This window comes from Zea mays, chromosome 10 (genome assembly GCF_902167145.1).
Source record: "Zea mays cultivar B73 chromosome 10, Zm-B73-REFERENCE-NAM-5.0, whole genome shotgun sequence".
In the NCBI taxonomy this organism is placed as follows: Eukaryota; Viridiplantae; Streptophyta; class Magnoliopsida; order Poales; family Poaceae; genus Zea; species Zea mays.
Genome location: NC_050105.1, coordinates 131,738,025 through 131,882,203, shown reverse-complemented (window position 1 = coordinate 131,882,203; position 144,179 = coordinate 131,738,025). Strand labels below are relative to the sequence as shown.

At 45.7% G+C, this 144,179-nt stretch overlaps 4 protein-coding genes, 1 long non-coding RNA gene and 1 pseudogene across 5 annotated transcripts; 2 read left to right on the top strand and 4 right to left on the bottom strand.

Moving 5' to 3' along the window:
• Window positions 1-52,492: 52,492 nt before the first annotated feature.
• On the top strand, window positions 52,493-90,638 carry LOC732814 (DNA mismatch repair protein). Its single transcript, NM_001112428.1, is given in 22 exon segments — window positions 52,493-52,848; window positions 53,300-53,432; window positions 53,520-53,617; window positions 53,727-53,802; window positions 54,307-54,426; window positions 54,546-54,593; window positions 60,842-60,906; window positions 62,889-62,974; window positions 63,927-64,091; window positions 64,710-64,819; window positions 65,248-65,353; window positions 65,700-65,775; window positions 66,859-66,917; window positions 68,482-68,549; window positions 73,583-73,756; window positions 74,014-74,220; window positions 74,329-74,585; window positions 74,956-75,099; window positions 75,699-75,750; window positions 80,364-80,663; window positions 89,590-90,297; window positions 90,405-90,638. Coding segments are annotated over 22 exon segments (3,396 nt in total). The 5' UTR covers window positions 52,493-52,738.
• Window positions 54,604-58,734, bottom strand: LOC103641830 (uncharacterized). Its single transcript, XR_560521.3, has 3 exons — window positions 56,231-58,734; window positions 55,794-56,104; window positions 54,604-55,700 (listed from the first exon to the last, which is right to left on the bottom strand). It is a non-coding gene; the product is annotated as an uncharacterized lncRNA (long non-coding RNA).
• Window positions 63,102-63,262, bottom strand: LOC111590423 (uncharacterized; annotated as a pseudogene).
• LOC103641831 (uncharacterized) lies at window positions 85,506-86,317 on the bottom strand. The gene is made up of 2 exons (XM_020545659.3): window positions 85,765-86,317; window positions 85,506-85,603 (listed from the first exon to the last, which is right to left on the bottom strand). The coding sequence occupies exons 1-2, from the start codon at window positions 86,303-86,305 to the stop codon at window positions 85,560-85,562; spliced, it is 585 nt and encodes a 194-aa protein (XP_020401248.2). The 5' UTR covers window positions 86,306-86,317; the 3' UTR covers window positions 85,506-85,559.
• A 3,794-nt stretch (window positions 90,639-94,432) lies between the features above and the next one.
• LOC109943046 (uncharacterized) lies at window positions 94,433-96,223 on the top strand. The gene is made up of 3 exons (XM_020545809.1): window positions 94,433-94,558; window positions 94,965-95,041; window positions 95,191-96,223. The coding sequence occupies exons 1-3, from the start codon at window positions 94,450-94,452 to the stop codon at window positions 95,767-95,769; spliced, it is 765 nt and encodes a 254-aa protein (XP_020401398.1). The 5' UTR covers window positions 94,433-94,449; the 3' UTR covers window positions 95,770-96,223.
• A 44,745-nt stretch (window positions 96,224-140,968) lies between these two features.
• LOC107546775 (Beta-16-galactosyltransferase GALT29A) lies at window positions 140,969-142,126 on the bottom strand. Its single transcript, NM_001322925.1, has one exon. The coding sequence runs from the start codon at window positions 142,100-142,102 to the stop codon at window positions 140,978-140,980; it is 1,125 nt and encodes a 374-aa protein (NP_001309854.1). The 5' UTR covers window positions 142,103-142,126; the 3' UTR covers window positions 140,969-140,977.
• Between the last annotated feature and the right edge of the window lie 2,053 nt (window positions 142,127-144,179).

Sequence of the window (144,179 nt, the reverse complement as noted above, 5' to 3'; positions counted from 1 at the left end):
TATGGCGAAGGCGAAGCGTCGCTCGCTTCTCCTGCCAGAGGCGCCGCCTGTCCCGCCGCGGAGTTAATGTGACGAGGCGCGCGGTTCGCGGGGCGGCCGTTGCGCGTGCGCGAGCCGTTCGAGGAACGACTATTTCGCTTCGTGTTTTTGAATCCCGCAGCCGGTCCGGGCGAAACGTTGAACGGGTCTCGCTTTGGTCTTTATATACTCGAGGGAGGGCCTGGCGATGGTTCTTTGCTCCGCTTCCTGCCTCCCTCTTAGGTTTTCGTAACCCGAGAGATTTAGCCAGAGAAAAGGAAACCGCCCACTCTGTCCTTCGCGCCGCCACCCCTTCTGCTAGGTGATGGCCGACCGGGTGACCATTATCTCGCCGCGCGACCCATGGCCTTTCTCCACAGTGACGGCGGGTGATCTGGAGGATCTTGTTGCTGAGGGTTTACTTCGCCCTCTCTCTGATGAGGGGCGGCCAGAATGGATTCCCCCCGTGAGCGGAGCCGCTCTGTCCCCACCGCCGGGGTACGTTGTGAGCTTCGTTTCCTTCCACGAGCGGGGATTTGGTGTGCCGGCGAGCCGCTTTATGCGGGCGATCCTACACCATTACAGGGTGGAGTTGCACAACCTCAGCCCCAACTCCATCTCGCAGGCCGCCATCTTCGTAGCGGTGTGTGAGGGGTACTTGGGGATCGCCCCCCACTGGGACTTGTGGACCCATCTCTTTTTCGCGGAGCTTTTCGCTTCGCCGACGGGGGAGAGAAAGGTCCGCGCGGCAGTGCGGGCCGGCGGTTGCATCCTCCAGTTGAGGCAGTCGCGGGCGTCGCTGTATATCCCCGCCATCCTCGCGTCCTCGAACAAGGGGTGGCAGCGCCGGTGGTTCTACCTCCGGAATGACGGCGAGTTGCTCCCGCCGTTCTCCCAGCGAGTAGTCACCGTCGCCGCCAATGCTTGGCGCCATGGGACCCCGCACGAAAGACATAAGAACCTCGAACCCCTTCTCAAGGCCTTGGAGGCGTTGCGGAAAGGGGGACTCACCGCCGCGGGAGTGATTGCCGCCATCCACCGCCGGAGGGTGCTTCCCTTGGCGGAGCGACGGTTGCCGCTTTGGGAGATGACACCGAAGGCTGACTTGGAGGGCTCGCGGATGTCCTCGGATCCTCTTCCCTTCGACGTCCTCCATGGGCGGGTGGTCGTCGCGTTGGGGAAACCGGACCCCAGCGCCTTCTCCCAGCCTTTGATGCGCCCTGACCAAGGGTGCGTGACTCTGGTGAGTGTCCCCTCCTTCCTTCCTCTTGCATCGGGTTGCCCCTGGTTTTTACGGTCGGGATTTCCATTCGTCTTCAGGAGGTAGGGTGGCACAAGCCTTCTCTGCCACGGGTCCCGCATGATGCGGTGGACCGAGCAGCGCATCGGGTTGCCGCGGAGGAGAAGAAGAAAAAGAAGGACGCGGGGAAGGCCCGAGCCCGCGAGCGGATGCGGGCTCGAGACGCCTTGGAAAAGCTCCATCGTCGGCAGGAGAGGGAGGGGCTCCCGAGGGAGCCATCGCCGGAAACGCCTGATGACGATGACGATGATGAAGATGATGACGAGGAAGACGACATGGCTGCCCGCCTTGGCCTCAGCCCTGGCTTGAGGTTAGGCCAGGAGCTGTCAAGCCAGCCCCCGGAGTCGGGACGCCGGGGTTCCGGCCCGAAGAGCGGGGCAGGCCGAGAGGGTACCTGACCCCTCGGCTGGGGGAGTTGAGGCGACCCCGGGGAGCCAGGCCGAGGTGTCTGTTCCCCGAGAGCCGTCGCCCACGCCGGCAGCGCAGGAGAGCGACCCTCAGGTCGCCGTGGCAGTGCCTGGGCAGTCCGCCCCCCGAGCGTCCAAAGCGCCCAAAGCAAGGGCGGCGCCGAAGCTGCCGGCGAAGCGGACCTCGGCGGCGCCTTCGGGGGTCGAGATCCAAGAGACCTCCCCTCAGGCTCGGTTGATCATGGCCCAGAGCGGGTAAGTATCTTGGAACGTCTTCGTCCTGGCTTTTCATTCGCATGTCCCGACCGTGATTTTTCTTTCCCCCTCAGCAAGCGAAGCCATGGCCTGACCGATCTGGCTCCCCGAAAGGCCCTTAAGACGGCGTCGGCTTGCGCAGCCGGCGCCGCTCCGGGCCTTGCCGTTCAGCTGACCTTCTCGCAAGGCGCTCCACAGCTGGGGGCTCAGGCGGCACCAGTCGCCGTGGAGCGAGTTCCCGAGGCCGGCTCTTCTGCCGAGGCGGCCATCGTGCTAGGGGAGGCGGCTGACGCGGACGTGGCCCCGGCCCCACCGGACGTGCCGGCGGTGCTGGCACCTGTTGCTACTGAAGCCGCCGCCGTCCCAGTCGTGGAGCGACCGGTCGCTGTCGACGCTGAGACGGCCGAGGCGTCGGCGCTTGGTGCCTCGGAGGAGGGGGGCGTGGACCGTCCCGCCGGGCGGCAGCCTTGTCGCTGTGCGGCGGGGCTTCGAGGGTCGGCGCCAGTTGCTCCGGTTCCGGACCCGTGAGGCCTCGGATCCCGTCTTCGTTCTCGACGATGAACGGGAGGAACAGTCCTGGGACGAGCTCCGCGAGTGTGCCGAAGCAACGGTGGGGTCGCTCCGGTCGTCACTGGAGGTTTTCTGCAGGGACGTCCCCAAAATCCTCCAGGTAACGGCTTCAGGCATACCTTTTCTCCTTTGTGACCAAGGCGTCTTTTCGTGACGTCCCGCTTCCTTCCCTCAGGATCTGACGGATCTGAGTGCCGCCAAGTCGTCGTTCATCCGCCGCGAGGTCGACGTCTGGGGCTCGCTGCGATCCCTGAGGACCTCGCTCGCCGGGGCTACTGCGCGCCTCTCTCAGTAGGGCGCCGAGGCGGTGGACCTTCGGTTGCTCTGCACCGATCTGAGAGCCGAGGCGGCAGCGGCACGCGCGGAGGCGGCCGCGGCGCGCGCAGAAGTGCAACGACAGCAGTCGGAGTTCGACCGGATCGTCAATGAGCGGGACCAATCTCGGGGCCGGGCTGCCGAGGCCGAAAGCCGGGCTGGAGCCCTTGCAGTCGACCTAGTCGTAGCCCAGATCGCAGCCTCGGAGCAGCATGCCCGAGCCGGAGGTACGCCTTGGCCATCTTCGGTTTTCGTTTCCGCTTGTTTCCTCCGCTTGTGTTTGAGATCTTCCTTCTGGCTGTTCGCAGAGCTCGAGTCCGCCCTTGATGAGTCCGCCAAGGCGCTTGCCGAGGCGCTTGCCAGGGCGGCCGAGCAGAGGGAGGCCGACCACGCGGCCATGTCCGAGGCCGTCTCGGACTTCTGCCAGGTCCTTGGCTCCGGCGACGTCCCCTCAAGAAGCTCCCCTCAAAGTCGCCTGCAGGTTTTGGGCGATCACGTGCGCAGTAGACTCCGTGAGGCGCTACACCACGGCGTCAGGCGGGCCTTCGCCGTGCTCGCTTCCCACTTAGTTGTGGACCTGGAGCGGGTCAGCGAGGGGTATTGCCTTCCTGACGAAGATGAAGCCGCCATGGCAGAAGTCCAGAGGCTCAATGCAGCCGCCGTGGGTCCGAGCGCAGTGCTGGCGACCACCTTCGAGGCAGAGATCCTCCCGCCTGCGCCGTCGTCCGAAGCCGGGATGGACTTTGCCGAGGGCGGGGACGAAGCCGAAGGCGCGGCTCCTTCCCGGGGCGACGCCTAACTCTGTCGGAGCAGTTTCTATTGGATGCACGTGTGTCTTTCTGCGGCCGCTGAGGCCTGAACACTTTATTACCGTTGCATGAAGTCGTGCTCCTTTCCCTTTCATTTTGCGTGTCCGGCCCCGCCTGTCAGTAGCAGGGTGGCTTCCCCAAGTAGGGGTCACTTTTCGTGGCGGGTGACGAGTGAGGTGTCCGTAACCCGGAGGCGTAGGAGTCCCTCGGCTCAGTCGGCCTTGCCACTTACATGCACCCGCGTTCGCTCCTTGGGGTCCTGCTTCCGACATAGCCGGGGGAACGCAAAAGCCTTTTCGATTGAAAATTTTGACGCAGAGGGGTTCCCCCCTTTTTAGCCCCCGAGGGAGGGTCGGGTTCTGCCGAGGCAAGGCTGACCCTTCCTTGACGACTAAAACTTGCGTGGGGGCAAGGTAAGCGAACAACTTGAAAGCATCTTAAGGGTAGAAGCAACGTAGCTGTTAGACGTTCGGAGTGTTGGTGCAGACCTCGCCTTGACTGTCGGCCAGTTCGTTTGTTCCGGGCTTCAGAACTTTGGCGATAACAAGCGGCCCTTCCCAGGGGTGCATGTAGCCCCCGGGTGTCTCCAACAAGGGCTCAGGGTGCTGCGCGATGGCCGCGATCTTCTCCGGGTTGGCTTCTATGCCTCGCTCGGAGACGATAAACCCCAAGAGCATGCCTCGGGGCACTCCGAAGACACACTTTTCGGGATTGAGCTTGACGCCTTTCGCCTTGAGACATCGGAATGTCACTTCAAGGTCGGAAAGGAGTCCGGAGGCTTTCCTCGCCTTGACTACGATGTCATCGACGTAGGCCTAGATCGTCCGGCCAATGTGTTGGCCGAACACATGGTTCATGCACCGCTGGTACGTCGCACCCGCATTCCTCAAGCCGAACGGCATGGTGACATAGCAGTACATGCCGAAGGGCGTGATGAAAGAAGTCGCGAGCTGGTCGGACTCCTTCATCCTGATTTGGTGATACCTTGAGTAGGCATCGAGGAAAGACAGGGTTTCGCACCCAGCAGTGGAATCCACGATTTGATCGATGCGAGGCAGAGGGTAGGGAACCTTCGGACATGCTTTGTTCAGACCAGTGTAGTCTACACACATCCGCCATTTCCCTCCTTTTTTTCTCACAAGCGCAGGGTTGGCAAGCCATTCGGGATGGAATACCTCTTTGATGAACCCTGCCGCCATTAGCTTGTGGATCTCCTCGCCTATGGCTCTACGCCTTTCTTCGTCGAATCGGCGCAGAGGCTGCTTGACGGGTCGGGCTCCGGCTCGGATGTCCAGCGAGTGCTCGGCGACATCCCTCGGTATGCCGGGCATGTCCGAGGGACTCCACGCGAATACGTCGGCGTTCGCGCGGAGAAAGTTGACGAGCACTACTTCCTATTTGGGACCGAGCTCGGAGCCGATCCGGATCTGCTTGGAGGCGTCGCCGCTGGGGTCGAGGGGGACGGACTTAACCGTCTCCGCAGGCTCGAAGTTGCCGGCATGACGCTTCACGTCTGGCACCTCCTTAGAGAGGCTCTCCAGGTCGGCGATGAGGGCCTCGGACTCGGCGAGGGCCTCGGACTCGGCGAGGGCCTCGGACTCGGCGAGGGCCTCGGCGTACTCCACGTCGCATTCAAACGCGTGTTTGTACGTGGGACCGACGGTGATGACCCCGTTGGGGCCCGACATCTTGAGCTTCAGGTAGGTGTAGTTGGGGACGGCCATGAACTTCGTGTAGCATGGCCTCCCCAGTACCGCGTGGTAGGTTCCTCGGAACCCGACCACCTCGAACGTCAGGGTCTCCCTTCGGAAGTTGGAGGGTGTTCCGAAGCAGACGGGAAGGTCGAGTTGTCCGAGGGGCTGGACGCGCTTCCTGGGGATGATCCCATGGAAAGGCGCAGCACCTGCCCGGACCGAGGACAGATCGACGCGCAGGAGCCCGAGGGTCTCGGCGTAGATGATGTTGAAGCTGCTGCCTCCGTCCATGAGGACCTTGGTGAGTCTGACGTCGCCGATGATGGGGTCGACGACGAGCGGGTATTTCCCCGGGCTCGGCACATGGTCGGGGTGGTCGGCTTGGTCGAAGGTGATGGGCTTTTCGGACTAGTCTAGGTAGACTGGCGCCGCCACCTTCACCGAACAGACCTCCTGGCGCTCTTGCTTGCGGTGCCGAGCCGAGGCGTTTGCCGCTTGCCCACCGTAGATCATGAAGCAGTCGCGGACCTCGGGGAACTCTCCTGCCTGGTGATCTTCCTTCTTGTCGTCGTCGCGGGCCCTGCCACCCTCCGCGGGTGGCCCGGCCCTGTGGAAGTGGCGCTGAAGCATGACGCACTCCTCAAGGGTGTGCTTGACGGGCCCCTGGTGATAGGGGCACGGCTCCTTGAGCATCTTGTCGAAGAGGTTGGCACCTCCGGGGGGTTTCCGAGGGTTCTTATACTCGGTGGCGGCGACAAGGTCCGCGTCGGCGGCGTCGCGTTTCGCTTGCGACTTCTTCTTGCCCCTCTTCTTGGCGCCGCGCTGAGTTGACGCCTCGGGGGCATCATCCGATGGGCAGCCCTGGGGCTGCTTGTCCTTCTGGAAGATAGCCTCGACCGCCTCCTGGCCGGAGGCGAACTTGGTGGCGATGTCCATCAACTCGCTCGCCCTGGTGGGGGTCTTGCGACCCAGCTTGCTCACCAGGTCGCGGCAGGTGGTGCCAGCGAGGAACGCGCCGATGACATCCGAGTCGGTGATGTTGGGCAGCTCGTTGCGCTGCTTCGAGAATCGTCGTATGTAATCCCGGAGAGACTCTCCCGGCTGCTGTCGGCAGCTTCGGAGGTCCCAGGAATTCCCGGGGCACACGTACGTGCCCTGGAAATTGCCGGCGAAAGCTTGGACTAGGTCGTCCCAGTTGGAGATCTGCCCCGGAGGCAGGTGCTCCAACCAGGCGCGGGCGGTGTCGGAGAGAAACAGGGGGAGGTTGCGGATGATGAGGTTATCATCGTCCGTTCCACCCAGTTGGCAGGCCAGACGGTAGTCCGCGAGCCACAGTTCTGGTCTCGTCTCCCCCGAGTACTTTGTGATAGTAGTCGGGGGTCGGAACCGGGTCGGGAACGGCGCCCGTCGTATGGCCTGGCTGAAGGCCTGCGGACCGGGTGGTTCGGGCGAAGGACTCCGATCCTCCCCGCTGTCGTAGCGTCCCCCATGCCTGGGGTGGTAGCCTCGGCGCACCCTCTCGTCGAGGTGAGCCCGACGGTCGTGGTGATGGTGCTCGTTGCCAAGGCGACCCGGGGCCGCAGGCGTTGTGTTGCGCGTGCGCCCGGTGCAGACCGAGGCTTCCCGCATGAATCGGGAAGTCGCGGCATGAGGTTCCGAGGGGTACCCCTGCCTTCGGGAGGCGGAGCTCTCGGCCCGTCGGACCGCGTCGCCTTCCAGGAGATTCTTGAGCTCTCCCTGGATTCGCCGCCCCTCGGTGGTTGATGGCTCCGGCATCGCGCGGAGGAGCATTGTTGCGGCAGCCAGGTTCTGGCCAACCCCACTGGATGCGGGTGGCGGCCTGACCCTGACATCGTCGGTGATGCGGTGCTGGAAGCCCTGGGGTAGATGACGTATTTCTCCGGCCGGAGGCCGGCCCGCCCATTCCTGCCCGACGTCCCGGCGGATCGGCTCAAGCGCTCCTGTTCCCTTGTCGAGCCTGGCCTGCACCCCGTGGATTTGCTCGAGCTGTGGGTCATGGCCCCCCGCCTGAACGGGGACCACAGCTAGCTCCCGTGGGATGTCAACGCGAGGCACCGGCCTAGGGAGGTCACCGTCCTCCGGCATGCCGAGATGGTTGCCTTCGGAAGGACCCCCTAGATCGACGTGGAAACATTCGCGGCTTGGGCCGCAGTCCTCGTCGCCGAGGCTGCGGCTGCCGTCGGAACAGTCGGAAAGGCAGTAGTCGCATGCGGTCATGAAGTCCCGCATGGCACTGGGGTTGCCAAGTCCGGAGAAATCCCAACAGAAGCTGGGCTCGTCGTCTTCCTCGGACCCAGAGGGCCCGTAGGTCGAGACGTCCGTCAGCCGGTCCCAAGGTGACCGCGTACGAAACCCCAGAGGGTTCGGACTCGCCTCTACGAGAGCGTCCACCAAAGCGAGGCCGCTTGGCGGGTCGAGGCTGAATCTGAAAGACGTGGGATGGGAATCGGTCGGTACCTCTTGGTCGACGGGCGGTGGTGAAGTCACGTCGGGGACTGACTGCACCGTCGTCTTAGGTACTAGGGTGACGTCCAGCAAGCCTTTCACGAGCGTGCCGGCGTTGTCCGTTTGCTCGGAGTTGGCGTGTCGCGGGGAGACGGCGCTCGCCTTCGTCTCAAACGCGAGGTCGATGCCCGACGCGCCCCCCGTTGGGGCGCTGGGGCCGCCGATTCGCTCGGCAGTCGACGAGGCGCTGCCTCCCGCTTGGCCTTGGTTGCCCCGCCTCCTCCTTCGTTGGCGGGGGAGAGGACAGGGCGAGCTCGAATGTTGTTCTTCCACCACGCGGGGAAGACGTCGTCGATTCTGCCGCCGGCGGGCGGGCTGTCGGCCGCCATTGTCGCTGTCGTCCGGCGGTGGAAGGAGTATCATGTCGTAGCCGCCGTCGAGGGACATGAACTCAAGGCTCCCGAAACGGAGCACCGTCCCGGGTCGAAGAGGTTGCTGGAGACTGCCCATCTGGAGCTTGACGGGAAGCTGTTCGTCAACACGCAGCAGGCCCCTACCTGGCGCGCCAACTGTCGGCGTTTCGAGATTGGGGGGTCCCTAAGCCAACGAGTGAGATGTCGTCGCGTGCCCCAGCCCAGATGGGTCGGCGCGAGGCCGAGCGCGAAGGGGTGAAGTGAGGTGGCCGGAGACGGGCGTGAGAGAGGTGGAAATCCCGCGGCCTTCGTGTTCGTCCCGCGCCCAGGTCGGGTGCGCTTGCAGTAGGGGGTTACAAGCGTCCACACGGGAGAGGGAGCGAGCGGCCTCACGCGAGCGCCTGTCTCGTCCTCGTCCCCGCGCGGCCAACCCTCTCTAAGAGGGCCCTGGTCCTTCCTTTTATAGGCGTAAGGAGAGGATCCAGGTGTACAATGGGGGTGTAGCGGAGTGCTACGTGTCTAGCGGAGGAGAGCTAGCGCCCTAAGTACATGCCGTTGTGGCAGCCGGAGAGATTTTGGCACCCAGCTGGTGTGATGTTGTGGCCGTCGGAGGAGCGCTGGAGCCTGGCGGAGGGACAGCTGTCGGAGCTGTTGAGTCCTTGCTGACGTCCTCTTGCTTCCGTAAGGGGGCTGAGAGCCGTCGTCGTCACAGAGTATGCGGGGCACCATCATTGCCTATTTGGCGGAGCGAGCCAGATGGGACGCCGGTCTTGTTCTCCGTGGCCCGAGTCAGCTTGGGGTAGGGTGATGATGGCGCCTCCTGTTGAGGCGGCAGGTCTGCGCCCTAGGTTGGGCGATGTGGAAGCTCCTCCGAAGCCGAGGTCGAGTCTATCTTCCGTGGCCGAGGTCGAGTCCGAGCCCCTGGTTCGGGCGAGGCAAAGACCGTCGGCTGAGGCCAGGGCGGAGTCCGAGCCCTGGGGTCGGGCGAAGCGGAGTTCGTCGTCTTCTGGGGCTGAGCCTAAGTCTGAGCCCTGGGTCGGGCGGAGCGGAGTTCGTCGTCTTCTGGGGCTGAGCCCAAGTCCGAGCCCTGGGTCAGGCGGAGCGGAGTTCGTCGTCTTCTGGGGCTGAGCCCAAGTCCGAACCCTAGGTCAGGCGGAGCGAAGTTCGCCGTCTTCCGGGGCTTAGCCCGAGTCCGAGCCCTGGGTCGGGCGGAGCGGAGTTCGTCGTCTTCTGGGGCTGAGCCCAAGTCCGAGCCCTGGGTCGGGCGGAGCGGAGTTCGTCGTCTTCTGGGGCTGAGCCCAAGTCCGAACCCTGGGTCGGGCGGAGCGGAGTTCGCCGTCTTTCGGGGCTTAGCCCGAGTCCGAGCCTTGGGTCGGGCGGAGCGGAGTTCGCCGTCTTCCGGGGCTTAGCCCGAGTCCGAGCCCTGGGTCGGGCGGAGCGGAGTTCGCCGTCTTTCGGGGCTTAGCCCGAGTCCGAGCCCTGGGTCGGGCAGAGCGGAGTTCGCCGTCTTCCGGGGCGTAGCCTGAGTCCGAGCCCTGGGTCGGGCGAAGCGGAGCTTCCTATGGTGCCTGCGGCCGGGCCTGACTGCCTGTCAGCCTCACTCTGTCAAGTGGCACCGCAGTCGGAGCGGCGCAGGCGGTGTTGTCTTTCTGTCAGACCGGTAAGTGGAGCGGCAAAGTGACGGCAGTCACTTCGGCTCTGTCGGCTGGGGGGCGCGCGTCAGGATAAAGGTGTCAGGCCACCTTTGCATTAAATGCTCCTGCGATTTGGTCGGTTAGTGTGGCGATTTGGTCAGGGTTGCTTCTTGGCGAAGACAGGGCCTCGGGCGAGCCGGAAATATGTTCGCCGCTGGAGGGGGGCCTCGGGCGAGACAGAGATCCTCCGGGGTCGGCTGCCCTTGTCTGAGGCTAGGCTTGGGCGAGGCGTGATCGAGTCCCTCGAATGGACTGATCCCTGACTTAATCGCACCCATCAGACCTTTGCAGCTTTATGCTGATGGGGGTTACCAGCTAAGAATTAGGAGCCTTGAGGGTACCCCTAATTATGGTCCCCGACAAAACTAGAGTAATCTACTTCTTCATCACTAGACTCATCATCACTAGAAGAATCATAAGTGGCATTGTTTTGATTACATACCTTCTTCTCCTTCGCCATGAGGCATGTGTGACGCTCATTGGGGAAGAGGGATGATTTGTTGAAGGCGGTGGCGGCGAGTCCTTCATTATCGGAGTCGAATGACGAACAATCCGAGTCTCATTCCTTGCCAAGGTGTGCCTCGCCCTTAGCCTTCTTGTATGCCTTCTTCTTCTCCCTCTTGTTCCCCTGTTCCTGGTCACTATCATTATCGGGGCAGTTAGATATAAAATGACCAACCTTACCACATTTGAAGCATGAGCGTTTCTCCTTTGTCTTGGTCTTGCTTGGCTGCCCCTTGCGACCCTTTAGCGTCGTCTTGAAGCGCTTGATGATGAGGGCCATCTCTTCATCATTGAGCCCGGCCGCCTCAACTTGCGCTACCTTGCTAGGTAGCGTCTCCTTGCTCCTCGTTGCCTTGAGAGCAATAGGTTGAGGCTCATGGATTGGACCGTTCAACGCGTCGTCGACATATCTTGCCTCCTTGATCATCATTCGCTCGCTTACAAAATTCCCAAGAACTTCTTCGGGCGACATCTTGGTGTACCTAGGATTTTCACGGATATTGTTCACCAAATGTGGATCAAGTACAGTAAAGGACCTTAGCATTAGACGAACGACGTCGTGGTCCGTCCATCGTGTGCTTCCGTAGCTCCTTATCTTGTTGATAAGGGTCTTGAGCCGGTTGTATGTTTGGGTTGGCTCCTCTCCCCTGATCATTGCGAATCTTCCAAGCTCGCCCTCCACCAACTCCATTTTGGTGAGTAAGGTGGCGTCGTTCCCCTCATGTGAGATCCTGAGGGTGTCCCAGATCTGCTTGGCATTGTCCAAGCCGCTCACCTTATGATACTCGTCCCTGCACAAAGAGGCTAACAACACAGTAGTAGCTTGTGCATTTCTATGAATCTGTTCATTGATAAACATAGGACTATCCGAGCTATCAATTTTCATTCCACTTTCCACAATCTCCCATATGCTCGGATGGAGAGAGAGCAGGTGACTACGCATTTTGTGGCTCCAAAATCCGTAGTCCTCTCCATCAAAGTGAGGAGGTTTGCCAAGTGGAATGGAGAGCAAATGAGCATTTGTACTTTGCGGAATACGAGAGTAGTCAAAAGAAAAGTTCGAATTAACCGGTTTCCTTCTCTCGTAGTAGTTGTCGTCGTTGTCCTTTTGGGAAGAAGTGGACTAATCACTGTCGTCGTAGTAGACGATCTCCTTGATGCGTTTTGTCTTCTTCTTCTTTCCATCTTTGCGTTTGTGGTACGAGCCCGAGTCGGTAGGCTTGTCATCCTTGGGCTCGTTGACGAATGACTCCTTCTCCTTGTCATTGATCACAATCCCCTTGCCCTTAGGATCCATCTCTTCGGGCGGTTAGTCCCTTTCTTGAAGAGAACAACTCTGATACCAATTGAGAGCACCTAGAGGGGGGGTGAATAGGTGATCCTGTAAAAACTTAAACTTAATGCCACAAAACTTGGTTAAGAGTTAGCACAATAATGCCAAGTGGCTAGAGAGGAGAATTTGCACAACACGATAACCACAGAGAAATCAACACAGAGATAGCACAGTGGTTTATCTCGTGGTTCGGCCAAGTACCAAACTTGCCTACTCCACGTTGTGGCGTCCCGACGGACGAGGGTTGCAATCAACCCCTCTCAAGCGGTCCAAAGACCCACTTGAATACCACGGTGTTTTACTTTGCTTTTCAATATCCCGTTTGCGAGGAATCTCCACAACTTGGAGTCTCTCGCCCTTACAAAGATGTTCACAAAGAAGCACAGAGTAAGGGAGGGATGAGCAACTCACACAAGACACAAAGATCACAGCAAATACGCACACACAAAAGACCCAGACTTGAGCTCAAGAGACTATCACGAGTTTCACACTAGAACGGAGCTCAAATCACTAGGAATGTCGAACAAGTGCGCAAGAATGAGGTGTGAGTGATCAACAATGCTCAAAGGATGCTTGGTGTCTTCCTCCATGCGCCTAGGGGTCCCTTTTATAGCCCCAAGGCAGCTAGGAGCCGTTGAGAGCAATCCGGGAAGGCAATTCTTGCCTTCTGTCGCCTGGCGCACCGGACAGTCCGGTGCACCACCGGACACTGTCCGGTGCGGATTTCCTTCCTTATTTGGCGAAGCCGACCGTTGGCATCCTTGGAGCCGTTGGCGCATCGAACACTGTCCGGTGCACACCGGACAGTCCGGTGCCTCCTACTAGCCGTTGGCTCGGCCAGGTGTCCCGCGCGGATCACGCGGCCGACCGTTGGCCCGGTCGACCGTTGGCTCACCGGACAGTCCGGTGCACACCGGACAGTCCGGTGAATTATAGTCGTACGCCGTTAATTCCTTCCCGAGAGCAGCAAGTTCACCTGAGCCAGCCTGGCACACCGGACACTGTCCGGTGCACCACCGAACAGTCCGGTGCACCCAGACCGAGCTGACTTTAGCAGAACAGAGCCATCTCATTTCCAATCCAATCTTTCCTGTTTCCAGCACTTGGACACAATACATTAGTCCATAAAACAATGTACTAACTCTAGAAACATACCTTTTGACATGATTTGCACTTTGTCCACCACATTGCATAGATCAACCCAAAAGTATTTGTGTTGGCACTCAATCACCAAAATACTTAGAAATGACCCAAGGGCACATTTCCCTTTCAGTATATCCGGGCATGGGTGGCCCCTCCGAAAGTGGTTTTTACTGGAATGAAGTGGGCCACCTTGGTGAGACGGTCTATTATTACCCAGATAGAGTCATTTCCTTTTTGCGTCCGGGGCAGTCTGGCTACAAAATCCATGCTTATTTCTTCCCGCTTCCATTCAGGCACTGGGAGGGGTTGCAGTAGGCCTGCAGGTTTCTGGTGTTCGGCCTTTGTTCGCTGGCAGGTGTCACACCGGGCCACATACTGTGCTATCTCCTTTTTCATCCCTCTCCACTAGAATCTGGCTTTGAGGTCTAGGTACATCTTGGTAGTTCCTGGGTGGATGGAGTAGGCTGAGTTGTGGGCTTCGTTGAGCAGGACTTCTCGTGCCTCTCTTATTGGTACACACAAATGGTTCTTGAACCAAAGAACTCCTTGTTCATCTGCCCTAAGGTCCGGAAGTTGCTCCTTGTGATCTCTTTCCATAAGTGTTGTTGTCTCCGCGTCCAGGCGTTGAGCCTTGCATATGAGGTCTTCTAGCATTGGCTTGACCTCCAGGCTACCGTTATCTCCCAGACATGCATTTAGCTGAGCTGATTCCCTCTCCCAATCTTCTAAAAAGTTGGTCCCTTTATCTCGAAAGGTTTTCGGTTGAGAGCGTCTGCTACCACGTTAGCCTTCCCGGGGTGGTAATGGATCTCGAGGTCATAATCCTTGATCAGTTCAAGCCATCTTCTTTGATGGAGGTTGAGGTCTGGCTGAGTGAAGATATACTTCAGACTCTTGTGATCAGTGAAGATGTGGCATTTGTTCCCAATCAGGCAGTGCCTCCATATTTTTAGGGCGTGCACTATGGCTGCCAACTCCAAGTCGTGGGTGGGGTAATTCTGCTCATGCGGCTTGAGCAAGCGGGATGCATAAGCAATAACTTTCTCATTTTGCATCAAGACACACCCTAAGCCTTGCCTTGAAGCATCACAAAAGATGACAAAATCCTGGTGTATATCTGGTAGTGTCAAAACGGGCGCGGTCGTGAGCTTCTCCTTGATGATCTGGAAACTTTCCTCACATTTTGGAGTCCACACAAACTTATTATCTTTTTGAGAAGTTCGGTCATAGGTCTTGCTATGCTGGAGAATCCCTTGATAAAGCGGCGGTAATACCCTGCCATTCCTATAAAGCTTCGTACTTCACTGACGTTGGATGGTTGTTTCCATTTTGAGACGGCTTCTACCTTGGATGGGTCTACTTCTATTCCTTCTGCAGTCAAGATATGCCCAAGGAAGGCTATCTTTTCTAACCAGAATTCACACTTGCTGAGCTTAGCATAGAGTTGATGTGCCCTGAGTCTTCCGAGGACGATTCGAAGGTGACGCTCATGGTCCTTGCGATTCTTGGAATAGATAAGGATATCGTCGATGAAGACTACGACAAACTTATCCAATTCTTCCATGAATACCTTATTCATGAGGTTCATGAAAATGGCAGGGGCGTTCGTTAGCCCAAACGGCATCACTGTGAACTCATATTACCCGTATCTAGTGACGAATGCAGTCTTCTGAATATCTGTTTCCTTGATCCTCAGCTGGTGATATCCTGACCTGAGGTCTATCTTAGAGAAATATTTGGCTCCCTACAGCTGGTCAAAGAGATCGTCGATCCGAGGGAGTGGGTACTTATTCTTGATTGTAACTTCATTCAAGGACCGGTAATCAATACACATCCTCATACTTCCATCCTTGGTGACGAAAAGGACGGGTGATCCCCAGGGAGACGAACTGGGACGGATGTACCCTTTTTGTTGTAGCTCTGCAATCTGGAGTTTTAATTCTGCTAACTCTGTGGGGGCCATACGGTATGGTCTCTTTGTGATAGGCGCAATGCCTGGAATGAGATCTATATAGAATTCCACTCCTCTTTCAGGCGGCATTCCAGGCAATTCTTCCGGGAATACATCCATGAATTCTTCTATTACAGATATGTTTTCTGCTGCCAGATTAAACATCATTGGATCATTGGCGGGCGGTTGGGCCTGACAGGATACTGCTTTTCCTTGGCGGTCGGTGAGAAGGACGGTCTTACTTGCGCAACTTATGATACCCTTGTGCTTAGTTAGCCAATCCATTCCTAGGATCACATCAATCCCTTGGGATGGCAAGACGGTTAAGTCTGCTAAGAACACTATCCCACTTAAAAGAATTCTGACCTGGGAGCATTTGAGCTGGCATAGAAGGTCTGACCCTGGGGTTCGGGTGACCAAAGGAATTTCTAGGGGTGTAGAGGGGATGCCAGGCTTTTCCACAAAACTAGTGGCTATAAATGAATGGGATGCTCCTGGATCAAAAAGCACAGTAGCGGGAGTAAATTCAACAAGGAACTCACCGAGCACTACCCCCGGAGCTTGCTGGGCCTCCTGAGCGTCGACGTGATTAACTCGTGCTCTGCCCTGGTACTGGGTCCTACTCTGCTGACTGTTGGAGGGGGGTGCCTTGGAGGCAGGTGCCGAGGGAATCTTGGGGCCATTCACCGAGTTGGAGTAGGTAGGTCCGGGTGCCTTCAACTGGGTGCAGTTATTCTTGAAGTGACTAGGGTATCCGCAGTGCCAACAGGCATTTGCTGGCGGTTGGTTGCTTGCAACCGAGGGGGCCTGAAAGGAGTTGACTCTGCTGACTGTAACGTGACGGAGTGGGTCCAGCTGGTCTATTGAAGCTTGGTCCCTTGGGTGGATGTCCGAAGGATCGAGCTCTCTGGTGACGGTCTTGCTGCTGAGCTCGGAGAACCTGGAATTTCCTCTTGAGGTGCCCTTTTTCTTCCTCTTTTGCCCTTTCCACTTGGATGGCTTTGTTGGAGAGGTGCGAGAAGTTTAGGAAATCTTGGCTGGCGAGGATGGTCTTAAGCTCTGGTCTTAGCCCTTTCAGAAAACAGGTCATCTTCCTGGTCTCGGTGCTGACATCGTCAGGCGCGTAACGAGCCAACTTTGTGAACTTGTGCACGTACTAACTAACAGATCTTCCACCTTGAGTTAGTTCCCGGAATTCATCTTCCTTGAGTTGAACGATCCCCTGGGGTACATGGTGCTCGCGGAAAGCAGTTTCGAATTCTACCCAGGTAGCATCCCTGACGGCCTCACTGAAGGTATCCCACCATGCTAGGGCCATCCCAGAAAGTTGATGAGCAGCCAATTGAACACGCTGATTTTTGGGGCATCCGATGGCTTCCAGTTTCCTCTTGATCGTGCGCAGGCAGTCATCTGCATCGAGGGGATTGCTAGACCCTGCGAACGTGGGAGGCTTGAGTCTCAGAATTCTCCCATCCGGTCTTGTGGTCTCCCACCACCTGGGCGCTGGTTTTCCAGACTTCTAGTGAGGATTTCAATGAGTCGGGCCTGATTGGCTAGAACTTGGGCCAAATCTAGTGGTAGTTCCGTGGTGCGGGGAGGTGGGTCTCACTCCCTTCTCCGCCACCTTCTCTTTCTGCTCTTAGGGGAAAACCTGCTCCAATCCCGGAGGCGGTAGGCGTGGTTTTATCCGAAGCCATCTGCCAGGGGAAAAGAGTTACTACTATGCACATGCCAAAAAAAATTTCAACCAGTTACTTTATTTATTACACAAGTTCATTACAACATACAACTACCATAAGTTCATTACATGCGAGTGCTATCTAGGGTACTCCCGAACTCCTTCTCTAAAATGTCCCCAAATTCCTTGAGAAGGTCATCAAGGCTCGCTAGGGACATTTCCTCGGTGTCGGACGAGTTCCCTATTCTGGTAGGAGGTAGGGCAGGAGGGGCTTCTTCCTTCTGCTCAGTCTGACATCCTTGGCTTTTGGTCTTCTTGAGGATTTTCTTGCGGGGGCGAGCTTCTTTAGCTTCTTGTCGTAATCCATCTTCAGAGTCCGGTAGGCCTCACGGGTGTTGGTTTCCTCGCCTTCCGCTATCTCGAGGCTCTCTTGAAGGGACGCCTTTTCCCTTGTAAGTTCCCTGACTTGTTGCCCCAGGCTTTCCACCCGGGAGTTTAGGTGAGTGCAGTGGGAGGCAAGGTCATCATATTGGTTATCGAGGGTGTGGAGGTATCCAACCATGTAGACGATGGTGGGGTCATCCTCGATAGGGTCTCCTCCTGACAGGGCCTGAAGTCTTTTCCTCCAGGCGGGTGTATTTTTGTTCCTGGGTGGGAAGTAGCGGAGGGGGGTTTCAAAGATTACTCTGCTATAGTGAAAGTCGCCTAGAGGGGGTGAATAGGGCGAATCTGAAATTTATAAACTTAAGCACAACTACAAGCCGGGTTAGCGTTAGAAATAAGAACGAGTCCGAGAGAGAGGGCGTAAATCAAATCGCAAGCAAATAGAGTGTGACACAAGGATTTGTTTTACCGAGGTTCGGTTCTTGCAGACCTACTCCCCGTTGAGGTGGTCACAAAGATCGGGTCTCTTTCAACCCTTTCCCTCTCTCAAACGGTCACTTAGACCGAGTGAGCTTCTCTTCTCAATCACACGGAACACAAAGTTCCGGCAAGGACCACCACACAATTGGTGTCTCTTGCCTTGGTTACAATTGAGTTTGATCACAAGAAGAATGAGAAAGAAAAGAAGCAATCCAAGCGCAAGAGCTCAAAAGAACACAAATGTCGCTCTCTCTAGTCACTATTTGATTTGGAGTGATTCCAGACTTGGGAGAGGATTTGATCTCTTTGGTTGTGTCTAGAATTGAATGTTATAGCTCTTGTAATGTGTTGAAGATGGAAAACTTGGATGTCATTGAATGTGGGGTGGTTGGGGTATTTATAGCCCCAACCACCAAAATATGGTCGTTGGAAGGCCGCTGTCGCATGGCGCACCGGACAGTCCGGTGCGCCAGCCACGTCAGCCAGCCGTTGGGGTTCGACCGTTGGAGCTCTGACTTGTGGGGCCTCTGGGCTGTCCGGTGGTGCACCGGACATGTCCTGTAGACTGTCCGGTGCGCCAACTGCGCGTGCTCTGTCCTCTACGCGCGCAGGCGCACATTAAATGCGTTGCAGTCTATCGTTGCGCGCGAAGTAGCCGTTGCTCCGCTGGCACACCGGACAGTCCGGTGTGACACCGGACAGTCCGGTGAATTATAGCGGAGCGGTCCCCAATTTTCCCGAAGGTGAGGAGTTCAGCGTCGAGTGCCCTGGTGCACCGGACACTGTCCGGTGGTGCACTGGACACTGTCCGGTGCGCCAGACCAGGGTGCCTTTGGGTTGTCTTTTGCTCTCTTTGTTTGAACCCTTTCTTGGTCTTTTTATTGACTTATTGTGAACCTTTGGCACCTGTAGAACTTATAGACTATAACAAACTAGTTAGTCCAATTATTTGTGTTGGGCAATTCAACCACCAAAATCAATTAGGAAAAAGGTGTAAGCCTAATTCCCTTTCAATCTCCCCCTTTTGGTGATTGATGCCAACACAAACCAAAGCAAGTATAGAAGTGCATAATTGAACTAGTTTGCATAATTGTAAGTGCAAAGGTTACTTAGAATTGAGCCAATATAAATTCTCATAAGATTTGCATGGATTGTTTCTTTATTTTTAACATTTTGGACCAAGCTTGCACCACACGTTTTGTTTTTGCAAATTCTTTTGTAAATTCTTTTCAAAGTTTTTTTGCAAATAGTCAAAGGTAAATGAATAAGATTTTGAGAAGCATTATCAAGATTTGAAATTTTCTCTCCCTGTTTCAAATGCTTTTCCTTTGACTAAAATAAAACTCCACCTTAATAAAATCCTCCTCTTAGTGTTCAAGAGGGTTTTAAGATACCAATTTGAAAATCCTACTTTCTCCCCCTTTTGAATACATTAAGATATTAATTGAAAAATTCATCATTTCAAGACTTTTTCTTAACTCAATTTTTCAAAAATGGTGGTGGTGCGGTCCTTTTGCTTTGGGCTATACTTTCTCCCCCTTTGGCATGAATCGCCAAAAACGGACGCTTGAGTGAAATATAAGCCCTTTTAATTACTTTCTCCCCCTTTGGCGAACAAAATATGAGTGAAGATTATACCAAAGTTGGAGAGTTGCTTGGAGCGACGGCGAAGGATGAGTTATGGAGTGGAGTGGAAGCCTTTGTCTTCGCCAAAGACTCCAATTCCCTTTCAATACACCTATGACTTGGTTTGAAATATACTTGAGAACACATTAGTCATAGTATATAAAAGAGATATGATCAAAGGTATATGAAAGAGTTATGTGTGCAAAACATTAAAAGAAATTCCGAGAATCAAGAATATTTAGCTCATGCCTAAGTTTGGTGAAAGTTTGTTCATCTAGTGGCTTGGTAAAGGTATCGGCTAATTGTTCTTTGGTATTAATATATGCAATCTCGATATCCCCCTTTTGTTAGTGATCCCTTAAGAAATGATATCGAATGGCTATGTGTTTAGTGCGGCTATGTTCAACGGGATTATCCGCCATGCGGATTGCACTCTCATTATCACATAGAAGAGGAACTTTGGTTAATTTGTAACCATAGTCCCTAAGGGTTTGCCTCATCCAAAGTAGTTGCGCGCAACAATAGCCTGCGGCAATATACTCGGCCTCGGCGGTAGAAAGAGCTACGGAATTTTGCTTCTTTGAAGCCCAAGACACCAGGGACCTTCCCAAGAACTGGCAAGTCCCGGATGTTCTCTTTCTATTAATCTTACACCCAGCCCAATCGGTATCTGAATAACCAATTAAATCAAATATGGATCCCCGAGGGTACCAAAGCCCAAACTTAGGAGTATAAACTAAATATCTCAAGATTCGTTTTACAACCGTAAGGTGAGCTTCCTTAGGGTCAGCTTGGAATCTTGCACACATGCATACGGAAAGCATAATATCTGGTCGTGAAGCACATAAATAGAGTAAGGAACCTATCATCGACCGGTATACCTTTTGATCTACGGATTTACCTTCCGTGTCGAGGTCGAGATGCCCATTGGTTCCCATGGGTGTCTTGATGGGTTTGGCATCCTTCATCCCAAACTTGCTTAGAATGTCTTGAATATACTTTGTTTGGCTAATGAAGGTGCCCTCTTGGAGTTGCTTCACTTGAAATCCCAAGAAGTACTTCAACTCCCCCATCATTGGCATCTCGAATTTCTGTGTCATGATCCTACTAAATTCTTCACATGTAGATTCGTTAGTAGACCCAAATATGATATCATCAACATAAATTTGGCATACAAACAAATCATTGTCAAGAGTTTTAGTAAATAAAGTAGGATCAGCCTTTCCGACTTTGAAGCCATTAGTGATAAGGAAATCTCTTAGGCATTCATACCATGCTCTTGGGGCTTGCTTGAGCCCATAAAGCACCTTAGAGAGTTTATATACGTGATTAGGGTACTCACTATCTTCAAAGCCGGGAGGTTGCTCAACATAGACCTCTTCCTTGATTGGTCCATTGAGGAAGGCACTCTTCACGTCCATTTGGTAAAGCTTGAAGCCATGGTAAGTAGCATAGGCAAGTAAAATGCGAATTGATTCTAGCCTAGCTACGGGTGCATAGGTTTCACCGAAATCCAAACCTTTGACTTGTGAATACCCCTTGGCCACAAGTCGGGCTTTGTTCCTTGTCACCACACCATGCTCATCTTGCTTGTTGCGGAAGACCCACTTGGTTCCTACAACATTTTGGTTAGGACGTGGAACTAAATGCCATACCTCGTTCCTAGTGAAGTTGTTGAGCTCCTCTTGCATCGCCACCACCCAATCCGAATCTTGAAGTGCTTCCTCTACCCTGTGTGGCTCAATAGACGAAACAAAAGAGTAATGTTCACAAAAATGAGCAACACGAGATCAAGTAGTTACCCCCTTTTGAATATCGCCGAGGATGGTGTTCACGGGGTGATCTCGTTGGATTGCTTGGTGGACTCTTGGGTGTGGCGGTCTTGTAGCTTGCTCATATTCCTCATCTAGATCATGGGCATCTCCCCCTTGATTATTTCTCTCCTCTTGAGGTGGCTCAACTTCTTGATCTTCTCCTTCATCATTTTGAGCCTCATCCTCATCTTGAGTTGGTGGAGATGCTTGCATTGAGGAAGATGGTTGATCTTGTGCTTTTGGAGGCTCTTCGGATTCTTTAGGACACACATCCCCAATAGACATGTTCCTTAGCGCGACGCACGGAGCCTCTTCATCACCTATCTCATCAAGATCAACTTGCTCTACTTGAGAGCCATTAGTCTCATCAAACACAATATCACAAGAAACTTCAACTAGTCCAGAGGACTTGTTAAAGACTCTATATTCCCTTGTGTTTGAATCATATCCTAGTAAAAAGCCTTCTACAGCCTTAGGAGCAAATTTGGATTTTCTACCTCTTTTAACAAGAATAAAGCATTTGCTACCAAAGACTCTAAAATATGAAACATTGGGCTTTTTACCGGTTAGGAGTTCGTATGATGTCTTCTTGAGGATTCGGTGTAGATACAACCGGTTGATGGCGTAGCAAGTGGTGTTGACCGCCTCCGCCCAAAACCGATCCGAAGTTTTGTACTCATCAAGCATGGTTCTTGCCATGTCCAATAGAGTTCGATTCTTCCTCTCCACTACACCATTTTGTTGTGGCGTGTAGGGAGAAGAGAACTCATGCTTGATGCCCTCCTCCTCAAGGAAGCGTTCGATTTGAGAGTTCTTGAACTCCGTCCCGTTGTCGCTTCTAATTTTCTTGATCCTTAAGCTGAACTCGTTTTGAGCCCGTCTCAAGAATCCCTTTAAGGTTTCTTGGGTATGAGATTTTTCCTGCAAAAAGAACACCCAAGTGAAGCGAGAATAATCATCCACAATAACTAGACAGTACTTACTCCCGCCGATGCTTATGTAAGCTATTGGGCCAAATAGATCCATGTGTACGAGCTCGAGTGGCCTGTCAGTCGTCATGATGTTCTTGTGTGGATGATGAACACCAACTTGCTTCCCTGCCTGACATGCGCTACAAATCCTGTCTTTCTCAAAATGAACATTTGTTAGTCCCAAAATGTGTTCTCCCTTTAGAAGCTTGTGAAGATTCTTCATTCCAACATATGCTAGTCGGCGATGCCAGAGCCAGCCCATGTTAGTCTTAGCAATTAAGCAAGTGTCGAGTTTAGCTCTATCAAAATCTACTAAGTATAGTTGACCCTCTAACACTCCCTTAAATGCTATTGAATCATCACTTCTTATAAAGGCAGTAACACCTACATCCGTAAAAAGACAGTTGTAACCTATTTTGCATAATTGCGAAACTGAAAGCAAGTTGTAATCTAAAGAATCTACAAGAAAAACATTGGAAATGGAGTGGTCAGGAGATATAGCAATTTTACCCAATCCTTTGACCAAACCTTGATTTCCATCCCCGAATGTGATCGCTCGTTGGGGATCTTGGTTTTTCTCGTAGGAGGAGAACATCTTCTTCTCCCCTGTCATGTGGTTTGTGCACCCGCTGTCGATGATCCAACTTGAGCCCCCGGATGCATAAACCTGCAAAACAAGTTTAGTTCTTGATTTTAGGTACCCAAATGGTTTTGGGTTCTTTGACATTAGACACAAGAACTTTGGGTACCCAAACACAAGTCTTTGACCCCTTGTGCTTGCCCCCAACATACTTGGCAACTATCTTGCCGGATTTGTTAGTTAAAACATAAGAAGCATCAAAGGTCTTAAATGAAATTTTAGAATCATTTGATGCCTTAGGAGCTTTCTTCTTAGGCAATTTTGCATGGATTGATTGCCTAGAACTAGATGTCTTACCCTTATACATAAAAGCATGGTTAGGGCCAGAGTGAGACTTCTTAGAATGAATTCTCCTAATTTTGCTCTTGGGATAACTGGCAGAATACAAAATGTAACCCTCGTTATCCTAAGGCATGGGAGCCTTGCCCTTAACAAAATTAGACAATCTTTTAGGAGGGACATTAAGTTTGACATTGTCCCCCTTTTGGAAGCCAATGCCATCCTTGATGCCAGGGCGTCTCCCACTATAGAGCATGCTTCTAGCAAAATTAAAATTTTCATTTTCTAAGTCATGCTCGGCAATTTTAGCATCTAATTTTGCTATATGATCATTTTGTTGTTTAATTAAAGTCATATGATCATGAATAGCATCAATGTTAATATCTCTACATCTAGTGCAAATAGTGACATGCTCAATGGTAGATGTAGAGGTTTTGCAAGAATTAAGTTCAACAATCTTAGCACGTAAATTTTCATTGTTATCTCTAAGATCAGAAATGGAAGCATTGCAAACATCTAATTCTTTAGCCTTAGTAATTAATTTTTCGTTTTCAATCTTAAGGCTAGCAAGAGAAACATTTAATTCTTCAATTTTAGCAAGAAATTTAACATTACCATCTCTAAGATTGGGAATTGAAGCATCACAAACATTTGAATCAACCTTAGCAATTAAATTAGCATTCTCATTTCTAAGGTTGGTAATAATATCATGGCAAGTGCTTAGCTCACTAGATAGTTTTTCACATTTTTCTACTTCTAGAGCATAAGCATTCTTAACCTTAACATGCTTCTTGTTTTCTTTAATAAGGAAGTCCTCTTGAGAGTCCAAGAGTTCATCCTTCTCATGAATAGCACTAATTAATTCATTTAATTTTTCTTTTTGTTGCATGTTTAGGTTGGCAAAAAGGATACGCAAGTTATCCTCCTCATTTTCACTAGAATTATCTTCATCACTAGAGGAAGCATATTTAGTGGAGGATCTTGATTTTACCTTCTTCCTTTTGTCGTCCTTTGCCATGAGGCACTTGTGGCCGACGTTGGGGAAGAGGAGCCCTTTGGTGATGGCGATGTTGGCGGCGTCCTCGTCGGAGGAAGAGTCGGAGGAGCTCTCGTCGGAGTCCCACTCGCGACACACATGGGCATCGCCGCCCTTCTTCTTATAGTATCTCTTCTTTTCTCTCCTATTTCCCTTCTTGTCGTCGCCCCTGTCATAATCACTAGATAATGGACATTTAGCAATGAAATGACCGGGCTTACCACATTTGTAGCAAACTTTCTTGGAGCGGGGCTTGTAATCCTTCCCCCTCCTTTTCTTGAGGATTTGGCGGAAGCTCTTGATGATGAGTGTCATTTCCTCGTTGTCGAGCTTGGAGGCATCGATGGGTGTTCTACGTGATGTAGATTCCTCCTTTTTCTCCTTCGTCGCCTTGAATGCGACCGGTTGTGCTTCGGGCATGGAGGGGCCGTCGTGCTCGATGATTTTCTTTGAGCCTTTGATCATCAACTCAAAGCTCACAAAGTTTCCTAATACTTCCTTGGGAGTCATTAGTGTATATCTAGAATTACCACGAATTAATTGAACTTGCGTAGGGTTAAGGAAAACGAGTGATATAAGAATAACCTTAATCATTTCATGGTCATCCCATTTTTTGCTCCCGAGGTTGTGCACTTGGTTCACCAAGGTTTTGAGCCGGTTGTACATGTCTTGTGGCTCCTCCCCTTGGCGAAGCCGGAAGCGACCGAGCTCCCCCTCGATCGTCTCCCGCTTGGTGATCTTGGTCACCTCGTCTCCTTCGTGCACGGTCTTTAGCACGTCCCAAATCTCCTTTGCACTCTTCAACCCTTGCACTTTATTATACTCCTCTCGACTTAGAGAGGCGAGGAGTATAGTTGTGGCTTGGGAATTGAAGTGTTGGATTTGTTCGACCTCCTCCGAGTCGTAATCCTTGTCTCCCTTCTTTGGTACCTGCACTCCAAACTCAACAATATCTCATATGCTTTTGTGGAGTGAGGTTAGGTGATGCCTCATTTTATCACTCCACATATAATAATCTTCACCTTCAAACATAGGTGGTTTGACTAATGGAACGGAGAGTAATGAAGTGCGTCTAGAAATGCGAGGATAGCGAAGGGGCATCTTACTATACTTCTTGCGCTCATGGCACTTTGAAGTAGTGGAGGCCGATTCCGAGCCGGAGGTGGAGGGTGACGAAGAGTCGGTCTCGTAGTAGACCACCTTCCTCATCTTCTTCTTCTTGTCACCCATCCGATGGGACTTGATGGAGGAAGAGGATTCCTCCTTGTGCTTGTGGGCGGACTCCCTTGAGTGTGTTCTTCCCGAGCTTGCGGACTTGTCGCCGGTCCCGAGATTCCTCTTGGCGGATGCTCCCGACATCACTTCGAGTGGTTAGGCTCTAATGAAGCACCGGGCTCTGATACCAATTGAAAGTCGCCTAGAGGGGGGTGAATAGGGCGAATCTGAAATTTATAAACTTAAGCACAACTACAAGTCGGGTTAGCGTTAGAAATAAGAACGAGTCCGAGAGAGAGGGCGTAAAACAAATCGCAAGCAAATAAAGAGTGTGACACAAGGATTTATTTTACCGAGGTTCGGTTCTTGCAAATCTACTCCCCGCTGAGGTGGTCACAAAGACCGGGTCTCTTTCAACCCTTTCCCTCTCTCAAACGGTCACTTAGACCAAGTGAGCTTCTCTTCTCAATCACACGGAACACAAAGTTCCCGCAAGGACCACCACACAATTGGTGTCTCTTGCCTTGGTTACAATTGAGTTTGATCACAAGAAGAATGAGAAAGAAAATAAGCAATCCAAGCGCAAGAGCTCAAAAGAACACAAATGTCGCTCTCTCTAGTCACTATTTGATTTGGAGTGATTCCGGACTTGGGAGAGGATTTGATCTCTTTGGTTGTGTCTAGAATTGAATGTTATAGCTCTTGTAATATGTTGAAGATGGAAAACTTGGATGCCATTGAATGTAGGGTGGTTGGGGTATTTATAGCCCCAACCACCAAAATATGGTCGTTGGAAGGCTGTTGTCGCATGGCGCACCGGACAGTCCGGTGCGCCAGCCACGTCAGCCAGCCATTGGGGTTCGACCATTGGAGCTCTGACTTGTGGGGCCTCTGGGCTGTCCGGTGGTACACCGGACAGGTCCTGTAGACTGTCTGGTGCGCCAACTGCGCGTGCTCTGTCCTCTGCGCGCGCAGGCGCGCATTAAATGTGTTGCAGTCGACCGTTGCGCGCGAAGTAGTCGTTGCTCCGCTGGCACACCGGACAGTCCGGTGTGACACCGGACAGTCCGGTGAATTATAGCGGAGCGGCCCCCAATTTTCGTGAAGGTGAGGAGTTCAGCGTCGAGTGCCCTGGTGCACCGGATACTGTCCGGTGCGCCAGACCAGGGTGCCTTTGGGTTGTCTTTTGCTCTCTTTGTTTGAACCCTTTCTTGGTCTTTTTATTGGCTTATTGTGAACCTTTGGCACCTGTAGAACTTATAGACTAGAACAAACTAGTTAGTCCAATTATTTGTGTTGGGCAATTCAACTACCAAAATCAATTAGGAAAAAGGTGTAAGCCTAATTCCCTTTCATATAGCCCTGGCATAGTTGTCGGAGGGCTTTTCGGGCAACATTCTGGCAAGTATCTGGGAAACGGTATCCGGTGAAAGTGACTTGGAAGGAAGGATGGTTTGGATAGTTTTGGCTTTCTCCCAGGTAGACTGCCATAGAGCACTTTTCCATTCCATTCTCGAGATACTCCTTCCAGACATATTCTGGCTTCTTGCGGATTCCCATGCGAAGCGCACAACTTCGCAACAGATGTGGGAACCCATCCACCTCTGAGCAGTAGGATGTCCTAATGACCAGAGAGTCTTCCATCTGGAATAGGAAAATAAGGGTATGTTAATATTGGGGGAAAGGAGAGAAGATTTTTCTTGGGATAAGAGGTATTTTCTTTTAAGGCAAGTTTTAAGGTCAGGGCTACGACCTAAGGCCAGTCCTATGGGCTTTGATACCACCTGAAGCGTCTCGATCCTTTGGGACTCAAATGTGATACAATTACTAGTCCCAGGAGGCTAGTAACCACATTCCTTACTTCAAATAGTATAGAGTTTAATTAAAAATTATTACAATACCGGTGTACAAGCTCGAGAGAGCCAGAATATAGAGCGCAGTAGAAAGTACATTAGCCCAAGCCACAGGCAGAACTGGGTGCAGACACATCCCTCTTAATCAAGCATAGCAGAGAAGAAGTCTTCGGCTGTTGAAAAACATAAATAAATCTGGGTGAATACACTAGGTATTCCGCAAGCCCACCCCGCTCCCGTAAAGAGAAAGAGACCTATATCATACATGCTTTATTTGGTGGAGTTGAAGTCACTCTTCATTTTCTTAGAGAAAGGCAGTTGATGTAATGTTTTCCCAAAGACTGAAAAGTAACAAAATACTCAACCCCCACTTAGCTCCCCGCTCCCGTGGCCTTGTTTTCTTTTTCAGTACGCACTTACACACACATTTCCCTGTTCACGGAGGTTGTAAAAACACTAATTGTCATACCACACCATACCAGTGGACACGGACTATTCGAATAGGTTTCAACTCTGCGCAGAGGGGTACACTTTACCCACTAGTCCGGTTTCTGCGATCTCACCGTCGCGAGACCTGAATGCCGGATCTCTTTCTTCCCCCGCACGTCCTAACCTTAACGGTTATCCCAAAGGAGTCAGGCCACCGCCATGTCCAAACCGGACAAATCATTCCCCCTCCTTATCCTCCCGGTGCTCCCCAGCCTTCATAACCCTGGGGTTGGACCGCACGAGTTCAGATTGAGTGACTGCCCACACAGTCTCGAGTGGTTGTACTATTAAAGAGTACATGTAGTGAAGATGAGAAACCGGTCCTTATATGAGGGGACAATCCTTCTGCTCACGCCTAAACCAGCTGAGCCAACACCTTAGGCCCTCCCCTAAACCAGGGAGTCCCTGATCATCCCACTCCCAAGGTGATGAGGGTGAATACCCTTCATCGCACATTCCTTTTTAAAAGAAACCTTATTTGAAGTAACATATTGCCCTTTTTCCCAACCCACATTTTGTATCCAAAAGACATATGTTAATGCGGGCCATCTCTCTACTCACAATGCAAATATCCCACCCTGAGATCCCGGCCTAGGTAGTGGTAGAAAGAATAGGTAATTTATGCATCAAGGGAAGGATGAACTTGCCTTCGTCGAAGCTTTCCTGGCACAAAAGATCTACTTCCGGGAGATCGGGCTCCGGCCCTTCTTCCGGGGCTACGGGTTCCGGATCGACGGTCCCCGCTTCTTCTAGTAAAACAGGCAATAAAACAATACATCAACAGTGGTTTACTAATTGTAGTGTGTCATTTTCTAACATTATTATTACATGTGACTTTAGAAATTATTTTTGATAATTTTTGGTGCATAAAATATTGAGAAGTATTAATTAAAAGAGAAAAGGCTGAAAAAGAAAAAGAAAAAGGGATTTCAGCACTGGTGGGTCGGGGGGGATTCTGGCCCAGCCAGGCGCAGCGCGCGCGGGCGCGAGGGCGCCGGCCCAGCTGCGGCCCAAAGCGGGAGACGACGCGGGTGCGCGGGGATGACACCGTCGCCGCGGGGCCCACACGCCAACGAGAGTGGAAGGGGGGGACAGCGCCACGGTTGACGGCGGGATGAACCGGTCGTCCGCGGGGGAGGACCCGGCCGCCGGTGGGCTCGGCGGCGATTCACCGCCGGTGACCCGGTTCTCGGGAAACGGGTAGGTGCCTTAGCACGAGGAGGGGTTGGGATAGATAATAAGAGGGGGGGTTAGGTTAGGGTTTCAAACCTGGGTTAGAAATTGGGATGTTACAGTAAGCGGGCGTATGATGATCAAGGAAGCAAGATACATTGATGAGGCATTGAATGGCCCAATGCCCATCTACGAGCCTCAAATCATTGCTCTCAAAGCAACAAGCAGCAGGGAGGCGCTACCTAGCAAGGTGGCACAAGTTGAGGCGGCCGGACTAAACGAGGATGAGATGGCCCTAATCATAAAGCGCTTCAAGACCGCATTGAAAGGACGCAAGGAATACTCAAACAAGAACAAGGCAAAGGGAAAGCGCTCCTGCTTCAAGTGCGGTAAGATTGGTCATTTTATAGCAAATTGTCTCGATAACTCTAGTGACCAGGAACAAGGAAAAGGCAGGAAGAAAGAGAAGCAAAAGAGCTATAAAAAGGCAAAGGGCGAGGCACACATCGGAAAGGAATGGGACTCGCACTGCTCATCTTTTGATTCCGACGACGAAGGACTCGCTGCCTCAGCCTTCAACAAGTCCTTTCTCTTCCCCAACGAACGCCACACCTGCCTCATGGCAAAGGAGAAAAAGGTAAGCGTTCGTGAAACTCCTAAGTATACTACTTCAAGCGATGATGAATCTAGTGATGATGAAGTAGACTATACTGAATTATTTAAGGGTTTAGATAGATCAAAAGTAGATAAAATTAATGAATTGATTGATGCCTTAAATGAGAAAGATAGACTACTAGAGAGGCAAGAAGACATTCTGTATGAGGAACATGACAAGTTTGTTAGTGTTCAAAAGTCTCTTGCCTTAGAAATAAAGAGAAATGAATTACTATCTTCTGAGTTATCTACTTGCAATGAAACTGTGGCTAGCTTGAAGAGTATTAATGATGATTTGAATGCCAAGCTAGAAGTAGTTAACAAATCTAGTTCTTGTGTAGAGAATGTTGTAATTTGCAATAGATGCAAGGATTTTAATGTTGATGCTTGTGATGAACATTTAATTTCTATTTCTAAATTAAATGATGAAGTAGCAAGTCTTAATGCTCAACTTAAGACTTGCAAAAGTGATTTTGATAAATTAAAATTTGCTAGGGATGCCTACACTATTGGTAGACACCCCTCAATTAAGGATGGGCTTGGCTTTAAGAAGGAAGCCAAGAACTTAACAAGCCAAAAGGCTCCCATTTTCAACAAGGAAAAAGGGAAGGCCCCCATGGCTAGTTGTATTCAAAAGAATCATGCGTTCATATATGATAGAAAAGTTTCTAGGAATACTCATTATAACAGGAGTTATGGTGCTTATGATTCACATGCTATGATTGCTTCAAGTTCTACTTTTGTGCATGGTAGAAGTAGGCCTAGGAAGGGAAATGTTATTCATCATGTGCCTAAGAAAATGCCTAATGAATCTGCTACTGTTTTTCATGCCTGCAACACTAATTTTGTACTTTCATGTAAAAATAAGAAAGTGGTTGCTAGGAAGTTGGGGGCCAAAAGCAAGGGAGATAAGACTTGCATTTGGGTCCCAAAGGATATTAAAACTAACCTTGTAGGACCCAACAAGAGTTGGGTACCTAAGACCCAAGCCTAATTTGCCTTGCAGGTTTATGCATTCGGAGGCTCAAGCTGGATTATCGACAACGGATGCACAAACCACATGACGGGGGAGAAGAAGATGTTCTCCTCCTACGTCAAGAGCAAAGATTCCCAAGATTCGATCATCTTTGGAGATGGGAACCAAGGCAAGGTTAAAGGTCTAGGAAAGATAGCTATTTCATCCGAGCATTCCATATCTAATGTATTCTTAGTTGAATCACTAGGATACAACTTATTGTCTGTTAGTCAACTATGTAATATGGGATATAATTGTCTGTTTACCAATATAGATGTGTCTGTCTTTAGAAGGAGTGATGGTTCACTAGCTTTTAAGGGTGTACTAGACGACAAACTCTATTTAGTTGATTTTTCGAAGGAGGAGGCCGATCTAGATGCATGCTTAATTGCTAAGACTAGCATGGGCTGGTTGTGGCATCGCCGTTTAGCACATGTTGGGATGAAGAACCTTCAAAAACTTCTAAAGGGAGAACACGTATTAGGTCTAACCAATGTTTCTTTCGAAAAAGATAGACCTTGTGCAGCTTGTCAAGCAAGTAAACAGGTGGGAAGTACTCATCACAGCAAGAACGTGATGACCACGACAAGACCTCTAGAGCTACTTCATATGGATCTCTTCGGACCCGTCGCCTACCTTAGCATCGGGGGAAGTAAGTATGGTCTTGTTATTGTTGATGATTTTTCCCGCTTCACTTGGGTATTCTTTTTGCAGGATAAAACAGAAACCCAAGGGACCCTAAAGCGCTTTTTAAGGAGAGCTCAAAATGAATTTGAGCTCAAGGTGAAAAAGATAAGGAGCGACAACAGGTCCGAGTTCAAGAATCTTCAAGTGGAGGAGTACCTTGAGGAGGAAGGAATCAAGCACGAGTTCTCCGCTCCCTACACACCACAACAAAACGGTGTGATAGAGAGGAAGAATAGGATGCTTATAGACATGGCAAGGACGATGCTTGGAGAATTCAAGACGCCCGACCAGTTTTGGTCGGAAGCTGTGAACACAGCTTGCCACACCATAAACCGGGTCTACCTTCATCGCCTCCTCAAGAAGACGTCGTACGAACTTCTAACCGGTAACAAACCCAACGTTTCATATTTTCGTGTATTTGGGAGAAAATGTTACATTCTTGTGAAGAAAGGTAGGAACTCCAAATTTGCTCCCAAAGCTGTAGAAGGGTTTTTGTTAGGTTATGACTCAAATACAAAGGCGTATAGAGTCTTCAACAAATCATCGGGGTTGGTTGAAGTCTCTAACGACGTTGTATTTGATGAAACTAATGACTCTCCAAGAGAGCAAGTTGATCTTGATGATGTAGATGAAGATGATGTTCCAACGGACGCAATTCGCACCATGGCAATTGGAAATGTGCGACCACAGGAACACAAAGAGCAAGATCAACCTTCTTCCTCAACGACGGTGCACCCCAACTCAAGATGATGAACAGGTTCCTCAAGATGAGACGTGTGATCAAGGGGGAGCATACGAAGCCCAAGTTGTGGAAGAAGAAGCACCACGGGCCCCTCCCAATCAAATCCGAGCGACGATTCAAAGGAATCATCTCGTCGACCATATTTTGGGTGATATAAGCAAGGGAGTAACTACTCGCTCTAGATTAGCTAATTTTTGTGAGCATTACTCATTTGTCTCTTCTATTGAGCCTTTCAGGGTAGAAGAGGCCTTGCTAGATCCAGACTGGGTTTTGGCCATGCAGGAAGAGCTCAATAACTTCAAGAGAAATGAAGTTTGGACCCTAGTGCCACGTCCAAAGCAAAACATTGTGGGAACCAAGTGGGTGTTCCGCAACAAGCAAGACGAGCACGGAGTGGTGACAAGGAACAAGGCTCGACTTGTGGCAAAATGTTATGCCCAAGTCGCAAGTTTGGATTTCGAGGAGACTTTTGCTCCTGTGGCTAGGCTAGAGTCTATTCGCATTCTATTAGCCTATGTCGCTCACCATTCCTTCAGGTTGTTCCAAATGGATGTGAAGAGCGCTTTCCTCAACGGGCCAATCAAGGAGGAGGTATACGTAGAGCAACCCCCTGGCTTTGAGGATGAACGGTACCCCGACCATGTGTGTAAGCTCTCTAAGGCGCTCTATGGACTTAAGCAAGCCCCAAGAGCATGGTATGAATGCCTTAGAGATTTTCTAATTGCTAATGCTTTCAAGATTGGGAAAGCCGATCCAACTCTTTTCACTAAGACTTATGATGGTGATCTATTTGTATGCCAAATTTATGTTGATGACATAATATTTGGTTCTACTAACCAAAAGTCTTGCGAAAAGTTTAGCAGGGTGATGACACAGAAATTCGAGATGTCTATGATGGGCGAGTTGAACTACTTCCTTGGGTTCCAAGTGAAGCAACTCAAGGACGACACCTTCATCTCTCAAACAAAGTACACACAAGACTTGCTCAAGCGGTTCGGGATGAAGGACGCCAAGCCTGCAAAGACTCCAATGGGAACCGACGGACATGTCGACCTCAACAAAGGAGGTAAGTCCGTTGATCAAAAGGCATACCGGTCTATGATAGGATCCTTGCTTTTTTTATGTGCTAGTAGACCGGATATTATGCTTAGCGTATGCATGTGTGCTAGATTTCAATCCGATCTAAGGGAGTACCATCTAGTGGCCGTTAAGCGAATTCTTAGATATTTAGTTGCTACTCCTTGCTTCGGGGTCTGGTATCCAAAGGGGTCAACCTTTGACTTGATTGGATACTCAGACTCCGATTATGCTAGATGCAAGGTTGATAGGAAGAGTACATCAGGGACGTGCCAATTCCTAGGAAGGTCCCTGGTATCTTGGAGTTCAAAGAAACAAACTTTCGTTGCCCTATCCACCGCTGAGGCCGAGTATGTTGTCGCAGGACAGTGTTGCGCGCAACTACTTTGGATGAAGCAAACCCTCCGGGACTTTGGCTACAATCTGAGCAAACTCCCACTCCTATGTGACAATGAGAGTGCAATCCGCATGGCGGACAATCCTGTTGAACACAGCCGCACAAAACACATAGACATCTGGTATCACTTTTTGAGAGACCACCAGCAAAAGGGAGATATCGAAGTGTTTTATGTGAGCACTGAGAACCAGCTAGCCGATATCTTTACAAAGCCTTTAGATGAGAAGACCTTTTGCAGGTTGCGTAGTGAGCTAAATGTCTTAGATTCGCATAACTTGGATTGATCTATAGCATACATATGTTTTATGTCTTTGATCATGTTCCTTTATGCATATTATTGCTTACTTATGGTGATCAAGTTGTGCAAGAGATCCCCGGACCTCACAAGTCCATGTGTGAATGATGCACATATTTAGGGGGAGAAATGCTACAACTTGACCCTTTGAGACTAACCGTGTGCTTGAGTTTACTTAATTTAGTCTCAATGGTGAATTGAAAGGGAAAAGTGGACTTGGACCATGAAAGACTTCCACTGCACTCCGATGTGAGGATAACTAACTCCAAGTTCATCTCTATGCTCTTATTGCCTTTTTTCTCTTAATTGACAACTTGGTGAGGCAATGGGGTTAAAGGGCCCATAACGATCCCGTTTTGGTGATTAATGCCAAAGGGGGAGAAATTAAGGCCAAAGCAAATGGATCAGCTACCACTTGAGAACTTTGAAAAGAGTAGAGTTAGAACTTTTGATTTGTCAAAATACTCTTAATGTGCAAAATTTAGTCTCTTGTGGGGGGAATATTTGATTATGGGAAAAGGGGGAGTTTTTGGCTCTTGATCAATTTTCTCTTGGAATATCTCTCTTCATGCCTAAACAAGTATGTTTAACTTAGAGATAGGAAAATGAGGTTGATTTCAAAAACAAACCAAGTGGTGGCAAAGAATGATCCAAATATGCCAAATTTGAATCAAAAACTATTTTTGTTCTCAAGTATATTGATGTTGCACTTCTATTGGATGCTTTTTGATGTGTTGGCATAAATCACCAAAAAAGGGGAGATTGAAAGGGAAATGTGCCCTTGGGCCATTTCTAGTATATTTTGGTGATTAAGTGCTCAACACATATTGAGTGAGTAATTATGTGCCAAATGATGAATGAAGTGCAAATCAACAAGAAGGTATGTTTCTAGACTTAGTACATTGGTTTTTGTGTACTAATCTATTTGTCTAAGTGCTAGAATCAGAGAAAAGAGAAAAAGGAAAAGAGTTGGCTGGAGCTGCCAAGACTCAGCGCAGTCTGGCACACCGGACTGTCTGGTGGTGCACCAGACAGTGTCTGGTGTGCCAGACTGGTTTCTAGCGAACTAGCCACTCCCGTAAATTCGTCGGCGGCGTACGGCTATAATTCACCGGACTGTCCGGTGGTGCACCGGACTATCCGGTGAGCCAACGGCCGCCAACGCAATGGTCGGTCACCAAATCCGCGGGCGACACGTGGCTCGCTCCAACGGTCGGCAGGAGGCACCGGACTGTCCGGTGTGCACCGGACAGTGTCCGGTGCGCCAACTGCTACAACTCTGCAACGGTCGGATGTGCCACTTTAGGAAGGCGATCTGCACCGGACACTGAACAGTGCCTGTCCGGTGGTGCACCGGACTGTGCGGTGTGCCACCCGACAGAAGGAAAGAATTGCCTTCCCAGATTGCCTCCAACGGCTCCTAGCTGCCTTGGGGCTATAAAAGAGGCCCCTAGGCGCATGGAGGAGTTACCCAAGCATTCTTTGATCATCTCTAAGCACCAAGACTCCATTCTCGCGCATTCGATTCTTTTGAGATAGTGACTTGAGCACCATTTGAGTAGAGAACTCCTCAAGTTGTGTTGTGAGCTCAAGTTGTGGCTTTGTGTGCGTGATTGTGCTCGTGCTTTGAGTCTTGTGTGTTTTGCTCTTCCCACCCTTACTTTCGTGCTTCTTTGTTATTATCAATTGTAAGGGCGAGAGGCTCCAAGTTGTGGAGATTCCTCACAAACGGGAGAGAGTATAAGAAAGAAAGATATTGTGGTATTCAAGTAGATCATTGGATCACTTGAGAGGGGTTGAGTGCAACCCTCGTCCATTGGGACGCCACAATGTGGAGTAGGCAAGTGTTATACTTGGCCGAACCACGGGATAAATCACCGTGTCTCTTGTGCTTGTTTTCTTTGTGACTATTGTGTTTCACAAGAACTCGGTCCTTAGCCACTTGATTCCATTGTGCTAACACTTAACCAAGTTTTGTGGCTACAAGTATTTGATTTTTACAGGATCACCTATTCACCCCCCCTCTAGGTGCTCTCAATTGTTGTGAATCATCTAGGCCCTAAGTGGTGTTTTGGTAATTAATGACAATTGACTGTGGACTAAGAGTTCTTGGAGAAATAAGAATGCAGGACTGGACCACAAGATATAGTAAAGTCTCTGTGAAAGTTGCCTAGAGGGGGGGTGAATAGGCAAGTTAAAACTTTTTCAACAAAAACTAGAAGCAAACTGGGTAAAACTGAATTGATCTTGAAATTCACCCAGTTAACTTTGGAAATGAGATGTTCTAAATGATCCACAGGGTTCAAAGTAGTAGATCTGAGAAGGGCACTTATCAAAATCCACATACCAAAAAGATATAAATAATCTTTCATGGAATGGTGAGAGAACAAAGAACACAAACAAACACAATGAGCAAGAACACAAGATACACAAGATTTATCCCGAGGTTCGGTCACACCACCAAGGTGCCCTACTTCCTCGTTGAGGCGCCCACAAAGAGTCGGGTCTCTTTCAACCCTAATCCTCCCTTGCTGACCACAAAGGTCAAGCCCACACACTAATCTTTGCTCAAACGAGCGGGTAATACAAACTTTCTTGTGGTCTTCCACAAGATTTGGAGACTCACAAGAGACACCTAGTCGTCTAGGAGCTAGAAACTCCAAGAGTAATGAATCCACAAAGAACTCGATGTAGTACCAAAGCTCGAATCAAGAAGAGCAAGAGGGATTAGAGATGAAGCACCAAAATCGCAGCTCTTCAATCTCACTCAAAGATTTCTCTCCAAAGATTTGAAATGGGAGAGGCAAGAGGTGTGTGATAGAGAGTGGGAGGTGTTTCTCAGGTTAGAAATGGAGTCCAAGTCGTGCTCTTCTGTGGGGAAGAGTGTGGGAGGTGTATATAAAGGTGCTCCCAAAAGCTGGTGGCCGTTGGGGAAATCTGACTGAAATTCGGTTGAACCGGTTTCAAATTCGGTTGAACCGGATTCCACCAGTCGGTTTTCGGTTCACTGACAGACTCAGCCGGAGACTGGACCGAACTCAAATTCGGTTGAACCGGTTTCAAATTCGGTTGAACCAGATTCAAAATTCGGTTCAACCGGTTTCAAATTCGGTTGAACCGGATTCAAAATTCAGTTGAACCGGTTTTCCAAAAATCTGCACATGACTTTTTCTGACAGGACTGACTGGCAGACTGGCAGTGACAGAGGGGAACAGTGCAGAAACCGGTTGAACCGGTTTTAGGTCCGGTTGAACCGGTTTTTGAACTGTTGCACAGATTTTGAGAAAACCGAAGTGAAACCAGGGTAAAATGGAAGTTTTATATTTAAGGATTTTGAGCTTTAGTACCAACACCAACCTTCTTTATGGATCCCTCTTGATAGTACGACGATTCCTATACTCAAGTCAAATAAAATATAATTAAGTAAACTCATTGAGTCATTGGTGTCTCAAGTGTGATTTCTCCATGGTGTTGCTTCATAAGGATCACAAACATCTTTGTCTCACCTTTTGAAGCAAACACAAATCGAGCCTATGACTTGTGCCATTTCACCATATATGAGTTCAAAACATGGCTTCAAGTCACCTTACTGATGCATCAACATGTTGTAACTCTTCATAGCTGATTAGTTCATCGACTTAGTGCAAGTACTCTCTTCTTCACCTTAGCCATGGTACCTCGGTCTACAAGCCATCGCTTGGCCTTCACCTTTGCTTAGTTCCTCGAAGCCCTTTCCTTGCTATCTTCACCCTATCAAGCCATTCTTGAGTCACATCCTATTGAGCATCCATTGAGAGAATCATTTCTTCAATATTGTGAACCTTGCTTGAATGACATCTAGATATAACTGCTAAGATCAATCAAGCTCTAGTTTGATTCTCATATATTCATATATGGACTAATAGTAATATGGTCAAGCCAATTCACGATTCCTCATATCTTATTCACTTTGGCTTGACCAATCCTCTTAATCACTTCAACCCCTATTATGATCATATTTATGCATAGTGATTTCTCAGGACTTGTCCATATATCCAAACCAATATAGAGACCATATTATATCCATTTGCATTGTCTCACTGGTTATTTGACCTTGTGTTGAACCTTGTTCACTGAACATTATACACTATTCAAGTATGTTCATCATACTGAATTTCCTGTTCAACACTTAGCAAACTTGTTAGACCTTTAAATGTGTTGTTATCCAAATCACCAAAAACTCACAAAAGGGATGAATGCACTTTCAATCTCCCCCTTTTTGGTGATTGATGACAACACATTTAAAGCTTACATAAGATTTGATAAATAAGATTTTGAATCCTATGATATAGTTTCCTCCCCCTAAATATGTGCATTTCAGAAAATACCAATTTTGTACTCAAATGCCAAAACCACATATTTGGGTCAAAGAGTGAAGACAACTTATATCATACTATTCATAGGGTGCTTTGTGTCATAAATAAACGTGATGCTCATGACATATTATGCACTCATCAATTTCCTTAATCTTATGTTTTACTTATGATTCAACCCCCTTTTGTCAATTATTCCCCCCCCCCTTTTCAAAAGTCTTCTTACACTTAGTTACATAAGACTAAAGGTAAGCTTTAATGCACAATTTCTCCCCCTTTGTCATAAATCTCCAAAAAAAGATATAAAGAATATAAAGGGTAGAAATTATGGGGTAGAAATTATGATTAATCAAGATTTGAACACACTATCATGAAAAGGGTCCTTATATGGCACAAAGGTAATGGAGAAGTGTCATAAGTGATGTACCTTTGCGTTTTACCTTTTCAAAGGGGTGTTCCACACTTGTGTTGTATTTAGAGTTCATTTTGAATCTTTGCTCAAACGAGCGGGTAATACAAACTTTCTTGTGGTCTTCCACAAGATTTGGAGACTCACAAGAGACACCTAGTCGTCTAGGAGCTAGAAACTCCAAGAGTAATGAATCCACAAAGAACTCGATGTAGTACCAAAGCTCGAATCAAGAAGAGCAAGAGGGATTAGAGATGAAGCACCAAAATCGCAGCTCTTCAATCTCACTCAAAGATTTCTCTCCAAAGATTTGAAATGGGAGAGGCAAGAGGTGTGTGATAGAGAGTGGGAGGTGTTTCTCAGGTTAGAAATGGAGTCCAAGTCGTGCTCTTCTGTGGGGAAGAGTGTGGGAGGTGTATATAAAGGTGCTCCCAAAAGCTGGTGGCCGTTGGGGAAATCTGACTGAAATTCGGTTGAACCGGTTTCAAATTCGGTTGAACCGGATTCCACCAGTCGGTTTTCGGTTCACTGACAGACTCAGCCGGAGACTGGACCGAACTCAAATTCGGTTGAACCGGTTTCAAATTCGGTTGAACCAGATTCAAAATTCGGTTCAACCGGTTTCAAATTCGGTTGAACCGGATTCAAAATTCAGTTGAACCGGTTTTCCAAAAATCTGCACATGACTTTTTCTGACAGGACTGACTGGCAGACTGGCAGTGACAGAGGGGAACAGTGCAGAAACCGGTTGAACCGGTTTTAGGTCCGGTTGAACCGGTTTTTGAACTGTTGCACAGATTTTGAGAAAACCGAAGTGAAACCAGGGTAAAATGGAAGTTTTATATTTAAGGATTTTGAGCTTTAGTACCAACACCAACCTTCTTTATGGATCCCTCTTGATAGTACGACGATTCCTATACTCAAGTCAAATAAAATATAATTAAGTAAACTCATTGAGTCATTGGTGTCTCAAGTGTGATTTCTCCATGGTGTTGCTTCATAAGGATCACAAACATCTTTGTCTCACCTTTTGAAGCAAACACAAATCGAGCCTATGACTTGTGCCATTTCACCATATATGAGTTCAAAACATGGCTTCAAGTCACCTTACTGATGCATCAACATGTTGTAACTCTTCATAGCTGATTAGTTCATCGACTTAGTGCAAGTACTCTCTTCTTCACCTTAGCCATGGTACCTCGGTCTACAAGCCATCGCTTGGCCTTCACCTTTGCTTAGTTCCTCGAAGCCCTTTCCTTGCTATCTTCACCCTATCAAGCCATTCTTGAGTCACATCCTATTGAGCATCCATTGAGAGAATCATTTCTTCAATATTGTGAACCTTGCTTGAATGACATCTAGATATAACTGCTAAGATCAATCAAGCTCTAGTTTGATTCTCATATATTCATATATGGACTAATAGTAATATGGTCAAGCCAATTCACGATTCCTCATATCTTATTCACTTTGGCTTGACCAATCCTCTTAATCACTTCAACCCCTATTATGATCATATTTATGCATAGTGATTTCTCAGGACTTGTCCATATATCCAAACCAATATAGAGACCATATTATATCCATTTGCATTGTCTCACTGGTTATTTGACCTTGTGTTGAACCTTGTTCACTGAACATTATACACTATTCAAGTATGTTCATCATACTGAATTTCCTGTTCAACACTTAGCAAACTTGTTAGACCTTTAAATGTGTTGTTATCCAAATCACCAAAAACTCACAAAAGGGATGAATGCACTTTCAATCTCCCCCTTTTTGGTGATTGATGACAACACATTTAAAGCTTACATAAGATTTGATAAATAAGATTTTGAATCCTATGATATAGTTTCCTCCCCCTAAATATGTGCATTTCAGAAAATACCAATTTTGTACTCAAATGCCAAAACCACATATTTGGGTCAAAGAGTGAAGACAACTTATATCATACTATTCATAGGGTGCTTTGTGTCATAAATAAACGTGATGCTCATGACATATTATGCACTCATCAATTTCCTTAATCTTATGTTTTACTTATGATTCAACCCCCTTTTGTCAATTATCCCCCCCCCCTTTTCAAAAGTCTTCTTACACTTAGTTACATAAGACTAAAGGTAAGCTTTAATGCACAATTTCTCCCCCTTTGTCATAAATCTCCAAAAAAAGATATAAAGAATATAAAGGGTAGAAATTATGGGGTAGAAATTATGATTAATCAAGATTTGAACACACTATCATGAAAAGGGTCCTTATATGGCACAAAGGTAATGGAGAAGTGTCATAAGTGATGTACCTTTGCGTTTTACCTTTTCAAAGGGGTGTTCCACACTTGTGTTGTATTTAGAGTTCATTTTGCAATCTCTTGTTGACATAATTGTGACATAGGTCCAAGATATCAAATAAATATTGTCATACTAATTGAAAGATAAATCTTGATACCTGAGTCTAGATGTCACCTAGCATTTTCTTATCATAACAAGAGGCAGCATGAAAATTGCACAAGTATGAATTATACAACTAGTGATCATGTACAAAAAAATATCAATTGAAAACCACCAATTGATACAATTTGATAGATAATCAGATCACTAATTGCATATTACACTAAGTTCTCCTCAAGTTTTAGTGCACACACATATATGGATTCAATTGATACCTGTTGAGAGTACTTATTTGCAACTTAAAGTACCATTGGCATAAAAGGAGTATCAATTGAACATAATCATGCAACATAAGAAACATGTGCACTATTTAATCAATTAAGTTCTAGACAGGAGAATCTATAAGCTATGCTACTTCAGATATTTGTAATCCAAAAAGATGTGATACATATTTACCAATTTTAGATTACGTTGGAGTAGCATATACAAGAGAAACTCATTCTCTTATGAAATGTATAGAAGATACATTTATTGGAGCAAAGAATCTTTGATACCCATCAAAATTTGCAGTGGAAACGATTGTCTTTGCTTGAAGATTCCTTTCTAATTTGAGACTTTGTTCCATGCCATATGGTCTTCATTATAATCATGAATTTCTATCTTAGCTTTTGATAGGCTTGACATTTCAAAGAGAAACTTTTCCTCTTTAAACGATCAAGAGAAACTCATTCTCTTCAAAGAACTACACAAGTTCACTAAAAGAAAATGTTAGTATTTAAGGACACATGATATAGAATGAGCTCCCCCTAAATGTGTGCATCAAGTACTCGAATTACTTGTAACATGCACTTGATTCAATTAAGATTCTTAGAGGGGTTCATCATATATCTTGGCCAGGGCATAATAAATTTGCAACAATTGAAATCATGCTAGAGAACACATATCGTTCCCCAAAAAAAACTAATCCATGGGGTGACATGTGGTAATTATTTGATCATTTCTTTGGAACCACTCATCCTCATTTGATGTTCTTCTTTCACCAAGGTGTGAGACTACACAACATGAACTTGAAAGAAATTATTAGTCTCACAAGATATAGGCTAAACTCTCCCTCAATTTGTGCATGCAAGAGTACACAAAGTACACTTATGCACATCAACAATACGAGGTTAAAGGAGATGTTTGTACTATATCTTGGTTTAACATAACATGCTTTACATAGATGATGAAAATTAAACCAATTGAAAGTTTAAGAACTGAAAGTATATCAATTGAAATTCTAAAGGGTAAAGCATGCTAATATGAACCTCAAACCTCATAATGAAGGATATCATATAAATATGTCACTACATCTTCATTATTTGGTTGACAAAAAGTGTAACTCCCTTCTTGAATCACTATGATTTCTTTTCTCTTTATGATTTCATCCAACCAGACGATCTTGAACTTCATTCATCTTGGCATGGTTCAATCATACATGATATGAGACTCATTGAAACTCAATGATTGAAATAACCAAGACTCTTATATCCGTAGATTTTGAATCCATCTTGAAAGCACTTGGAAGGACCTTGTTCAAACACTTAGAAAAGAGAGCATTAAAAACACATGGGAAGGTTTCACAAATGATGATCCTTATATGTGGATGAAAATGAACCATCATTCTTGAAACCCAAAAGGATAGACTAAATTCCTTTAAATTAGTGCACACATATAGTTGATGTCAAAGTTATATGCACTATTGAACATTTTATAATGCAATGAATTTAACCTATACTATGGTACATTCCACTAAGAATAAAATACTAAAACAATTGAAGGAGAGGAAGTTTTCATACCTTGGCCTCTTATCAACTTCATCTTACTTTAGTTGAATAATATCCTTTAAGCTTGTGATTTATCCAATTTAAAACAAGCACCATCTCTTAACATAGATTTTCTATGGATAAACTCAACACAAGAGATGGCATTAGTAGCACAAGCACTAGTTTCTTATTTAGCAACCCTTTATATGTGAAAGGCAAATGAGTTGCTAAAATAGATAAACATCATAATATGGACTAAATTTCACTTGAGCCCTCATGCACAATATATTTTGAATGACATGGATAATATACATGATTATTCAATGAAGTCTAAAGGGCTGACTTAATCCATATTATGGTGAGTGTCTAATAAAGAAGAATCAAATCCAAATTAACTAGATAGAGAATACGTCACATAATTTTGGATTGTTCACCCTATGATAATATTCATTCAACTTCCAATTAGACCTTTATTTCATAATCAACAACTGATGTATATCCTCAAATGCTTCTTTTTCCTTAGTGGCTACACAAGTCACAAAAAGATAAGATTTGAAAATAATATGCATTTGAGATTCAATTGTTATCACCCTTGCTACTATCTCCAAATATGATTTATACATTCATTATCGAGCACCCAACTTGATCCATTGAAGAAGTGATCCTGCAAAGCAAGTTTAAGCTTCGTATTTTGGTACCCAATTTGAATTGGGTCCTTTGAGATTAGTAGTAAGAGCCTTGAGTACTCACATATACTTGACAACCATCTTACATGGTTTCAAGTCAATATTTAATCACACAGATAAAAGCTAGAGTTAAGAATAGGAGCCTTTTCTCCTTTTTTTTGATACATCATTGTGTTGCCTTCTTGATGATGAACCTAGCTTGACCTTGGGTGCACCTAGCTTATCAAGGTTAGTCACAAAAACATTTATATCATAAAGACAAGTTATGCATGGAATTTACAACTTAGTGATCCAATTCAATGTGAAGCATATGATATCGATTGAAGTAGATTTCTAAGATATCAAAATATGGGTTTCCAAAATTTAGAGAGTATGGATCACTAATTGTACCTTTTACAGTTTAAAAAGCATATCCATGTTAGTGCATATGTATGTGATGAATATCAACAAAAAGGATTCTTATGCACTTTTAGAATTAACGATAAGGGAATTTTAAACTGCATCAAGAGTAGCTATTTAGAAAACAAAGATTACAATCCATATGAATGAGATACAAATTTATCATTTTGGATTGTCTTAGTATAGCTTACTCAAGTGAAACTTATTCTCTATGACACAAGATATATAATGTTCTCCCACTAGATATGTGCATCAAGTATTTGAATGACTTGCCACATGCACTTTCAATTCAGTTAAAAGTCTCATGAGGAGTATATTACATATCATGGTCAAGGCATGACAAATTTGCAATGAATTAACTTATGCCTAAGAATACTTACCACCATATAGAATGTACCATTTGTCATACCAATTTGACAGATCTTACTATCTGTGGTGGTGTCACCTTAGTATTCTTCTTTTCATCATTTGTGGAGACTTCCTTCTTTGTTATCTCTTTTCCTTTTAAAACTAGTCGATAAAACACTTTGAAAAGAGGTATTAGTAGCACAAGTAAGTATTTAATGAATGACTATATCTATATATGAATGGCAAACAAATCATCATTTATGAGGCGTAAAGGCATAAATTAAATCCCTTTTAAGTTAATGCACATGGAGCAGTGAATTCACAATTTGCACTAATTTACAAATTTAAGCCAAAATGGATTTAACCTTCATATTGACATTCCTTTCCATAGAATATATTATTACCAATTGAAAGAATGCCACTTGGAAGGAACTACTATTGATCAACTACCAATTGAAGCAATTTGTTCCATACCTTCGCCTTGAGCATTCCTAATCTTTCTTTTAGGTGAAGATTAACCTTTAAAGCTTGTGATTTTACCAATTGAAAGAGCACAATCTCTACTTATGAATTTCCATGAAATATCTTAAAAGTGATTGTATTAGTAACACAAGCAATAGTTTCCTATTTAGCAACCTCTAGTATATGAAAGACAAGAAGGTTACTAAAACAAGGAAACCTCATGATATGAACTAAATTACCCTTACAAGCATCATGCATAACATCAATTGTAAAAAAGATGAAAGTAGCATGATTATTTAATTAAGTTTACATGGCAAGTTTAATTCATAGCATGGTGAGTGATTAATGGAGAAGACTCAAAACCAATTTAAACAAGAATGAATACATCACATAGTATTGGTTCGATCTTCTTTGAATGTTGAATGGCACACTCCATTTGGGAAACACATTCTCATGTTGTGAGACTACATAAACACTTAGATAGAAACATTAGTCTCACAACTCTAGTCATATAGAGAATTCCCCATTTGGTAAGTGCTATAAGAATTTGAATTTCTTACTTAGCACTCTATTCATTTAAGAACATGGGATAATACTCTTTATGTCATATAATTAGATCCTTTCCAAAGCAAGGTAAAATCTTTTAAGTCCATTCTCAAGTGCTTCATTTTTCCTATGTGGCTACAAAAGACACAAAGGAACATACTGATTAAAAGCAATGTGCACTTAAGAATTAATTGTTACCATCCTTTGGATATCACTTGGTTGTAGGCCTTTTGCTTGATTCCCACAAAGGTTAATCCTTATTCCCTACAACACAAGTTCTTGCTAGAGATGAATATGAAGTTAGTGATATAACAACTCAATTCATCTTTGGGTCAATCTTAAAGGATAGACAATGTAAGATTGATAGCTTGAGATAAGAATTGAGTTGAACCGCTCAAGCACCCCAAAGCTTCATATCATCTCTGGGTACCTGCAAAACTTATTAAGTACATTTTGGTACCCATTTTTGGATGGGTCCACCAAGGTTAGCTAATAAATACTTAGGCACCCAAATAGCCTTTGTGCTAGTTTTAGGTGAACTAATTACCTTTCTAGCACAAGTGTCATTTTTGGGTCTCCTAAGTGAATATGAATGAATTGACATGGTAGGCTTAGGATACTCACTCATGGGACAATCCTTGCATAGGTGTCCCTTTCTTCGGCAAGTGTAGCAAATCTGTTTTTTAATTTTGCAAGACTCCTTTTTGCCTTGCTTCTTGTTTGCTACATGGTTAGTGAGCCTCTTTCTTTCTAAAGTTAAGCCACTATCCTTTGTGTAGGGACATGACATAATCTCATGTCCCTTCTCATGACATTGATAACACTTTCTAGCGCATCTTCTCTTATTTGGAAGAGTGTCTTGTTTGTTACCTTGTGTGGAGCATGTGGAGGCGTGGTTGAGGCACTTGTCATGAGCTTTGGCTTTCTTCTCTTGATGTTTGCTCATGTCCTTCTTGAAAAGCTTGATATTCTTTTGAAGGGGTTTTGTGCATGCTACTATTGTCCCCTTCTCAAGCTTTTTCACCATATTATCACAGTTATCTTGAGAAGGTTGAGCATGACACTTTCCCTTCAATTGAATCAAGCTCCTTTTTAGCCTCTCATTTTCTTCCTTGAGCTCATTGTTTTCTTTTGCATAGGAAACATTACTTGTTCCTGAAAGTTTTAGCTAAATGGAAGATTGGCTTTCTTGAGAGCAACATTTGTTAGCACATGATAATATAGTTTCTGTTTAAGTACATGTGCATAAGTGAGGTTGGTATGATTTCAAATTAGTTAACACAACCTCATGAGCTATTTCTAACATGACATGTGAATCCATAAATTTATTATGAGAGCACACAAGCATATCATGTTTTTCTTGCAAAGCTAGATTTTCAATATTTAGCCTTTCTATCGTGTTTTTGAACATAACATTTTTATTTTCTAATTGAGCAATATATGATGAATGATTAACAATTTTAATTTGCTCAATTGAAATGTCTTCATACCTTTGGACCAAATCATCATGAGAGCACTTTAGCTTCTCATGCTCTTTGGTCAACTTCTCTAAGTCTTCAATTTTTCTGATGAGGAAGTCTTCTTGCTTATGAAGCATTTCTTTTTGTTCTTCCGCTCTTTTCATGAGTTTGAGCAAGCTCATCCGATGTTTCTTGCTTAGCTGAGCGAAGAATTGTTGAAGATCATCCTCATCTTCACTATCACTTTCTTGCTCCTCCTCATCCTCACTTTCGCTTTCACTGTCACTCCCATTAGCAATAAAGCACATATGAGAAGTGGATTTGAAAGACGAACCTTGTGAAGAGGTGGATTCGTTGTTTGGTCTCCATCGATCATTTTCTTCTTCAATTTTGTTCTTCGCCTCATCTTCCTTCATTTTGAGAAACATCCTTTCGGCGATTCTTATGGCAAGATCTATTGCCCTAGGATCAACATCTGCACCAAAAGATGAAGTCGAGACAATCTCAACTTTTTCAAGCTTAGAAGCACTTTCGTTTCTTAGTCCCCCCGACATGATCTTTTCCTCACGCGGTTAAGCGTTAGAACGAGGATTAGGCTCCGATACCAATTGAAAGTTGCCTAGAGGGGGGGTGAATAGGCAAGTTAAAACTTTTTCAACAAAAACTAGAAGCAAACTGGGTAAAACTGAATTGATCTTGAAATTCACCCAGTTAACTTTGGAAATGAGATGTTCTAAATGATCCACAGGGTTCAAAGTAGTAGATCTGAGAAGGGCACTTCTCAAAATCCACACACCAAAAAGATATAAATAATCTTTCACGGAATGGTGAGAGAACAAAGAACACAAACAAACACAATGAGCAAGAACACAAGATACACAAGATTTATCCCGAGGTTCGGTCACACCACCAAGGTTCCCTACTTCCTCGTTGAGGCGCCCACAAAGAGTCGGGTCTCTTTCAACCCTAATCCTCCCTTGCTGACCACAAAGGTCAAGCCCACACACTAATCTTTGCTCAAACGAGCGGGTAATACAAACTTTCTTGTGGTCTTCCACAAGATTTGGAGACTCACAAGGGACACCTAGTCGTCTAGGAGCTAGAAACTCCAAGAGTAATGAATCCACAAAGAACTCGATGTAGTACCAAAGCTCGAATCAAGAAGAGCAAGAGGGATTTAGAGATGAAGCACCAAAATCGCAGCTCTTCAATCTCACTCAAAGATTTCTCCCCAAAGATTTGAAATGGGAGAGGCAAGAGGTGTGTGATAGAGAGTGGGAGGTGTTTCTCAGGTTAGAAATGGAGTCCAAGTCGTGCTCTTCTGTGGGGAAGAGTGTGGGAGGTGTATATAAAGGTGCTCCCAAAAGCTGGTGGCCGTTGGGGAAATCTGACTGAAATTCGGTTGAACCGGTTTCAAATTCGGTTGAACCGGATTCCACCAGTCGGTTTTCGGTTCACTGACAGACTCAGCCGGAGACTGGACCGGACTCAAATTCGGTTGAACCGGTTTCAAATTCGGTTGAACCAGATTCAAAATTCGGTTCAACCGGTTTCAAATTCGGTTGAACCGGATTCAAAATTCGGTTGAACCGGTTTTCCAAAAATCTGCACATGCCTTTTTCTGACAGGACTGACTGGCAGACTGGCAGTGACAGAGGGGAACAGTGCAGAAACCGGTTGAACCGGTTTTAGGTCCGGTTGAACCGGTTTTTGAATTGTTGCACAGATTTTGAGAAAACCGAAGTGAAACCAGGGTAAAATGGAAGTTTTAGATTTAAGGATTATGAGCTTTAGTACCAACACCAACCTTCTTTATGGATCCCTCTTGATAGTACGACGATTCCTATACTCAAGTCAAATAAAATATAATTAAGTAAACTCATTGAGTCATTGGTGTCTCAAGTGTGATTTCTCCATGGTGTTGCTTCATAAGGATCACAAACATCTTTGTCTCACCTTTTGAAGCAAACACAAATCGAGCCTATGACTTGTGCCATTTCACCATATATGAGTTCAAATCATGGCTTCAAGTCACCTTACTGATGCATCAACATGTTGTAACTCTTCATAGCTGATTAGTTCATCGATTTAGTGCAAGTACTCTCTTCTTCACCTTAGCCATGGTACCTCGGTCTACAAGCCGTCGCTTGGCCTTCACCTTCGCTTAGTTCCTCGAAGCCCTTTCCTTGCTATCTTCACCCTATCAAGCCATTCTTGAGTCACATCCTATTGAGCATCCATTGAGAGAATCATTTCTTCAATATTGTGAACCTTGCTTGAATGACATCTAGATATAACTGCTAAGATCAATCAAGCTCTAGTTTGATTCTCATATATTCATATATGGACTAATAGTAATATGGTCAAGCCAATTCACGATTCCTCATATCTTATTCACTTTGGCTTGACCAATCCTCTTAATCACTTCAACCCCCTATTATGATCATATTTATGCATAGTGATTTCTCAGGACTTGTCCATATATCCAAACCAATATAGAGACCATATTATATCCATTTGCATTGTCTCACTGGTTATTTGACCTTGTGTTGAACCTTGTTCACTGAGCATTATACACTATTCAAGTATGTTCATCATACTGAATTTCCTGTTCAACACTTAGCAAACTTGTTAGACCTTTAAATGTGTTGTTATCCAAATCACCAAAACTCACAAAAGGGATGAATGCACTTTCACTCTGGGACTAATAACCATTGACTGTGGATCAAGTGAAGGCAAAGGTAAAACATAGGTTTTTGCTTTTGCCGGTCAGCAGATGTTTAGAGAAGAAATTGACCGGATTAATATGATAGACAATCGTACTATTAAGAGGGGTTAATGAACTTGAATGGTGTAAAACTTAGTGCCTCGTAAAGCATAAACGGTAGCATGTGCATTAGGGCTAACATCGCTATGGGTTTCAAAAATATAATTCTTTTGAACTAGTGCAAAATATTTTTTCTCTGTGGTCGGCGGACCGTCCGGGCCAGATGGCTGGACCGTCCGCGACTCTGCCAGAGAGGTCAGCTGACCGCTGTCTCTGTTTTCCTTTGGCGGACCGTCCGGGCTAGGAGGCCGGACCGTCTGCATAAGATGAATTGAGTTTAGGTAGGGACAGTCTAATTTTGAGACTTTGTACTACGGACCGTCCGAGGTTTTTAGCCGGACGATAAGTGGTCCATGTGCGGACCGTCCGGCCATGAATGACGGGCAGTCCGCTCGAATTACTTTCACTGACCAGCGCTCTGTTATTCCAAGTTGTCAGGTTCCGGACCATCCGGCCCTGGTGGGCGGACCGTCCGACCTTGACTTTTCTGGCAGCTCTGACAGGTTTCAAACGGTCGATATAGCCGTTACTGGTACGGCGGACCGTCCGGCCATAGGGCGCGAACCGTCCGTGTGTGCGCAGAAGCTGTGCTAGTTGCACATAACGACTATGTATGTGTTGAGGGCTATAAATAGAAGTGGAGCTCGTGTGTGAGGGTTCTCTTGGCCATTCCTAGCACACATTGAGCTCATTTGCGATCCTCCCACTCAAACACACACACTAGTTGATTGAGATCGCATTCTAGTGAGTGATTGAGACGCTCTAGTGCATTTGCATTCGTTGTGATCTTTTGAGGCACTAGGTGAGACACCGGGCAAGCATCATCGACTTGTTACTCTTGGAGGTTGTCGCCTCCTAGACGACTCGAGTGGTGTCTCCATCGAGCTCTCCGTGAAGATTGTGGAGGAGCCACGTGACTGACTGTGAGGGGTTCGCGCACACCTCACCGGAGCGACAAAGGCGACACTAGTGGAATCGAGGTATTGAGTGAGTTCTTGTCCACTTGGCTCAAAGATCAAGCCGTGTCTTGGTAGAGGAGCAAGTGAGAGCTTGAATTCCACCTCAACGTGGATTAGGGGTGAACGACAAATCACCGATACCACGGGATAAATTTCGGTGTCTCTCAACTTTTATACATTACTTACAAGTAGTTGGTAATTTGTATATTGCCTATCTTGTGTGATGTTAGCTTAAATTGCTCATTATATTTTATTGTCTCATCAAGGTTAGTAATTTTATATCTCTTGTCGATTTGATTAAAATTCTCTAGTGTATTTTATTTTTAGTCAAAACCGTCTATTCACTCCCTCTAGCCGGTGTCCTAGATCCTGCAATTATTCAATGCAATGAAAGCAAAAAAACTAGACATGCATTACGAGTACAACACTAAACCCAACGAATGGAGGAATGTCGGAGAGATGTTCTTTTGTGCTTTTTGGTGTTTCTCGCAGTGCGCAGAGGGCTTCAGTCATTATCGTCTCGTGCTCTCTATTGATGGTAGTTTTTTGCTTGGGAAGTATAGGGGCACATTGTTGGTTGCCATTTCATGTGACGTGGACAACGCATTGGTTCTTTTGGCATTTGCTTTGGTGGTGAGGGAGAACAGAGATAGTTCGTTTTGGTTCTTGCGACTTGTTCGGATCCATGTCGTGGGCCCTGGTCGGGAGATTGGTGTCATATATGACAGAAACCAGGGTATTCTTAATGTAGTGCAAGAGCAGATTCCTGGCTACACACCCATGCACCACAGATGGAGCACTCGACACCTAGTAGAAAATCTTTTTCGAAAGGGTTGTACCAAGAATAATTCCCCCCTTTTTGAGGAGGTCTGTCGACAGTTGGAGGTTTCGTTATTCGAGGATAAGTTGAAGGAATTAAAAGATACAACAAATGATGAAGGTGAAAAATGGATTGCTAGATTTCCTAACTGTATTTCCTCGTCTCCTACACAAAAAACAGTAAGTACGAATGCAACATTACGACTGATGCTATCAAAAAGCAATATCAACCTCATCGTAATCTACCACATGTCCAAAAATAACCCACACCAAGATCAGAAGGAACTAATCCATACTTAGCTTCATTAAAACCGCCACTCATTTTTTCTTTTTCTTTGCCTCTGGCTCAGGCCAATGGGACCTAGGACCATACAACCACTCTATGAAACTACACTTACGCCCACCGTATGGCCGTAGGGGAATAAATTAGTAAATTTGTGAAAAAATAACAAAATTTTGGACATTTGTTATGCACTCACATAATTACTGTTGGGACACACGAAGTACTTCACAGTGTCCTTACATAAGACAACACGATCTCCGCAATCACACCGAGGCGGAGACTTCAGTCGTCTTTCTGCGACTAAGTTCTTCTTCTCATCCGTCATTGGTGTCGTGTCGGGGGAGGAGGCACCCAACGCTTAAAACACTGTATATTCCTTCTGGACAACCAATTAGCGAAAAGGAGATATCGATGGTCAAATTTATGAGGACCGTCGATCCATTGGAAAACACATCAAGTGATCCTACAGAAATGGAATGAAGCATTAGTACACATGTAGTAAACATCAATAACACACAAGTCATAAGCTACATATGTTAAAAACGCCACAAGTGTAGAAGCAGCGAGCAGCCGTGTCTAGATATTTGAATTGACATACCCAAGGCGGTCTGCCACAGTCACAATTAGGTACAGGAAGATCAGGAGGAACATGAGCATCCTTACTAGATACATCCAGATACAACTCCCGAGGACGATCTCTCTTCTGCCACAACGACTCCTAATACATGTCTTTTCATCTAACAAACGATTATATATTAACACAACTATATAGAAATAACAGAAATGATTTTAACTTATAAATACATGTATTTCATAAATTATCTAACAAACTGTAGTCATTATATGAACCATATATCATAGGATTCATAACTAATAGCAATATGAGCAACAATCAAAACTAATTAATCGAAAACATACAACGCAATATACGTAACAAATGAATCAGTGAGACACTATACCTTGGTCTTCAAAGTTTTCCAACTCGAATACGAAGATTGGAGCACCTCTGGGTGGTATGGAAGAAGATACAAATGGTTGGGTGCAGCTCTCGGCTAGGAAACAACCGATTTATAGGCCTTCCTAGCTCGGCGCCACAGATCCATGGCGCCGAGCTAGTGCCATGTCGGTGCTGCATCAGCCCTCGACGCTAGCGGCCTTGTGTTACCTTGGTGCTACAACTTATGATATTGAGCAACGAGTCCAAATGCAGAAATAAGTTATCTAGGGGTCTAAACATTAAACACGATTTTTTTCTTAAAAAGGACCAACATAAAAAAAACTCGGGCTGGCGGCCTGCCAGCGCCCGGGGACCGTGAGCCCGTGACCCCAGCGGGCCCAACCAGTCAAAACCGCAAGAGAGAGTCGTGAGGCGTGCGCACTACCCCGAGAAACGTGCGACGGGAACCTCCGCGGTTCCCCAAGTTCGCCTCCTTCACTACTCTCGCGCCCCGGCACGCCTGAAAAACCCCACCCCTCCTGCCGCTCCGCCTCTCCCATCACTTCCCACGCCCCTCGCCGCCTCCCATTCCAGCGTGGACACGACGCCACTCGCCAGCACGGAGACGCGCGCCTCGAAGCACTACTGCACTAGCCAGCCGTCGTTCTTCCGCGCCGGCGCCATGCACCGGGTGCTCGTGAGCTCGCTTGTGGCCGCCACGCCGCGATGGCTGCCCCTCGCCGACTCCATCCTCCGGCGCCGCCGGCCGCGCTGCTCCCCTCTTCCCGTGCTGTGAGCTTCGCTGTCTCCATATGGCCCTATCTCTGGGGCATTGGGTTTGGGTGTGATTGAGCCTCGTTTTTTCTCTCTCCTGCGAATCGTTAAAAGAATGTCATTCCACTGGACACCGATAACCAACTTGGTTACTGCCTGAAACTCGGACTAAACATGTACAATTACTAGCTACAAAATACCGAGGAGAGTAGCTGGGTCCGCGTTTGGATCATTGGCATAAAATTTGAATTTATTTATATTGATACTTGTAGAAGGAACAAGCAATTCAGTTTGGTATGTCACAGATGTGTAATGTGACTTGATTGGTGGCAAATTGTTAGCCCATGTAACTGAAGTCCCTTCCACTGAATAATGAAGCGATTACATACTTTTCACTAATTTGGATTTAGTATCGCACCATTTTGACCCATTTACATTGCCTTGTAATCTTGATGATCCTTTGCTCCAGGATGTTCGATCGGAGGGCTTGGTCCAAGCCAAGGAAGGTCTCACGAGGCATTTCAGTGGCGTCCAGGAAAGCTAACAAACAGGGAGAATACTGTGATGAAAGTATGCTGTCGCATATCATGTGGTGGAAAGAGGTCGTTGCAAACAGCTGATATCTCTACCCCATGCACCAAGGCTGTTTCTTCTGTTATTTATTGATCCTATACTATCTGATGTTTCAGAAAATGGAGAGGTGCAGAAAACCATCATCCATACAATTGACTCAGAGGCTTGTGTATTCAAATATATTAGGGTTGGATCCGAATTTAAGAAACGGAAGGTGTGGTATATGCTTTATGCGTGGCTGACATAATTATGCTCTTTTTTCTTTCTATCTTGAAAGGTTCACATGATGTTATCACTGACATAATACTGCACTATTTGTTCAGCTTGAAAGATGGAACCCTGAACATGGAGATTTTGGTATTTAAATCAAAATTTCCTCGTGAGGTTCTACTTTGCAGAGTATGTTCTGATGTAGCGTTCCATTAAGTTGTATGTTTTTTATGATTCTCTGATAAAAATTCAGTATCACATAGACTTTTAGTGGAAGGGGAAATGGAATCTTAATGCTGTCATACCCGACATACCTTGTCATAACCATCTCATCTATGTGTGCTACCTATATCAGGGATCTGGGTGACATGTGATACCGTGCTATATGCACTTTGCTAGGTATTTGCCATCTTACATGTGGTGCAACTCGTGGTGCATAGACTAATTTTATCTGTTTCACCAATTCACCTCACAGCTCTCAATATAATTAGACTCACTCTCAGCATTTTATCAGAATAACATCCAGAAGTATTATATTGCTCCCTGTTGTTAATTTTTTCTCTCCGATCCAAGACATGAAATTTATTTAAATAGTTTGACCTTTTGTCAACTTCATTAATGTTCTGAATTGTTTTTATAATATTGGAATGGAAATAATAACAATTTATTTTATTTGATGATTTTGTTACTCAGGTAGGAGATTTCTATGAAGCTATCGGTTTTGATGCCTGTATTCTCGTAGAGCATGCAGGCTTAAATCCTTTTGGAGGTTTGCGTTCCGACAGTATTCCTAAAGCTGGGTGTCCAGTCGTGGTATGGTTTAATATAGCATTTTTCTGCTCTGTAATTTTGATTTGTTACCAAAGTTCTTAGAGCCAACATATCAGTATTTGTAGTAGTATCATGAAGCAAATGAAGACTTTCACTTGCAGAATTTACGGCAGACATTGGATGATTTGACTCGATGTGGTTATTCCGTGGTAAGATTTAAAGTCATTTCCCATTTCTCGGCACAATGCATTCATTGATACTCATTGTTTGCTGTAACATATGAATGCAAATGTCTCTGTAAATTTTAAAATTACGAAAATAACTGTTCCAACAACCCAAAAGTGCTCTGCAACTGTAGGAGCTAAGGTAAGCCTTTCTGGAGTTGTATGACAAACTTATTTGGGTTTTATACATCAGTTAGGATCCAATCACTCATTCACTTGATTGTCTTGGCCTTTTTTCACTCATTGCATCCTATGTTTTCTGGTCGCTCGACCAGCTAGTCGAACTGGGGGAACGACCATGCGACTAATCTCGATTAGTCGTCGACTAGGTCGACTAATCGACCTTTGGTCGACCTGGTCGTTTACTAGTCGTCCTATTCATCCAGGACCTATGTATATAGTATATAGTATATACTATATAGTATATAATTATATAACTATTTAATATATATGAAGGATAGGGTAAACATGACATGAATTCAGCAATACTGAAAACAACAAAGAAACACTTACTAGTTACTAATACTACCAGTCCCAGATACCACACAACACACATTACCACCCAGTTACCTAAAGAAGATCTTCATCCAACTGAAATTCATCACCTGCAGCTCCCCTTCCACCTGATTCTTGTTTGCCTTCATCTTCATCATCATTCATTTGTCTTGCTGTCTCTTGTTCTTGTTCATCTTCAGCAGGAGAATTGTCATCTTATTCACGTATGCCTTGAGCTGTAGCTGCTGCATTTCTGGGTCGTTTTTTGGTTCTAACATAGGTTTGTGTCTGAGTTTGAGAGGAGGAACCAGCACCTGCAGTAGCAGCAGCAGTCCTAGGCAAATTTCGGCTCCGGAGACCCTGAGTTGCACCTAGAGCTTCATCCACAGCACCCCAAATGTTGTCACCATCATATTCTTCTTCAACCCATTTATTTTGCTATGTAAACTCTTCAAGCAACAGTGGATTGCTTCTCTTTCCCTTGGAACCTAGCTCTCTTATATTTGTGAACCTATTATCCATCTTCCTGTTGTAGCTTACATAGGCCAATTTATTTAGTCTCTTGTGCTCCAGTCTGTTTCTCTTTTTTGTATGGATCTGCACATGGACATAGTGACATACATTATTAGTTTATTACTCAATCTGAAGTTCTGAACTCTGAAGTATGAACAAACAAAAAACAGTACTTACTGCTGCAAAGTCACTCCAGTTTCTTTCACAACCAGATGCTGAGCAACATAGGCTTATAATTCTTTTTGCAAGGCTTTGGTGTTCATATGCCAATCCTCCATAGGCTTTTCTCTTTGAATCAGTTGCATGCGCACGAACATCAGCAGGCAACTTTGCAATAGCCTTCTCAACGAGTGCTGCAGAATCCGTAACGACTGATGATGCCGAAGCAAGATCATTGTTATCCGCAACAGAAGATGGATTGCCGCTGCCCACAAATTGTGATTCTAGGAAGAGCACTTCAACATTATCCCGACGACGACGACCAAACTCTGTATGTAATGTATCAAAGGAATAAGGAATAGGATGGACTGGTGGAGTACAAGAACAAAAACTCCAGAAGTCAAGAATGACACAACACATACAAGGATGAAGAACAGAATTACACAAAAGAATACCTCCAGAAGATGAACTCATGCCGGCGAAATCTGGATTCTGGAACCGCGCGTGTCTAGAACGAGAAATCTGGGCCGGTGAAGTCTGGAACTGGAACCGCGCAACACGCACAGATGATCGCCGGTCAGCCGGTGTACTGGTGAAGTCTGGAACGAGAAGTCTAGCAGCCGGTAGGAAAATAGAGAAGAAGAGAAGAAAAGGAAAGAGATCGAGATGCCAGGAACGTAGGAGATGTGAACCGTCGGTTTTATAGAGAGTAGAGACGGCGCTGGCGTTCCATCTCCCTGTAGTCGGGCCGCCCGCCAAAAAAAGCCCACGAAATCAAAATTTCAGGATCATAAACCCTAGTCGCGCAGAATTGGCTGATCGAGTGACTAATTGCCCCTAATCGTGCGGCTTTTTGGAGAGACATGAACAAACAATGCAGGATCATGTTCACTAGAAGAAAAACCAGCAGCTGTGATGACAGAGATGAATCGCTCAAACCAAGCACGAGGAGCTTGTTTCAGCCCATACAATGCGTGACGGAGACGACAAACATGCCCTGAGGGAGTATCAACCCCCGGAGGAGGATGCATATAAACTTCTTCTTGTAGATCACCATTGAGAAAAGCATTCTTGACATCCATCTGGGAGATAGTCCAAGAAGATGAGGCTGCAACTACAATCAAGGTTCGAACAATAGTCATATGCGCAACAGGTGCAAAAGTCTCATCATAATCAAGTCCTTGAGTCTGTTGAAAACCACGAGCCACTAGACGAGCTTTATACCTCACAATGGAACCATCTGATTTTGTCTTAACCTTGAAGACCCATTTACATGTGATAGGAACAACATGCGAGGGTAAAGGAACGATATCCCATGTACCAGTGCGTTCAAGAGCAGCCAATTCATCAATCATAGCTAGCTGCCACTCGAGAATCCCAGAAGCTTCCTGATATGTAGTGGGTTCAACAATTGCCACACCAGCCTGTGGAAAACCATAGCGATCTGGAGGTTCAATGGTACCACGGTCACGAAGACGATATCCCTGATTAAAAACATCATTAGACTCATTATTGTCAGTACAAGAATCAGGTACATGATCAGTATCAGGACCAACCGTAGAAATAGAGCGGGAACGACGAATTTAGGTTTGGATGACAGGTGGTTTGGAAGAGTAAGAAGAAGATGACGTGGAGGTGGAAGGTGGTGTTATGAGAATGAGAACATCAAATGTGGATGTAGAAGATGATGGTGCAGATGCAAGAATGGAAGGAAGACACATGAAAGAAGTAGATTCTGTGGGATAATATGAGGAGTGAGTAGACTGGTTGTGAAAGAAGGGCCGATTTTCATTGAAACTCACCTCTCTAGAAATTCGAACACGACGAGTAGAAGGATCATAATAATGATAGCCTTTGTGTTCAATACTGTATGCAAGGAATACACATTCTACAGATTGAGCAGTCAATTTGGTCCGCTCACGTGGTGGTAACAAGACATAACATATACATCCAAACACATGAAGATGATCATATCGTGGAGGAGTCCCAAAAAGAACTTCACCCGGAGATTTGCCAAAAAGTTTAGATGATGGTTGTCTATTAATGAGATACACAATAGTGGAAACAACTTCACTCCAAAAGTGTGAAGGAACAAAAGAAGATATCAAAATAGTACGAGCACTCAATAATATAACGGCGTTTGCGTTCAGCAACACCATTTTGGGCATGAGCACTAGGACAAGAAAGCTGAGCTAGAGTACCCTCTAAGGTCGATAGCTGGCGAAAATTGTCAGATAAAAATTCACCACCAGAATCGGAACAAAATATTTTAATAGTAGCAGAAAACTGGGTGTGAACCATGCGAGTGAAGGACTTATAAATAGAAGGCAATTCCGAGATGCGTTTCATGAAGCAAATCCAAGTATAACGAGAATGATCATCAATAAAAATGACATAATATTTATGACCACCTTTTGAAACAAACGAAGCTGGACCTCAAACATCAAAGTGAATTAGATCAAAAGGTTTAGTAGAATTAGAATCACTAGTAAAATATGGAAGTTGTATTTTTTTTCCAAGATGACAACCTTTACAATGAAAACTAGACTCAACATGTGTAGGGCCTAAACATCCTGACTTTATTAGAGTGGACAGACGAGATCCACATAAGTGACCTAGACGATGATGCCACTGGGCAATCGACGTCGTGGGACCTGAAGCAGCAAGCACATGTGGTGTATAGGTATGGTAGGAAGGAAGACGCAATGTGTCCAAGATGTAAAGGCGAGGCGAAGATTTACGACTACAACCAGTCCCAATCACATCCCCTGTGTGACGATCCTGTACAAAACAAGATGAGTCATCAAATCCAACAAAACAACTGTGATAGGTAATTTTACCAACTGATAGTAGATCCATGGATAACTCAGGTACAAAAAATATATTTAGAACAGTAAAATTAGAATTGGAAAGAGAACCCTTGTGGGTGACATGACATAATGTACCATCAGCTGTCTGAACAGAAGTACCCTCGGTGACAGGTGTAGTAGATGCCAGACGTGACTGGTCAGATGTCACATGAAATGAAGCTTCAGAATCAAGAACCCAAGATGATGATAAAGCACCAGCAGATGAAGTAGCAGCAACCGCAACTGACCTTTAGGAGATGGTATTTCTCTGGAAACTTAGCAAAGCAGTTCTCAGACCGATGAGTGGTCTTTTTGCAATGTTCACAAGGCTGAAAGGAGGTGTTACTGGACTTGAGCAGCAGCCAACACTATGAGAACTCACACAGTAATAGAAGACATAGACTTCAGACGAGTCTCTTCAGCAAGCAATTCAGACAATGCCTGAGCCATGGTGAGAGTATCTGAACTGTGAAGCAGCCTTGCACGAAGAGAATCAAATTCAGGTCGAACTCCCATAACAAATCTGTAGGTAAAGAACTTCTCAATGAACTTATGGGCTGGGCAAGGCACAACTGTACAAGCGGGCACCATGGAGGTCAATGCACTCATAAGACTATCAAAGACTGAATAATATTCATCAATGGACATATCATGTTGCTCAATGACATGAGTCTGCTACATAAGAGTATGTAAAAGAGCACCGCTATCCTGAACAAACCGATCCTTCAGATGTGACCAGATAGCCTTAGCAGAGGTGAATTTGGACAGACTCATAATCATAGTTGGTTTAGTGCTGTTGATCATTGCAGCCATTACCTTGCCATCATTGATCTGCCAAGTCTTGATTGCAGCAGCATTGCTTCTATCAGCTCCTAAAACTGGAGAATCTTCAGTCAAATGAAATAGTAAACCGTGACCTCTTAATGCAGTATGAACACAAAAAGCCCATTCTGGGTAATTCTGCCCATCAATCACAATATTGACAACAATAGCGTTGGCCGACATATTGAAGAGCAATAAAACACTGAAGAATAACAGATCTGAAACAGACTGGCTGAATGGTACCAAATCCCTAGCGGGAGCAGCGGATGAACAGTGGATACGCCGGTTGCAGCCATGGACGAAACCGTGCAAATTCACAGCAGATCGAACAGAGTACATCAGATCTGGTCTGGGCTGCGTGCGACGCAGAAGCAGACGCAGGACGACGCAGATGGTGCAGCAACGGACACCAGCAGATCTGGTCTGGGCTGCGTGTGACACAGAAGCAGACGGCAGGACGACGCAGATGATGCAACAGCGTACACCCTGTGCTGCGCGCTGACGGCGTAGAACAGCGGGGCGCAGCAGCTCCGCACGTGGGAAACCGCGCGACGGCGGTTGACGGGAGGCCGCGACGTCGGCTCGCGCGCGGGGGAACCGCGCGACGGCGGCAGACCGGCAGACCGTGCGCACGAGGGGCCTCGCGAGGGGAAGCCGCGTGCGCGACGAAGGGCTGTGCGAGGGGAAGCCGCGCAGCCTGGCGGGATGGTGGACGAAGACGGCGCGCGTGACGAAGGGTTGCGGCCTGGCAGTGGGCAGAGGAACTTGACGGCGGAAGCCGCGCAGCCTGGCGGGATGGCGGACGAAGACGGCGGGCGCGACGAGGGCCGTGGCCTGGTAGAGGCAGAGGACCTCGACGACGGCCAACAGGGTGGGATGGCCGCGACGGCGGCTAGGTTGGGGGAGATCCGCGACGGCGGCTAGCGTGGGGGAGATCCGCGACGGCGGCTAGGGTGAGGGAGGGCCGCGACTGCGGCTAAAAATATAGGGTTTCGTAACCTCCTCTGTTACCATGTTACTAACCTTGGGATTGACAATTGATGATCAGTCCATAAGGACTATAGGTTATATATATAGGCAGTAAGCCTGGGCCTAATGGGCCTTAACACATGTATATATCTATATTGTATATTTTTGTAGAAGTTCATGTGGAACGACCATTAACATACATTGTGAATGTGACTGGGTTGCCTATGGGTGACATTGCTCAAATATTCCTGCCATTCTTTTTACAAATTATTCAGTTATGGGCAGTCTTTAACTATACAGTGCAGATTATGCGTGTTGATTGTGTTTCATTTTTTTTTGCATTTTAAGGTTTGACCACTCAACATCCTGATTTTATTTTTGTTGTTAACATTTTAAGTTATTTTGTCTGATAATTTAATCTTGCAGTGCATAGTCGAGGAAATTCAAGGCCCAACTCAAGCCCGTGCTCGGAAAAGTCGATTTATTTCTGGGTAATAGCATATCTATTGTAATATATTTTAGAAATTGTGCTAAGCACTTTTATTTTCTTCTGGTGGATGGGTGATATTTGATAGAGTTACTGTTTCAAAATGTTGATTCAGTACTCTTTGGTATGTGCATAAGCTCTTCAATATGAGTCTTGATTACAACTTGCTTAATTTGGCCTTTTGCTACTGCTGTTTTATCAAGGTTGTACCTACATTTTTATGTTGTTAGTTTGTTACCAATCCAAAAGTCCGGAGAGAGCTCCTTGCACCCACCTCTAAGTATTTGATACTCCCCCGTTCCAAATTATAAGATGTTTTGGCTTTTCTAGATACATATGCAATGTATCTCTACATAGTGTATATCTAAATGCGTAACAAAAACTATGTATCTAGAAATGCCAAAACGTCTTATGATTTGGAACGGAGGGAGTAATAGGGAATACTTGGGTGGTAGATTCAGGAGCAGGTTGGCCTGGAGTTTCGTAAGTTTTTTCATGTATATAACTGTGTCATATTGTGCATGATTGTTCGTCCTTGTGATGCATACTTGTTTAGGGTCTGTTTGGATTCAGGAGCTAAAGAAAAATTACTAAATTTTAGTTTCTCCTTAGGAGCTAAAAGTGGCTAAAAGGGTACCTTTTCACCATTTTAGTCACTTTTAGCTCTTTTTGTTTGGATCTTTAGCTCCTAAAGTGACTAAACTTTAGCCACTTTTGTTTTAGCTCGTGTGATCCAAACAGGCCCTTATTGTAAGATCCACATCAAGATGAGGAATTAATTGTTTGTTTTCTTTGCTGTCCTTAATAAGATTCGCCCATGACAGAGTCATATTTACCAAAACATGAACGGGTTGACGAGGGATGGCTCTAACAATGCCCCTAAAATAGGGCCCTACTTGTGATTCGAGGGTTTCTCCTACTTTGGATGGTCTTTAATGGGTTGAACTCCAACAATAACCCTCAAATTAGGGTACATACTTTTTGGGGACCTACTTGTCAGTTACATCCCCCCTCTTTCCCTCCTTTCATATTTCCCTTCTGTCTCTCGCCAGGATGAGGGGCTTGTCAGGGAGGGGGCCAGGGACGAGGGGCTCACTAGGAGGAGAACCTCGATGGAGAGGGGCATGCTTGGTCTCAGTGGCGGCATGGTGGAAGGGAACCGGGCGTGGGAGAAAGTTAGGAGGAAAAAAACATGCAGAAGGGAGTTGGTACATGGATGTTTTTTCAGTATTAGGGAGCTTCCGACGTATCCCTTGGAGATGAGGCTGAGAGGGAAGATGTGAGGGGCCTCCATAAAGTAGGGACTTGAGTTGGGTTCCTATTGACTTCTTTCCCCACTAAAAAGCAGAACAGGTCCCTGTTTAGGATCCCTGTTGGAGATGCTCTAATACATTTCAATACCATTCTTCACATCTGGACCCTGTTAGGCTTTTAAATTGACTTGAAGTGGATCTTTAAAAAATTATATTCATCATGTTGCATATGCAGATTTATTGTCTTCCTTACCATGTAGAGTTCTATGCAATGACTAACGTAACCTGAAGCTTACGCTATCGAGAATATGTGGGCAATATACTTCTATGCACACGTCTACGCTCCAGTGGGCCTATGCTTATAATTGCTTTGTTAATAGGTTCGCTGAATATATGGCTGATAATCATAAGCATTTCAGAGGAAGGCACCTTATGATGTGCTGGTGCTAAGGAGTTACACAAAATAAATATGGTCTAGGCTGTAATCTTGCAGTGGTTGTCTCCTTTTGTTTCACTGGCACACATGTAATCTCTTTATTGTGTGGTTTTGGCGTCTTGTGCTATAAATATTGAACCTTGTTGTTAATGAAAAGATATGGAGTTCTCATCCATGTTCGAGAAAAATACTGATAGTTGACATGCAATATCGAGAACTTACACTGCTTCTATTCTTTCTGGTTTGATAGTTTATTCAATTCATAATCTTAAAGTTTTTGCATATTCTTTCTTACAGGCATGCCCATCCTGGTAGTCCTTATGTATTTGGTCTTGCTGAAGTAGACCATGATGTAGAGTTCCCTGATCCGATGCCTGTTGTTGGTACGTTTTGCTTGTATGTTTATAATCGTTAACTCCAAACTTCCCATTCTGTCGTAGCCGACAATCATCTTGTCACTTTTTCCTTCATAGAATTTTACTGTACAGGAAGTATGTTATAGATTTATTCAACTAGTACAATGCCCGTGCGTTGCGATAGCACACAATCACATATGATATTCATAAAAAATAAATTTAATATCGGATTGAACATATGGTATGCATATCAGACATTAAACTGATAAAAATAAATATTACACTTTATCTTTGCCAAAAGGGCAAGAAATGTATGAGTTAAAAAGGAGCATGACCCTTTTTTTTATAGGCCGCTCGTTCTCATTTAGCTAGCGAGGTGGTACTATATGGGAACACTGCGATGTGTGTGGCTTCTGTCCTGTTGGGCTTGGGTGGTTTATTAAGGCCCATTTGTTAGGCTAGAAGCAAGGAAGAGGAATAGACCTACGTGCTTCGTACATGACGCACGATGCAAGAAACTGCCGCTTTAATATAGTAGAGAGTAGAGATGCATGTTACTAGAAAGTAAATGACATCATGCATAAAATTGGAGTGGTGAATGGTCTAGTCAGACATGATATGGATTGCTACTATATTTTTCTTGGGTAATACGTTGACTTTTAATGAATTTTGGATATATAATCCTGGACCTGTATAACAAAATAGCAATTCCTTATAATTTCTTACGCTGATATTGAATATAAATATCTTGTAATATATACATTGATATAAAATTTCTGTGTTTGTGACCCATCTAGCTCCCAACAACACATTTTCACTATTGTGTTCCTGGAATGGAAGGTATATGTTACACTTAAGTTTTGAAGTATGTCGACATTTCTGTGTTTGCAACTTTTGAATTTTGTAGTCAAATACTGAATTTCATGAGGCCACTGGATGCTGATTTGAGATAGCACATCATGGTGTTCTCATTCATCAGGGATTTCACATTCTGCAAAAGGTTATTGCTTGATATCTGTGCTAGAGACAATGAAAACTTATTCAGCTGAGGAGGGCTTAACAGAGGAGGCTATTGTTACTAAGCTCCGCATATGTCGTTATCACCATCTATACCTTCACAATTCTTTGAAGAATAATTCTTCAGGTTGGGATTTGTATTCTTGAGTAAATTTTCTTTCTATTTGTTTGATCTACAAACAAGTATTCTGGAATCTGATATTAGAATCCCTAACTTGTGCTGTTATTATTGTCTGTTTCAATTTCAGAAGAAATCATATGACCCATATTTCACAAATAACCTTGAGAATTAATATTTGTTTGATCTACAAACAAGTATTCTGGAATCTGATATTAGGATCCCTAACTTGTGCTGTTATTATTGTCTGTTTCAATTTCAGAAGAAATCAGATGGCCCATATTTCACAAAAAAACCTTGAGAATTATTAATACATGGAATAACATTTTTTTTCACTGTTGATCTTTGTTTCTTGAAACATGTGTTGCAAACCAGTTATGTGTTCACATCATTTTCTACATATATTATGGACTTAGTTTATGCTAGAAATATTTTAATATATGTCATTGGGTTTCTCTTTGCTGCATGATGCAAAGAAGTTCTGCTTATAAGAACAGTAACATAATATACGGAAGTAGAGTTGATATTTCTCATCAGCGCTATAATATGCACCCAGCAGATCCAGTCAGTATCTCCTCATGGTTTTGAACTTTGCTCTTTCTAATATATTCTCTCATTTGTTTGCAGGGACATCACGCTGGGGTGAATTCGGTGAAGGTGGGCTCTTGTGGGGAGAGTGCAGTGGGAAGTCCTTTGAGTGGTTTGACGGTTCACCTATTCAAGAACTTTTATGCAAGGTCTGTGACTTGTATCTTATTATTATTTTAGGAGGACCATAAGGTGTGGACGGATGGACCTATAGTAAATACAACCATACAAATTGCAAAGGGTCTAAAAGACCAGAGCAAGTTATAAAATACAAGAAAGCAAAGCCTCAAATGGTTTATCTGAAAGAGGTCGGTTGACTAGGATTTTTCAGCTTTTAGTTGGCAGAAATTGGATCCCAAAACCTCTTCCCAAATGCTCCATAAGGAAGATATAACAATGGAATTGTAATTGGAATTATTCTCATTGTTGATGATGTGTGGACACACTCATTCATTTTCATGTGCTGAAACAGTTGCTGAGTTTATGGTGCTTTTGATGTCCCTCTTGCTATGGTCTATTCTGTATTTTTCACTGAGCTTTATACATTGCTTCTTATAACTTTATTTAATTTGTCAAGGTACGGGAAATATATGGCCTTGATGAGAAAACGGTTTTTCGCGATGTCACCGTCTCATTGGAAGGCAGGCCCCAACCTCTTCATCTTGGGACTGCTACTCAAATTGGTATACTGCAGGTTTCTTTAATGGGAACGTATCCTGTGCTCATGAAGCTCTTGTGCTCATATGAGCACTTTAAATCTGGTGCCTTCATTTCTCATCCAGGGGGTGAGACAGCAGTGGCACACAGAAGAGACAGGCGACGCGGCACAACAAGAGTGGCACACAGAAGAAACTAGGAAATATCTATCCACACTTGGATGAGAAATGAAGGCACCAGATTTAAAGTGCTCATATGAGCACAAGAGCTCCATGAGCACATGATACGTTTCCTTCTTTAATATAGCTGATCTTTTTAAGGAGTCTTCAAAAGTTGATGTATCTTAATATTTCTGTATTTCGTGTGCTGTAGGAGTCATACCAACTGAGGGAATACCGAGTTTGTTAAGAATGGTGCTTCCTTCAAATTGTGGCGGGCTTCCATCAATGTATGCATTGTGTCTATTTGTTGAATCAACTATCCAGCTCGTTAGACGATCTTTCTATGCTGGTTATTGAGATGATCAGATAACTCATTATTTTTTTGGCCAAGATTCTGTTCAAATGTTTTTTCACACCTATATTGAATAAGGAAACTTTAATGGTAGACAACTGAACTACCTACTAAATCTAACTGAGAGTGGCGCATCACTCTGTTTAGGCAATATTTTCAGGGATATAGTACAGTCTTGTTTGGTACCACTGGCGACGAAGCATTTTTTTGTGTCACCCCATTTCGAGGACTCACAGAAATATGGTCTTGTCACTTTAGCAAGCCAATTTAGGTGTTCAAAAGCTTTGTTCTTTTACTCCTCTATAGAGATGGCAATGGGTACCCGAAACCCGAATACCCGACGGGTTTTACCCGATATGAAGGCGGGTACGGGATGATTTCTCTACCCGCGGGTATGTTAATAGGTAAAAACCTCTACCCGTTGGGTAGACGGGTACGGGTATGGGTTGGTATTACCCATACCCGTCTACCCGTGGGTAAAATATACCCGCATCAATAGCACTATAAACATATAATAGAGTCCAACTTAGCTAGAATAAAACCCTTCTCTAGTTATCATTTGCCTAGATACCAAGTTATGTAATCATATGATTTGTTATATGTGGAATTGAAGTTGTTTTTATATGTTTATTTAATATTTTGTTATCAATTCCTCTAGGCAATAGTTTCCTACAAACACCTCCCATATTTTGTTATCAATTCCACTACCTTTTAGTTGGTTAGACACCTTAACAATTTGGGCATTAATTACTTGTTCTGAAGTGAAACCCAATTTAAACAACTTTCTTACCTTAAGCTTTACTATTGTTAAAAGTAGCAACTTCTATTAGACGTCACTTGAGAATTTCTACGGTCCCCTGCAACTGGTATTTTGTGCAAACTGTGTCAAGTGTCAACACACAATGCACTGTGTTATGACACAAGCGACAGGTTTATATAAGATACTGGCATGGCTTTTTCAATTCAATATGTGGGCTGGCTTTAGTTCGTGAGATGTGACTTTCATTATTATATGCAGGTATATTAGAGATCTTCTTCTTAATCCTCCATCATTTGAGGTTGCAGCAGCGATCCAAGGTACCTCAAAAGTTGTAACTTGTAATTCATTCATGGAAAGTCTGGCTTGAGAGTTCGAACATTAAGTTCATCATGCAATAAAAAATATATATAAGATTTTTAAAGAACCTCAATTTATTTTTACAAATTATTAACTATTGTACATGAACGATTTCACAAAATGGGATACAAAGGAGAAGCGACATATAACTTTATCTTATTTTGATTTCTGAATGTTTGCACTCTCCTCTTTGTAACTATATTGTGTTTATCTGAATATTATAACTTAAAACAGATGCTCCTATCTTCGTGCAGAGCTGCGTTAGAAACACGTGAGCTAATGTTGCATAAGTAGTTAAGTACCATAGGATCATCAGAACAATTTGCTCAGGGTTGCTGCAAAGAAGGCCTAATTTCAGGATCTGAGACTTTGAGCTTCTATTTGTGATGCAGTTTTAGTCCAGCCTCGGTCCTATGATTTTGAGGGCCCCAAGCGAACTGATTATGGTGGGCCCTCTAGACTATATCAAAAATTATATGATATACAGCGGAGAAGATTAATACTTCGTATGTAAATGATGATGTGCATTGAAATTGGTTTTTAAAATATCTAAGACGCTAGATAATATACATCAGTGCAGATTAGCACTTCGCAAGTTGAGAAATAAGAACGACGACCAAAGAATAACATGAATTCTGACTGCTCGACCGTGCATGCCTGGAGGCTGGAGCAGTGGCGCTCATGGTTTTAAATAGCGAGCTAAGGGGTTTAGCTGCGTGCTTCTCAAAAGTACAAATAACAGACTATATCGGGATATAACCGGCTATATCGGGATATAACCGGCTATAGTGGCTAAATGAGGCTATATCGCATAGCTTTTCCCTGATAACTAGGCAGTGGGGAACACGTGTCGCGTGGTCTGTGTGCTTCAGTATCCGTGTGCCTAGTCCTACCAGCTTGATAGCTACCTATACTATTTTACTACTAGTATATAGCCCGTGCTAACGCTATGTTCCTAAGAAAGGTAAGAGTGGGGTGAACGACGACGGTGGTGGCGCGAGGGGAGGGGTTGACGGTGGTGTGGACGTGAGGAGGAGATGGCTGAAGGATAATCCAAATAATATTGTCCATCAGATTTAAGTGAGCAAGAGAGATGATGATATTCAATGATCTGACCGTTGATTTTGATGTTGTGTTAAGTATGAGTGTAATTTGTTTGGTGGATTTAATAAAGATTATGGGTGTGTGAATTATTTGGTTGGATGAGTTTTGTAAGTGTAAACTAGTGTATTATATTGTGATATAGATACTAAATATTGGATCCCTATTATTTTTGGGCCCCCGGCCGTCGCCTCTGTTGCATGGGCTCAGGGCCGGCCCTGTTTTAGTCTCTTAGATTCTTTTGTTCTGGGTATTTCCCAATATTAATTCTTGGATGTTTGAAAACTGGCAATGTTCTACTTTTGATGTCCCTGCTTTCCAGAAAACATTTACTGCTTGTGATTTGGTATCATGTTTTAGAAACTTTTGATGGTAATGTTAGCTCCAATGCTAGATTATGATCCATTTATAACTTCTTTGCAGAGGCTTGCAGGCTTATGGGCAACATAACCTGCTCCATTCCTGAATTTACATGCATATCAGCAGCAAAGGTTGCTTCTTTATATTTCTGGAGAAAATATGCCCAATTGTCCCATCAGTTATCCTATGAATTATTTGCCTTCAATGCAATTTGAATCTTGAGAATTTTATGGATTTTGAGTTTTTGGCCCTAGCAGCTTCATGACCCTCATGCCATTTAAATATAATAACAATATAAAGGGGCAGGGCTGAGGGAGCACAATGGGGCTAGCCATGGGCCTTGCCACGAACGAGCAAGAGGGAAGAGTTTTCCTTATTAATTCTTACTTGATTAGATTGATACATCTTTTCTCCTTATATATAGAGGTTTACTTGACCCATAAGCAAGAAATCCTTATCTCTAAGGCTTATTTGACGCCTAAGCAAGCGATCCTTTTTTTTTCTCGAACACACAAGAGAGTTGCATATCAATGTTCAAATCGTTTGGTCGAACCTAGTCTTATACCTACCGACTAATCAAGCCTAGTAGCAACTAGCAACAAGGGGCACAAGCCACGAGCTATATAAAGTAGCAACAGGGCAACAAGCAATAAAAGCAGAGCATCAAGAAACACACTCACAATATGAGGATGAGCTTATCTTTTGGGCTTTGGGATTCTGTCTATCCTTACTTGATGCAGGCGTTCACACAAGAGCTTGGCCTAGGCGACGATGCCTGAAAGATGGCAGATGTCACTGGATCTTGTGGGCGCCAGCAGTGGAGCTCAGGCGACCGTCTAGAAGGTTGGAGCTGGATCTTGCGGGGGTGGGGGGCACTGCAGTAGGGTGGGCATCTTCCTGGATCTTTTGACCTTGCAGGCGGGGGCACAACTGTGAACTTGTGCGGCAGCGGGCGAAGGGGGAGCACTACAACAACATGGAGCCACGGATGGCTTTTGCGTCTTGTGCCTAGTTGGTGTCTGTCCAACCCTACAAGGCCACAATTGCAGCCCATATATGCACACCAAATGGTAGCCCACAAGTCCACAACCGCAGCTCCAAAAGGCCATCTAAAAACACTTGTCTAATCTGAGCTAATCGTTTCGGTAGGTCTAATCGGGTTTAAGTTGATTAGTTCGACTAATCACGATTAATCAGACGACTTGAAAACACTGGTGCATATTATTTCATTAAAAGAAGAGAGAAGGGGTTACAGAAATACCCCACACACGCACTCACACAACAACAAGGGAAATAGGTTAAGCGCCGATGATTAAAAAAGGCGACTGTAACTATCAGGTAAGGATCAGCCCTCCACACCCTGCTCTACTGCTGCAAGGGTTGAGATGCCTCTTGCCCCAACATGTCATATGCCTCTAACACTATACCCCTCCTGGACAAGAAACTCGTCCTCGATCTGCAACCACAAACTTAATATGTAAAAAATAAGCATTTTATGTATCGTCTTATTTTATTATTCTGAACCCAAAACATAGTTGAACTCTTTATTATTTTTTGCCTCTTCAATTGAAGGTCGACATCGTCCGGACGACGAAGTTGGATGTGTGCAACCACCTAGATCCCATGGCGTAGTCTAGCAAGTGTTAGGGTCAATGAGCACCTACTGATAGCCATTGTGTAGGTCTAGCTTGTGAAGAAGTGGGCTGCCTTGAGCTTGTCCAGCAGTTCGTCAATGACCGGGATAGGGAACTTGTCCTTGATGGTCTTGGCATCGAGGGCACGATAGTCGACGTACAACTGCCAGATCCTGCCTTTCTTACGGACGAGCAGGACTGATGCGGAGAGTAGCGACGTACCGGGTACGACAATGCCTTGACAAAGCATGTCGATGCACTGCTTCTCAATCTCACCCTTTAGCAGTTGCAGATAGCGATATGGCCACACGATGGCAGGAGGTGGATGTGGTGGTCGAACAGTTGTGCAGGAGGCATATCCACGGGTTCAACGAAGATGTTCGTGAATTTGGACAGGAGCTGTAGGATATTGTTGGTGGAGGTTGGGGCCGCATATCCCCATTCACTTGACCCAATGGTTGTTCGCCAGAACGCCATGAACAAGTGTGTGAATGTGTGATCCCAGACGATGGGCCCAAGGGTGTGAAGCCAATTGCACCCAAGCGCCACCTCATAGCCCTCCAAGGCGATGACGAGGAAGTATATACAGAACGGTTTGCCGTGGATGGAGAATGAGAGCACGGAGCAGACTCCAAGGTAGGGTAGTCGCACGCCGTTACCCCCATCGTCTTGCTGTCATGAGCCGTGGGCGTTAGGTTGAGGCGGTGTGCGACCTAGACGCCAATGAAGCAGTGAGTGGAGCCCAAGTTGACTAGCGCTATGACTGTATGGTCTTGCACAACGAGGGGCAACTGCATGGTCTCGCCTGTGCAGATGCCAGCCTAGGCATGTGAGGTCCTGCATAGTTGCCGTTGTCGAAACTCGAAAGCATCATTGAGGGGGTCGGTGTTGCTCACATTGAGGAGGTAGACACCCTTCATCGTGCTGGTCTTCAAATGGCCCTAGAGAATTTCTTTGGGCAATTTAAGCAGAGGTCCACCTCGTTAGGCGTGAGCCTGGTCATGTGCCCGCCAGTAGGGGGACGAGTCTTGAGGGGCGCCCTTGGAGCATCGGGTGCTGCCTGGTGTTGAGGAGGTAGTGTCACAACAGAAAGTGTTGCAGATGTCGTGGAGCAGTGCGAGGAGCGATGTGCTGGTGGTGTTGCGGTCAAGTGCACCACCGTGTGTCGTATAAAGGCGCGGGCTTGGGCCGCTGCCTCCTCTAGGGCCATTTGTCGTGGATCGAAATTGCTACGACTCAGAGAGGTTGTCGCAGCGGGTGAGGCGCTAGTAGAACATGTGGATGTACTCGGTTAGTGATCCCTGAAGGCGAAGATGACATAGCTCGTCTAGGGGATTGCTGCGCATCGGGCCCCAAAGCGGATGTTGGCAAGGTCCACGAAACGTGCCCATGACAGGACATCTTGTGCTCCAGTATGTAGTGTTAAATGGGCTTGGCCCACCTAATTGATCTATATAATATACACCCAACCCTGGAGTAGGGTTAAGGTTTCCCACATTCCAACTTGTAGTACCATTGTTGAGTGGCTCCCTGCATGTAGAATGAAGCCAGTCATACTTCTCAGGCTCAGGGGTGCGTGCAACACGGAAGAACTGCTCACATTAGTGGAGCGACGGTAGCGGGTCTTCAGAGCTGTTTTGATCTATATAATATACACCCAACCCTGGATTAGGGTTAAGGTTTCCCACATTCCAACTTGTAGTACCATTGTTGAGTGGCTCCCTGCATGTAGAATGAAGCCAGTCATACCTTCTCAGGCTCAGGGGTGCGTGCAGCACGGAAGAACTGCTCACATTAGTGGAGCGACGGTAGCGGGTCTTCAGAGCTGCTGTACATTGGGGAAACATAGCTCACGAATTACTTGGGGGCTACATCTAGCATATGCGCTTGCATGCACCCGAGACTTTAGTTCCCAACAAGAAAGCCTTCGAGCAACTCCAAGGAGTTGCATGAAGACTTGGGGGCTGCTGACGGGTACCCAAAGTAGGCCCATAACTCATAGCGACCCATCTAGGCCGACCAAGTCCGCCGAACAACTCTGCGAGGTGGACCAGTCGACCAAGTTCCGCTGAGAAACTCTGCGAGGCGGATTGGCCGACCAAGTCCCACCGAGCAACTTTGCGAGGCGGGGTCCACCGACTGAGTCCCGCCGAGCAACTCTGCGAGGCAGAGAAGTGAAAGGCCCACGACCGGAGCCGATACACCTGTGGGCCTCGACGCCATGCTCTCCTGCCACACGCACGAGCACAACTGTACCCTGCTGACGTGGAGGCAAGGCAGGCACTGTTACCCCACACTAGCCACGACAAGGTACGTCGCCACCACACATCACCTCGGATGACACCACAACACGCCAGAGGGGTAACGAAGAGTCCCTGACAACGGGACGAGACGTTGCCACATATGGTCCTCAGTCTCCCCCGATTCCGTCTCGTGGGACCCGCCGGACGCCCCTACAGGAAAACTCGGCATAGGAGTCCCTATAGTGACCCACGTGTCGAGCGGATGGAGCGATCCTCCATACCGGGCGTACAATTATGCACACACAAGAAGGTGATGTCAGGAGAACTATGTCAGCAAGACTACTGTAGACAACAGGTCGCGCCCTCCTTTGAACAACATGTCCCCTTGTAAGAACCTCCCCTTTGAACTATAAAAGGGGGAGGGCCAAACAGCCAAGGGCAGGAGCATTCTGCCTGAGTTATCCACTTCCCCTCATTTTCACACTTGCGCCCATTGTAACACGTTCCATAGAGCAATACTACGATCAACACTACACTGGACTAGGGAGCAAGTTTGGACGAGTATAAACCCCCTGTTTGAATCCCTCGATTCACCATTCGGAGTGAGTCCACGCTAGCCTCCCCTAGAGAACACAAATTCTACTATGTCCCCGGTTCCGAAACCATGACACCTAACACTAATGGGCTATACTGTCAGTCTAGGCCCATAACATACGCTTCAACACATAAAAATGTCTGCATAATATTAGTGCAAAGTGTTTAATGAAGTGAATTCACCATCCTATGAGAGTTTTGGGCATGCATTTAGAGGGAATAACCAAATGAGTATTGAAGGTAATTTGCGAATTATGTCAAGTCAAATTAAATTTAGAGAAATAATGTGTGTGACTTATATCAGAAGAAAAACAGTTACCCAATCACTTTTGAATAGGAGTTACAACAAACAAGACCATCATAATCACCTCAATGCCACACGGAGCCATAAGTTACTAGATGGGATTTTCTCTTTTTTTTTTCAATTGATTGTTAACATCTTGTTAACCTTCAGAGCCTGTGTCCTATGGTGCTTCTTCTTACTACTTTATTTCAACTTTCTATTAGGAAAATTCATTATCTACTGTTAGCGGTGCTTATTAATGTAGATGCTATCCTGGATTCTAATCCATTTAATTTTTACCATTTGACATTCATTACACCAATATTTCATGTAGCAGCTTGATACTTTTTGTTGTTGTACTTTGTTTCATGTATTTTCCTGATACTGATTGAATAATGTTAATTTTGCAGCTTGTGAAACTACTTGAGTCGAAAGAGGTCAATCACATTGAATTTTGTAGAATAAAAAATGTCCTTGATGAGATTATGCTCATGAACAGGGATGCTGAGCTTTCTGCAATCCTGCATGAATTACTGGTACCTGCTTCTGTGGCTACTGGTTTCAAAGTTGAAGCTGATATGCTAGTAAGTGCTGTTTGAAACTTTTAAGTTTCTTGTAATTTAGATTTTGCATCTAATGCACCACTTCTGTTGCTGTGCTCCTTTGTGTATCTCATGTAATGCACCACGTTTGTTGTTGTGCTTCTTTGTGTATTTTTTTCTTTGATATACATGTGGTGTACATGGATGATATTTTTTATATCCCTCATTTTATTTTTTGTAGTTTTTTCCCCCTTCTGTGTCATTATTGATCTGGAACATTTCCTTTTATCCTTTTGCAGATGAACGGATGTAGCATTATTTCACAACGAATAGCTGAAGTGATTTCTTTAGGTGTTGAAAGTGATCAGGCAATAACTTCATTGGAATATATTCCAAAGGAGTTCTTCAATGATATGGAGTCATCTTGGAAGGGGCGCGTGAAAAGGATCCATGCTGAAGAAGAGTTTGCAAATGTTGATAGGGCTGCTGAGGCATTATCAATTGCGGTGGGTTTTGAGCAATCCTTCTAGCAGGATGCGGCATGATTTTCGTATTTGCATTTCCTTGAACCCATCAATTGCTTGGGTGTATGCTAATGCATATTGTGGTTTTAGGTCATTGAAGATTTTATGCCAATTATTTCGAGGGTGAAATCTGTAGTGTCCTCGAATGGAGGTTTGAAAGGAGAAATCGGTTATGCAAAAGAACATGAAGCTGTTTGGTTTAAAGGAAAGAGATTCATACCAAATGTATGGGCTAACACACCTGGTGAGCAGCAAATAAAACAACTGAAGCCTGCAATTGATTCAAAAGGCAGAAAGGTTGGGGAGGAATGGTTTACAACAAGCAAAGTTGAGAATGCTTTAGCCAGGTACTTCCTCGCATTATGACTGCTAGAATCTTACAACCTGACTTAACAAACACCTCAGCGATCTGTCACCAACTCAATTTTGTTGAACATTGCATAGTTGGGTGGCTATATGAAACCTTGCCATGGTTACAGGAAAATGCCACTCCACATTATTAAAATATTTGTTCTCATGAAAATGTTACATTTCATTAGTTGATTTTATAGCCTTATGTTATCGTGTGTATGTATCGTTCTACACTTCTACTTATTTTAAAAAATATGAATTACCGTACTGTAGTATGTTGATTGGTACACAGAAGTATCCTGCATTAAGCTTACTTTCATACATTTTAGGACAAATAATCAATTACACTGATACTTGTGTGTTCAGGTACCATGAAGCTTGTGATAATGCAAGAAATAAAGTTCTTGAGCTGTTGAGAGGCCTTTCTAGTGAATTGCAGGACAAAATTAACATACTTGTCTTTTGCTCAACACTGCTCATCATTGCAAAAGCACTTTTTGGTCATGTTAGGTGACTCTTTTTGTCCTTGCTTTTAGGCACAGTTCGTTATTCATTGTGTGCTTTCTTTTTCCATCAGTATATAATGCAGATAAAATCTATGTTTTTGCTATTCTTCCAAGGTTCACTTTTTTGGTATTCAAGCAGTTCAACCAACAAGCTTTTGGCGGCTTACTAGTAGGAAATTATTTGAGTTGGTTTGCCGGAAATTTGTACTTGAGATATAAATCTGACCCAAAGATCATCAAATTAAACACTTTCATTTCATAATGATTAAAGGACTGGTGGTTTTGCATAAAAGCATGGTTTGGTATCAGTAGTGAGCCATCTGCCTAGTTGGTAACCAAAACTAGCTTCCTTGTGAAACTTGTTCAGTTTCTTGTTATGGTACAATGTGCAATGTGAAACTTGACATTGGGTATAGCTATGTCTTATTTAGTTTAGATATTTGCAAGCGGCTCAGAGCCTATTGGAAAAAATACATTGTGTTTGGTATTTGGTAAGGCATAAAGTTTTTTTAGTTCTGCAACTGATTATATTGTTGCCTGCCAATCGGTCATGCACACTGGTCTTATTCATGCTTTTGTTGTTTTCTTTCTTACCTTGAACAGTGAGGCTCGAAGAAGAGGTTGGATGCTTCCTACTATATCTCCCTTATCAAAGGTTATATTTTGTACTCCTTCCGTCCCAAATTATAGTTCTTTCTAGCCCTTATTTTCGTCCACATTTGAATGAATGATAATGAATATAGACATACATATAAACTGCATTCATATGTTAATTAATGAATATGTGTTTAGTCTAAAACGAAGGTGAAGTGTGTTGCGACTCGGCGGCGAGCACACGACGCTCTCTTCGTCGTCGCTGCCGCCGGAAGGCTCGCGCGGCTCACGGTGATGGTGGCGGCGGGGCGTTTCGGCTGGCCCTCGCGTCTCCCTCTCTCCTTCCGCGCCGGTGTGGAGGGGCTTGGCGGCAGTGGCCCACGGCTCCCGCTCTCGCCCCCGCTCCTTCCACGCCTGCGTGAGGGTGTGGGTTGGCCGCGGCCCTGCCTGCTTGCGTGGTCGGCCTGCTGCAGCGGCTGGGGCGAGGCTGGCTAGAGGCGGCTTTGTTGCCGGTTTCGGTGGGTTTGGGGTGGCGGGGCTGGTGTTGAGGGGGGAGGCGGCGTCATGGCTTCTGTCGTCACTCCTTGGTCGGCTGGAGGCTGGATCTTGAGCCTCTTCAGCCAGATCCATCTCTCCACCTCCGGTTCGGCCAGCGCATGACTGGTTCCGCGCGACAGGACGCATGGTGGTAGGTCCTCGGGCGAAAGCCATGCCCGCTTGCGGGCGGACGACGGTGATGCCTGCGGGCGCCACTCCTACTCTGCTGAGGGTGTCATCTCTGGATCTCCCCCAACCTCCATGTGGGTGCAAGGCGGCAGCGGTGCGCCCGGCGGCGGCTGGCGCGCATGGCAAGGTGTTCCCTAGTTCCGTGTGCCCAACAAGAGGGTATGGCAGCCGGCATGTCGGTGCCCTTCTAGAGGGGTTTGCGCGGAGTCCAGGGCGGTGGCGACGCGAAGGCTGCATGCTTTGACCTGAGGTTCAACCCTAACGATGTGCTGTAGGGCATCTTGGGCGAAAGCCTCGGTGGCGGTGACGCCCGTGGGCGCCACTTTCCCCTGTTGATGGCATCTCATTGCTCTGAAGTTCGTCTCAGCCTCGACGTTGCCTTTGGTTGATGCTCTCGCTTCTCGGCGTCTGGTTTGCCGGTGGAGGTGGTTTTTTTTGCAACATGAAGTCGAAGCTGCCACGTTAGGGGATGTGGCTCGGCAACGACGATATGAGGCATGCCCCTTCCTCGTGGTCTAGATTGTTTTGGAGGTCGGACAGATAGCCGGAGGTGGGTGTTGGATCATGATCGTTGATGAAGAATCAGAACTGTCTCGAGCGTGGGTGTGTTGAGGCTTGGCAACGATGGCGTGCCACGGTCTTCCTTCTGTGGTTGGTTTCAGGTGTAGGCACCGTCATGTTGCTCGTACCTTGTGTTGAGCTCGGCAATAATGGCTCTGGATGGGCTTTGTGTGTGGGGTTGTGTTGTTTGGGCACTCTGTGTAGGTTTCGAGCCTAGTTTTCCTTAAAACTGTGTCAATTCTATTCTTGGAAAGGCAGAGCTCCTGCCATTACATTAAAAAAACGAATTATATTTTGGGACGGAGGGAGTACCATATTTCTGAACTTTTGAGTTCACTTGTCCCCTCCCTCTGTCCATTCATTCATCTATCCATCCACGGAAGTAGTCAATGAGTTACTATGTCTGCTATCCTAGATGCCAAATTTTACTTCATGTCAAGATTTTGTTGATTTATTATAAGTAGCCATGTTTTATTTTTATTCATGCATATGCTAGTCTAGTTACAACAGATTTCAACTCTTCTTCAGCATAGAAAAAATGCCCTAACCCCCAACAACAACAACACCTTTTGTCCCAAGCAAGTTGAGGTAGGCTAGAGATGAAACCCACAAGAAACAAACATAGAAAAAAAAACACCAAAAGGGTAAAAGGAAGGTGGTAGAGTTAAGGATAAACATAAAAGGAGACAAATCATGGTTCGGGCACGTTGATTGGTAGTCTCCAAGTGCACCTGTCGTTATCTAATTCCTTGGAGATATTCCACTCCTTAAGATTTCTCTTAACCATCTCGTCCCAAGTCATTTTAGGTCGTCTCCTACCTTTTTTTACATTATCTACCCCCTCTACGCACCAGCGCTTCAAGAGGTCTTATTTGGATATGTCCAAACCATCTCTTTTTTCTCGGAAATGCGCAGGAGAACCGCACCTCATTATATAAAGAAGAAAAAGAAACCAGAGTCTAAAGGAAGGCCCCCGATACAAAGGGGGCCAGAAACACACATATAGGAAGGAATCCATCTAGGAAAACAGAAAAACCGACACACTGCCAGGGAAGTCCCTAGGACTTAGCTAAGGGGGCTGCCAGGTAAGATATGTCCAAACCATCTCAACCGATGTTAAATTAGTTTCTTCTCAATTGGTACCACCCCGACCCTATCTCGAATATCTTTGTTTTGGATTCTATCTCTTCTTGTATGCCCATAAAACCAACACGACATACACATCTCTGCTACACAATTGTTGGACTTGTCGACTTCATGTCGGCCAACATTTAACACCATATAACATCACCGGACGAGTCGCCGTCCTACAGATTTTACCTTTAAGCTTTTGTGGCACCCTCTTGTCACAGAGGATGCCAAAACCCTAACGCCATTTCAACCAACCGGCTGAAATTCTATGTCATTTATAGGTGAGCATGCAATCTATAAGCTAGGGGTTAGTGTGTGTGTTGTACTCAGGATCATGGTTTTTAAAATGGTATGGCGGGACAAGGTGTTGGACCGTCGCCTGGGCGCCTAGGCGAGCAAGGTGGCCTAGGTGTTAGACTGTCGTCTGGACGCCTAGGCGACACCTTTAAAACAGTGCTCAGGATTCCTTACTCCTTTTCCTCTAAATATGATATAATGATATATAGCTCTTGTGTGTTCGAGAAAAAAAACTCAAACACATAACAATATAACATATACACACCGAGACCAAGGATAGATGGTGCATGTAACACATTTTGTTCCCTGTGCAAAACTGTTTACATGCAACTTCCTTTTGTTGCCCCTGCGCATCACATTAACTCCACATCCATAGGAACTGGTGAAGGAAAAAAACCCAATACAAATCATATGGCCGAACTGCTATATGATGATCAAAGTTGGCAACAAAACCCGACATAATTCCATCTTTTGCTTATGTGTTGATCATTGTTGGATGGAGGGACAACTGTTATCTTACATAGACATGACAATTGCCTCTTAAGTTGAAAACTTTGTAATTCATGCCCTCTTAAGTTCATTAGGATGTTGGATCTTCTCAAGTTTGATTGGCCATTATGCGGACCTTACCCTTTCTTGTGTCAGGATAGTTCATATGCATAATCCACTAACTTTATTTAAATTGAAACCATGCTTATCAACGCGTCGCTAAAGCAACACTAAAGTGCTAAGGCGCGCGTAGAAGCCAAAGCGTCTTGCTTGCCTTGCCCGCGGACGTAAGGCGCATCAGCAGAGGTTGCAGGCGTGGGAGCGGAGGTCGCAGGCGCGCGGTTGGCGGCGGACGTCGCAGCTGCAGGAGCGCGTGTGGCACGACGGTGGAGGTAACAGTTGCGGTAGCGCGTCGGGATGGGGAGCTGCTGACGCGTGACGGCGAGGTCGCAGGAGCGCGGTAGGATGGGGAGCTGCTGGAGCAGTGAATCAGTGGCGGCTGTGGAGCAGTGAAAAAGTTAGGGTTTGGGTGTGGCTATGGTAGAACCTGGGATTGTGTTGAGTTAATAAGCTTCTAGATGAGCTACCAAGTAAAAGTCCATACCATTCTTTTTTTCTTTTCTTTTCCACTTTTCACCTTTCAAAAGGAAATACTGGATTCTTTGGGTTTTGTACGTTAGAGACCTATTATAGTGTTTCAGGACCTAATTTGTGTGCAAATATATATATTAAAGTAGAAATTTCTATAAACACCCCGCTTTAACTCTATATTTTACTATCTTTATATACGAATTAGGCGTCGCCTCGCCTTACGCCTTTCCGATTAAAAGGTGAAAAGGGGGTCGCTCGCCTTAACTCGCCTTTTCGCTTTAATAACTATGATTGAAACTCCTTATACTTGTTAATATCTTGTCACCTTAGGATCTTTTAATGAGGTGACCACTGTTGTATCTTGTACTTTTGTACTAGTTTAAGGGGGTGTTTGAATGCACTAAAGCTAATAGCTAGCTGTTAAAATTAGCTGAATACAGCCAAACAGTCTAGTTAATAGTTTAATTATTAGCTATTTTTAGCAAATTAGCTAATATTTAGCTTGATATTTGTTAGCTAGATAATTCTATCAGCAATTTTTTAAGCAACTAACAATTAGCTCTAGTGCATTCAAACACCCCTTAACTATGTTTTCTTACGACCACGAGCCAATCTGGTGGCAAGCAAGTTTTCCTTCAGTGTGCTATAGGAGTTGCAATTTTTTGTTGGCATGTCAATAATTTATTAACTGCATTATTGTACTTATTTTTGGTTAAGACTTAAGAAGAATTGACATAGTTTTGTACTTTTGTTCGACCAGCTATGTTTAGAAGATGCCAGGCTTTAGCTGTGTCATTTATACTTTATACATTTTCTAGATGACATGTTCCTTTCTTACAATATTTTCTTCTTACAAACCTTGATTTTACTTGTGTATAGGACTGTGTTGTGGAGGAAAGTTCAAGTGCAATGGATTTAGTAGGACTATTTCCTTACTGGCTTGATGTTAATCAAGGAAATGCAATATTGAATGATGTCCACATGCACTCTTTATTTGTTCTTACTGGCCCAAATGGTGGTGGTAAATCTAGCATGTTGCGATCAGTCTGTGCAGCTGTGCTTCTTGGAATATGTGGCCTGATGGTACCTTCAACTTCAGCTGTAATCCCACATTTTGATTCCATTATGCTGCATATGAAAGCCTATGATAGCCCAGCAGATGGGAAAAGTTCATTTCAGGTGCTGATTTTGTAGTTTTACATTTCTCCTATCCAGTTTGTGCCATTGATATGTTATATTTTCAAGTGGATGTCGATGCTGTTCACATTGCAACATCTTGGTTATTTCCATGGATAGAATTTGAACTGCTGAAATTTTGTTAACGTTTTTTCTCAAAAGCACAAGAGAGCTGTGTGTCGTTTCATTAAGGCTTCGTTGGGATCCTTGTAATTGAATTACATTCTAATAATCGTGAATTAGGTATAGATCAAGTAAGCTAATATGATTTTATACAAAATATATTTGTATATTACTGTTGGCCATATGCAAGGTTATATTAAGCGCTAGGCGTTAGGCGGGCGTTAGGCCACTGCTTAGCGCCTATAAAGCTTAAGCGTAGATTAATCGTGCTTAAGCGTTTGTAGGAATATTACAATATAATATATATATTTGCACAGAAAAACAGTTGTACCTAGGAATTAGGGGTACTTACCTGGATTAATGGACATGTTTTTGCAGCCTTGCTGCACGTTCCCAGCTTCTTACCTTCAGCCCTTCACCAAACATAACAGAAGAGGTGGAGGAGCAGCAGAAAAATAGCAAAGGAGGGAGAGGGAAGAACGCCTGGAATACTGGATTATTGGGGGAAGAGGAGAAGGGCTGTGCTGAACTGGATGATTGGGGAAGAGCCGAAGAGGACAATCCGGCAGGCGGCAACAGCAGACTTGGATAAAGTGGAAATGCAGCAACTCCCGCTTTTTTCCCTCCTCTGTCCTCTCCACAGCAGCTCCCACCACTTTTCCCTAATCTCAAATGCAGCAGCAGCTCCCGAGCAGATAAAGTGGAAATCCCGCCACTTTATTTCCCGCCACCCTTCTTTTTCCCGCCACACTTCTTTTCCGTGCGCAGAAACTGCATATGCTTTCTGCATGCACTTTTACTGCATGCGCTTTTCCCTGCGCCCAGGACCGCTTTAGCGCGCGCTTTTCCGCTTTAGCGCGCCTAGCTCAAATTAGGCGCCGCCTAAGCGCGCCCGACGCTGAAAGCAACGCCTTTGGCCTAAGCGCAGCGCTAAGGCACCGCTTAGCATCTAATCGTGACTAAGCGGACGCTTAAGCGCGCTTTTTTGAACATTGGCCATATGAAGAGATATTTATACGCTACATTTCTACTAAAGGAGAGCGAGCCAAAGAGCGCGTTATAAGTTGCAGAGTAGAATCATGTACTAGTGATACATAAACTCAATTTCCGCGTTTCATTCTATGAGTTTGGGATAGGATTATATCTAAACTTTGGAAAGTGGTGGAATGTCAAATTCTAAACCAAATAACCTACTATATTAAGTAAATTTCAATTCCTTCAAAATGAAGGGATCCAAATCGCCCATAAGAGATAGGCTACAAAGGGAAGGCCAAAAACTAACCCCTCGAAACACACATTGTTAGACTGTGTGTGTGGGCCGACAACACTGTGGGCTGTCGGCCCATTAGGGTTAGGGTTAAGTCTCTATATATGTACCCCTTCTCTATGCAATAGATTAAGCATTAGGTTTTCCTACATGGTATCATCAGTTAGGTTTTATTCCTCTCCCACCCCACAGCCGCCAGTCCCCAGGTGCCCACCAACGGCTTCCGTGTCGCCGCCTCGGGAGGCTCATCCTTCCCTCCCGGGGGCGGTTCCATTCCCAGCCGCTGGCCAGCCTCGCCCCCTCCCCTCCACTTCCCGTCGCCGTCTGGAGCTCCGCCTGAGGCCGCATCGTCGGCCTTCCCCTTCATCGCCGGCGACCCTCCATCGTCGGTGGCCTGGCTCCCCGCCCCACATCTCCTAGGCGCGCGGACGCCCCTTTGCTCTCTGGTAGGGCGGCCGCCGCCTCCCCCCTCCACGGCGCGACGTCCACCTCCACCTGCTCCCTGGCTCGGACCCCTGCTGGTTGTCCCTGTCACTAACCTTGATTAGGCGGGATAATTACCCCCTCGGGTACTGTAGCATATATATAGGCAGACAATAATATATGGGCCTTATGGGCCTTAACACCCCCTGTCAAACTCAAGGCGGAAGTGGAGGATTTGAAGCATTGAGTTTGAGTAGATGAAACTGATGTTGTGCCCTAGTTTGTGCTTTTGTGAAGAAATCCGCAAGCTGTAATTCTGAGGGCACATATTGAAGATCAATGGTCTTCTGATGACAATGAGATCTAGTGAATGAGACATCAACACAATGTGTTTTGTGAGTTCACGCTTCACTGGATCATGACAAATTTGTATAGCTCCAGTACTGTCACAGCGAAGAAGTGTAGGCGAGTCACAAGAAACGCCTAAATCAGCCAAGAGCCAACGAATCCAGATAATCTCAGCAGTAGTAGTAGCTAGGGCTCGAAGTTCTGCTTCAGTACTAGATCTAGATACAGCAGCTTGCTTCTTGGATTTCCAAGCAACAGGGGATGATCCAAGAAGAATACAATAACCAGTGATGGAGCGACGATCTGTAGGATCACTGGCCCAGGTAGCATCAGAGTAAGCATGAAGCTGAAGAGGGGAATTTGAGTCATAAAATAAACATTGTGTTTTTGTCCCCCGTAAATATCTAAGCACACGAAGTAAGTGCCCATAATGAACTGATGTAGGAGCAGAGACAAACTGACTCAAGATCTGAACCGCATGAGCAATATCTGGCCTGGTGACAGTAAGGTAAACCAAGCTGCCAACAAGATGTCTATATCGAGATGGATCCTCCAAAGGTGTCCCATCAGTCGGACGAAGAGATAAGTGAAGATCCATAGGCGTGGCAACAGTGCGAGTATCACTAAGACCAGAACGATCAAGAAGGTCTTGTATGTACTTGGCCTGAGAAAGATAAATACCATTTTGAGTCTGCAAAACCTCAATACCCAAGAAATAACTGAGTGCCCCCAAGTCAGACATTTGAAATTCCTTACTCAGAGACACCTTCACATGAGCAATGTGGTCTGGATCATTGCCTGTAATCAACATGTCATCAACATATAGTAATGGCAACGTGCGTCCTCGTGAAGAAACATGAATGAACAATGCAGGATCATGATCACTAGAATAGAAACCACAAGCCTTGATGACAGAAACAAATCTCTCAAACCAAGCACGAGGAGCTTGTTTGAGACCATACAAGGCTCGACGGAGACGACATACATGTCCTGATGGAACCTCGATCCCAGGAGGTGGATGCATATAGACTTCCTCATGTAAATCACCATGAAGAAAAGCATTTTTGACATCCATCTGAGAGATAGTCCAAGAAGATGAGGCTGCAACAACAAGTAAAGCTCGGACAGTAGTCAGATGGGCCACAGGTGCAAAAGTCTCATCATAATCAATACCCTGTGTCTGTTGAAAACCTCTGGCCACAAGACGAGCTTTATATCGCTCAATAGACCCATCAGATTTGGTTTTAACCTTGAAGACCCATTTGCACGTGATAGGTACAGCACCAGCAGGTAACGGAACAACATCCCATGTACATGTGCGATGAAGGGCATTTAATTCATCAGTCATAGCAAGCTGCCACTCAGGTATACCAGAAGCCTCTTTATAAGATGATGGTTCAGCAATGACTGCACCAGCACGGGAAAACCCATAACGTTCGGGAGCTGCAATAGTGCCACGGTCACGAAGATGATACCCCTGATTAAAAACAACATGAGAGTCATCATTGTTAGTACAAGTATCAGCAACAAGATCATCATCAGGACTGGCCGTGGGAGTAGAGCGAGGACGACGAATGTAAGTCTGAGTGACAGGTGGTTTGGAAGAGTAAGACTGAGATGGTGTGAAAGTGGAAGGTGGTGTGATGGGAATAAGGACATCTGGGGTAGAAACAGTAGGTGGTGATACGGATGAAGTTTCAGAAATGGGAGGAAGGCTCATGAAGGAGGTAGACTCTGTGGAATAAAAAGAAGAATGAGTGGAAGAGTTGTAAAAGAAGGGACGATTTTCATTGAAGCTCACATCTCGAGAAATACGCATGCGACGAGAAGATGGATCATAACATTAACCTTTATGTTCAGGGCTGTATCCAAGAAAAACACACTCAACGGATTGAGCAGTCAATTTAGTACGTTCACGAGGTGATAATAGTACCTAACACATACATCCAAAAACTCGAAGGTGGTCATATCGTGGAGGAGTTCCGAAAAGAACTTCACCAGGTGTTTTGCCAGAGAGTTTGGATGATGGTTGTCTATTGATGAGGTAAACCGCAGTAGAAACTGCTTCACCCCAAAAATGTGAAGGGACAAAAGAAGATATCAACAAAGTGCGAGCAGTTTCTATAATGTGACGGTGTTTGCGTTCAGCCACACCGTTCTGTGCATGAGCACCAGGGCAAGAAAGCTGAGCAAGAGTACCCTCTGAAGTCAAAAACTGGCGTAAAGTATCAGATAAATATTCACCACCAGAATCAGAACGAAAGGTTTTAATATGAGTGAAAAATTGAGTGTGAATCATGCGAGCAAAGGTTTTATAAATAGAAATCAGCTCAGAGCGGCGTTTCATGAAATAAATCCATGTGTAGCGAGAATGATCATCAATAAAAATGACATAGTATCTATATCCACCTTTTGACACAAAAGGTGCAGGACCCCAAATATCAGAGTGAACCAAATCAAAGGGTCCAACAGAATGAGAATCACTAGTAAAATATGGAAGTTGTATTTGTTTTCCAAGATGACAACCCTTACAATGAAAATCAGACTCAACCGAAGTATGACCTAAGCGACCTGACTTTATTAGAGTAGACAATCTAGATCCACACAAATGACCTAGACGATGATGCCACTGGGCAAAAGACGCAACAGAAGCAAGGGTAGCTGAAAGCACATGAGCCGGAGATGTAGCCAAGGAAGGAAGCCGCAAAGAGTCCAAGATGTAGAGGCGAGGAGCAGCTCTACGGCGACGGCCAGTCCCAATCACTTCCCCTGTGCGAAGGTCCTGTACAAAACAGATGAGTCATCAAATCCGACAAAGCAATTATGATCCGTAATTTGACCTAATGAAAGAAGGTCCATAGATAGCTCAGGAACAAAGAAAATTTTAGGTACTGTAAAGTGTGGATCACAAAGAACCCTTATGAGTAATGTGGCATACAGTACCATCAGCTGTCTGCACTGAAGCACCATTTGTGACAGGTGTAGTAGAAGCCAACTTTGACTGATCAGATGTGACATGAAAGGAGGCTCCTGAATCAAGTACCCAGGCCGACTCTGAAGTACAAGCGGACGAAGTGGCAGCAACAGCAACTGAGCCTCTAGTAGATGGTCCTGAACCACGACCACGAGCAGCACGTCGTGCACGGAAATCAGTCAACTTCTCAGGGAACTTTACAAAGCAAAGCTCAGATCGATGATTGGTCTTGCCACAATGATCACAAGGCTTAAAAACATTCTTAGGTTTCTGGGCAGCAGCCAATACACTGTGAGTATTAGTACCAATAGAAGACAGAGAATTAAGACGAGTCTCTTCAGCAAGTAAATCAGACAACGCCTTAGCCATTGTGAGAGTGTCAGAACCCTGAAGTAAACGAGCACGAAGAGAATCAAACTCGGCCCGAACGCCCATAACAAATCTGTAAGTGAAGAACTTCTCAATAAACTTATGAGCCGGACACGGATCAGCAGTACAAGCAGGCACCATAGATGTCAAAGCACTCATCAGACGATCAAAGGCTGAGTAGTACTCATCAATACTCATATCATTTTGCTCAATAACATGTGTCTGCTGCATGAGAGTGTGTAATAGAGCACCACTGTCCTGAACAAAACGCTCCTTCAAATGAGACCAGATGGCTTTAGCAGTTTTAAATTTAGACAAACTCATAATCATAGACGGTTTGACACTGTTCACCATAGCAGCCATCACTTTACCATCATTAAGCTGCCATGTTTTGATATCAGCAGCATTGCGACGATCATCCGCAAGTACTGGTGTTGCATCAGTCAAATGAAAGAGTAATCCATGTCCCCTGAGTGCAGTCTCAACACAGAAAGCCCACTCTGGATAATTTTGGCCATCAAGAGTGATATTGACCACAATAGCATTTGTCGCCATATTGAATTCAATGAAAATCAGGAAGAACAGGAGACCGGAAACCAAACAAACCGGAGGAACCGCAGCTGACAGCAGCCAAAGTTGGACGAGTTGACGGAGTTCCTGGTCGCGGAAGACGAGTTGGACAGTCTGCCCGCAATGGCAGCCACCGGCGCACGGCGCAGATGGCGATGAGGCAGGGCGCAGCAGACGGCGGCGCAGATCCGGATCCGCAGACTGTTTTGCGGCGTGATTATCGGGTCGATGACAGTTGCACAAATCTTCTCTGCAGCAACTGTTTGTGGCGTGCAGCAGGCGGAGGCAGGTGCGGACGGCGGATGACGGCTGCCGGAGATGGAGGAAATCGCGGCTGGGCGCAGCTCACGCGGGCAGGGCGCGGATGGGCGCAGCACAAGCCCGCGGCAGAGGCACCCGCAACAGAGGAAGGAAGGGGCGGGTCCGCCCAGATCCGCCCGTGGCAGAGGCGCCCGCGGCAGAGGGAATCGCGGCTGGGCGCAGCTCAGGCGGTATCTGCCCAGGGACGCCCGCGGCAGAGGAATGAAGGGGTGGGTCCGCCCGGGTCCGCCCAGATCCACCGGCGGCAGAGGCGGGAAGGGGCTGCTTCCGCGACGGCGGACGTGCAGCAGCTGGGATCCGCGAGGACGGCCGCGGATCAGGACGGTTTCTGCGATGGTGGACGTGCAGCGACCGGATCTGCGCGACGGCGGACGGGGCAGACGGGATCCGCGGAGGCGGATGTGAACAGGGGCGGCGCAGGTGGAGGAAGGGCCGCGACGGCGGCGAAGGAAGGCCGCGACGGCGGCGAAGGAAGACCGCGACGGCGGCCGGGAGGAGACGATGGTGGCTAAAAAAAATCTAAGAAACCCTAATCGTGACCTCCTCTGATACCATGTCACTAACCTTGATTAGGCGGGATAATTACCCCCTCGGGTACTGTAGCATATATATAGGCAGACAATAATATATGGGCCTTATGGGCCTTAACAGTCCCTGGTGGCACGGCCCTGACTAGACCCCACCCTGGCTGCCTCTGGCGGCATGGCCGCCCCTCTCCTGGTCTCTGTCGATGCGGTCCCGACCCCCCCCCCCCCGCGCTGCTTGGCAGGGCGGTCGTCCCTCCTAGCTCCGACGACCTCGTCGTCGTTCATGGGTCCCCGACGACCTACCTTCCCGCTGCTGGCGCCGGATCTGCGTCGCCACTGTCGTCTGGCCTCGGACCCGTTGCTCCTCCTGCTACGCTGTTGCACCGCCGGCCTGATTGCGCCGCTGCTTTCCCCGGCGAGCTCTCTTCCTCCCCGCGCATGCCACGGCGCGACGACCTCTTCCCGCCGCACTCCTCAGGTTGCCAGCGCCTTCTTTCCTCTCCTTTGCTTGTCGGCGCCGCCGCTCCACCCGACCTCTTCCCTGGCGCAGTCTCCGCGCAACGGAACCCCACCACCAGTGCACCTTCTCCTCGGCTCAGATCCGCCGCCGGTCCTGCTCCTTTGCGACATCGACCTCATGGCAGCCGATGCCGCCCCTCCCTGGTCGCGGACAAGGCTGCCTTCCCCCCTCTAGGCGCGGGTGCCCGCCCTGCACGCCAGGCGTCTCGGCCCGTGCAACCCTCGTCATCGCGCCGACAACCTACTCCCTGTCCGCGCCGACACTCAACAACACCAACTTTTCAACCTTTTTCTGTCGCTGGCGTCGACACCTCTTGCTAGGCCCGACGCAGGTCCCTGCCCGACTGGATCCACCCCTCGTCGCCCTTCCCCTTCATCGCCTTCGTTGGATCCGTCGCCGCCGTGGCCTTCCCGACTGAATTCACCATTGTTGTGACCTTCCCGGCTAGATCTGCCATCTCTTTGGCCGGATCGCTGTCTTCTTGGTTGGATCCGTCGTTGTTGTGGCTTTCCCGACCGAATCCAACGATACCCCTTCTACTCTACCGTAGGCGCGACCACCCTGAACGGCGTAGACGCGTGCGTTGCTGCTGGCCTCCCTGGTGGGGCTCCGCGACGACCGGACGACGAAAGAAGCAAGAAGGTCCCTGTTCTGCTGTCGCTCTTTTGTTCTGTCGCCCCGTCGACCCCTCCCAAGAACAACCTACTGTTGTGTGTCTTCCGACAACGCACCACCTCGGCTTCGGCTACCTCGACATCTAGGGGCTATTGTCTCCATGGAGTGCACACCGGTCTCTACTCTAGTCGCAACATTTGCACCCTCACGACGCTGCGACTGCGGGGGGATTTCAACCGTCGGCTCCTACCTTCGGCTTCTACCCTAGTCTCATCGTGTGCGGTGCCCCGTTGCAACTGCGGGGGGATGTTAGACTGTGTGTGGGCTGGCACCACTGTTGGGCTGCCGACCCATTAGGGTTAGGGTTAAGTCTCTCTATGTATGTACCCCTTCTCTATGCAATAGATTAAGCATTAGGGTTTCCTACACACACCAGGATTTTAAGTGAACAAATGTGCCCCTTTACAAACTAACAATGACCATGAAATGCCTAAGATTACCAATGATCCAAGACCAGGAATTTTTATTATTTTGTGGTGTTGCTTTTGTAAGCTAATTAGGTTGTTTATTTTTGGTGCTTTATAGTTGTCCAACCTTATTGCCTTTTCCACCAATTGGGTACACTCATTCTTCAACACATTCATTAACTATTTCATGTTTTTTTTTAACTTGAACTGCGCTTATCTCTGTTCTTTTATTTTATGACTTGGATGAAATAAGTCAGTTAGTCGTATTAACCATTTGGCTGCCATTTTACATGTGATAGATTATTTATTTCTTGATTCCTGATAGTTTTTTTTTATTCGTGGCTTCTACTGTTCTAATATGAACTATGGACTAAATATTTTATTTTGATTTCCTGTTACTTGCAGATTGAAATGTCGGAGATACGTGCTTTAGTCAGCCGAGCTACTGCTAGGAGTCTTGTTCTGATTGATGAAATATGTAGAGGCACAGAAACTGCAAAAGGAACATGTATAGCTGGTAGCATCATTGAAAGACTTGATAATGTTGGCTGCCTAGGCATCATATCAACTCACCTGCATGGGATTTTCGACCTGCCTCTCTCACTTAGCAACACTGATTTCAAAGCTATGGGAACTGAAGTGGTCGATGGATGCATTCATCCAACATGGAAACTGATTGATGGCATATGTAGAGAAAGCCTTGCTTTTCAAACAGCAAGGAGGGAAGGCATGCCTGACTTGATAATCACCAGGGCTGAGGAGCTATATTTGAGTATGAGTACAAATAACAAGCAGGGAGCATCAGTGGCGCACAATGAGCCTCCTAATGGCAGCCCCAGTGTAAATGGCTTGGTTGAGGAGCCTGAATCTCTGAAGAACAGACTAGAAATGCTGCCTGGTACCTTTGAGCCGCTGCGGAAGGAAGTTGAGAGTGCTGTTACTACGATGTGTAAGAAAATACTGTCGGACCTTTACAACAAAAGTAGCATCCCAGAACTGGTCGAGGTGGTCTGCGTTGCTGTAGGTGCTAGAGAGCAACCACCGCCTTCCACTGTTGGCAGATCTAGCATCTACGTGATTATCAGAAGCGACAACAGGCTCTATGTTGGACAGGTAAATTCATGATCGCATTTTTTTTTCTGCGTTGTTCATTATCTCAGGTGATACAGCCCCATAAAATGCCGACACTGACGACAGAGCTCCTTTTTTTCTGCCTGCAGACGGACGATCTTCTGGGGCGCTTGAACGCCCACAGATCGAAGGAAGGCATGCGGGACGCTACGGTATTATACGTCTTGGTCCCTGGCAAGAGCGTTGCCTGCCAGCTGGAAACCCTTCTCATAAACCAGCTCCCTTCGAGGGGCTTCAAGCTCATCAACAAGGCAGACGGGAAGCACAGGAACTTCGGTATATCTCGAATCTCTGGCGAGGCAGTTGCTACTGGACGGAACTAGTCAGCTGAAGGTCTTTTTGCTATTGGATATTCAATAGGAGGCGGGAGCTAACTGACACCATGCCGCCCTAGTTTTGTTGAACTGATAGTGGTGCTAGCCTTGTGCATAGTAGGGGCCAGGGGAGTAATAATATTTCCCTTGTCTAAGGAAGTAATTAAGGATGTAGGAGCGCAGAGCAAATGATTAGCAAAACGATCACGTTCGCAGTGCGGCAGGCATTGTGCAGCTGATTCGTTTGTTCAATCAGTGCTCTCGCTCAGTGACCTGACAGCGTGATCACTAAACCTAGTAGCTGGGCGCGCCTTTCTAGGCCAGAACAGAACATTGGCGTGAATTAGATTCCAGTGCGGCAGGGTGTTCCCTAAGTACATGTTTTCAGTTCAGCGGCACTTGGAATATTTTTATGAGAAAAAGCTGCGTCTTTTAGCTTGGATGTCCTGTGCTCATGAATCTCAATTCGCACCATTAGATTAGATTCCATGAGGACGGAAGTAGTATCATAAATCCCTATGACATGAGCGAGATACCCCGGCTCTTCACTTATCGCCCAGCATACTGTGGAGGAAGCTCACGCCGACGGGCTGGAGCCGTGCGCACTACGTACTCGTGTTACATGATTGGCTCGTCGTGTCGTGCATGCCCTGGCTAGCTGCTGGACTCCCAACCAACAGGGCAACAGCTAGCCGAGCGCCATACACTTCTACGTATACGATGGCATGCTGGCGAATCTCCGGCGCGTCGCTCTGCCAATAAACGTGTTTTTTGAATGGATGTGGAGTGGCCCGTCCATTCCGCATTCCAATAGTTGACGCTTTGGACGTCTCAAGCCTGGCCGTCAGGCGCTGTACCCCAGCTGGCTGTTCAGAGCTACAACACTACTCGGGAGTTTTTTTTTTGTCTCACCTATAAAAAAGAACATAAAATAAAGAACTACTGCTACGACTCACAGGCCAGAAGTCAGAACGACGACACAGTGGCATCTCTCCTCCATCGTCATTTTCTGCGTGGCGGTATGCATGCATAGGTCGCCGTTGATTCCTACTCGTATACTCCTTTACTTGAACACCGCTGCATGCACGCCTGGACAAAGATAACGAGGAAACGTCCAGTCGCTAGCTCTGGCAGTGTTGGACGTTTCACCGCTGCAATCACTATTACGGGATGCATTTGATATCTGGAGAGTACGTTGCGCGAAGACGCAGTTTGCGAAGCCTGGTCGTGCACCTGCATTGCAGTTCATTTCAGTCGCTCGTGCACTCCTCATCCCCGCCACCATCATCACCACTTTTCGAGTTTGGTTTGGTATTTTCCCGCACGCACGGGGGCCCCGAGGTGTGTGACACTGTGACTGGACACCCAAAGCCTAGCCAAGCAAGCGGAAGAACGAAACGCAAAGCTGGCGAGCGGGCAAGAAACAACAAGGAACAGTTCACAAGAGCTGGGCTAAGATCGATCGATCGATGCCCCCCTTCCACACCAACCTCACGCCGCGTCGCGCCCCGGTCTGCGAATGCTGCGGCCCTCTCCGCCGCAGGTCAGCTCCTCCGTCCGAATTCAGCCTGTTACTCGTTCGCTCATTTTCCTCTCCCTTTCTCTCTCCCCGCCATCTTCCTTAATTCTTTTCTTCCGTTTTCTTCCAGTAACCTTTCGCCGCAAAATCCGTGCTTCCGAGTCGAGTATTGGACTCGCTGCCTGGTTTCGTTTTTTTTTATGAGAGAAAGAGAGATAGAGCGAGAGGAAAGGTAATCCGTCCTGTTTTGATGATGTGCCTGCTGAGATTTAAGGCTGCATTGTGGGTTCAGTCTGCGAATGCTGGGGGGTGGGGGCCAATCCCTGCGCAGAGGGAGAATATCAGGATCCGAGCGGAGTTTCTGGCTCGCCAGGTCCGCTCCGAATTCCCACCGATGCCGGCGTAAAAAAGCGCCGCCTTTTACCAGCTCCGCCCGCTCCTTTCCGCTCCCGCGCCCGAGAATTTATTGCTCGAACGCGCGCGCGCGTGTCCCGTTCGTCAGCCAGCCCTGCGCTGCGCAGGCCGGGACGCCCTCTCAGCAGCCCGGCGAAGACTCAGGCTTTGCGGTTTTAATACTCGAGCTCGACCAAGGGCATGTACAACCTGGACACTGTTGTACGATATTAAGTATAAGACACAAATAAAACACAACATAATATAATGATTATATCTAAAACATATGTCTTACCATATTTATTGTACCAATTAGAGCATTCAATAAATTAAAGTGACCAATCAGCTAGTCTCTGTCTCGAACATAGAGCCAAGACACTCTATTTTTGTTAAGATACATATACTAAGTTTTTTACATTTACCCTTTAAACACACTCTAAAACATAACTTAAGACATTCATTATACATGTCCTAAGTATTTGCCTGCAAGATTCCTGCCGTTTCTCTGCATCGGCCGGCTCTGAACTCTCGTCCTCCGCAGCCCGTACGGTCGCTCGTAGTCGCAGTCGTGCGGTCGTGCCTCTCGATTGCCGCGTAGAGTTGGCCTGTGTTACTTTAGCAGCTGCGCTTCTGCTTGGAAAGCTTCGAGTCCATGGCGTTTCTTCTGCGAGAGCTGCAGACTTGGGCAAGCGGTTTCCTTTTTCCTTTCGGCTTCGGGAGTTTGTTTGGACGTGATCATACGTCTCATTGGTTTCCATTCTTCCTAGTTTTGTACGTCTTCTCGGCTTTTTAAGTTTTTATCATCGTCTCTTTGTCTTTCCACCGATTTATTTATTTATTTATTTTTTTGCTGAGAGCAAAATTGGGTCTTTAAAAAAAATGTGCCACCAGTATCTCGTTACTCCCCACTGTCGCCACTGCATCGTTCTGTAGTTGTCTACTTGTCTCACTCACCTCTGACTCTGATTAAGTTAATAGCTCCAGCTTGGCGTCCACATCCGGTAGAGAACAAAGCCGTGCGCCTTTTACCTTCTCTCACCGACTCACCCTCTGATCTTTGCCACATTCCACTCTTCCATCTTGCCTGTCGCCGTCGTTTTCATGTCGTTAGGCGTGCCGGCCAACCTGCTTTTGGCTTCTATAAGACTGACCGCAAAGGCTGCCCCTACGCAGCCCCCTCCCCTTGCATGGCGCGTGCAGGGGGCGCTCCACGCGCGCAGCGGTGCCCCTGCACCGCTCCCTAGCCCGCCGTCCTCCTCTCTCTCCCTCTCAATCTAGCGTGTCACTATTCATCACCCTAAACACTGTGTTGTGGGTCCACGAGTAATTGTTAGTAGATAAAAAATTGATAGTTGGTATAGAAAATGATATTTTATAGTGGTAGTGGGGTATAGGGGGAGTATTTAGGGGGAACCGCTACGGGAGATGGAAAAATAGGGGGAAAAATAGGGGGAAAAGTGATATAGGGGGAAAAATTTAGGAGTAACGGTTGTGGATAGCCTAAAACAGCAGCAGGGCCATGGACTGTGCTATGTGTGGCCTATGCCTGCAAAAAGCCCAGCTTTAGGCATGTGTGTTTTCTCTGAAAGGACGGCATCTAGCTACAGCGATATACTCTGAGTCTGGCATCGTGCCCGAGTTCAAAAATAAGACCCGAAACCTTTCAAAAATTCATGCTGAGACCTAGGAGCACCCCAAAGCTGAAACCTCTTCAAGCTCTGGTTACCTATATATCGACTCGCCACTCCACTAGGCTAACTGTCATGCTCCTGTCTTTCAGTTAGACTTCTTTAGGCTTTATGGATCTCAGGTACAAGCCTAGTTCGTTTTCTACATGTCCCTGCACTTATATCCTCTCTTTTTTTTTTGCCATAACTAACATTTTCAGGACTCTGTATCAATGTTGCAATGCTCAGAGGTCGCGTTTATGATCAGAAGAAGGCAATGATCAACTTGTTCGACCTCAGGGCAGGGATGTCTAGCACGAACAAGCTCACAGATCGAGCTCGTATAGATGGTACACAGATTTCTACCACTTTTGTGTTTTTGTTGCAATGCTGTTGAATGCAATTGCTCTACAAGACTTGGTTTTATTTATCTTCTCTACTGCTGGAAAATATTACTGCATTTCTAGAAGTGGTGGTACTTGGGGCTGGGGAGATGCAATCTTTTTGCAATTGGACCGGGACAAATATTTCCGATGCCCTCTTTTGTGTTGAGACTAGATTGCATTGGTGTCTTGTGGACAATGACTCCTTTGCACCATGTTTGGCATTTTAAATCTAGAAGATGACATGCTTGTCTTTTTCTTGTTTTCCCCCATCTTAGATTAAAAAGTATTCAGAGGTTGTCTTGTTCCTTTTCAACCTTGCAAGGACTGATTCTCAAAACTAACTGCTGTACGTTCTGCTCGGATATTTCAGGTTCTCCAGCATGTAGAAGCTGGCAAGATGTCAAGAGAACTGTTGATCCTGCTAAAGTTTATGCCAATGATAAAGTAGTAAGTAGCATGCCGTGTCTGTCCTGATTTATACTACCATTTTCTTTAGGTGTTTTTTTCTATTAAATATAACGTAGTAAGCGAGAGCCTACTAAATTTCATTGAAGTGATACACTTCTTGTGTTCTAATAATAAGAATATTTCTGCAGGGAGCTAGTAACTGGAGCTCATCAAGAAATAATTCAAATGCATCTCCATTGGATATGGCATCAGAAAAGGAGATGTCCAAGGAGTTGGAGTCAAAGAAGAAGTCGCCAAGTGTGGTTGCCAGATTAATGGGACTCGAAGAAGATCTACCTGGTCAAGAGCTAGCATTACATCCTGCTAAAGGAAAGTTGAAGAAAAGACACTTAAATGGCAATTTGGCCGAAACAAACAATCTCCATCAACATCAAGAGCAGTACCTTTCCAGTATCACAACATGCGACAAACACATAGGACCCAAAGAAACAGTTGAGTTTAAGGATGTTTACGAAGTCAGTGAAGAACCATTAAGAACATACCATCTTCACGACCAAACTTTTCCTAGGGAAATGTCTTCCAGGAGCAAGAGGGACATAAGGATGGAGATTGTTCGTCAGAATTTCATGGAAGCAAAGCGTCTTGCTACAAATGAGAAACTCCTACATTCAAAGGAGTTTCAAGATGCTCTTGAGGTTCTAAGTTCCAACAGAGATTTGTTCCTAAGTTTCTTGAGGAACCGAACTCTACTCTCTCAAAGCAGCTAGCTGGACTTCACAGAAGCCCGTCACCACCTCAGACAAAGCGTATTACTGTGTTGAAACCAACTAAATTTGTTGAACACGTGATGCCAAGGACACACCGGAGGTCTCATTCAGCACAAGTTACCTTATCCCAGCCAACCAGGATAGTTTTTTTTTTGAACGAACGGCACGAGATTGTGCACGTTTCTATTAATAAAGAAGAGAGTGAAGCAGTGCCCAAGAGACACCGCAGGAAGGATACATAGAGGTTACGTAATTACAGCATAGATAAAAGCGCAAGAAGGTGCTTAGCACCTGCGACACCCCACAGCCTTGCCTCTGCCTTAATTGCTGCTAGCAGATCTGCCACTGACCTCTCTTGCCTTTGGAAGGTGCGGTTGTTCCTTTCCAGCCAAATGTGCCAGACCACCAGTAGGAGCAGGGAGCGCGTTCCCTTTTTGGGCACAGCGACTGAGCCGACCATAAACCACCACTGCTTGATGGAAGTAGAGTCCGGCCAGGTAGCTGGAGCTAAAGGGCCAATGGAGAGCCAAGATGCTAGGGCGTCCCAAATTCTCCTCGAGTAGCGGCAACCAGCAATAATGTGATGAGCTGTCTCAGGGTGCCGCTTGCAAAGTGGACATGAAGGACTGTGCGGCCATCCACGAGCTGCGAGCCTATCAGAGGTCCAAACCCGGTTGCGGATGACTAGCTCTGATGGGAAAGTTGAAGTCTTGTAGAGCCTCCTGTTTTGGCAGCATGAAACCGCAGGGTGGTCATCATAATAAGATTATTGGTGCTGTGCCATTCTGCGAGGACAAGGATGATAGTTCGACTACTCAAACAACATGTTCTTCGAAAGTAGGCACTTCACTCAGATCGTTTCATTATGCCCTTACTGTTTCCTTCTCTTGTTGCTTTGATCGTTTCTGTTATAATTTTCTGTGGCAGCCAGTTTAGTGCCTCTTAACTACTATTTTTCCCCCACGATACATTTCGTTTTTTTTTTTGGTTCTCTACTTTCGTTTGCCGCCCTCAGCAAACTGACGACGAGACGTGCTGCAGGATATTGTTTCTATCAAAGTGCCTGTTTCTTCCGCCTGTCCAAGTGAACGTTTTGATGGACTGAGATCAGGTGGTCTGAATGGTACTAGCCATGAGGAGCCGAGTCCTACTCCAGCTCTTGATGTATCATTCGAAGACGGCGACACCAATGGATCCGAATCATCAAGAAGCGTTCCTCGTAGCGATGAGAGCAAGTCTTGCTCCCTCCCTCTTTTGACTTGTGCGTTCACTATTTGCTTCCTTGTTTTTTTTATATCTTTTACCATATCGCAGGAAATGCGTCACCATCTGATGCAAACGAACCTCTCACACACTCCGATGAGGACGACGACGCTGGGTCGGTGCTGGAAAGAGTTGAGCGGCTGGAGGTGGAAGGTGTAATAGGCTAGGTGAGGTCGATGAGGTGGGCCGTTCCTGACTTTTCAGGGTCAGTGCGAAATCTGATATAGAGGCCCATCCACACACAAATATATATAATTATATAAATAATATTAAATATTTGACGTATAGAAATTATTATACACTATTTTAAAGTTTTATAAGATAACAAATGTAAAATATAGTCAAAAATACTTACTTGTCATCTAATATCATTAATAATATCTTCTAATATTTTGTGATACAAAGTCATCGCTTATATCATTAAGATCAATCTCATCCAAAAACTTTTTTTCATATATAAAATCGCCAAGCCATTTAACCTCTCTTGAGTTATTGTTGGTCATAAATAGTTCATAAAAATATTTCAATTTTAAAAAGCTTCTCTCTGTCGATGCAACCATCATATGCATAGTAAATAGTACTCTCTCTATATCAAAATAAAATTTGTTTTGCTTATTTAGTGGATTCATTATCATCTAGTTGAATATAAACATAAAAATCAAGAGCTAAACTATTTTGAAACGGATAGAGTATTCAATAAGTAATTAAGATATTAGTTTAATAATCTAAACGAGACTGGTCGATAGCGCAATCACTCTTTGCGTATTTGTGTCTAAAATAGATAGATTTAACAGAAAAAAATGCTAACGTCTAGTGGCTAGAGGGTCCTCTGTTTTTTAGGGTCCGATGCGACCGCACCCTTGGCAACGCCTCTGGAACGGCCCTGGGTGGGAGCTGGATGGGATCACGGAGCAGATTGCGGGAACGGGGCTGGAGGAGATGGTAGAAGAAGCCGCGGGTGATCTCGGGATTGGGTCTCCGTGGCCGGAAGTGCCGACGACATCACCGAATCTGTAGGTAGCAATTGCTGCTCCGTGTATGGGAAATGGTAACTGCTCTTAAAATCGTTTTTTGGTGCCGAGAGAACTCTCGAGCATCTTCGTCTCTTGTGTTTATGTTCGCATAGTTATTTATCATCAGTACTTCTGAACATGCGCGCTAGCGCACTACGCTACAGCCTACAGACTGTAGAATTTGGTGTTCTGTAGATAACTGCTCGGTAGTCAGATCTCACCGGCAATTACGCATGCTACAGCTTCCATTCTTGAATGTCTACTACATGCTAATGGGATGCATGAACCTTGCACGCTGCAGTGCCCTCTACGTTTGGAAAAGCTCTATCACGATGCACATGTGGTTGCCTTTCAGAGAGTCCTAGCTGATTATGCAGTTGCATGCTTCAGAGGCGAAGACAATGTTGAACATTTCAATAAGCTAAGGCTGGCCGCAGCGGCTGGGCTGAGCAGCCCCCTCACCTTGTTGGCGGCTACAACCCCCTCTCTTTGGCCCGCAGCGCTGCCCCCTATGCGTCACCTACGTGTCGGCCCTCTTCTCTCTCCCTCCCAATTCAGCGGTTTACTGTTCATTTCTTTCGGCACTGTTCTGTGGATGAACGAGTAATTGTTAGTATATGAAAAATTGATAGTAGATGAAAAGTAGTGGGTACACGAGTAATTGTTAGTAGATGAAAAATTGATAATAGATGAAAAATATGTATAGAAAATGATATTTTATAATTGTAGTGGGGTATACCGTATATGAGATTATTTAGGAGAAACCACTGATGAAAAGGTAGGGGATAAACTGTTCTTCGACTTAACATGTTGAGCACTTTTTTTTCAAATAAAGTTCTATGTTTTTAGCAGTTGTTCCTTGATTTGATCTGTAGTCTTGCGGACGAAAGGTATCAGCAACAAAGATAACAACGTTGGGCTGGGCCCATCTGGTAGCCTCGCCCGACGCCCGGAAGCACAAGTACGCACACGCTGTAGGCTTGAGGAGCCTGGACTGCAGCAGTCAAAAAATTGTCTGTTGTTGGGCCATGTTTTCTTTCCACCGCATGAGCCTTGTAACTTTATTTTGGTCCATGCATTAGTTTAGCTCATATCTCTAGTTTCCACGGGTCCACCGTTATCACTTTTGCAAAAAATCTATTTCTTTGTAATCAACCCACAGTAACCGCCTCCACCTCTATCTAGGGCTGAATGATAAGCCAGCTCGGCTCGTTCTAGCTTGTTAGTGTAACGAGCTAACTCAGCTCAGCTCATTATAACAACGAGCTAAAAGTCCAGCTCGGCTTGGCTCGGCTCGATAGCCAGCTTGAGCTGGCTCGATAAGCTCGTGAGCCATACTAACAAAAAACACGAATCCATGAACATACAAGCATAGAAGTGTATAACACATGTGTATAACAATAACATACATTATAAAATAAGAAAATAAATATTTAAACCACTTCCATAGTTCATAGTTCAATACTTCCATTCCATATCTCCATGTCTAATCTAGGCAACAGTCCACCAATCCAAAATATTAATATGCAATACAAGTATGCAGCCACATGTGACATGCCCACATATTGACTTACACATCAAATATAGCAATCCATCATAGGCTCATAGTCTATGGACTTAAACACATCAATTTTCACTCTCTAGTTAAAAAAGATCATTAAGAGATAATTTTGCAGCGTATGAAAATAGACACAAAGGCAAAATCTACTTGTCCTCTAATCTAAGCATCCAATGGTACGCTCTTTTAAACCTATTAGGTAACACCAACATCAAATGAGGACCTCTTTAATTGAAATTCAATATACAGTTCTATAATAAACAAGTAAAATATTGAATACCTATTAGCTACTTGACACCACACATTGTTTCAACGATGATTTGTTAGGGCCCAGGACTCGAGAGCCACGAGGTCGAAGACTCGCAGCGCAGTTGATGCCGCCGACCGTAGAGTCACGGTCCGTGGACTCATAGTTTTGTCGAGTGAAAATGATTTGTCCATCTAGATGTCTTATTGTTTCTTCTTGGACTTTCTAAGTTGAGTGGGCTATTGGGTTGTTGACTTAGCTCATCTAGCTCGCAAGCAGCTCACAAGGTAGCTCGAGCCAATTCGTTAATGAATCGAGCTAAAACGCTGGCTTAGCTCGTTACAAAACAAACGAGCCGAGTCGAGCCAAGCCATTAATGAGCTGAGTCGAACGAGTTATCAAGCTTCGAGTTTTTTTGCAGACCTACCTGCTCGACTGAGAAACGAAACCGTAGTCACCGAACCAGCCGAATCCCCTGCACAACCCTCACACCACTCGACCAAGTAGCGATGCGTGCGAGCCATGAGCAAGATCAGGATGCGCATGTTGTCCATGTTCCAAGTTGTTCATGTACTAAGCATACTAGAAAAAGGAGGCGCGCTTCGCGGCGCCCTACCTCCATTATTCGAATGCATTAACAAACTTCATTTAGTACGATTCAAAGTAGACAACAGTACGTGCCATAAAATAGAAAATAGACTAATTCGGTATGTCAAAGCTCTTTTAAAAAATTCAGAGTATGATGCAAAGGAATGCTCAAATTTACCATTGAAAATTCAAGTATGTAATGACACAAAACAACGGGCAACTAAGACAAGCATAGTAATTTTGAAGCCGAAGCCAATTTTTATTCTTGCAACATAACTTGGAGAAATGTATAATGATAATTGTCGCAGTAAAATATGTCATGATACTTTCAAGTAAAATATGACTTGATACATTTTAGTCAAGAAGCAGGAACAATGACCTATCTGTGTTAGGGAAGAAGTTAAAAGCACGAGCACTCTCCAACTGCCAGGTCTGGCTGGATATCAAGCTTTTGCAGCTCTGCACAAGAAACGTATACAATTATCGGAGTAGCAAAATGAAAATACAACAATACATATGTATACAAATGCTAATTTATAGCGAGAAAGAAAATGACATGTTTATGATCCTGCAGAACTAAATCCCTAACGTCTATTAATTAATCCACATGTCAATATCATTATTAGGCTCAAAGTAACTCTTTTATCTCTCTTTTTTTACAACATTGCACCCTTCGATGCCTTTGTCTCGCCATCTGCTCTTCCGTTTCATTCATTCAATCAGAAAGCCAGAATATACCTTTCCACAATAGGTACAGACCAACAACAACAATTATGGATAGCAAAATAGTCAGTAGCGCTCTCAGAGCGTAAGTCTTCACTTCATGCAAAATATAGATATGTTATAAGGAGCACAATTTTCAATGAAAGTGGCACATGTGCGTAGATTACAAAGCTGGAATTTTGACATTTTAACTTCTTGCCGGTGGTCACGCTGCTTACTGTGTTTGGGCACATTTACGACTTCCACAACAGGGATTTGATTAATTGAACGCAACAGAAATGAACACAAATGCACCAATATAGTTTGATGGTCAAAAGATTTGTAAAGAACAATACAACATATAATTTTTTGTATTAAAATAATGGTAAGACTCAGTACCTTGTTCTCCTGCCTTTCCGGAGATGCAACTCTGAATCTAGAGCCTTCAGCTTCTGCTTGCAATCTTCACCATAGGCAATTAAGCCAACTCCAAACTGGCTTTTAGGTACTTCTGGATCATGGCCAAACTCGCGCTATCCCTTGAGTACATCTTGACATCGCCACTTTGTTTCAGAATGTTGCAGGCACAACGGGTGTTGACCCTTATAGCTATATCATACAATTATTATAGATAAGTACAATTAGTAGAATATAGTTAAATGACAAATTCAAAATGTCAACGAACTTCTGAAAGTCGCCTAGAGGGGGGTGAATAGGGTGAAACTGAAATTTACAAAGTTAATCACAACTACAAGCCGGGTTAGCGTTAGAAATATAATCGAGTCCGAGAGAGAGGGTGCAAAACAAATCGCAAGCGAATAAAGAGTGTGACACGCGGATTTGTTTTACCGAGGTTCGGTTCTCGCAAACCTACTCCCCGTTGAGGAGGCCACAAAGGCCGGGTCTTTTTCAACCCTTTTCCTCTCTCAAACGGTCCCTCGGACCGAGTGAGCTTCTCTTCTCAAATCAACCGGGAACAAAACTTCCCCGCAAGGACCACCACACAATTGGTGTCTCTTGCCTCGGTTACAAATGAGTTTTGATCACAAGAACAAATGAGAAAGAAAAGAAGCAATCCAAGCGCAAGAGCTCAAAAGAACACAACAAATCTCTCTCGCTAATCACTAAAGCCTTGTGTGGAATTGGAGAGGATTTGATCACTTGGGTGTGTCTAGAATTGAATGCTAGAGCTCTTGTAAGGTGTAGAAGTGTGAAAACTTGGATGACTTGAATGTGGGGTGGTTGGGGGTATTTATAACCCCAACCACCAAACTAGCCGTTTGGTGAAGGCTGCTGTCGACGGGCGCACCAGACAGTCCGGTGCGCCACCGGACAGTGTCAGGTGCGCCAGCCACGTCACCCGGCCGTTAGGGTTCGACCGTTGGAGCTCTGACGCATGGGCCCGCCTGGCTGTCCGGTGGTGCACCGGACATCCCTGTAGGCTGTCCGGTGTGCCACCCGCGCGTGCCCTGCTCCTCTGCGCGCTGGCGCGCATTTAATGCTGTACCAGGTGACCGTTGGCGCGGACTAGCCGTTGCTCCGCCGTTACACCAGACAGTCCGGTGTGCACCGGACATGTCCGGTGAATTATAGCGGAGCGAATTCCCGAAGCTGGCGAGTTCAGAGTCGCATCTCCTTGGAGCACCGGACACTGTCCAGTGTACACCGGACAGTCCGGTGTACACCAGACAGTCCGGTGAATTATAGCGTTGCGCCTCTGAGTTTTCCCGAAGGTGCGAAGTTCAGCTTGGGGTCCCCTGGTGCACCGGACACTGTCCGGTGGTGCACCGGACAGTCCGGTGCGCCAGACCAGGGTGCCTTCGGTTGTCCCTTTGCTCTTTTGTTTGAACCCTTTTTCTTGGTTTTTTATTGGCTTATTGTGAACCTTTGGCACCTGTAGAACTTATAAACTTGGGCAAACTAGTTAGTCCAATTATTTGTGTTGGGCAATTCAACCACCAAAATCAATTTAGGAATATAGGTGTAAGCCTAATTCCCTTTCAATCTCCCCCTTTTTGGTGATTGATGCCAACACAAACCAAAGCAAATATAGAAGTGCATAATTTAAACTAGTTTGCAATATGTAAGTGCAAAGGTTACTTAGAATTGAGCCAATAAATATTACTTACTAGATATGCATGGATTGTTTCTTTAACATTTTGGACCACGCTTGCACCACATGTTTTGTTTTTGCAAATTCTTTTTGTAAATCCTTTTCAAAGTCTTTTTTGCAAAATAGTCAAAGGTAAATGAATAAGATTTTGCGAAGCATTTTCAAGATTTGAAATTTTGTCCCCTTGTTTCAAATGCTTTTCCTTTGACTAAACAAAACTCTCCCTCAATTAAATTCTCCTCTTAGTGTTCAAGAGGGTTTTAAGACATCAATTTTGAAAATACTACTTTCTCCCCCTTTTGAACACAATAAGATACCAATTGAAAATCATTAGTTTTAAAATTAGGGTGGTGGTGCGGTCCTTTTGCTTTGGGCTCATACTTTCTCCCCCTTTGGCATGAATCGCCAAAAACGGATACTTTGAGTGAGATATAAGCCCTTGTCTAACTACTTTCTCCCCTTTGGCAAATAAAACATATGAGTGAAGATTATACCAAAGACGGAGAGATGCTCGGAGCGACGGCGAAGGATGAGTGATAGAGTGGAGTGGAAGTCTTGTCTTCGCCGAAGACTCCAATTCCCTTTCAATACACCTATGATTTGGTTTGAAATTCACTTGAAAACACATTAGTCATAGCATATATAAAAGAGACATGATCAAAGGTATATTTATGAGCTATGTATGCAAGACATCAAAAGAAGTTCCTAGAATCAAGAATATTTAGCTCATGCCTAAGTTTGGTAAAAGTTTGTTCATCCAATGGCTTGGTAAAGATATCGGCTAATTGATCTTTAGTGTTAATATATGCAATCTCGATATCCCCCTTTTTGTTGGTGATCCCTAAGAAAATGATACCGAATGGCTATGTGTTTAGTGCGGCTATGCTCAACGGGATTATCCGCCATGCGGATTGCACTCTCATTATCACATAGAAGAGGAACTTTGGTCAATTTGTAACCATAGTCCCGCAGGGTTTGCCTCATCCAAAGTAATTGCGCGCAACAATGGCCTACGGCGATATACTCGGTTTCGGCGGTAGAAAGAGCCACCGAATTTTGCTTCTTTGAAGCCCAAGACACCAATGATCTTCCCAAGAACTGGCAAGTCCCCGATGTGCTCTTTCTATTGATTTTACACCCCGCCCAATCGACATCTGAATAACCAATTAAATCAAATGTGGATCCCCGAGGGTACCAAAGCCTAAACTTAGGAGTATAAGCCAAATATCTCAAGATTCGTTTTACGGCCGTAAGGTGAGATTCCTTAGGGTCGGATTGGAATCTTGCACACATGCACACGGAAAGCATAATATCCAGTCGAGATGCACATAAATAGAGTAATGAACCTATCATCGACCGGTATACCTTTTGATCGACGGATTTACCTCCCGTGTCGAGGTCGAGATGCCCATTGGTTCCCATGGGTGTCTTGATGGGCTTGGCATCCTTCATTCCAAACTTGTTTAGAATGTCTTGAGTATACTTCGTTTGGCTAATGAAAGTGCCTTCTTGGAGTTGCTTCACTTGAAATCCTAAGAAATACTTCAACTCCCCCATCATCGACATCTCGAATTTCTGTGTCATGATCCTACTAAATTCTTCACATGTAGATTCATTAGTAGACCCAAATATAATATCATCAACATAAATTTGGCATACAAACAAATGATTGTCAAGAGTTTTAGTGAATAAAGTAGGATCGGCCTTTCTGACTTTGAAGCCGTTATCTATAAGGAAATCTCTTAGGCATTCATACCATGCTCTTGGGGCTTGCTTGAGCCCATAAAGCGCCTTAGAGAGCCTATAGACATGGTTAGGGTACTCACTGTCTTCAAAGCCGGGAGGTTGCTCAACATAGACCTCTTCCTTGATTGGTCCATTGAGAAAGGCACTCTTCACGTCCATTTGGTAAAGCTTGAAGCCATGGTAAGTAGCATAGGCTAATAATATCCGAATTGACTCAAGCCTAGCTACGGGTGCATAGGTTTCATCGAAATCTAAACCTTCGACTTGGGAGTATCCTTTGGCAACAAGTCGAGCTTTGTTCCTTGTCACCACACCATGCTCGTCTTGCTTGTTGCGGAAGACCCATTTGGTTCCTACAACATTTTGATTAGGACGTGGAACTAAATGCCATACCTCGTTCCTAGTGAAATTGTTGAGCTCCTCTTGCATCGCCATCACCCAATCCGAATCTTGAAGTGCTTCCTCTACCCTATGTGGCTCAATAGAGGAAACAAAAGAGTAATGCTCACAAAAATGTGCAACACGAGATCTAGTGGTTACCCCCTTATGAAAGTCGCCGAGGATGTTGTCGACGGGGTGATCTCGTTGGATTGCTTGGTGGACTCTGGGGTGTGGCGGCCTTGGTTCTTCATCCTCCTTGTCTTGATCATTTGCATCTCCCCCTTGATCGTTGCCGTCATCTTGAGGTGGCTCATCAATTTGATTTTCTCCTTCATCAACTTGAGCCTCGTCCTCATTTTGAGTCGGTGGAGATGCTTGCGTGGAGGAGGATGGTTGATCTTGTGCATGTGGTGGCTCTTCGGATTCCTTAGGACACACATCCCCAATGGACATGTTCCTTAGAGCGATGCATGGAGCCTCTTCATTACCTATCTCATCAAGATCAACTTGCTCTACTTGAGAGCCGTTAGTTTCATCAAACACAACGTCACAAGAAACTTCAACTAGTCCTGAGGACTTGTTAAAGACTCTATATGCCCTTGTGTTTGAATCATATCCTAGTAAAAAGCCTTCTACAGTCTTAGGAGCAAATTTAGATTTTCTACCTCTTTTAACAAGTGAAAGCATCTAGGCCCCTGGTTGGTTTTAGTGATTAATGACAACGTAATATTATATGTGACTAACGTGTGTTTTGCAGAGACAAATGGTAAGTTAGGTCGCATGACAGGTAGAAGTACTACAACGGTGAAAACAATCCAGGAAATAAGAACTTGAAGCGACGGCTAAAACGACGGAACAAAAGGTGAAGGTCTACGGAGTCCGAGTGTCAAGGAGATGTGGACACTCGCGATTTAGTTAGGTCTTTTATTCTCTTTTAGCCGTACTATAAAGAGGGGTTGTCGATGAGTAGTTTGACCAAGAGAGTTCTAGTGTAGTGTTGGTGCTCAATCACACTCATATACAGTGCTAGGTATCACTCTAGAACTCACACACAAGTTAGAGCGAAAACCGATTTGAAAATCAGCTGAAAAACAAGACTTAGTGTTGCTGGCTTAGGGGCACCGGACTGTCCGGTGTGCACCTTACTGTCCGGTGCACCCTCTGCCAGGTGGGGCCAGGCTGGTCCACAGCAGAGTCTTCCCAGTCGCAGAAACCCGAGAGCGCAGCCTTCGGAGATGAATTTTAGTGGCACACCGGACACCGCACCGGACTGTCCGGTGTGCACCGGACAGTGGACTGTTCATTGTCCGGTGCGCCATGAGTCCAACGGCTAGCTGTCAGAACTAGCCGTTGGAAGTGACCGTTGGCGCACCGGTGGCGCACCGTTGGCGCACCGGTGGCGCACCGTTGGCGCACCGGTGGCGCACCGGACTGTCCGGTGCGCCATCGCGCAGTAAATGCCTGTAACGGCTAGTTGGTGGGTGAGGGCTATTTATACCCCCTCCACCCACCATATTCAATGTCTTGCACTCCACATTTATTCCAGCACATTGGTAGAGCATTGCAAGCACCAAAAGCCTAGTGAGGAGATTAGAGAATCATAATCCGCGCTTGTTCCTCATTAGCACGAGTGAGAGCCACCTAGAGCACACACCACTTGCATTAGGCTTCTCTTGGTCAAGCGAAAGTCTACGGCTTGTTACTCTTGGTGATCGGCATCACCTAGACGGCTTGGTGGCGTTGGGAGCTCGGTGATCACCGTGAAGATCTTGTTGGTGACCCGACTCAAGTTTGTAAGCGGTCTCGAGGGATCCACCGCGCCGGAGTGGCAAAGGATCATCTCGTAGTGAGCACTTGGTTCTTGCGAGGACCAAGGGGGAGCGATACCCTTGCGCGGGTGCTCCAACGAGGACTAGTGGAGAGTGCCGACTCTTCGATACCTCGGGAAAAAAATGGAGGAGTCTTCTAAACTTTGCTTTACATTCCGCACTTAATTCAAGCACTTTACATTGTGTATTTGTTTAGCAAGTATTTGAAGTATTATCTTAGCTTTGTTACATTTCTAGTATTATATTCTTAGTGCTAGTTGTTAGGGTGAAGTTGGGCTCTTGTTTAGCTCTTGCTTAGGTTTTAATTAGTGTTGATTTTTAGAAAAGCCCAATTCACCCCCCCTCTTGGGCATCGTGATCCTTTCAATTGGTATCGGAGCCTTGTTGCTCATAGATTAGCTTAACCGCTAGAGTTACGATGTCCGGTGGGGATGGACCTCCTCCCGTTTTTGATGGTGACGATTTTCCTTATTGGAAAATTCGTATGGAAGCATACTTAGAGGCTATAGACATTGGTGTCTATAAAGCCGCCACTCAAGGGTTTCCCCAACCTAGAGATCCCACAAATCTTGTAGGTGATGAGTTCAATTATGAGAAATGGAATGCGAAGGCCAAAAACACCCTTTTTAGAGGCCTTTGCAAAGATGTGTTCAATAGAGTTCGGAATCATAAAAATGCTCATGATTTGTGGATGGACATTTGTGCTCTACACGAAGGAACTAGAAGTGAACGTGAGGAAAGATATCACATAGCTATGCGAAAGTTAAATTCTTTTGAAATGCTTACTAATGAAAATGCAAACGCTATGTACTCACGACTTAATATTCTTGTAGAGGAAGTCAATGGATTGGGGCTTACTCAAATCTCACAACCGGATGTTGTGAGGAAGATTCTCAGTGTCCTCCCAATAGACAAATATGGACACATTGTCACTGTGCTACATCAAATGGATCTTTCAGTTACCACACCTACACAAATTTTGGGAAAGATCAATGCCCATGAAATGTACATGCACATCAACAAAGAAGAATCATCTTCCAAAAGAAAGGATTTGGCTCTCAAAGCAAATCATGAAAGAAAAGGAAAAGCAAAAATACAAGTTGAGGAAGAGTCCTCAAGTGATGATGACCTTGATGCAAACATTGCCTTGATGGTAAGGAAGACCACCAAGATGTTGAAGAAGCTAAATAGAGAAGGCATCAAATTTGATTCAAGAAAGAAGAAGTTCTTTTCCAACAAAAGAAAGCCCATTTCTGAGATGGACTGCTACAACTGTGGTGAGCTTGGTCATCTTGCTCATCAATGCAACAAGCCCAAGAAGAACAAGTTCAAGGGCAAGAAGGAAGATGACAGCGATGATGAAAAGAAGGAAAAGAAATTCTTCAAGAGGAAGGATGGGAAGCAAAAGAGGTTCCACAAGAAGAAGAATGGAAAGGCCTATATTGTTGGCGATTGGCTCACCGACATCGAATCATCAAGTGGATCTTCTTCAAGTGAAGAAGAGGATGATGAAAAAGTTGCGGCCATCGCCGGGGACTTCCCTTCACCACCACCATCGCCATCATCCACTTCTCACCTATGCCTCATGGCTAGGGGTGAACGAAAGGTACAAAATGATATTAATATTGATGATGATAGTGATAGTGATAGTGATGAAGAATTTGCTTCACCTTCATATGATGAGTTAGCTGACTTACTTAAAGAATATACTCAAATCATTAGAAAGTCAAAAGCTAAATGTGATAGGTTGAAAAATGAAAATGAATCTTTAAATGCCAAGTATGACATAGTTATAAAGGCTAGTGATGAAATAAAAGAAGAAAATAAAACTATGTCATCAACTGTAAATGAGCTCACAAACTCCCTAAAAGATGCTAAGGAAAAATATGACAAATTAAATGAAGCTAATAGGGAGTTGCAAAATAGAGTAGTAAAGATCAAGGAAGACTATACTCAAATTAAATTTGATCATGACAATCTTCTTGTTGAAAATGAACTTTTATCTTGCAAAACACATGAGGCTATTAACCCTGTTGTTAAGCTTGATGTAGCAACCTCATGTGATGATTTGATTCAAGAAGAGCAAACTAGTCTACATGCTGAATTGACTGAAAAAGTTGAAGTCCTGACTTTAGACAACCAAAAATTGAAGAATTACTTGACTGATGCAACTACTAGAGGAAAAGTTGCTATTGAGAACAATGATTTCAACAATGAGTTGGCAGTGGATAATCAAAGGCTTAAGAATGAGGTCAAGAAACTAAAAAGTGAAAATGAACATCTTGCAACAAGTGTGCAAAAGTTCAACAAGGGTCAATACCTCCAAAATGAGCTGCTTATGAACACTGTTATGAAAAATAACAAGAGTGGTATTGGATACAATGCTTTTGTGCAAAAGAAAGCTATCACTCAATACAAGCCAAAGCAGACTCACAAGCCTATCAAATGCTTTGAGTGTGGAAATGAAGGTCATTTTGCCCACAACTGCAAAGCTAAACCACCAACTCCCTTGCCTAAGCACTCAAGACCATTTGCTTTCAATGCTCACTATGTTCTAAGAAAGGTTGCAAATGGAAAGATTAAGGTCACATTCCTAGGTCCACCAAATAAGAGTAGACCTAGACAAATCTGGGTGGCAAAGTCCTTAATTGAGAGAGTCACTGGTCCTATGCAATATAGGGCCCTCAAAACTCAAGCTTGAATTGTCTGTGAATGTAGGTGAACTACAAGACCGGTGGGAGCCATTGGGTTATTGACAGTGGATGCACACAACATATGACAGGCAACCCACAGATGTTCACCTCACTAGATGAGAATGTTGATGGTCAAGATAAAATCACATTTGGAGACAACTCAAAAGGAAAAGTGCAAGGACTTGGCAAGGTGGCAATCTCAAATGATTTATCAATATCAAATGTTCTCTTAGTTGCACCTTTGAGCTTCAATTTATTATCAGTGGGACAACTCTGTGATCTTGGACTTCAATGCTTATTCACTCCATCAGAGGTTATTGTAACAAAAATGGATGATGAATCAATGGTATTCAAGGGATTTAGATACAACAACCTCTACTTAGTGGATTTCACTTCAGAAGATGCAGACTTAAGAACTTGCCTCTTCACCAAAGCTTCTCTTGGATGGCTTTGGCATAGGAGGCTTGCACATGTTGGAATGAGCACACTCAAGAAGGTATTAAAGAAAGATATGGTTAGAGGATTAAAGGATGTGGTATTTGAAAAAGACAAGCCATGCAGTGCATGTCAAGCTGGAAAGCAGGTTGCTAATACACATCCCACTAAAGCTTTCATGTCAACATCAAGGCCACTGGAACTACTTCACATGGATTTATTTGGACCTACAAATTATGTCAGTGCCGGTGGCAACCTCTACTGTCTAGTGATTGTTGATGACTTCTCAAGATTCACTTGGGTGTTCTTTCTCCATGACAAATCTGAAGTTGCATCTATATTCAAGAAGTTTGCCAAGAAAGCACAAAATGAATTTGATTGCAAGATTAAGAAGATTAGAAGTGACAATGGCAAAGAATTTGACAACACCAACATTCATGAGTACTGTGATGAAATTGGGATCAAGCATGAAGTATCTGCCACATATACACCTCAACAAAATGGAGTTGTTGAAAGGAAAACAGGACCTTGATCACCCTTGCAAGAACCATGATTGATGAGTATAACACACCGGAGAGGTTTTGGGCCGACGCTGTCAACACTGCTTGTTATGCATCAAACAGGCTATTTCCTCACCGGCTACTTGCGAAGACTCCTTATGAACTGCTAAATGGGAAAAAGCCAGACGTCTCATTCTTCCGGGTATTTGGGTGCAAATGCTACATCTACAAGAAACGCCATCACCTAGGGAAGTTTCAAAGACGTTGTGATATTGGTTTTCTTTTGGGTTATTCATTAAAGTCCAAAGCATATCGAGTATTCAACCATGCCACTGGCGTGGTAGAAGAAACATATGATGTGGAATTTGATGAGACTAATGGCTCCCAAGGAGCACTTGAAAATCTTGATGATGTAGGTGATGAGCCACTTAGGGAAGCAATGAAGAACATGCCTATTGGAGCTATCAAACCAAAAGAAGATGAAGAAGAGGTGCAAATCATTGACAAGCCTTCTTCATCAAATGTACCACAAGATGATGAAAAAGATGAGAGGCATGCAAATGAAGATACATTTGTCTCTCATGAACAAGCAAGGGTACAAGCCGAAGATGTTGATGCTCCAGGATCTTCTTCCCAAGTGGTTGACAGGAGAAACTCATCACTACTTCAAGCACATCCTCAAAACCAAATCATCGGGAGTCCTTCACAAGGGGTTATTACTCGATCACATAGACATGCTAATTTTATTGAACATCACTCTTTTGTTTCTTGTGTTGAGCCTACTTGTATAGATGAGGCGCTACAGGATCCAGACTGGGTGAATGCCATGCATGAAGAACTTAACAACTTCACCCGTAACGAAGTTTGGACCCTGGAGAAGCCCCCACAAGATGCAAGAATCATTGGAACAAAGTGGGTGTTCAGAAACAAACAAGATGATCAAGGTGTGATTGTAAGAAACAAGGCAAGACTTGTCGCAAAGGGATTCTCTCAAGTTGAAGGCTTAGATTTTGGAGAGACCTTTGCACCGGTTGCTCGACTGGAAGCCATCCGTATCCTTCTTGCATATGCATCATGCTATGATATAAAACTTTATCAAATGGATGTAAAAAGTGCATTTTTAAATGGCTTCATAAATGAACTTGTATATGTTGAGCAACCGCCTGGATTTGAAGACCCTAGATATCCTAACCATGCTTACAGGTTGTCCAAGGCGCTTTATGGGCTAAAGCAAGCTCCAAGGGCTTGGTATGAGCGTCTTCGCGACTTCCTCATCGAAAAGGGCTTCAAGATTGGGACCGTCGACACAACTCTCTTCACAAAGAAACATAACGGTGATATTTTCATTTGTCAAGTATATGTTGATGATATAATCTTTGGCTCGACAAATGACTATCATTGCAAGGAATTTGGTGAGTTGATGTCGAAGGAGTTCGAGATGTCAATGATTGGTGAGCTAACATACTTCCTCGGCTTTCAAGTCAAGCAAATGAAAGATGGTAACTTTCTCTCACAAGAGAAGTATACCAAAGACTTGTTGAAAAGGTTCAACATGGAGAAGTGCAAACCAATCAAGACCCCCATGCCTACAAATGGACATCTCGACTTAGATGAGGGAGGTAACCCGGTTAATCAAACTCTCTACCGTTCTATGATTGGTAGTTTATTATACCTTACCGCATCTAGGCCCGATATTATGTTTAGTGTCTGCATGTGTGCTAGATTTCAATCTAATCCTAAGAAAGCTCATCTTCGCGCTGTTAAGAGAATTCTTAGGTATCTCAAGCACACCACAAGCGTTGGTCTGTGGTATCCCAAAGGAGCTACTTTTGATTTAATTGGCTATTCCGATTCGGATTATGCCGGTTGCAAAATTGATAGGAAAAGTACTTCTGGGGGATGCCATCTGCTTGGTAGATCACTGGTTTCATGGACATCCAAAAAGCAAAATAGTGTTGCCTTGTCAACTGCCGAAGCGGAATACATTGCCGCAGGTGCTTGTTGCACACAGATTTTATATATAAAACAAACTCTTCTAGACTATGGCGTAGTTCTAGAAAAAGTACCTTTGTTGTGTGATAATGAGAGTGCTGTTAAAATTGCTAATAATCCTGTTCAACACTCTCGCACCAAGCACATTGATATTCGTCATCACTTCCTTAGAGATCATGTTGCTAAAGGAGATATCATTTTAGAAGGAGTGAGGTCGGAAGATCAATTAGCGGATATTTTCACTAAGCCACTTGATAAGACCCGCTTTTGCATGTTGAGGAATGAACTAAATATTCTTGATCTCAGAAATTTTATGTGAAATGTCAAATGGTGTTGTCACTTGCATTGCATATTTAAATTCCTTGTATTGCATCTAGGACTTGTCTAACCTAGTTGAGATAACCGCCATCAAAGCGAGTGAAAAAGCTTAACTCGGGTCAAACTTGACAAGTCTTAGTTTTTAAGCTTTTAGCACTTAAATTCTTACTTTCTATGCAATTATTGGTTCTTGAAATGTGCATGAGGTATTGCACTTAGGGGGAGTATTCAAAACTCAAATCACTCTTGAAAGCCCCTACTGCAAGCCAAAATGCAAATTTCACCATTTGCCTATTTTCTCTAAAAATTATCTAGCCTATGGCAAAATATTTTGAAAAGTATATGAGGGTGCCAATACCTGTCCCAACAAGTGTTATTTTGTGTGATTATAAGTTGGGATTTGGTTTGGTTAGGAGTTAGATAGAAAAATTCAAAATTTTCCAAACTCCCCTCTGTCTGGGCTCACCGGACAGTCCGGTGTGCACCGGACACTGCACTGTGCAATGTCCGGTGCACCGGCAGCCGCGCGCTAAAATCCAATTTCTCTGTGCGCTGTCCGGTGGTTCACCGGACAGCTACTGTGCGCTGTCCGGTGTGCACCGGACATGCACTGTAGACTGTCCGGTGCGCCCATATCGCGTTTTTAAAAATGCCTCCAGCCCGCAGAGCCGAGCCAGAGGGCTCTTCTTCCCAGCCAGCCGCCAGTTCTTCTCTGTTCTTGGCGATTCCACTCACCCCTCACCGGCGTCCACCGTCTCCGGCCGTGCTCCGGCGATCCCCTGCTGTTGCGCCCGTCCCCCCTCTCTTGGTACGTGCTGCTCTTCTCTCCCTCTGTCATCTCTATCCCTGTTTCTCTGTCAGTGAGACTGTGCACCACCCCTTTGCACCCATTCCAATTCCTTTGAATTCTTGTCAAATCCTGTGAATCCAATTGGTGGAATGAGTTCAAGTATCTCTTTTGTGTATCCCTGCATGCTTTTAGCTCCTTCGGGAGGGTATTCCTACCTCAAATGGCCATATTCCTAAAACCCTAACTCCCCGCACACCATGTGCTCGGTGAAATGCCCAAACCAGCCAAACTTGCTCCAATTGAACCCAAATTTTTCAGGCACCTTCACAACACTTCCAGTAACCTACTTGCCAAATTTCACGCTAATCCGAGATTCCAGGCTTAAATTTCACCAAAATTCCCGTTTTGAGCGATCGTTTCCGAGCCGAGTGCCCAAATCCCTATTTCTTCGCCTAAATTCAAACCAAGCACACACTTCACTCATATTCACCTATATAAACCTATTCGTGAAGTCTCGGCTCAATCCCATATCGTTTCGTGCCTCAATTCGAATTCCAATCATCCTATGTCTCTATTTGTCTGTCAAACGCCGTTTTCACGTCGTTTGATTTATCGATCGTCCCGTCTCGTGCCATATCTCTTTGTGTATGTATTTATTCACATTTCATATGCTTATGACTATGTGACTAATACGTGCTCACCTCTTCTGTCATTTTAGTGACCTTGTGTGACCGTGTGCCGTCTCCCGTCCTGCCTGGATCGTCACCTCTCGTGTGAGCTTTCCAGGTAGACATCTCACTATTTGCTAAATCTCTCGGTCACTTTTGCTCTGTGCTTAGTCTCTCTATCTCATTTGCAGACTTCAGATCAGGATGCCGCGCACGAAGAATGCGTCGGCGTCAGGGGGTGGCGACGATGAGGACCCTCGTCGCCCCTTCAGGCAGGTGAAGGGCAAGACTGTGTATTTGGAGCAGCAAGAAGGCCGCAAGAAGCGGCGTACGGACAGAGAGGCTCGTGCAGCGGCAGCAGCTGCAGCAGCTGCTGCGCAGGCCGCACTTGGAGATCAGCCGCATGTTCCATGAGATCAGATTGCATTCCGTGCTCGTCGTCTCACCTCCCGGCCTCGCTCCTCCACTCACACCTCCGCTTCCACTCCGCCACCCACTCTGCCTGCTCCCGTCACTCCTATTGCTCCATCCACCTCCACCGCCATACCCACTACCAGCACTACGCCAGCTTCCACTGCTTCCCCTGCCCCCGCTCCCGCTTCAGCTCCTCCTGTCCCTCCACCTCGCTTCCGGGAGCGTGATGAGACTGAGGTCCGTCCTCTGGCTTCGGATCCTCGTCTGTTTGATCTTCAGCGCGCTACTGCAGCACGGGTACGTCGGTTCAGGTACGTACCCGTGGAGTCCTGGCTACCAGCTCAGAGAGACCCAGCAGCAGGTGTTCTATTCAGCACAAGGATTCAGGAGTCATTCTTCCGGGCTCAGATGTCTGCTCAGATTGCGCTGCGAGTGCACCGCCTATTGGATCTTCCAGCTTTTTTGCTAGCAGCCGGTGCTGAGTCTGAGGCGCATCTCACCTATCTGTCTGGCCTCCTGACTCTTCTGACTATCAGCGGCAGATATGTTGAGGAGTGGGTCCGCGTCTTCTACGCCTCTGTTTGGATTGACCCGGATCATCATTGGATGAGGTTCCGCTTTGAGCGCGAGGATGTCACGATCACTGCCAGTCAGATCCGTCAGCTATTTGGATTCCCTGAGTCATCGACTCGCCTTCACAGCCTCTGCTACGGCACTTCTGATCCTCCTCGTCGCCCTCACGGCGGTGTGGCTCCAGGGACAGCTCACGTCGCGGCTCTGTTCCGCCCGCCTTTCACAGATGGGTCGCGACATTCTCCAGCAGACTTTACTACAGCAGCAAAGTACTTATATGAGCTCATCAGACGGACACTCCTGCCGAGGATGGGATACAGGGAGGCTACCACTCATATTCAGCTTTGGCTCCTTGGTGCCCTGGTATCCCACTCACAGTTTGATGTTGTGGACTTCCTGATCTGTGAGATCGAGGACACTGTTCTGGATGGGATTCGTGCTCGTCGGCAGCTACCTTATGCTCACTACTTATGCCACATCTTTGCGCAGCTGGTTCAGCCACCTCGTTTTCAGAGCACCCTTGAGGCCTCACGCCTTGTTTTTGGATCTTACCGTCCTGCTCCTGAGATTCCAGTGCTCGCTTATGCTCCTGTGTTTGACTCTCAGGCCGAGGATGCAGCTCTTCGTCAGTTTGACACTCAGGGTACAACAGATGATGATGATGATGATGATGATGATGATGATTTTGGGATTCCTCCTCCGCCTCCGCCTCCTATGCCTCCACGCTCACATGATCATGAGGCTGGGAGCTCTAGTGCTGCCCCTGCTACTCCTCAGGCTATGGACCCTGCTCTTGCTTCGATTCTCCAGACTCTCACTCAGCAGCAGGCTCACCTGGCAGCCGAGCAGGCCCGTTTATCCGATAGGATGCTCTCGATGTTTTAGAACATGCAGGACAGGCAGGATGCACTTCAGCAGCAGCTTATTCAGGATAGGGCAGAGAATAGGGCATTCATGGCTCTCATGCTTCAGCATTCTGGTATCTCAGCACCTCCGGTTCAGTCTGCTCCGCCTCCTCCGCTTCACGCTCTAGTGGTGCCTTCGATCTTGTCCGCACCCCCTGCTGGTACCTCTCCGCTCCGGCCGGTCACTTTGGCGTTCACCTCTCCGGCTCTCAGCTCTATCTGTCCGCAGCCGCCAGTGCCACCAGCATCTGCTGTTACCACTACCGCTGTGGCAGTATCTGTGACCGCTTCTGTTCCGGTAGCTCCTGCAGCGCGGCCTCCATCCGAGTCAGTACCAGCTCCAGCTTCTACCGCAGATCCTGGATCCGAGACTGACTCTGACCCTCCGCCGACGTTCGCTCTGCTACCTCGACCTCGACCGGATGCGCCCCCGCTGCCTCCTCCTGCTTCAGATGTTTAGGTTCAGGTCCCTTTTGGTGTTTGACGCCAAAGGGGGAGAGATATGAGTTGTGAGAGCTAGGGGGAGTTCGAGAGTTAGTAGAGAGTCAGAGTCATTTTGATGTAATATATGTGCTTGCTACTCTCTGTACTAGCTTTATGTTTTTGGCTCACAAACTCGTCATATACTCTCGTTGCGTATGTTTGACTGTGTGTTCTATGTTTTCACCTTATATCATATCACCAGTCTTCTAGCTCTTGTTTCATTAATTTACTTTCTCTTTTATATGAACAAGAATCTTATGATGTGTATGCGCTCATTCTTATTATTATGGTACACATTCTTTCTGTCAAAGATGACTGAGTATAACTAACCATTCTCTCTATTGACAGAATCTTCAAAACAAACTCTCTCACAAAACTTGTAGGGTTGTCATCAATCACCAAAAAGGGGGAGATTGAAAGCATCTAGGCCCCTGGTTGGTTTTAGTGATTAATGACAACGTAATATTATATGTGACTAACGTGTGTTTTGCAGAGACAAATGGTAAGTTAGGTCGCATGACAGGTAGAAGTACTACAACGGTGAAAACAATCCAGGAAATAAGAACTTGAAGCGACGGCTAAAACGACGGAACAAAAGGTGAAGGTCTACGGAGTCCGAGTGTCAAGGAGATGTGGACACTCGCGATTTAGTTAGGTCTTTTATTCTCTTTTAGCCGTACTATAAAGAGGGGTTGTCGATGAGTAGTTTGACCAAGAGAGTTCTAGTGTAGTGTTGGTGCTCAATCACACTCATATACAGTGCTAGGTGTCACTCTAGAACTCACACACAAGTTAGAGCGAAAACCGATTTGAAAATCAGCTGAAAAACAAGACTTAGTGTTGCTGGCTTAGGGGCACCGGACTGTCCGGTGTGCACCGGACTGTCCGGTGCACCCTCTGCCAGGTGGGGCCAGGCTGGTCCACAGCAGAGTCTTCCCAGTCGCAGAAACCCGAGAGCGCAGCCTTCGGAGATGAATTTTAGTGGCACACCGGACACCGCACCGGACTGTCCGGTGTGCACCGGACAGTGGACTGTTCATTGTCCGGTGCGCCATGAGTCCAACGGCTAGCTGTCAGAACTAGCCGTTGGAAGTGACCGTTGGCGCACCGGTGGCGCACCGTTGGCGCACCGGTGGCGCACCGGACTGTCCGGTGCGCCATCGCGCAGTAAATGCCTGTAACGGCTAGTTGGTGGGTGAGGGCTATTTATACCCCCTCCACCCACCATATTCAATGTCTTGCACTCCACATTTATTCCAGCACATTGGTAGAGCATTGCAAGCACCAAAAGCCTAGTGAGGAGATTAGAGAATCATAATCCGCGCTTGTTCCTCATTAGCACGAGTGAGAGCCACCTAGAGCACACACCACTTGCATTAGGCTTCTCTTGGTCAAGCGAAAGTCTACGGCTTGTTACTCTTGGTGATCGGCATCACCTAGACGGCTTGGTGGCGTTGGGAGCTCGGTGATCACCGTGAAGATCTTGTTGGTGACCCGACTCAAGTTTGTAAGCGGTCTCGAGGGATCCACCGCGCCGGAGTGGCAAAGGATCATCTCGTAGTGAGCACTTGGTTCTTGCGAGGACCAAGGGGGAGCGATACCCTTGCGCGGGTGCTCCAACAAGGACTAGTGGAGAGTGCCGACTCTTCGATACCTCGGGAAAAAATGGAGGAGTCTTCTAAACTTTGCTTTACATTCCGCACTTAATTCAAGCACTTTACATTGTGTATTTGTTTAGCAAGTATTTGAAGTATTATCTTAGCTTTGTTACATTTCTAGTATTATATTCTTAGTGCTAGTTGTTGGGGTGAAGTTGGGCTCTTGTTTAGCTCTTGCTTAGGTTTTAATTAGTGTTGATTTTTAGAAAAGCCCAATTCACCCCCCTCTTGGGCATCGTGATCCTTTCAACAAGAATAAAGCATTTGCTACCAAAGACTCTAAAATATGAAATGTTGGGCTTTTTACCGGTTAGGAGTTCGTATGATATCTTCTTGAGGATTCGGTGTAGATATAATCGGTTGATGGCGTAGCAAGCGATGTTAACCGCTTCGGCCCAAAACCGATCCGGCGTCTTGTACTCATCAAGCATGGTTCTTGCCATGTCCAATAGAGTTCGATTCTTCCTCTCCACTACACCATTTTGTTGTGGGGTGTAGGGGGAAGAGAACTCATGCTTGATGCCCTCCTCCTCAAGGAAGCCTTCAATTTGTGAATTCTTGAACTCCGTCCCGTTGTCGCTTCTTATTTTCTTGATCCTTAAGCCGAACTCATTTTGAGCCCGTCTCAAGAATCCCTTTAAGGTTTCTTGGGTTTGAGATTTTTCCTGCAAAAGAATACCCAAGTGAAGCGAGAATAATCATCCACAATAACTAGACAGTACTTACTCCCGCCGATGCTTATGTAAGCGATCGGGCCGAATAAATCCATGTGTAGGAGCTCCAGTGGCTTGTCAGTCGTCATTATGTTCTTATGCGGATGATGAACACCAACTTGCTTCCCGGCTTGGCATGCGCTACAAATCCTGTCTTTATCAAAATGAACATTTGTTAATCCTAAAATGTGCTCTCCCTTTAGAAGCTTATGAAGATTCTTCATTCCAACATGGGCTAGTCGGCGGTGCCAGAGCCAACCCATGTTAGTCTTAGCCATTAAGCAAGTGTCGAGTTCAGCTCTATCAAAATCTACTAAGTATAGCTGACCCTCTAGCACTCCCTTAAAAGCTATTGAATCATCACTTCTTCTAAAGACAGTGACACCTACATTAGTAAATAGACAGTTGTAGCCCATTTGACACAGTTGAGAAACGGAAAGCAAATTGTAATCTAATGAATCAACAAGAAAAACATTGGAAATGGAATGGTCAGGAGATATAGCTATTTTACCCAAACCTTTGACCAAACCTTGGTTTCCATCCCTGAATGTGATAGCTCGTTGGGGATCTTGGTTTTTCTCGTCGGAGGAGAACATCTTCTTCTCCCCTGTCATGTGGTTTGTGCACCCACTATCGATGATCCAACTTGAGCCCCCAGATGCATAAACCTACAAAACAATTTTAGTTCTTGACTTTAGGTACCCAAACGGTTTTGAGTCCTTTGGCATTAGAAACAAGAACTTTGGGTACCCAAACACAAGTCTTGGAGCCCTTGTGTTTGCCCCCAACAAACTTGGCAACTACCTTGCCGGATTTGTTAGTTAAAACATAAGATGCATCAAAAGTTTTAAATGAAATGCTATGATCATTTGATGCACTAGGAGATTTTTTCTTAGGCAACTTGGCACGGGTTGGTTGCCTAGAGCTAGATGTCTCACTCTTATACATAAAAGCATGATTAGGGCCAGAGTGAGACTTCCTAGAGTGAACTCTCCTAATTTTGCTCTCAGGATAACCGGCAGGGTACAAAATGTAACCCTCGTTATCCTGAGGCATGGGAGCCTTGCCCTTAACAAAATTTGACAATCTTTTAGGAGGGGCATTAAATTTGACATTGTCTCCCCTTTGGAAGCCAATGCCATCCTTGATGCCAGGGCGTCTCCCACTATAGAGCATACTTCTAGCAAATTTAAACTTTTCATTCTCTAAGTTATGCTTGGCAATTTTAGCATCTAATTTTGCTATATGATCATTTTGTTGTTTAATTAAGACCATATGATCATGAATAGCATCAATATCAACATCTCTACATCTAGCACAAATAGACACATGCTCAATGGTAGATGTAGAGGGTTTGCAAGATTTTAATTCTACAACCTTAGCATGTAATATATCATTTTCACTTTTAAGGTTAGAAATAGTAACATTGCAAACATCAAAATCTTTAGCCTTAGCAACCAATTTTTCATTTTCACATCTAAGGCTATCAAGAGAATTATTCAATTCGTCAATCTTAGCAAGCAAATCAATATTATAATCTCTAAGATTGGGAATTGAAACATTACAAACATGAGAATCAACCTTAGCATTTAAACTAGCATTTTCATTTCTAAGGTTGGCAATAGTGTCATGGCATGTGCTTAGCTCACTAGATAATTTTTCACATTTTCAACCTCTAGAGCATAAGCATTCTTGACCTTAACATGCTTTTTATTTTCCTTGATTAGGAAGTCCTCTTGAGAGTCCAAGAGATCATCCTTTTCATGTATGGCACTAATCAATTCATTTAATTTTTCCTTTTGTTGCATGTTTAGGTTGGCAAAAAGAGTACGCAAATTATCTTCCTCATCACTAGCATTATCATCACTAGAGGATTCATATTTAGTGGAGGATTTGGATTTAACCTTCTTCTTTTTGCCGTCCTTTGCCATGAGGTACTTGTGGCCGATGTTGGGGAAGAGAAGTCCCTTGGTGACGGCAATGTTGGCGGCGTCCTCGTCGGAGGAGGAGTCGGTGGAGCTCTCGTCGGAGTCCCACTCGCGGCACACATGGGCATCGCCGCCCTTCTTCTTGTGATATCTCTTCTTCTCCTTTCTTCTCCCCTTCTTGCCGTCGCCCCTGTCACTGTCACTAGAAATAGGACATTTGGCAATAAAGTGACCGGGCTTACCACACTTGTAGCAAACCTTCTTGGAGCGGGGCTTGTAATCCTTCCCCCTCCTTTGCTTGAGGATTTGGCGGAAACTCTTGATGGTGAGCGCCATTTCCTCGTTGTCGAGCTTGGAGGCGTCGATGGGTTGTCTACTTGATGTAGACTCCTCCTTCTTCTCTTCCGTCGCCTTGAATGCCACCGGTTGTGCTTCGGGCGTTGAGGAGGTACCTTGCTCGATGATTTTCTTTGAGCCTTTAATCATTAGCTCAAAGCTCACAAATTTTCCTATAACCTCCTCGGGAGACATTAGCTTATATCTAGGATCACCTCGAATTAATTGAACTTGTGTAGGGTTAAGAAATACGAGGGATCTAAGAATAACCTTGACCATCTCATGGTCATCCCATTTTTCGCTCCCGAGGTTGCGCACTTGATTCACCAAGGTCTTCAAGCGGTTGTACATGGCTTGTGGGTCCTCCCCTTGGTGAAGCATGAAGCGACCGAGCTCCCCCTCGATCGTCTCCCGCTTGGTGATTTTTGTCATCTCGTCTCCTTCATGCGCGGTCTTGAGTACGTCCCAAATTTCCTTCGCACTCTTTAACCCTTGCACCTTATTATACTCCTCTCGACTTAGAGAGGCGAGGAGTATAATAGTGGCTTGGGAGTTAAAGTGGTGAATTTGGGCCACTTCGTCCGAGTCGTAGTCTTCATCCCCTACGGATGGTACCTGTACACCAAACTCAACAACATTCCATATGCTTGTGTGGAGTGAGGTTAGATGATGCCTCATTTTGTCACTCCACATATTATAATCTTCACCGTCAAAAACCGGTGGTTTGCCTAATGGAACGGAGAGCAAAGGAGTACGCTTTGAAATGTGGGGATAGTGTAGGGGGATCTTACTAAACTTCTTGCGCTCATGGCGCTTAGAAGTGACGGACGGCGCGTCGGAGCCGGAGATCGATGGTGATGAAGAGTCGGTCTCGTAGTAGACCACTTTCCTCATCCTCTTGTGCTTGTCGCCTCTCCGATGCGACTTGTGGGAAGAGGATTTCTTCTCCTTCCCCTTCCCTTTGTTGGAGGAGTCTTTCTTCTCCTTCCTCTTGTTGCGGGACTCTTCCGATGAAGTCTCCCCATGGCTTGTAGTGGGCTTGTCGCCCGTCTCCATCTCCTTCTTGGCGTGATCTCCTGACATCACTTCGAGCGGTTAGGCTCTAATGAAGCACCGGGCTTTGATACCAAATGAAAGTCGCCTAGAGGGGGGGTGAATAGGGCGAAACTGAAATTTACAAAGTTAATCACAACTACAAGCCGGGTTAGCGTTAGAAATATAATCGAGTCCGAGAGAGAGGGTGCAAAACAAATCGCAAGCGAATAAAAAGTGTGACACGTGGATTTGTTTTATCGAGGTTCGGTTCTCGCAAACCTACTCCTCGTTGAGGAGGCCACAAAGGCCGGGTCTTTTTCAACCCTTTCCCTCTCTCAAACGGTCCCTCGGACCGAGTGAGCTTCTCTTCTCAAATCAACCGGGAACAAAACTTCCCCGCAAGGACCACCACACAATTGGTGTCTCTTGCCTCGGTTACAAAGGAGTTTTGATCACAAGAACAAATGAGAAAGAAAAGAAGCAATCCAAGCGCAAGAGCTCAAAAGAACACAACAAATCTCTCTCGCTAATCACTAAAGCCTTGTGTGGAATTGGAGAGGATTTGTTCACTTGGGTGTGTCTAGAATTGAATGCTAGAGCTCTTGTAAGGTGTAGAAATGTGAAAACTTGGATGACTTGAATGTGGGGTGTTTGGGGGTATTTATAACCCCAACCACCAAACTAGCCGTTTGGTGAAGGCTGCTGTCGACGGGCGCACCAGATAGTTCGGTGCGCCACCGGACAGTGTCCGGTGCGCCAGCCACGTCACCCGACCGTTAGGGTTCGACCGTTGGAGCTCTGACGCGTGGGCCCGCCTGGCTGTCCGGTGGTGCACCGGACATCCCCTGTAGGCTGTCCGGTGTGCCACCCGCGCGTGCCCTGCTCCTCTGCGCGCGCTGGCGCGCATTTAATGCTATACCAGGTGACCGTTGGCGCGGACTAGTCGTTGCTCCACCATTACATCGGACAGTCCGGTGTGCACCGGACATGTCCGGTGAATTATAGCGGAGCGAATTCCCGAAGCTGGCGAGTTCAGAGTCGCATCTCCTTGGAGCACCGGACACTGTCTGGTGTACACCGGACAGTCCGGTGAATTATAGCGTGGCGCCTCTGAGTTTTCCCGTAGGTGCGAAGTTCAGCTTGGGGTCCCCTGGTGCACCGGACAGTGTCCGGTGGCACACCGGACAGTCCGGTGCGCCAGACCAGGGTGCCTTCGGTTGTCCCTTTGCTCTTTTGTTTGAACCCTTTTTCTTGGTCTTTTTATTGGCTTATTGTGAACCTTTGGCACCTGTAGAACTTATAAACTTGGGCAAACTAGTTAGTCCAATTATTTGTGTTGGGCAATTCAACCACCAAAATTAATTTAGGAATATAGGTGTAAGCCTAATTCCCTTTCAACTTCCTATAAGAAAAACAAATTTTCACAGTAATGTGGTTCCAGCAGAACGCTTGGTAATACTATAGATCAAGCATTGGTGTACCACTTGAACATTATTAGTATTCACTTATTCTACAGTCTGAACATCTAACTATGTATGTTGAGTCAATGAGAGACTCAAATCATACCTTTTTCATGAACTGATCAACCGATGGGCATACAATAGGGTGACATACTTCTGAGCACAGATTGGGGTAATTTGGTAGTTTTATGTTCAAAAAACATGTTCAACTACATGATAAAATCAAACAAATTTATGGAAATGTATTAGAGTAGCTCAGTAACACCATAGAAATTACCAAGCCAAGGCATATATCTAACCAAAACAAGATAAACCATGGGTAAATCATGGCACCAAAAATGTTGTTCACAACATAGATGGCTATAATACACAACTGTCCACCAGCATCCAAAATTTCAACTATAAACCCAACAAAAACTTGACCAAGGAGAGAAAAAAGACAAATCATCGTGGCTTATCTCTTCCTATTTCTCCTAGCACAAGTTTATCTACAAACACGATATAAACCTATGCAAAGGAGAACCTGCAACCTGAACATAGAATCATGGAAATGTAAACCAAACAAAAACTTGTGGAAGGAGAGAAAAAAGACAGAACACAGTGACACCTTTCTTCCTATTTTTCCTGGCACAAGACAATTACCCACCAGAGACATATATAACCAAAACAGGATGAACGGTTGGCAGTAACACTGTTGTTGACAACATGGATGGGTATAACTGTCATGTGGGGCCGCACCTACAGCAGGCGCAGGCGCGCCCGCGACGTGCATAGGGCAACCGATCAGGCAGGCCAGGCGCCAACATCCAGGGGCTGATTAGCTGGCTGGGATAAGGCTAGAGAATAAGATTGAGATGAGAGAATTGTGGAGAGTTGGTTAGTAGCAGATAAGTCCAAGAAAGTAGGATTAGTTGAGAGTTTGTAGGAGAAGTTGGTTAGCCCTAGGGCTATTTATAAGCCGCATGGCAGCAGGGAATAAATCAAGCAATTTGTTATCTATCCAATCTCCTCTCTCCAATTCCAGCAAGCCTGTGGCAGGGAGCTCACCTTGCCGGAGAAGATGGACCGAGACTACAATCTCTGTAGTCGTGGGCCAGCTACCCTAGGGGCCGACGCCCTTGACAATAGCACACATGTGTCAATCATCATGCTCAAAGAAACAACCAAGAGAACATATATCAAGCATTCATATACAACGGATATCAAGCAGTCTGTAAATGTGTCAAAGTTGGACAGTAAAAAATTCTAAGCTAAACAGCTAAATGCAGAATTTATCTGTTGTCAGTATGCCTCTTAATTATAGAGGATTTCCTAAGATGTATGTCCTATCACTCTGCATTTGTTTGCATCAGATATATGCATTTGACCATTAAGTAGTTCCAAATATGTGGAACATATATGGATAATACAAAATTACTTATGTCTAGCTGATTAATACCATGAAAGTATCAAATTTCGTATAGAAAAGGTTGGACTCAACTAAACCTGTTAGTTATATTTTATACATAAATAAAATCAAGCAATTCTCTAAACATTAGGTCGTCACTCGTCAGCTATAGGTCCACAAAGAAGTGCCAAACAGTCAACAAAAGTTCCATCAAAACACAGAAGTAGTATCGTACTGGAGTAATGAGACAAAAGACCTTGATAGCATTGATTAACTGCTAATAAGAATCTAGTAATCTCTATAGTTTTAAATTGGAATTGCAAACCAGATTATGAAATACAATATAATATAGAAATAATAAAATTACCAACACAATTACTGCCATGAACTTTGCCAAATTCTATTTCACTACCATCTCTAAGTTGGCTATCCACAACCTATCCTGCACTTGTCTGAAATAAATGTTCCCTTGTAGTTACAACTGGTAGAGCACAACATATGGATATCCACCTCCTCCACACCTCATAGATAATATATATGGGCAATGCATGACCATTGATAAGCAACCGAGATACCTCTGGGTATTGGGATGGTAGCAGCAGTAAGGTCCTCCAAAAGAATGCCACGCTTTTTCCCCATGGTCCAGTCCCTTTCATGCAAGGGGATGTAGTCCAGTGTAGTGCAACGCAGCGCAGGGGGGCTTAAAGAAACTTTGCAGTTTTAATTTATTTATTCCAGCACTAAATAATAATTAACAAATCATAAATAAGAGCAGGTGTACTGTAATGGCAAAGGATTCAAAGAGAATACTATCATGCATCTTTTAGACTGTCACAGGCTCAAACTGGTTTAGCATCAGCATCTGTACTCAAAGTTCTTTTCCTTGGGTGCACTTATTGTAGAAAATATCACCATAGTTTGGACAGTGATGCTGAAAACAAAATAGGTTTGTCAAATTACAAAAAACCAATGTGATATAACTGTTCCTACCCAACTGTTGAAAGCACTGAATTTTGTTGCACATGTTGTGCACTTGCTGACGACTTCATCTAGGACTTGAAAGAAAGTTAGGAGAAAACATGTATCTGATTAGAAAAAACTGAGTCAATGAACAAATCAAGAATAAAGAAATGAGCAAACACATATTGAATGTGACATGGTAAGTATGAAATGGAGAGCAGACTGTAGACAATAGTATTCAAGGCAGGTTCTAGTATGATGCTATTGAACAAACACAAAACCAACTCTTCTCATTTGTTCTATCTGATGAAGAAAAATGGCCCAAAATTACCGCTCATGGTTGGACAACCTAGTAAAACAATGGGTTCCTTCTAGAAAAGAAATGTACCTTGAGAGCAGCCATAGCTTCTGTGCCGATATTGATGGTTTCTTGTACAGTCTAGATCAGCACTAAGCAATGATGCGGTAATACACTAAGCAATGATGCGCTAATACACTGCCGCTAAGAGGGCTTGAGCGCAACAGTTTGTGGAATCCATTGTTGAGACAAATTTGATATATTTGTTGGATCATATATGTCATTATCCATGGCTATGATCTAGCAAGTATTTCAAATTTGTCTCAACAATCATGTTATAATAAGCTAATAATTGTGGCTTTGATTTAGCTTTTTGCATCAAAATAAATGGATAGATGCTTTCTACTTATTCTTTTAGTAATTGTATATAAGCCAAATAAAGATTTTCATAATGGTAAGGTACTAACAACAAAGAAGGATTATGTCGTGTACCTTCTTGCAGTCTTTATGGAGCAAAGGTGCATGTGAGTAATCATCTCTTGGTACACACACTCATCCATCTCTGTCACCTGAACTACTCCACTTAGCAGCTCCTAGAACCTAGAGGACAGAGAAGAATGACACATATCATTAGTTGAGATGAGTAGCATGGCCCATAGCATTAACACCTTCTGCATGCTTTCTTAATAGAATGGAAAATACTATGTTAACAAATAGCTCTAGAAATGTGAGTGAGGTACTGAGGTCCTAAAAACAAAACAAATTTAGTAGAACTAAATAAAAAAAGAGTTACTGCATCGGTGACCAGCTTCTCCTGGTTTCCACTCAACCTTCAGCAAACTATAGGACTCAACAAAGATTTGAACCCAAATGGTTCAGGTAAGGATGCACTGGATAAGACTGGCCTCTAAAATCAAGGTTGTGTGGATAGTAAAAACGTAAAATCCCTTTTCATCCTTCATTTTTCTAGCAACATGTAATGAATGTGTATGAATTAGATGAATGAGACGTTAAAGATTGAATAAAGTATGGCGCTACCCCTTAGTATCTTACAACAAGTTTGAGTTCAACATCACATGTCTACAACTTCAGGTTAAGATGAAGGTCACTGAAAAAGGGCCACAAAACAAAAAAGGTGAGAAAAAAAGTGGAGATAAACGACATCAAATGTACCTTGCTGCAAATTAGCGAGTGATCCAAGGACATACAAGCTGATCTCGTCACAGACTGCTTTGCCTTCATACAGGAAAGGACAGATGAGAGGCAGCGCGGGCAAGGGGCAGGCGGCGGCACACGCGGAGAGAGAGAGAGAGAGGTGGAGGTGGAGCGAGAGCGGCCTTACCGCGGAGGAGGCACAAAGGTGTGGTCTTCGGCAGGGGCGTATGCGGCGGCCGGTGGCGGGGAGGAGGATCTTGGTGTTCCCGGTCTGGCTGCGACGTGGCGAGCATGTTTGCGGAGCTGCGTGGCCGCAGAGGAGGCAGAGGGGTGGCACACGTTTGTGAAGGCTGCGCGCATTCGAGGAGGGGCCCGTGGGAGTCGACGGAGGGGACGATGCGGTTGCCAGCAGAGCTGCGTCGGGGATGCAGGAGCTGTGCGATGTGGTGGCAGGAGGGAGGAGGCGAGGCTTATCAGGCCAGTGGCGGAGGTGGTGGTGGAATTGGAGATGGATTTTGCAGGATTGAAGAGGGATTTTGGGTCCGTGCCAGGCGCCCATAGCCACGCGTCGCGTACGCGATGGGCAGAAGCCCGGCGAACGCGGAGAGAGCTTCAAACCAGGTCAGGTTTTAATATCTCTGATGTTGTTCTGCAATGTATTTTTATTGTTCACACTAACACTTGAGATCTTTTCTCTATGGCGCTTTTAAAGTTGTTTTCTTAGTATTCGAATATTTGATGGTATAGTTTAATTATTTCCGTTATACATGAAGTACTTTTCATTTTCTAGTACTAGATACAAATATTATAGAGTGCTATTCATCTAAATCTATAACTTTTTTCTTCTAAGCCTGAAATACTATTCCCATAAGCATATAACATCTTTCTTATAAAGGTGAAAGTAAGACAACCCTCATGTCTTGTATTAAGAAGAAGATCTTCTCACACAAGTCAAAAAAACCCTCGAACCCTTACCTTACTCATACACAACAACATTGTAGCGATAACGACCGTGACCATATGACATACATGGAGTCGAATCCACGACCTAAAAAATGTTAATCAGACCATCTAACCAACTCAGTTAAAGACTCTTTCGCATAAAGGCAAAACATTGTTTCCTGAATCTAGAATATTGGCCTAGGGAAACTCAACTTTGCAAAAATAGAGTAAAAGCATTGTATGCAATTTGTACGTAACAATACTAAGAAGAGGGAGTACAAAATTTCTTGTACATATTTATGTGAGATAATGGTATGTAAAAGTTGTTCCCTTTAAATAGAAATATCAACCAGCTTTGAGAGAAGAACATCCCACACAAATATGGTGTCTCTGATCTATATAACTTATACACAAATATTCTACTTCCAAAATGCAAGGATGCCTTAACTATTCAACAGTATAGGCCTATATGTTTACTAAATATAAGTTTTAAATTTTTTTACAAAAGTATTTACAAATAGGCTCTCTGATATAGCAAATAAGTTAATTGGCCCCACCCAGACTGCTTTCATTCCGCGACGGAATATAATGGAGGGGGTGATTATTTTACATGAAACGATCCACGAGCTCCATCGTAAGAAACAAAGTGGGGTCATTTTTAAAATCGACTTTGAAAAAGCATATGATAAAGTGAACTGGGCTTTTATGCAACATACTCTACGTATGAAGGGAATTTCTAGTGAATGGTGTAATTGGATTAATTCAATCATGACAAGGGGTCATGTTGGAATCAAAGTCAATGACCAGATAGGAGTAATTTTCAGACTTACAAAGGCTTGAGACAAGGGGATCCTCTTTCTCCGATTCTGTTTAACATAGTAGTGGATATGTTGGCTATACTGGTTAACAGGGCAAAAAATGATGGACAATTTGAAGGTCTTATCCCGCATCTGGTTGATGGTGGTTTATCCATTCTGCAATATGCAGATGACACTTTGTTGTTTCTAGATAATGACTTGGCCAAGGCATCTAACTTAAAGCTTTTGTTGTTAGCCTTTGAACTAGTGTTGGGTTTAAAGATTAATTATCATAAGAGTGAGTTGTTTTGTTTTGGTCAGGCGGAGAATGAGGAAGACAATTATCTTTGCCTATTTGGTTGCAAAAAAGGGGTATACCCTTTCAAGTATCTTGGAATCCCAATGCATTTCAGGAAATTAAGTAATATTGACCGGAAAGTAGTGGAAGACAAAATTGAAAGGAAATTAAGTAGCTGGAAAGGGAAACTGATGTCGATTGGAGGTTGTCTAGTTCTGATAAATTCTATTCTAACCAGTTTGGTAATGTTCATGTTGTCCTTTTTCGAGGTCACAAGGGGAGTTCTAGAAAAAAATAGACTACTTTAGATCGCGGTTCTTTTGGCAAGGTAGTGGTCACAAAAAGAAATATAGGCCAGCCAAAAGAAGTAGGGGGTATTCAGAATATAGATGTCTGAAACAAGTTTCTGCTAAGTAAATGGTTGTTTAAATTGTTGAATGAGGATGGTTTGTGGCAAACTTTGCTTAGGAAAAAATACCTGAGTAGATACATGCTCACAAAAGTAACCTCAAAACTAGGTTCTTTTATCTTGAAAAATGGGACTTAGATTAGGTTTTAGGAGGACCGCTGGTTGGGGTTGCAACCTCTAATGACCCAATATCCATCGTTGTATAATATAGTGCACAAAAGGGGTGCTATAGTAGCATCGGTTTTTGAAATGGTTCCGCTTAATGTTTCTTTTCAGAGAGCGTTGGTGGGTGAAAACCTGAGGTTATGGCACCTGTTGGTTCTCAGAGTAGCTCAGGTTGAGCTATGTGGGGAAAATGACATGTTCAAATGGGATTTATCTGTGACGGGTCATTTCTCTGCCAGGTCAATGTATAGAGCACTCCTTAACAATAATCATGTGACTTATAATAAGACTCTATGGTCTTTGAAGGTACCATTGAAGATGAAAGTCGCCTAGAGGGGGGTGGATAGGCGGAAACTGAAATTTACAACTTTAAACACACTACAAGCCTGGGTTAGCGTTAGAATAAAATCCGAGTCCGGGAGAGAGGGAGAAAACAAATCAACCAAGAAATAAAGCGGATGACATGGTGATTTGTTTTACCGAGGTTCGGTTCCAAAGAACCTAGTCCCCGTTGAGGTGGTCACAAAGACCGGGTCTCTTTCAACCATTTTCCTCTCTCAAACAGTCACTTAGACCGAGTGAGCTTTCTCCTTAATTCTCACGGGTCACTTAGACCCCGCAAGGACCACCACACAATTGGTGTCTCTTGCCTTGCTTACAAAACATGGGAACAAGAATGAGGAAGGAAGAAAGCGATCCAAGAACAAAAGCTCAAAGAACACGAGCAAAAACTCTCTCTAGTCACTAGGAGTTTGGAGTGAATTTGAGACTTGGAGAGGTTTTGATTCTTTTGAATTGTGTCTTGTATTGATTGCACTAGCTCTTGTATTGAATGAGATGTCTGAAAAACTTGGATGCTTGGAGTGGTGGTGGTTGGGGGTATTTTTATAGCCCTCAACTACCACATAGCCGTTGGGGAGGCTGTCTGTCGATGGGTGCACGGTGCACCGAACAGTCCGGTGCGCCACCGAACACTGTCCGGTGCGCCAGCCATGTCACCCAACCATTAGGGTTCTGAAGATTCTGACCGTTGGAGCGCTGACTTCATGTCGCACCGGATAGTCCGGTGCGGCACCGGATAGGTGCTGTTCACTGTCCGGTGCGCCTCTGACGCCTGCTCTAACTTCTGCGCGCACTGTTCACGCACTGTTCACGCTTTTGCAGACGATCGTTGCGCTGGATAGTCGTTACTCCACTGGCACACCGGACAGTCTGGTGGCACACCGGACGGTCCGGTGAATTATAGCGGAGCTGCGCCTAAGAAACCCGAAGGTGAAGAGTTCAAGACTGTACGGCCCCTGGTGAACCGGACACTGTCCGGTGGCACACCGGACAGTCTAGTGCGCCAGACCAGGGTTCTCTTCGGTTTCTTTTGCTCCTTTCTTTTGAACCCTAACTTTGATCTTTTTATTGGTTTGTGTTGAACCTTTAGCACCTGGAAAATATATAATCTAGAGCAAACTAGTTAGTCCAATTATTTGTGTTGGGCATTCAACCACCAAAATCATTTAGGAAAAGGTTGAACAATATTTCCCTTTCAATCTCCCCCTTTTTGGTGATTGATGCCAACACAAACCAAAGCAAATATATAAGTGCAGAATTGAACTAGTTTGCATAATGTAAGTGCAAAGGTTGCTTGGAATTAAACCAATTTATAGTTTTACTAGATATGCAAGGTTGCTTTCTATTATTTAATATTTTGGACCACATTTGCACCACTTGTTTTATTTTTGCAAATTCTTTTGAAAAATCTTTTCAAAGTCATTTTGCAAATAGTCAAAGATATATGAATAAGATTACAAGTAGCATTTTCAAGATTTGAAATTTTCTCCCCTTGTTTCAAATGCTTTTCCTTTGACTTAAACAAAACTCCCCCTGAATGAAATTCTCCTCTTAGTTTTCAAGAGGGTTTTAATAGATTCCAATTTTGAAAGTAGACATACCAATTGAAAGAGATCAAATTCATTTGATACCAATTTGAAAAATTCTTGAAAATTTTGAATTTGGTGGTGGTGCGGTCCTTTTGCTTTGGGCTTAATATTTCTCCCCCTTTGGCATTAATTGCCAAAAACGGAGACTTTTGAGAGCCCTTTTACTTTCTCCCCACTGGTACATATAAGATGAGTGAAGATTATACCAATTTGGAGAGTGGTGCGGAGTGACGGCGAAGGATAAATAATACCGATAGAGTGGAGTGGAAGCCTTGTCTTCGCCGAGGACTCCATTTCCCTTTCAATCTACGACTTAGTATGGGAATACACTTGAAGACACATTAGTCGTAGACATAAAGAGATATGATCAAAAGTATATAAATGAGATATGTGTGCAAAGTGTCAATCAAAGTTCCGAGAATCAAGTATATTTAGTTCATTCCTAAGTTTGGTAAAGGTTTTCTCATCTAATGGTTTGGTAAAGATATCGGCTAATTGATCTTTCGTGCTAACATAAGCAATCTCCATATCCCCCCTTTGTTAGCGATCCCTCAAAAAGTGATACCGAATGGCTATGTGTTTAGTGCGGCTGTGTTCAACGGGATTTTCCGCCATGCGGATTGCACTCTAATTATCACATATGAGAGGGACTTTGCTCAATTTGTAGCCATAGTCCCTGAGGGTTTGCCTCATCCAAAGTAATTGCGCACAACAATGACCCGCAACAATGTACTCGGCTTTGGCGGTAGAAAGAGCTACTGAGTTTTGTTTCTTTGAAGCCCAAGACACCAGGGATCTTCCCAAAAACTGACTAGTCCCTGATGTGCTCTTCCTATCAATTTTACACCCTGCCCAATTGGCATCAGAATATCCTATTAAATCGAAGGTGGATCCCTTGGGGTACCAAAGTCCAAACTTAGGTGTATACACTAAATATCTCATGATTCTTTTTACGACCCTAAGGTGATCTTCCTTAGGATTGGCTTGGAACCTTGCACACATGCATATGGAAAGCATAATATTCGGTCGAGATGCACATAAGTAGAGTAAAGATCCTATCATCGACCGGTATACCTTTTGATCTATGGATTTACCTCCCATGTCGAGGTCGAGATGCCCATTTGTTCCCATGGGTGCCTTGATGGGCTTGGCATCCTTCATTCCAAATTGTTGAGTATGTCTTGAATATACTTGGTTTGGCTTATGAAGGTGCCTTCTTAGAGTTGCTTGACTTGAAATCCTAGGAAATACTTCAACTCCCCCATCATAGACATCTTGAATTTTTGAATCATAATCCTACTGAACTCTTCACATGTAGATTTGTTAGTAGACCCAAATATGATATCATCAACATAAATTTGGCATACAAATAAATCTTTTGCAATGGTTTTAGTAAAGAGTGTAGGATCAGCTTTACCGACTTTGAAGCCATTAGTGATAAGGAAATCTCTTAGGCATTCATACCATGCTCTTGGGGCTTGCTTGAGCCCATAAAGCATCTTTGAGAGTTTATACACATGGTTAGGGTACTCACTATCTTCAAAGCCGGGAGGTTGCTCAACATAGACCTCTTCCTTGATTGGTCCATTGAGGAAGGCACTTTTCACGTGCATTTGATAAAGCTTAAAGCCATGGTATGTAGCATAGGCAAGTAATATGCAAATTAATTCAAGCCTAGCTACGGGTGCATAGGTTTCACCGAAATCCAAACCTTCGACTTGTGAGTATCCCTTGGCCATAAGTCGGGCTTTGTTCCTTGTCACCACACCATGCTCATCTTGCTTGTTGTAGAATACCCACTTGGTTCCTACAACATTTTGGTTAGGACGTGGAACTAAATGCCATACCTCATTTCTCGTGAAGTTGTTGAGCTCCTCTTGCATTGCCAACACCCAATCCGAGTCTCTTAATGCATCTTCCACCCTGTATGGCTCACTAGAAGACACAAAAGAGTAATGTTCACAAAAATGTGCGACACGAGATCGAGTTGTTACCCCCTTATGAATATCGTCGAGGATGGAGTTCACGGGGTGATCTCTTTGAATCGCTTGATGGACTCTTGGGTGTGGCGGTCTTTGACCCTGTTCTTCTTGATCATCTTCCTTATCTTGATCATTGTCATCTCCCCCTTGATCATTGTCCTCCTCTTGAGGTGGCTCATCTTCTTGATCTTCTTCTTCATTGTCTTGAGCCTGATCCTCATCTTGAGTTGGTGGAGATGCTTGATTTGAAGATGATGGTTGATCTTGTGCCTATGGAGGCTCTTCGGATTCCTTAGGACACACATCCCCAATAGACATGTTCCTTAGCGCAACGCGTGGAGCCTCTTCATCATCTAGCTCATCAAGATCAACTTGCTCTACTTGAGAGCCATTAGTCTCATCAAACACAATGTCACAAGAAACCTCAGCTAATCCAGTGGATTTGTTGAAGACTCTATATGCCCTTATGTTTGAGTCATAACCAAGTAAAAAGCCTTCTATAGGCTTAGGAGCAAATTTAGATTTTCTAGCTCTTTTAACAAGAATAAAGCATTTGCTACCAAAGACTCTAAAATATGAAACATTAGGCTTTTTACCAGTGAGGAGTTCATATGTTTTTTTTGAGGATTCGGTGAAGGTAGAGTCGGTTGATGGAGTAGCAAGCAGTGTTGATTGCTTTCACCCAAAACTGGTCCGGAGTCTTGTACTCATCAAGCATGGTCCTAGCCAAGTTCAGTAGAGTTCTATTCTTCCTCTCCACTACACCATTTTGTTGAGGTGTGTAGGGAGAAGAGAACTCATGCTTGATGCCCTCATCCTCAAGGAAGCCTTCAATTTGTGAGTTCTTGAACTCCATCCCGTTGTCGCTTCTTATCTTCTTGATTCTCAATTCGAACTCATTTTGAGCTTGTCTCAAGAATCCCTTTAAAGTCTCTTGGGTTTGAGATTTTTCCTGCAAAAAGAATACCCAAGTGAAGTGAGAATAATCATCCATAATTACAAGACAATACTTACTCCCGCCGATGCTTATGTAAGCATTCGGGCCGAATAAATCCATGTGGAGTAGCTCAAGCGGCCTGTCGGTCGTCAAGATGTTCTTGTGTGGATGATGGGAGCCAACTTGCTTTCCTGCTTGACATGCGCTACAAACCCTGTCTTTCTCAAAATGAACATTTGTTAGTCCCAAAATGTGTTCTCCCTTTAGAAGCTTGTGAAATTCTTCATCCCAACATGGGCTAGTCGGTGATGCCAGAGCCATCCCATATTAGTCTTAGCAATTAAGCAAGTATCGAGTTCAGCTCTATTAAAATCAACTAAGTATAGCTGACCCTCTAATACTCCCTTAAATGCTACTGAATCGTCACTTCTTCTAAAGACAGTAACACCTATATCCGTAAAAAGACAGTTGTAACCCATTTTGCATAATTGAGATACAGAAAGCAAATTGTAATCTAAAGAATCTACAAGAAAAACATTGGAAATGGAATGATCTGGTGATATAGCAATTTTACCAAGTCCTTTGACTAAACCTTGATTTCCATCCCCGAATGTGATAGCTCTTTGGGGATCTTCATTTTCTCGTAGGAGGAGAACATTCTTTTCTCCCCTGTCATGTGGTTTGTGCATCCGCTATCAATGATCCAACTTGAGCCCCCGGATGCATAAACCTGCAAAACAATTTTAGGCCTTGTTCTTAGGTACCCAAACAGTCTTGGGTCCTTTCACGTTAGAAACAAGCACCTTGGGTACCCAAACACAAGTCTTGAAGCCCTTGTGTTTGCCCCCAACATATTTGGCAACTACTTTGCCTGATTTGTTAGTAAGCACATAAGAAGCATCAAAAGTTCTAAATAAAACATTAAGTTCATTTGATGCAGTAGGAGATTTCCTTTTAGGCAATTTAACATGGGTTGATTGCCTAGAGCTAGATGCCTCATTCTTATACATAAAAGCATGATGTGAAATAGAATGAGATTTTCTAGCATGAATTCTCCTAATCTTATGCTCAGGATAACCAGCAGGATATAAAATGTAACCCTCGTTATCCTGAGCCATGGGAGCCTTGCCCTTAACAGAGCTAGACAATTTCTTAGGGGCATTAAGCTTGACATTGCTTCCCTGTTGGAAACCAATGCCATCCTTAATGCCAAGGCGTCTCCCACTATAGAGCATGCTTCTAGCAAATTTAAATTTTTCATTCTCTATCTCATGCTCATTAATTTTAGCAGTAAGTTGAGCTATGTGATCATTTTGTTGTTTAATTAAAGCAAGGTAATCATGAATAGCATCAATATTAATGTCTCTACATCTAGTACAAATTGCAACATGATCAACACTAGATGTAGAGGGTTTGCAAGCATTTAATTCATCAATCTTAGCATGTAACATGGCATTCTCATTTCTAAGATTGGAAATAGAAATATTGCAAACATTCAAATCTTTAGCCTTAGAAATTAACTTTTCATTCTCAGTTTTAAGGCTAGAAATTGATTCATTTAATTTATCAATCTTAGCAATTAAACTAGCATTTTCATTTCTAAGACTGACAATTGAATCATCACAAACATTTATCTTTTCAACCTTAGTAATTAAACTAGCATTCTTAGTTCTAAGGTTGGAAATGGTGTCATGGCAAATGCTAAGCTCTTTAGTCAAATTTTCACATTTTTCTATCTCCTGAGCATAAGCATTTTTAACTTTAACATGCTTTTTGTTTTCCTTAATGAGAAATTCCTCTTGGCTATCCAAAAGTTCATCCTTCTCATGAATAGCACCTATCAGTTCATTCAATTTTTATTTTTGTTGCATGTTTAGGTTGGCAAAAAGACTAAGCAAATCATCCTCATCTTCACTAGAGCTACCCTCATCACTAGATGTTGTATATTTAGTGGAGGCTCTAGATTTTACCTTCTTATTTTTGTCCTCCTTTGCCATGAGGCACTTGTGGCCGACGTTGGGGAAGAGAAGTCCCTTGTTGACGGTGATGTTGGCAGCATCCTCGAGGAGGAGTTGGTGGAGCTCTCGTCGGAGTCCCATTCCCGACACACGTGGGCATCGCCGCCCTTCTTCTTGTAGTACTTCTTCTTTTATTTCCTCTTTCCCTTCTTGTCATCGCCCCTGTCACTATCACTTGACATAGGAAATTTAGCTATAAAGTGACCGGGCTTACCACACTTGTAGCACACTATCTTGGAGCGGGGTTTGTAATCCTTCCCCCTCCTTTGTTTGAGGATTTGGCGGAAGCTCTTGATGATGAGCGCCATTTCCTCGTTGTCGAGCTTGGAGGCGTCGATGGGGAGCCTACTTGATATAGACTCTTCTTTCTTCTCCTCCGTCACTTTGAATGCAACGGGTTGCACCTCGGGTGTGGAGGTGCCGCCTTGCTCGACGATTTGTTTGGAGCCTTTGATCATCAACTCAAAGCTCACAAACTTTCCTATCATTTCCTTGGGAGACATTAGCTTATATCTAGGATCACCACGTATTAATTGAACTTGAGTAGGATTACGAAATACGAGTGATCTAAGAATAACCTTGACCATTTCATGGTCATCCCATTTCGTGCTCCCAAGGTTGCGTACTTGGTTGACCAAGGTCTTGAGCTGGTTGTACATGGCTTGTGGCTCCTCTCCTTGGTTGAGGATGAATCGACCGAGCTCCCCCTCGATCGTCTCCCGCTTGGTGATCTTGGTCACTTCATCCCCTTCGTGCGCGGTCTTTAGCACGTCCCAAATCTTTTTGGCACTGTTCAACCCTTGCACCTTATTATACTCCTCTTGACATAGAGAGGCGAGGAGTATAGTAGTGGCTTGGGAGTTGAAGTGTCGGATTTGAGCGACCTCGTCCGAGTCGTAGCCTTCATCCCCCACGGATGGTACCTGCGCTCCAAACTCAACAATGTCCCAAATGCTAGCGTGGAGTGAGGTTAGATGATGCCTCATTTTATCACTCCACATATAATAATCTTCACCGTCAAAAACTGGTGGTTTGCCTAATGGGACGGAAAGTAAAGGAGTGCGTTTGGAAATGCGGGGATAGCGTAAGGGGATCTTACTAAACTTCTTGTGCTCATGGCGCTTAGAAGTGATGGATGGTGCGTCGGAGCCGGAGGTGGAGGGCGATGAAGTGTTGGTCTCGTAGTAGACCACTTTCTTCATCTTCTTCTTCTTGTCGCCACTCCGGTGTGACTTGCCACGGGGAGGTGATTCCTCCCTTCCTTTGGCATCGGACTCTCTTGATGGAACCTTCCCGTGGCTTGTGGCCGTTTCCATCTCCCTCTTGGCGGATCCTCCCGACATCACTTTGAGTGGTTAGACTCTTAATGAAGTACCGGGTTTTGATACCAGTTGAAAGTTGCCTAGAGGGGGTGGATAGGCGGAAACTGAAATTTACAACTTTAAACACACTACAAGCCGGGGTTAGCGTTAAAATAAAATCTGAGTCCAGGAGAGAGGGCGAAAACAAATCAACCAAGAAATAAAGCGGATGACACGGTGATTTGTTTTACCGAGGTTCGGTTCCAAAGAACATAGTCCCCGTTGAGGTGGTCACAAAGACCGGGTCTCTTTCAACCCTTTCCCTCTCTCAAATGGTCACTTAGACCGAGTGAGCTTTCTCCTTAATTCTCACGGGTCACTTAGACCCCGCAAGGACCACCACACAATTGGTGTCTCTTGCCTTACTTACAAAACACTTGGGAACAAGAATGAGGAAGGAAGAAAGCGATCCAAGAACAAGAGCTCAAAGAATACGAGCAAAAACTCTCTCTCTAGTCACTAGGAGTTTGGAGTGAATTTGAGACTTTGAGAGGCTTTGATTCTTTTGAATTGTGTCTTGTATTGATTGCACTAGCTCTTGTATTGAATGAGATGTCTGAAAAACTTGGATGCTTGGAGTGGTGGTGGTTGGGGGGTATTTATAGCCCTCAACTACCACATAGCCGTTGGGGAGGCTGTTTGTCGATGGGCGCACCGGACAGTCCGGTGCGCCAGCCACGTCACCCAACCGTTAGGATTCTAAAGATTCTGACCGTTGGAGCGCTGACTTCATGTCGCACCGGACAGTCCGGTGCGGCACCGGACGAGTGCTGTTCATTGTCCGGTGCGCCTCTGACACCTGCTCTGACTTCTGCGCGCACTGTTCATGCACTATTCACGCTTTTGCAGACGACCGTTGCGCTGGATAGCCGTTACTCCGCTGGCACATCGGACGGTCTGGTGAATTATAGCGGAGCTGCGCCTGAGAAACCCGAAGGTGAAGAGTTCAGACTGTACGACCCCTGGTGCACCGGACACTGTCCGGTGGTGCACCGGACAGTCCGGTGCGCCAGACCAGGGTTCTCTTCGGTTTCTTTTGCTCCTTTCTTTTGAACCCTAACTTTGATCTTTTTATTGGTTTGTGTTGAACCTTTAGCACCTGTAAAATATATAATCTAGAGCAAACTAGTTAGTCCAATTATTTGTGTTGGCATTCAATCACCAAAATCATTTAGGAAAAGGTTGAACCCTATTTCCCTTTCAGAAGATACAAATCTTTATGTGGTATTTAATTAGAGAGGTGGTTTTAACAAAAGATAATCTTCTGAGGCGTAACTGGCATGGAGATAGAAAGTGTGGTTTTTGTCACTCGGATGAATCAATTCAACACTTGTTTTTTGATTATCACTATGCTCAGTTCATGTGGAGGTTAGTTTTTTGGAGTTTGGGTTTCAATCAACCGAGATCAGTTAGACACGCTTTTGGGAATTGGCTTTTTGGGGTGCCTTCGAAAACTAAACACTTGTTTATTTCAGGTGTTGCTGATATATGCTGGACTATCTGGATAAGTAGGAATGATTTAGTTTTTGGCAAAAAAAACTCATGTTAACCTACTTGCAGGTACTCTTTAGGGCGACACATTGGTTTAGGACGTGGGCTAATCTTCATAAACAAGAAGAGGGTATCTAAATAAAGGAAGCTTGCCGACGGTCAGAGTCCACAGCTCTACAGATATTTGCGCAACATGGATGGAGGTTTATAGATCGAATTGCTTCGTAGTTTTGTCTATGGATTGTGTGTCTTTTTCTGGTTATCAAACTGTGGTCTTTTATGGTGTGTTTTGGGAGGTTTGTCCCTTTATATGTGGCTAGCGGTGTGACTACTTCATACAAAAACTTAATGTGTGTTGGCTAATCCTCCAAGCGAGGAGAAGCATCCATTATCTAAAATGTAGAGGTCACTAGCAAGAGTTTCGCTCTATCTATATAACTTATATGTAGAGGTCACATCTATATAACTTATTGGCAGGAACACGCCACGGTGGCACTTGCCAGGCTTTGGAGGCTTGCTTGTCAACCATGGGTCATAGTATTCAGTTGACGACCGGCTCCAGTAATAACGACCTGAGCCGGATTGCAAGAGTTCGTGACTTGACGATCTAGACCGCGAGCCCATGAACATGCAAATTTACGATTTTGTATTTCAGCACCAAAAATTGTCAAAAAAAAAAGAACTCAATGGAGTATGTACGTCGGCATCGACACGGCCGGTTGATCTGAATGGACGGTCAGCGGTAGACGACGACCGGCGGCAGCCTGAAGCCGGAGTCCCGCAGGAACGGTATCGCCCCCGGCCGCTCCTGGAGGTCCCGGTAGAACTCGTACTCGGCCTCGTAGTCGTGCAGGTCCAGCTCGCCCCGCTGCAGCGTGTGGTAATGGTGCCGCGCGCCGGGGGCCTTGCCGAAGCCGAACACGGACACCCGGGCGCACACGCCGGCGGCGGCCACCACGGCCTGCATCCCCGACGAGTAGTGGAACATGGCCTCCTCGTGCCGCGTCCCCCACTCCTCCGCGGGGCGGCCCGTGTCGCGCACGAACCGGCGCAGCGAGTAGTACTTGACGAGGCGCGCGCACAGCGCGTCCAGGCGCGGGTCCGTCACGATGACCGGCGCCGCGGCGTCGGGGCCGCCGCCGCCGCCGGCGCACACCGCGTGCTCCACGAAGTGCGCGGCGCTGCACATGTAGGTGAGGATGGGCACGCGGTCGCCGTAGGTGCGGCAGCGCCGGCAGCCGGGGGTCGCGCGCGCCGCGCACCGGCTCAGCACGTTGCTGTTGACGAACGCGAGGCCGGTCTTGGTGCCCACGTGCCGCGCGTACCTGCCGTCGCCCGCGGGCGCGTTGTTGAGCCGGATCACCAGGTCGTGGGCGTCGATGAGCGCGCCGTGCTCCCGCGCCAGCAGGACGCCGCTGTTGCCGACCACGGCGCACGACGCGTACGGCCGGGGGGCGTCGCCGTCGCCGTCGCCGCCCCTCGCCCCGGCGGCGTACCGGTCCATGGGGCGCTTGATGAGGTCCACGAGCTCGGCCATCACCTGCGGCTCGAACCGCTGCTTGCCGAGCCAGTCGCGGAGGCCGCGCACCGCGGCGTTCCGGCGCTCCGGGGGAGCCCTCGTCAGGTTGGCCTCCAGCAGCGCCTCGGCGGCCCGCAGCACCGCCGACGCGGCCGGGTCCACGGCCGCGAGCTCCGCGAGCGTGGCGTCGACGGCGTAGCTTGTGCTTGTTCCCGCGTCGTCGGCGCGGAGGCTAGACGCCTGCTGCTGCGCGTGGCGCAGGGAGCACCGGAACGTGAGGAGCAGGAAGACGGCGGCGAGCAGCGGGAGCACGACCGACGGATGGCTCCACTGCCTCTTCATCTTGCAAGCACGTACCGGGCCGGGCTACCGCGAGCTAAGCTTCCAAGCTCGCGTGGGCGATTCTTCTGAGGATATATATAATGGAGTATCCACGGAGACATGGAGTGGAGGAGAATATACGAGATACAATTTCACACGGGACGTGAATCCATCCGCTCGGCCGGCAGCCCGGCACCCATCCAATGAAGCTGCCGATGGTCGCTTTCGTACGTGTGGCCCGCGATTGGCCAAGATTGGAAGACGGGCGTCCCAGTCCAGTCCAGTCTCCAGTCCAATCCAACCCAATCCTGCGCTGCGCACGTCCGCTCCTTCCAGCTCAACGCCGGCGGATGACTTGGCGCGAACGCGATGGACGGCGGAGATCGTCGTCGTTCGTACCACCTCGACAGCGTTGCTTAGACCTTTGTACAGTCAGTATAATGATGGTAATGGATGCGTAAACTAATCGTCTTCCTGGCCCTGCAAGTTGCGGCAGGTTCATGTGGGGGCAAGCGATGCGGTGATGGGGTTAGGCGAAGGTTCCAAACCGCGCCTCCCCCGGGCGCCCGTGTTTCTTAGTCTGGCTGGGGAGGGTCGGCATCAGCACCAGCACGGTGGAAGTGGGAACTAGGCGATGGAATCCCTCAACTTGGTCGTTGCCGGCACGTCGGGTCGAAAGGATCGATATCGGCGGCGGTCTAAAACGGGCTGCGGATTGCGACGGGTTCGGGGTTCCCCTGCTGCTGCTTCACTCAGTCAGGGGATTGGAGTCCCAAGACGAGCAGCCCTAAGGCCTGATTTGGTGGAAAGGCCACTCCCCATGATCAAATCTAAAATCTTATACACTTCCCCGTTGGAGCTCTACAACCATTGGATCCTGAAAACTTTATTAGGAGCTCCTCCATCTTCTCTGGCATCCAGATCGTGACCGAGTTGTTTTACTCCAGCGATTGTGCTGTGCATGGGCCGGAGAAAACATCCCGTGTTGTAGCCTGCCTGCCTGCCGAGGAGGACGTGGAGCAAGTAGTTCCACGCGGAAGGCCAGCCGCCGCCGCGTCATGGCTGACCGCGCGCGTTGCCGTCTCCGTCCCGCTCCCGCTCCCGCTCCCCGTTTGCTCTTTAGCGATTATTACAGTTCACATGAAAGAATCTCCGATAGCATCAAGGCAGACACGACACTGCGACAGAGCTGTTCTTTCCTTCACGGATGTGTATAGGCTTCTACCTTCTAGTGCCTAGATCAATCTATGTCACCTCCCAAAACGAGCCGGCGTGTACAGATAAATCTGAATCACAGATTTTCCTCAGGCGGCAGAGGTGAGAGCAAACCGAGTAGCAGCAGGAAAAGAGATGAACTGAAACAGAACCGCTGGAGAAGATAGGCAGAAAAAAAAACGCATTGCCGGTCTCGCACTCCTGCATTGTCGTCGTCGTCGTCGTCGTCGTCGCCGCCCTCCTCCGTAGCCAGGGGAGGGCACAGGTGCAATTGCGTCAGATTTCGACAATTGTTTTACGTACCCCGCGTCGTAGTCACAGATAGACAAGCGACCGTTCATTGTTGGACGTACACCGCGTAGTCACATAAACCAATTAGCTTAGCCAAGTTTTTATGTCGTTCCTATTGAACGCACTTCTGCCCTGAATTCCGCCTCCCCTTGTTGGCCTGCAACTTTCAACGTCATGACAGTGACAGCAGATAGGTCAGGTAAATCCCCTCGCTGCATGCCTGCGCAGCCTTGAAGCAATATATGATGCATTAACCGCCGTCTTATATGTTGAATTTGGCGAAAACATAAACTTGCAAGCTTCCACCGGTTCGCTCGACTATATCTATTTTCACCTGCTGCATCTCCGGCCGCCCGACCTCATTTTCATCACCCACAGTTAGCTGCTGTCGCCTCTCTGCAGCGCTGCGAGCTCTGCCGGTCATATTACTCATATATGCAGGGCGGTGGTGGCGGTGATCAAGCAGGAGGGAGCCTAAGCATGGACATGGGCGTGGGCTACTGTGGCGGAGGGGGCGCTGAGTGCTCGTCGTCCTCGGTGGCGACCGGGGCGACAGAGGAGAAGCAGCTGCTCAAGGGGGAGATGGCGGTGA

What these genes read in the sequence shown, in the direction of transcription:
- LOC103641831 (XM_020545659.3), bottom strand. Translation starts at nt 86,305, where the DNA reads ATGGTGCCTGCTTGTACTGCTGATCCGTGTCCGGCTCATAAGTTTATT. An exon ending in TTCAGTGCAGACAGCTGATG is followed by an intron (nt 85,604 to 85,764) that starts GTACTGTATGCC and finishes TGTTTTGTACAG; the next exon opens with GACCTTCGCACAGGGGAAGT.
- LOC109943046 (XM_020545809.1), top strand. Translation starts at nt 94,450, where the DNA reads ATGCTCAGAGGTCGCGTTTATGATCAGAAGAAGGCAATGATCAACTTG. An exon ending in AGATCGAGCTCGTATAGATG is followed by an intron (nt 94,559 to 94,964) that starts GTACACAGATTT and finishes CGGATATTTCAG; the next exon opens with GTTCTCCAGCATGTAGAAGC. An exon ending in TTTATGCCAATGATAAAGTA is followed by an intron (nt 95,042 to 95,190) that starts GTAAGTAGCATG and finishes ATATTTCTGCAG; the next exon opens with GGAGCTAGTAACTGGAGCTC.
- LOC107546775 (NM_001322925.1), bottom strand. Translation starts at nt 142,102, where the DNA reads ATGAAGAGGCAGTGGAGCCATCCGTCGGTCGTGCTCCCGCTGCTCGCC.